The 143334-nt window shown below is 48.2% G+C and overlaps 4 protein-coding genes and 1 non-coding gene across 7 annotated transcripts; 1 reads left to right on the top strand and 4 right to left on the bottom strand.

Annotated features, from left to right (window-relative positions):
- Positions 1-5110: 5110 nt before the first annotated feature.
- Positions 5111-62746, bottom strand: LOC144145807 (alcohol dehydrogenase class-3-like). The gene is made up of 10 exons (XM_077677557.1): positions 61989-62746; positions 59425-59526; positions 54312-54453; positions 48248-48335; positions 43506-43638; positions 17475-17691; positions 11972-12102; positions 8980-9115; positions 6058-6196; positions 5111-5208 (listed from the first exon to the last, which is right to left on the bottom strand). The coding sequence occupies exons 1-10, from the start codon at positions 62022-62024 to the stop codon at positions 5184-5186; spliced, it is 1149 nt and encodes a 382-aa protein (XP_077533683.1). The 5' UTR covers positions 62025-62746; the 3' UTR covers positions 5111-5183.
- Positions 7835-7907, bottom strand: Trnat-cgu (transfer RNA threonine (anticodon CGU)). Its single transcript has one exon. It is a non-coding gene; the product is annotated as a tRNA-Thr (tRNA).
- Positions 32338-36058, bottom strand: LOC144145799 (deoxynucleoside triphosphate triphosphohydrolase SAMHD1-like). The gene has a single exon (XM_077677546.1). It carries the CDS (start codon positions 35539-35541, stop codon positions 34009-34011), a length of 1533 nt encoding a protein of 510 aa, XP_077533672.1. The 5' UTR covers positions 35542-36058; the 3' UTR covers positions 32338-34008.
- Positions 62747-73854: 11108 nt separating the features above from the next.
- On the top strand, positions 73855-77449 carry LOC144145783 (gem-associated protein 6-like). Of its 3 annotated transcripts, XM_077677533.1 has the most exons (3): positions 74106-74161; positions 75578-75662; positions 76910-77448. In XM_077677533.1, exon 3 carries the CDS (start codon positions 76923-76925, stop codon positions 77307-77309), a length of 387 nt encoding a protein of 128 aa, XP_077533659.1. In that variant the 5' UTR covers positions 74106-74161; positions 75578-75662; positions 76910-76922; the 3' UTR covers positions 77310-77448. The 3 variants fall into 3 exon arrangements, with proteins under 3 accessions (XP_077533641.1, XP_077533659.1, XP_077533650.1); XM_077677515.1 differs by lacking the exon at positions 75578-75662 and having other exon boundaries at positions 73855-74161; positions 76910-77446; XM_077677524.1 differs by lacking the exons at positions 74106-74161; positions 75578-75662 and adding an exon at positions 74243-74802 and having other exon boundaries at positions 76910-77449.
- Positions 77450-85581: 8132 nt separating this feature from the next.
- Positions 85582-130958, bottom strand: Cow (Proteoglycan Cow). Its single transcript, XM_077677504.1, has 11 exons — positions 130485-130958; positions 129724-129790; positions 129450-129552; positions 122111-122442; positions 112210-112354; positions 104722-104822; positions 101437-101562; positions 97416-97622; positions 95459-95506; positions 91363-91500; positions 85582-89985 (listed from the first exon to the last, which is right to left on the bottom strand). The coding sequence occupies exons 1-11, from the start codon at positions 130623-130625 to the stop codon at positions 89867-89869; spliced, it is 1527 nt and encodes a 508-aa protein (XP_077533630.1). The 5' UTR covers positions 130626-130958; the 3' UTR covers positions 85582-89866.
- Positions 130959-143334: the final 12376 nt, after the last annotated feature.

Genomic DNA, 143334 nt, shown 5'->3' with positions numbered 1-143334 from the left:
AACGCGCTCCCCCTCGAGAGTGCGATCACATCAAGATCGTGACTGCCTCGGGGCAACACATCCCAGAAGTTTCCAAAATCAGGGTCCTGGGCCTGCTGCTAAACAAGAGCGGCCGCCACGACGAGACCATCATAGCTTACCACCAAGGCAATGGACGCCATCCGGCTCATACACCGAGTCTCGACGCGACGGGCGGGCATGCGTGAAGACAGCCTCGTGCGCGTCGTCCAGTCCTTCGTTATCAGTCACATCGCATACGTTGCGGCCTACCTCAACTGGCACATCACCGACAGGACCAAGATCAACACGCTGATCAGACGGGCTTACAAGGCGGCGCTGGGCTTAACGGAGATCACGAGTACGGCTCGGCTCCTGCAGCTCGGCGTCCATAACACTCTAGAGGAAATAGCCGAGGCGCAGCTCACCGTGCAAATGGAGCGCCTCTCTGCCACAAAGACGGGCCGCAGTATCCTGGCGGCCCTAGGTTACAACCCGCGAGCTCCCAGCCGGCAACCGTGCGAGATCAGCGAGGAGGCGCGGGCCCACATCCGCGTAGACCCCATCCCGAAGAACGTGCACCCCGAGTACAACCAAGAACGGCGGCAGGCGCGGGTGCCAAGGCCCTCACCGAGCAACACGCCCAAAACCCGCACGCCCGGTACGTAGACGCATCGGAATACCAACGAGAAGTCTTTGCGGCAGTAGTCGTTGCGGCGGCTACCGGCACCAAGACAACGGCCGCGAGCGTGGGGTGCACAGATGCTACAGATACCGAGGAGGTGGCCATCGCTCTGGCGATCTCCGAGGCCGAGTGTCGCACCGTGCTCAGCGACTCGAGAAACGACGTGCGCAACTTTGTCAAGGGGCGAGTGTGCGCCCCGGCGGCCGCCATCATCGGCAAGCTCAAGCTTCAAGACCGCGGCAGCACCATCCGTATCAAGTGGTTCCCGCCTCACGCGGGCGAGCGTGCATCCTCACCGAACCACAACGAGACGGCCCATTCGGCGGAGCGAGCGCTTACCCTCCCCTCTCCCGAGAGTGACCGTTCCGTGTGATGGTTTGAAACCATGCAAGGACCGAATGACCAGTTATAGCGAAGTTACCAAGTGTTATCGCCTAGCTCGACGGCGACAATGCCGCCTCCCCACCCGGCACTAGTCGGGAAGAGGCCGTCATCTTAAGGCAGATACAGACCAGGTCACTCCCCGCCCCGGCAGTGCTACACGTGCTTCACCCAGAACTTTATCCGAGTGGTATGTGCAGTGTATGTGCAGTGGATCAATGGATCAATGGACGGTGGATCAATGGCACATCATGCGGGACTGCCCCAGGTTCCCTACCGAAGCTACCTCCAGGACGTACCCGCGCAAACTTCAAAGTGCAGTGCAGTCTAAAGACAAGGACACTCAACTATGAGCCGTCCAGCAGGCCCGGGGTGCGCTCGAAAAGCACAAGCCTCACGACCCGCCACAAACGGGCCGAACTGGGGTATTGCAGAGTAGGGCATAACCCCGGGTCGACGCTTGGCCAATGTCACGACGCGTTCAACCGTCGGTTGCCGGCATCAATAAAGTTATTCCTACAATGAATGAATGAATGAATGAATGAATGAATGAATGAATGAATGAATAAATAAATAAATAAATAAATAGCCTGCGAGAGCTAAAACAAGCGAGAGTAGAGTCGCTTTTAACGAGCCAGTAAAGTCGCTGTTTCCATGTATTTTACAGGCGGAATAAGCACTTTTTTTAAGGGGCGAAGCTCCTTAAGTCATGGGTCTGTCCATCCCTTGTGTATCGTGGTACGTGACCGCCGCATGCTTTCGGAGATGTCGCAAAGTGGGCCGCGTTGCACGCGCAAGAACCGGCTGCAACCGGCAGCGCAAACTCGGCACCGGGAGCGCGAGCTTGTCTGTGTTCGCCAACGGAGGCGCGAGCGCACGTGCACTGCGAGGGGGAGATCACGCAAGAGATCACGCCACGAACGCAGGCAGTCGTTCTCGGAGATCGAACGAGACGCAAGGACCTTTGCTCGTTTCCTCTCGTCTTGTTCGGGCACAAGTTCGCCCTAAATAAAAGTTCTTTCTTTACCGTTGTGTCCCATCCTACGTGACAAATTGTGGTGAGGTGCGGGGTAGTCCTCGATGGCGCGGGGTTTTTCACCAGGTCTGGGCCTGGGAGCATTGACTCCGAAAATAAAAGTTGATTTGTACAATGTACGCACACAGTCTTACGTCTTTCTTAATGATGTAATGGGCGAACTTTCACGGGAGAGTTACGGTTACCGATGATCTCCCCCTCTCGAGCTTCGCCCCACTTATCATCATTCATTCCGTGGATATGGCGTGATTTTTTCAGTCGTTCTTAAGAAAAAAAATTCCCCCGCATTTCCCCGAGGGGGAGAATGTGAAAGTGCGAATGCACGGTTGTCGGCCCGCTTGCGGCGCTTGCGCTCGGCCCCCGCAGCCCACCGCCTCGCCGCCTTCTCTTCCATCTCTTCCATCGGGTTTGTAGTATCACGTGTACACCACGCAGTTATCAAGCCGCTATAACGCCGCTGAGTCGCCAACGCACGCCGCTGACGACGTAGTTTGAATGCGTTAAAGATATAAGGCGCGTCACTAACGGTGATATCACGTCGCGTCCGTGGCTTGGTCGGTAGAGCGTCGCGCTGCGGCCGCAAAGTCCGCGGATCGAAACCTGGCGCCGGATGCTGTTTCTTTTTTAAATATAGAGGAGCACTGCGGACGCCGACGCCGCCGCCGCCGCCGACGCCGGCGGTGGATGGTTTGGGGTCGCTTATAAAGTGCATTCGCACTTAAAACACCCACTGCTTACTTTTGCGGAATAAAGTTTGTGCCCCTAGCGTATGGTTCTACTTACCACGTAGAGTTCGCATCGAACAAGGGAGAACCTATTTTCTCTGGAGACGAATGTCGTAATAAACGAGACTCTTGATACTTTCCCGGCCCCTTGAGGTAAATTCCTGTTAGTATTCACTAAAAGATGGACTTCGGTGAAATAAATAGCGGCCCCGGGCGCGTTCCGGTTCGCAGGCAGCATCGTATAGTGTCCCGAAACGGTTTCATTAGACGTTTAAGCAGTCGTCAAAGCAACAAAAATTGAAATAACACCGCTGCTGCACAGGAAAACACCGTAGCCCCAAACCACTGTTTTGAAAGAGACATACAATAATATAATAAACATGCGAGAATAAAGAAGTGGTTGCACAATAAATTGCAGGCACTAATAAGCGAATTTGTTTAATGAGCATATTGCACATAAAGGCGACGCTGGCGTCATTTTTTAAGTTTGGACAGAAAGGTAGCCTGCACCCCTTTCGGGATACTGGTGGTGTTTTTTCGAGCTGCCTACTTCGCCGTTTACTTTAGGGTCATAGGAATCCCCCCCACCCCACTCCGCCCTCTTCTCTCGACGAAGACGAAAACAGAAAAACACAAGCCCGAAATCCATGCGCACATGCTTGTTTGGAGGTCGTTCCGTTGCATCACGCACCTTAAAAGGTTGTTCCAACGTAACCTAGCATAACCTTACCTGACCTAAACCCAACCTAAAGCTAACCCAAACCTAACCTAACGCAGTCTGACCTATTGTAACTAGATTTTTTTTATTTTTATTTTCGTTTTCCTCAAAACAGCGCATGCAGTTGCGGCAGAACGACCTTCAAGGAGGCTCCCCCGTTTACGTCAGACGGGCGGCCACTGAGTGCGGGACTGGGCATTTTGGGCCATTGGTCCGGCATTCGGTGCTGCCTCTGTGCGGCTTGCGCGGATGCGCTTGCGCCCCTGATGCCAAGATCTGTGGCTACGCAGGCTGCGCACACAGCAGAGGCGGCACGAGTTGTACAACAGTAAGAGCGAAAGAAATAATTCTTTTTTTTTTTTCGCAGTCAGGCTGCGATAGGACGTTTTCCGATCATGAATCTTGCCCCGAGGCTTCTTAGTTCCGCAGCCACAGAATATTGAAAAGCGCTTATTAATTCCAAGGCATTAAATCGTCAATTGAGCGGGAAAGCCGGGATTCGTAACAACGAAGCGGCTCTTATAGAATGGAGGGCGGCGCAGAGGGAATATAAGCAAATAAAATGAGTCGAAGAGAATTGATTGATTGTGGGGTTTAACGCGCCGACGCAACGTAGGCGATGAGGCGCGCCGTAGTGGAGGGCTCCGGATTGATTTTGACCACCTGGGGATCTTTATCGTGCGCCGAAATCTCGTACACACGGGCGTTTTTGCTTTTCGCCTCCATCAGAAAAGCGGCCGCCGCGGCCGGGAATCGAACCCGCGACCTCGTGCTCAGCAGCGCAACGCCTTAGCCACTGAGCCTCCGCGGCGGGTGAGTCGAAGAGAAAATAAAATAGATTTGGACTTGGATGGGAATCTAACCCAGGACTCCGGAACGCTCGCTAGTCAAGGACGCATTCTACCAACCCAGTTCGACTCTTTTTATTGCCTTTTTCTTGCATAGCACTCAACACAACACAACCAAAAAATATTTACGAATGAAACAAGTTTGTACGCAGCCAACCCAATAATGGGCTGGCTTTGTCGTTAAAATTCCTTAACTGTGGTCAGGGGTTCAACCCTTGGGAGCCACTCAGGAACGGGTGTACCTTCGCTTTCTGCACTTCAACAAATTTGGATGCGCTTTCTGGAAGCGCTGTCGCGTCGGCCGCGCGTCACTACTGTGGAGGCTAATCAGCGTGGCCACAACGAAGGGTATATTCTCCACATCTTCTATACATGCAGCGACCTATGCCGTATGGGTGCTGGCAGCTCTTTACGGATCGTTCTCTGGAGGATGCCCCAAAGGAAGACCGCCGCCCAGCAGTGAAGAATTACGCGCTCGATTGACTAAGTGCACAAAAAAAAAAAGGGGGGGGGGGGGATTTAGACGGATATCCCAATTTTCGACAATATCTAGAATGACCGTGGTTCAAAAGGGCATAAGTATATTTGGGAACCCGTCAACCTCGGCATGCTAACAGAAGATTAGACAATGTCCTAAAGATAACCTGTCTGCAGCTACCAAACAGAGCAAGAACACTTGTAAGCCAACTAAAGCAAAAGACGGGTGCAAACTCTCTCGTAGCCAGAAGGACGATGTTTATTAGTGCACTGTTCAGTTGAAGGAGCCAGGGCTGAAGCTCGTTTCTCACGGGGCTCAGAAGTTTATGGCGGTGCGGATTCTGGAAGAGAAAAAAATTGGGAACAGACATTTTGTATAGCAGCTCTACAGAAGATAAAAGGCACGTTATGTGTACCCTTGCGCTCTTGTGGAGTAGCTTGATCGTTTCAACGAGCGTCATATATATAGAGCCAGGAAATAAAAAAACTTATTTAGCGCCCAACCGTTTAAATGGAGGCAAGTTATCATGTCAGGGAAGGCGTACTTGAACTTTTCGCGAGCGTGTAACGTGAGTGGAAACAGGTTATATTTGCTGAGCACCGCGCGCATGTGCGGAACCAGTGGCGCACTGGACAGTGTCCTTCAACCGGACTCCCACACCCAGTTCCACCTTTTTTTTGCTCGGCGCTGAGAACGAGGAAGTTAATAAGTTTCGTTCTATTAATATTTCAAGTCTTCATCCTATATGCTTATTGCTCACGTTGCCTCTTAGTCATGTGATGGTGCGGGTGAGGCATTTTTTCCCCCTTTCTACCCCACCCACAATGAAAGTCAAGCGTAAGAAGCAGCCTGCGTGTATTGCGTCTCCTTATGGGTGCCTGCTGTCCAGTTGAGTTCTTGGCTTCGGGCGCCCATGGCCTCAGGGGTTAGAGCCAGGTCCTACGCATTGCATTGGGAGTAAGGCAGCCTCCGGAGATCGAGTACGCTGCAGAGTGGCCTGGCTGCATAAAATACCTAGCTGCGCACAGCGGCAGCCGCTTCGCAGGGGCGGAGTGATCGAAAGCTATACGAGACACAGGCGCCCACAGTAACTGCTGCTGACCGCTGAGCACCGTCGGGCTGCAGCGCATTCTGTGGGAACAAGCACTTTGCGAAACAGGCTAGAATGGAATGGGGGCCCCGTTCTCACGAGCAGCCGCTCTGCATGAGGGCGAAGGCGTCGTTGATTCGCTCGAGGTGCAGCTTGTGGGTGATCAGCTCGTCCAGCTTCAGCTTCTTGCTTCGGTACAACTCCATCAGCTGAGGCACCTGGTCAACGGTCTTCCAACCTGCGCAGAGACGGCGACACACGGGCTGGACGAGGTGCGGCGTGACACACGTGCGTAATAATGCGACTAAGCGAAGACCTATACAGGGTGTCCCAACTATCGTGCACCAAAAATTTAAAAAAAAAATCAGTGGAGTTATTTGAAGAAAGTTGAAGAAAACACGTCACCATGAACGCTGGTACGTGCCTCGCCCAATTATGCGCTGCCTACTCTGCTTAACCGATTTGGTCTCCCCAATTCTTGTGATCGTTTGCCGTCCTACCAACAGGTAAAAACTTTCTTTTTATGAGGTGCTTTCAGTGTATGTATTACTTTGGTTGCCTATCATTTAGTAGTTCACATGTCTTCTTGTTAACCCTGCCTCTGCCATTCTCTTTGCCATGTCTTTGATACCACTTGGATATATTGGATATATTTCTGTTCAATTCTTATGTAAGAATATTTTTTAATGGTACACGAGCTATGTATAAGTATTCAACTGTATTTGATTACACAAAAAACTGCATTGCTGTTTTGTTTCTTGCCTGCTGTTCGCTACCCTTGTTGCCGATGTAGCTCAGGGGAAGGGAGCGTTGTCCAGCTGCGGCTTTTTTCCCCTCCTCCTCAGCCATGTAATATGCATGTCTCAAATAAACTTGAAACTTGAAACTTGCATAATATTTCCAGTACAGTGGAGTAGCGGCCAGTAATTTTTTCATTAATGATATAATTAGGCGGTTGTGAATAATTATCTCACTCAATAAGTACTGTCCCAGTCATTAAAGATTCAATTAGGCACTTATAGGTACCCACAAGGGACATCTAACTGCGGTATTTTCAGCGACTTACTAACTGCGTGCTCATTTTTTCTGAATGATAAAGGGGCCCCGCGAAATACGAAAAGTGCCACGTGTCGGTGCTCCCACCCGCATCATAAACAAGCGCCCTCGAACAGGCCCCTTCTGAATTACCCAGAACAAAATAAAGAAAAGGAACAAAGAAGAAATCGCGACCGAGTTTGTGCTTCATCTGCCACATCCACCTCGCGAAACTTGCTGTTGCTCCTCCTTCCATGTCATTAACAAGGTGTGACAGGTAAAGTAGCTGCTTTCAATCAGCTTATTTGAGGGCGCTGCTTTATGATGCGGGTCGTAGCACCGTCACGTGGTATTCTTCATATCTCTCGGGGTTTTTTATGTCAGAAAAATGAGTACGCAATTAATACATCGCCGAAAATACTGCGGTTAGATGTCCCTTGTGGGTGCCTACAAGTGCCTCAATGGCATTTTAATAATTGGGACAGTACTTCTCAGTTAAATAGATCATTACAATTACGTAATTAAATCTCATTAACGAAAACATTACTGTCAGCTACTTCACTGAACAGGAAACACTATGCACTGGGTTTTCTTTGAGTAACGCCATTGCTCTTTTTTAAAACATTGGTCCACTGATAGTTTGGAGTATGTATGTATGTATGTATGTATGTATGTATGTATGTATGTATGTATGTATGTATGTATGTATGTATGTATGTATGTATGTATGTATGTAGAATAAGGGGGCAGTCAAGAAAACCTCGGAAAGCAAAGGGGAGAAGGCGGTATGTCATAGAAACAGATGAATTTTTTGAGTGAGAAAGAAACTGGTGAAAAAATGCCCGCCGGGTGAGATCCGAACCCACGACCTCCAGAATACGCGTCTGGTGCGATGACCACTACGCTACCAGCGGGGCTGTTTCCCCACCACTTTCTCGGGTTTTTATGTTGAGGTATATTTTGTTTGCTGATATATATATATATATATATATATATATAAGAAAAGCACCACAGCGAAGGCGGCGGCCGTCCGCCGCGTTCACGCCCACTGCCGACTATTTTTTTCTTTAAGAGACGGCTTCACTGTGCAACATATGTGTTGTGGGAAAGCCAGCCTACAAAGACAGCTGACATCAATTTTTTTTTAAGTTGGCTTTTCTCGGCCTACACACGCAAAAAACAAAAAGAATTGACGCCATCCCGCCCTGTGACGGTGGATGTCCAGCGCAGCTGTTGTAAACCACTACACATGCTGGTGGGGGAGGGTGTGTAATATTCCTCGTTGTCTCGGCGGGCTTGTCGCTTGCACTCGGCTTCTCTGGCGGCAAATGCTGGGACCTGACGCTGCGCTCGGCGTCTTGGGCGAGAACTGCTGGGTCCTGCTAGCCTGATGTATGCGATACCGCTCGAATGACTTCAACTACCCTCCCGTTCCGAGAGCAGCTGCAAACCTAATCTTTACCAGATCCCATGGGGGAGAGGGGGAGTCCAATTGTTCACCGGCACCTTATCATTTATCATGCGGTTTCCATGCTTGGCTTGTTTTGTGGTTTCTTTCTTTACTCGAATACTGAGCTCTGTGCTGCACGCCCGATTATCATGACGCATGCGCTCGGCGTCTTGAGCGAGAACTGCTGGGTCCTGCCTGCCTTTTCTGTCTATGACACGAAATTTTCCGACGAACGAGAGGCTAGCATTTTCACTGAAAAAACGGGGGAGTTATCGTGTTTGCGATTTTTTTCTAATATTATATAAATTGTAATTATTAACCGGCTGCAGTTAGCGTAGCAGATAGCTCGCCATTGAGCACATCCGCCTCCATGGGGTGCCCGCTCAAAGATTGCGATTTAGTTTACCTGTCCACACTGCGCAATTAAGGAAGCCATCAGGTTTTTTGTTCATTGCTGACCGTATTCCCAAAATACCGAACGCGCAAAGAAAAGCAAGGCGTAATCGCGGCGGGATCTCCACCGAGTGTGCACAAACCTCCAAAGTCACACCCTCGCCAAGTCCTTCCGGCAGTGAGCTGCGCGGGCATCGCGGTCACCATCTTGTCCGTGGGAGCCGCACCCAGGATGATGGACTCGCCCCAGCCAGGGTGGCACGACTCCAGCGCCTGGCTCTGCGGAGCAAACAACGACGCCGAGCTCGATGCTGCCCACTGCACCGATGCAGAGTCTGCAGGCGTCCGTCGTCACTTCCGTCTCCCATGAGGCTTAACTCATAAGTCAGGGGCGGGGGCGGGACTATAACACACACAGAGGATACGCAGGACGATGATGCGCGGTGGCAAACTTTTGCTCTGAGCGGGCACACACATAAAAATTATTCTGTCGTTATATCCGCTCCGTTCGGAGTGGCACGGAATAATGTGAAACGTTCGCGCCACATTGCCGTTCCCTCAGCCTGCAGCATGCAGTGTAGTGGCGGATCCGTATGCGGTACACGTGACCCAGGTGCCTTCTGAACCATGTAGCAGTGCTAAGCCTGTACTGCGTGCAATTCCCGGGTTGCCCTGCCCATGCTGAGGAATTACTTCTCCTTTACCCAACACATTCTCTATCCGTGCAAGGACCCCTATACCATACTTACGCTCTTGGGCTTCGTTGTGAATTTCGGTTTCTGAATATACACAAGCGTTTGAAAAAAAAATACATCAAAAATTTGGAAAAAAAAGAGCAGTATTTTCAATTTTTCAAGAATAAAATAAAAAAAACAGAGAGCGTTCCCCACGGTAACCTGTGATGAAGCGACTCTCGCTAGATGTCAGGAAACTTCTGTGTAACGTCGCAGAATACAGAGCCTGCAAGGGAATTTGGCCAAAAGAAGGAGTACATGAGTCTTTGAAGCACTTGTATTGGTTAACGTGGTGGTGAGGACTTTTCTTCAACCAACCCTTGAGTACCCGCTTGTCGCGTACTGTATATTTCCCTTTTTTATGCGGTATGTGAAAGAAACGGGTCCCAGTTTCGAAATGTGCACACCAAGCTACGGCGTTCAAAAACTTATGTACAGTCATGGACAAATGAAATGCGAACACGAAAATATTGTTTCAGAGCAGTTCCTACGAGGGATGTTGTCTCGGGTTTATAACGGAAAGCGATTGACCAAGCGCACTGTGGATGAGTAGAAGAGGAGATTGAGGTGGTGACTGTGCCGGGCCGCTTCCCGATCTGTTTAAACTGGGACGCTGTGCTACCTTTCATCACATACGCCTACAATAGCGCTAAGAGAGAGAGAAAGAACAAACTTTATTGAGCATTCGAGAGCCGTTTAGGCGCTTGATGGGGTGGTGCCTTCTTCTCGGGCCCCCTATGTTTCCAGGTACTCGTGTCCTCTGGTGATCAGCGCGATCTGTTCTTCCAGGGCGGGGCTGGACAACAAGGTCTCCCATCGCTCAGGGTTGATGTGAGGGGAGGGGGGGAGGGGGGGCACGAGGTCACAAAATACGCACCTTTCTTTCTTCTTTACATGCGACTGCCAAGCAGCTTCCTCGACACTATACTGCCCTTTTCACACCATGAAGATGCTTCTATAGCGCAGACTATCTGTTGTGTAAGAGGCTCGCCCGACCATGGACCTTGAGGTCTTAGACGAAGACCAAGGCACGATATGACCGACGCCGCGCATCCGCTTCGTACTTTACCGGTGACTTTGTCTGGCTCGGGACGCCGCTACGCAAACGTGGTTTGTGACATAATTTTTTATCAACCTACACCGTCCCTTTTGTAGTTGTGCGACAGTTGAGTGACCTGAATTATGAAATCGCTATAGATTGATGTCGCAAGACCGTCGATCCCGCAAGAATGACTCAAGTTGTTCACGTCGCCCGCCTGAAGCCTTGCCAACCGAGACAACTTCAACTCGCTCGGTGCACATGAGCTTCGTCTCGCCCCGGGGAGGTGTTACAGAGCAGTTTCTGCGAGTGATGTTGTCCCGGGTTTACAACAGAAAGGGATTGACCAAGCGCCTTGTGGATGAGTAAAAGAGGAGATTGAGGTGGTTGGTGACTGTGCCGGCCACTTCCCGATCTGTTCGCTCGGCTGTTCCTGGATCTCATCACTGTAAATAAACCCATTTCCCCCATCAAGACCGTGTCAATATGAACCAGAACCCGGAAAAACAAAAAATACTGTTCGTGGAGGTCCAATAATGACACGCTATTGGTATATTTGGAAAGCCACATTTCCCAACTTTGTTGTTGTAATTAAGCCACTCATGAATTTGACTTGCATGGTATGAAATCGCGCGTTTGTGTTGTCTGGTTCATATTTTCATGATCGCGTTTCATTTGTAAATGACTGTACGTGCATCCAACCACAATGCCCGGAAGTCTTTGATCGCTGCACAGCTTAGCATTGACGCGCCAAGCGAAAATTTATCGCACGCGCATTGATATAAAGGTCAGTTTTGTCGCTTTGATGTGAAATAAATGCCTTGATATGAAATCGTGCCTATAGATTTTGAAAGCGGAAGCTTTTCTGGGGCTTTTGTAAAGAATTTTTGAAACAATTATATTCGTTTTAGTGTTACGAAAAGAAGACGTAGGGTTTCTCAGAGCTCCGTGCGCGATCGCCTTTTTTCAATTTTTTGTATTTTTCTGAAAGAAACAGAAAAAAAGCCTGTTTTTATTTTCAAGCCACTAAAAATTTTATAAAAGTTTACATCTCTATTTCAGAACAGGGTAACGACGCCCGGCATGCTTTGAGTGCCAATGAGCTGTGCCTCAAGTGAGACTCTCGCGCTGACCGAAATCTCCTTGGTTGCCTCAAACTAAACAAGGTCGGTCGATTTTATTATGTATACGTATGCTTTTACGTGCGCTCACTGTGTCTCCATGAGTCAGCAACAGCTCAGCACTGCTGATGTCTCTTTGGGCGTTTCGACGGTAGTCCCACCGGACTTATCCAGTTTGCAATCTCAAGTTGCTTTCAAGGTTACGAAAGGCCGCTTCGAGAGAGAGGTGACAAGCTCCCACCATGGTTTTGACGTTCCCGATGCACTCGAAAGTGAAATCGAAGCCACCGTTGTACTTCTCGGCCACGTGCTGGGCCACGGGCTTGGTCAGCGTGTTTGGGTTCAGGCACTCGGTGCAGCCGAACTCCCGAGCTGCGCGATGGAGAAAGTGTTATATAGCGTCTGCAGGAAACATGCCCGCGTTCCGAAAACAAACGTCGCCACCCTCGTTCAGAGAGAAATTCAAGCTTTCCTACTTTATGCAAGGATATGGGGTTAAAGCACTAACCTCGAGTGGCAGCATATGTTGGCAGGAGCAGATTGGCTTAAAACGCGTGGGCATTTTCTTTCTGCCACACTACAAACCAGAAACGGTTGCATATTTGACCCGCCATGTGGCTCTTGGCGGCGGCTGTTTTTCTGATAGAGGCGAAAACGCCCGTGTGCCGAGATTCCAGTGCAGGTTAAAGATCCCCGGATTAATTCGTATCCCGCCACCCCGGTGCGCCTCGTAGCCCAGGTGCATATATTGGAGCAACCCCCCCCCCTCCCCCTTTTTTGTTACTTTGAAGAGCCACCTTTAAAGGAGAGCCGCTCCACACATCGCCCAGCCCAGCCTCGCTCGGGTGCCGCGCTGTGAACTCGCATGCGAGCAGATTACTCGGTAGTACAGTTAAACCTGGATGTAACGAATTTCTGGATTTAACGAAGTTTTTCGATTCCCCGTTGCCATTCCCATTGAAACCCATGTGTTTCCGGCCTCGAGAAGTCGTTGCGACGGTTAACCTTGATGTAACGAATTCGCTACGCTGATGAGCCATTGTTTTTTTTTTTTGCACTTTTTCTAAAAAATCGGCTGGAGCAATGCACTAATTTAGCGAACTTCGCCCGCACCGCAATCTACCGTGCGTTTCCAGTGTGAGTTCGGTGTCGGTTTAGTGCTAGCCTACCTATCGGTATGTAGTCGCGCGTCTCCACTGCCATCGTCGGTGTCGGTTCGCCGGTGATGAGTTTTGCTGCCAGAAAACGGAAAAGTTTTGTCTTTTCAAGGCAAGCTCGCAATTTTAAATGTAATCAGAGCGTTTATTTCTCTCTTTCTCTCCTCCGGGGAGAAATAAGAACTTCGCTTCCCGGTACAGTACCCTCGCTAGCACTCTCTAAGGAGGAGGAGGAATAAATTTATTTTACACTATTCAGGGAAGGGTGTTGTTTGCTTGAGGAGTAGAGGCGACCCTATTCCAGGGCCCCTGTAGCTCTCTCTGGCTGCACTCGTGGCCCGTCGTACCAGCGGTCGCTGATCTTCCGGGTCCGAGCTGAGCAACGCAGCTTTCCACTGCTCAAGAGTTGGGTTGGGTATTCGGGGAATGTTTGGAATGTCAGGGCAGGCCCACGTAACGTGCACGGGAGGCGTAGTGAGTTGTGCAAGAAGGGCATTTGTTTGAAGGGAGAATTGTAGGGTACATGGCGTGGAGCCTTCATAGGTGCGGGTAGGTGTTTGTTTGTAATTGACGCCAAAATGTCGCTTCTTCTCTCGTTAGGGATTTGTGCGGAGGAGGAAAGGCTTGTCGGGTGAGTCACTGGTACTGTAGAATTGCGTTGTATTGCATCATTATGGGCTCCGGGTAATAATCTTCCAGTGGCACCCGAGAGCCATGGGCTCGGGCGACAGCGTTAGCTCGCTGATTGCCACAAAGAGAGTCGTGTCCGGTATTCCATACCATTGTAACACTTGGGAGGTATTCTGGCGCCTTGCTGGCGTGAATGCGGTGTGCTATAGAAGAGACCCTGCCCCTTGCAGAGCTCCGGCAGGCGGCCTGGGAGTCGGTGATGATGACGTTTTTGGCCCGACGCGCTGGATACTATGGCAATGGCTATAGCTGCCTCTTCTGCCTCTGTTGGGTTACTTGTGTTGACGGAGGTCGAAGCTATCTCTTGCAGGTTTGGGTCGATGACGGAAATTGCCATTGCTGGCCGATGCGGATACTTGGCTGCGTCCGTGAACCTCGTATCTGGGCGACTACCGAATCTGGACTGAATATATTTGGCCCCCGCCGATCTTCTCCCTGTATGGTGCTTGGGGTGCATCTTCCGAGGTATTGGTGCCACGTTGAGTTTCTGAGCTCGAGGCGTAAAGTATCCGTCTTCGCGGTGTGCCCTCCAGCGTTGGTGGAATGTCCCAGACGACGGAGTACGTGTCTGCCGGTAGGAGTGAGTGTGAGGCGTTCCCGCTGGCTTATATATAAGGTGTGCTTCGATATGCTCCTCCACCGTGTTGTAGACGCCTAAGGAGAGGAGCTTGCCAGTTGCTGTGGTGGCTGGTAGACCGAGAGCTTGTTTGTAAACCCTGCGGAGGGCGGTCTCAAGCTTTTCCCTTTCGTAATCCTTGAGCTAGAGATACGGAGCTGCGTATAGACGATCCGGCTGATAATTAGGGCTTGAATAAGCCTCGTCATGTCTGATTCCTTGAGCCAGTCATGTCTGTTGGTAATTCGGCTAATCATTCTCTTTATTTGGGCTGCTGATTGTGTGATTCGTTGACCTGCAGTGTATCCGCTCTCCCCATTTTGCTGTATATGCAAGCCAAGGATGCGTGCTCGATAGACAATGGGAATCTCTTGCCCGTTCAAACTCAGTCTGATCTGGGGTTGTTCATATGCGAACCCTCGTAGCCGGCATTTAACTAGGAGTAGCTCCGATTTCTCCGGCGCGCATTGGAGCCCACTCGCTTGTGCGTATTGCTAGCGGCACTGCGTGTCCGGCGCTTTGCAATTTTTCCTGTATCTCGCCATCCGATCCCGTGTTGGTCCAAATCGTTATATCGTCGGCATAAATAGCATGATGGATGTCTTCAATCTCGCGCAGTTTCGATGGGAGCTTCATCATGGCTACGTTAAACAATTTTGAGTTCGGCAAAGAGCATCAAGTTCACGAAATAGGCGCCCTTTCAGCTTAAGTTTGGTCCTTTAAACGGTTTACGGCACCAAAAAGTGTCAAAAACAAAAGTGATGCTTAAGTTACGCTAGTGAATGCGGGTGCAAGTGACTTTGCAATTGCTTCTTTGGAGTACCGTGTAGTGGCAATGTTCGTGGGAAAGCAGCAGACTCAAATAATGCAGCTTTTCACTGTGAAATAAATCCTTTAAGGGCGAGTTCACCACCACTGATGTCTAGCATTTTGGTTTCGTTTCTGCTTCATTCACTCAAGCCTTAACTCGAAACCTGCATGTAGCGAAAACCTGCATGTAACGAAAAATCGCCAACTTTTGTCAACTTCGTTTTATCCAGGTTTAACTGTATACGGCTGCATGCCAGTCTTTAATGGTTACTATATGACCACTGTCTATGTCGCCCGACATAACTTATTCCGTCGCTGAAAGCGAAGCTTTCAGCCTCTCACTGATGTCTTCTATAGTCCACCCAAATGCACCGCAGGAAAGCCACCTTACTCTGGCGATGATGGTGATAGTGGGCGAAGTGAAGAAAAATTAAAACAGTTTCCCGCGGTCGCAATTGAACCTGGGTGCCTCGCGTTATGAAGCCTATACCTCCCATAGACCGCTTCGTCTACCGAAACGCTCTGATAAGATTTCTGGACACACGGCGCGTGCGTGAAACAGGCGTCCTTTGTATGAAAACAGTTACTTGAAAATCGCGAAAAAGGAGCGGTTCTAGATAAGAAAATGCACGCATCCATCACTGAGAAGCTAGGAGTACAAAAAATATACCTTTATCTCATAAACCGCGTATCGGTATGCATTTGCATCGTTCGTAGATGCGTTTACTTATAATGTGCGAAAAATCGTCGCATGGGTTCGTTCTTCGTTTGCGATTTGGGTCTTTGAAAGTTTGACGATCGATTGGACGCACTATCAGCGAAGGTTGGACGCACTTGCGCTTCTCTTAACTTTCTTTAGGAATGAATGGTAAACTTTTTGGCCTACTGCATGTTATCTCTCTCTCTCTCTCTCTCTCTCTCTCTCTCTCTCTCTCTCTCTCTCTCTCTCTCTCTCTCTCTCTCTCTCTCTGTGTGTGTGTGTGTGTGTGTGTGTGTGTGTGTGTGTGTGTGCGTGTGTGCGTGTGCGCGTGTGTGTGCGTGTGTGTGTGTGTGTTTAGATACCTTTAAAAATGTTTAGGTACCTCTACAAGAAAAGCGGGGATTCTGAGCAGATAAAAAAGCTAAGGCTGATGTACGTAAGTTAATGTATGCAAAGAACAGTGGCGAAGCAAAGCCACCTAAGGTAACCGAAAAAGGAGGCAAGGCATAAACGTCTAACTGGAGGTAAAAAATGGAGTCGAAACGCCGTTAGAGGTATATACAGGAAAGAGAAATTTTGATACCAGAAAGGAAAATGTCAATGATAGCTCCAAGGGCAGTACTTCGCCTATTGAGGCTGCAGCAGGTTCGAAGAGCTTTGTGAGCACGTATACCCAAAATGTTCGGGCATGTGTGGTTTTCAGAAAGGAAACAGAAACGATTCGGCACATTGTCTTGGTATCCATATGAAATCCATATGTTGGAATCCATATTCATCTATGCGAAATATTCGGCCTCCTACGGTTTAAAGGCAATACACTGAAAGTTGACTACAAGGCTGTACGGTTGACTAAAAGAAGATAGGAATGCTGGCAGAGGAAGAGCTGGGAGGGGACGATATAGCGTATGCGGCAGCTGCCACCTGTAACGGACAAAATGTATTTTGATCCTGCCGCTAATAGGAGCACTAAAATTAAAACACTAGTACAACACAGTACAATTAGCAACCCATCGTTAGCACTTTCGTGAGATGACACGCGTCGAAGGGAATGTAGTTAGCAATAAATCTAGGGAACGTTGTGGTTGAACCTGTTGGCTGTTTGACGAATGGTTACGGAAAAGTTATCGAGTGTTGCAGCAAGGAATTTCTACACAGATAATGAGGAAGGTCATTTAAAAGCATCTGGTTCAAAAATTTGTTTCTTGTTTATAAAAAAATGCGTCCCTGTGCTAAACTTATTCAGGGTTGAAGTGTCACGTTCTCTTTACTCGTACCATTTCAAATCTCCATAATTATTAATAAGATTCCCACATACCATTTTATAAGCGCACATGTAACTGTGCTTACGTTTGTGTAAAACATAAACGAGCGGTTCGCTCGATGAAGTTTTAAAGACGCCGAAAATAATGTTGCAACACCTAGAACAAAAGCGGTCATGCAAGATTTCTTCGCAACTTAAAATCTTGGAAAATTAATACGGTAAGGGGCGCCGCATGCCGGTAACAGGCGATGCCGTAAACAGGAGGGCGGGTGGTGTTGGGTGTTGAGCCCTCCTCTTCTCTCCTCGTTCCGGCGCATACACCACACCTACGAACCCTATTTTCTTCGGCCTGGCGCGTTCTTATATCTGTAAGGACACCTTGCTAGCACGACTAGAGGCAGCCTTCAAGCATCACTGTTGAACAAGGCAGGCAAGCTTCTCTGCTGAATGAATATGGCAATCCGTATCAATTTGTGAGTCTTGGATGCTAAAACTGGACGAGGAACTCACCTTTCGGAAACCTGGATTCGTTGATGTCGATGCCGATGATGGCCTTAGCGCCACGCTCCTTCGCACCCATGGCGACGGACAGGCCGACAGCGCCCAGCCCCCAGATGCCCACCCTGCTGTCCTTGGTAATTTTGGCCGCGTTCAGTGCGGCGCCATAGCCGCGCGACACGGCGCAGCCCAGCAGCCACGCCTTGTCCAGCGGAGCGGCCATGTTGATCTGCATGCACGTGGACACCATTGGGGGTTGGGAATCGCGCCATCCCCTGTGCCACCTTTTCCACGCTTATTTGCACTTTGATATTACGCCGTCACCTGATCTGAAGTGAGGCTGTCTGTGGGATGGACGCGGGATTTTATGGCGTCCGCGCGGGAAAACGCAATCTGCGAAAGCTCGCTTGCAAAGACCAAGCTTACACCGATAATGTCCTAGGGCATTCATATTTTGATTAAGAGGGCTCATATTGCTCCTGGAAATATTTCTTGCCAGTAATGCATTTGTGTTAGAAATGAAGCCGACTTTAACCCCTTAAGGGCTCATTTAACAAAATAATTATGTTCCAAAATTGCTATTTTTTTTAAATGATGTGATATGCTTCAGTGACGTGTTCAAAACAGAAAAATACTTTCCAAAATATTTTACGGCAGGCAATAAAGTTTTATTGCTCGTTCTTCACTTCGTAAAATACGCTATACCTTGGGCGTTTCAGGTGTATTCGCAAGTAAATTTCTGCAACTCCAGAAAGTAGAGGTTGGGTTTTAATCGCCGTGTAGAAAACGCACTATTCCTCGACAGTTCACTTGAAGCTAGGTGAGGCTACCATCCGTGTCGTAGCGTTCAGAGCACGGCGCTACGCACAGAGCCTTCTCGGGGTCACCAATCACGAGAGCTGGCGATCGCATCATCGCTGCCGCCTTTCCCTTCAGAGTCGCTATCCGTAAAAACGCCATCGTTATCTTCTTCACTTGAAGAATCAAACACGACGACATCCTCATCACTCTCGCTTTCATCATCGGAAGGAGACAGATTTCCCGCACCAGACGCCGAACGGATGATGCCATGGATGTTTGTAAAACGCGCGGGAAACAAGCCACACATTATGCCGTCTATTGTGCAAACTCTCATTGAATACAAGCGCCAATGGCGGAACCATGCTGCCATCCATGCTTTAAACAGAAAAGCACCGTTTGACAAGCTGGGCTCGTCAAACCTCTTGTAGCAATGCGAAGGACCCATGACGAACACAGCTCGTCATAAGAAAAACACTGCCAACTGCTCATGACGAGCTCAGGTCTATCGGTATAAACTTGGACTTTGTAAGCTGGCTTTCCCACATTGTATGCTGTCCAGTGAAGCCTACTCGTAAAGAAAAAAAAAAGATGGTTGAAACACGAAGCTTTGTACCGCCGCAAACCGAGCCGAATCAAAGTCCAATCTTGAGAGGGATTTGTTTGTTGTCGTCTGCCCATGACGGCAGCCGGCAATGCACTGAGTGGTGGTGTGCACCTGTGTCTAACGACGAAACTCCTTGCGCCGAAGCCATTTTTCTGCGTGCTCTAATGGAGATGACATGATAATGGCCTTGAAGTGTTTGGAACGCACGTGCACTAGGGGGGTGTGGGTCAGGGATAAAGTGTTTACTGTGCACCCGCAGTTGATGTTCCTTTGTGGAAACCCATAGTGTAAGTGGTTTTTCTGCAGTGCGTTTTGGGCGTAACGATTTGGATTTTGAACTTTGACTTTGGGCTTGGAAGACATTGGCTTTAGACCAGAGAAAGCTTCGCGTTTCAACCACCTCTCACTTCACCCACGATCATCGTCAGAGAAAGTTGGCTTTCCTGCAGTGCGTTTTTGTGAGGACTGTCGCCATCAGTGAGACAAAGAAAGCTTCACTTTAAAATCCAAACTGCTTCGACCGCGTCGGAATGGCGCAATCGGGTAGACGTCGACTTCATAACGCGAGGAACCCAGGTTCGATTCCGACCACGCGAAGCGTTTTAAGTGCAGAGCACTTTAGGGGCCCGCCTTGTCGTTGCAGCTCGTTCGTTGTCATAGTGTGAAGCGCGCCTGCCGGAATCAGGCGGCGGAGAGAGTAACAGACCCAAGTACAGCCCCACGTTGTTACGGCGTAACGGACCCAAACAGGGGCTTCGAAAAACAAGCTATTTATGTAGTCATAACCGTTCGAAACTTCTGAACCGCTGGCGCTTGTAATACATCTCCCCGTTGTTTAGCGCAAAAAAAAAAAAAAAAAAAAAAACTGCAAGTACATTTGAGGCAAAATCTGTGTGTATAACCGGCAGCCCCCGCGTCCATTTAGTTAGGAACGCCCGTTCGGTTGGTTTTTACGATAGTAAGGGAAAAAGTGGTCGCCAAACAGGATGCGCTCCAAACTGCGCTGTAAGGCGCCGCCGGCACGTGCGAGATGAAAGCAAGCACAAAAAGAACAGAACTCCTGCTCGCGCTGTTCCAGGCAGGGGCGCGCGAGCACTGCGAAGACGGGAAATTTGAATAGCATTGGACAATCCTCCGTTCAATTCATCAAAACAGGAGTGAGACAGGGAGGCGGAGATCGTGATGGGTGGTAGCAGTGAGTGGATGACGGCGCCACAGCCCATTACGGCGAATCACTGCGCTGAACTTCCGACAGCTTTCCCGTTGAGTGGAACTGCTCTATTTATTTATTTATTTATTTATTTATTTTTATTGAGGCGCATGTGTGAAGTTGGCTGCCCTGTAGTGGGCTTTGCCGCACACCGGGCGCCATCAGCGAGGCATTGAAAGCTTCGCTTTAAAATGCGATGCGAACGGGGCCCGATAACGGCGACGCGCGTATAATCGTCGACGGCGTGCCGATACTAATGCGAGCGATAACCGATTATGCATATCGTCAGTCAGAGAATGCCGCAAAGCACCCTCGGCGCCAACTTGGGAAAGTTCGAGTGCGCGTACGTCAGGTTCCAAAGAGACTTTCCCGATCGTCATTTCGGCTCCAGCTGCAACGTGTGCGACTGCCTGTGTCTGCTGAACGACCGGACCGCAGACACGAAAGTCCGACACACACTCGCCGCGGAAGCAACGCGTTAACAGCCCCCCAACGCACGCAGCTTCGCTGGCAACCACCTCCACAGAGTGGAATGGCCGGTGAATGTTTTCGTTTACCCCCCAAGCTCTTCCGTTACATGTCCGTAACCGTCGTCATAGCCCATTGATGACAGCAGTGCGTAGCACCTCAGAAGAGAGACGGACGCGGTGTATCAACTTGATTCGTGAACTAGAAAAAATCATGACGGTTAGGTTGCCGCATGAACGAAAAGGCTAGAAATCCAGTGCTGTAATCCTAACCTCGCAATCCCCGCTGTGTATTTAATTTTAGAAGAATTGCGAATGGCATATACGTTTACGTCTTAAGATGAGAGATGCGACAGCGTTACCGCGTCGCTTTGTTGACGAGGCAGGAAGCGTTTTGGAACGGAGCTGCTGCATGCATCACGCTCTCCAAGCGCTGAAGGTCGCCTAGGCGAGACTAGCAGCCATAGGCGTGCGCAGAGTTCTCAATTTGGGGGGGCAAAGTCTTACCGCTGCGCCCCCCCCCCCAGAGCAACTCCCGACCTCTTCTCACTGAAGGCCTTGCGGTGCGAACGCAGTGCAAAGAGGGATGGTTATAAAATTTTTATTTCAATGTGATGGAATCGCAACACACACAAAATATTTCTGAGCAGAAATTTTACTTTCATGTGTTACATCGGCAAGGCATGGGGCAAATTTGGCGCCCCCTTCAGATGATTAGGGGGGGCGGCCGCCCCCCCTGCCCCCCCTGTGCGCACGCCTATGCTAGCAGCAACGCTTTCATTCGCCACGGCGCACAAAAACCATGGCTCATCGGAAACAGCAGAACCAGCCCACGAGAAGGCACGGCGCGTGATGACATCACGAATAATTTCTACCCCACTGGCATGCCTCCAGTGCCTTCTCCGTGGGCTCGTTCTGCGGGTTCCAATGAGCCATGGTTTTTGTGCGCCGTGGCGAATGAAAGCGTTGCTGCTAGTCTCGCCTCGCGGCCAGCGTCATTTCGACGGGCGCCTGAAAAGCGCGGCTGAAGCGGTATTCACCCGACGGACGAGGATATGCGACGCTCCAAACGTGAGTTCGGTTGCGGCTTCTTTATTTGGTACCCACGGAACTTTTTGGCATTATAGGGGGGAAATAACAAAAAGAAATAAATCAACGAGTTACACTGATAGCCGAAAAAACTTTCCAGAAGCCGCGAGGCCTTTGCAAGATACACTCGTTCACGCAAGGACGAGAAAAAAGGAAACGGGAAAAAACATGCGCCATGCTCTTCAAATTTACGACTCAAAGTTGTCAGTCACAGCACAAAGTGGTACAGGATATCAGAGAGTTTCAAATGCTATACAAAGAAAAGTCTGCGCCGCTTCCCTCGCTTTCCACTCAGTTGCTGTCGTGGCGAGCGGACGTGTGCTCGCGTGCGCGCCCACCCGCGGCCTCAATGCTTCGCGATCTTTGTCGTCCACACGTCGCGGCCCTGGGTGTTTGCTTCAGCGATGGGCGCTCTGCTGTGTGGGCCCGTCGAGCGTATCCACCCGCTCGCCAGTACCCGCCTATTTTCCTGAATCGGCACCCAGCGAATTCCCAAGGTTCTGGACTTCCGTGGACAGCTGATCACATCGCAGCTTCGAGCTCTTCGCTTCACCGCTCCTGCCGAGATTCTTCTTCCGGACGCAGCATGACGCCAAGACTGTGCCCTGTTATGTGTTTTCGTGCGCGGTGGATCTAACCAAAGTGGCGAACTCTTTGGTTACTCTCTGGCGGCCTACTTCCATCTATCCTTCCTTTACTTTTCCCTGCCCTATTATATTCTCCCCCACTGTATTCCCACCTGTGACCTCCGGACTGGGTTGAATGCAGGTAAACTCCCATGACGAGTTCAGTAATATCACCAGTCTTTGTTTTTCAATTACTTTAAAAATCAAACCCCCCGCGCGCGCTTCAAAACGTCACCGGATGGTCCAGCGCGGCGACGCATCGACACGCACGGAAAAACTAGCAGACGACAGCGCGGAGGAAGCGAGGCGTCTCTAGATTCCCCCGCTTCCCCGAAGGGCGAAACACATGAGCGGGAATCACGCCTTTTCCCGCTTCGGGAACTGGTTTGGGTGCAGGACGTTAAAGGGGCACTGACACAAAAATTTTGCATCTTGTTTTTTTTTGTTGCGATAAGTAGCTAGTGACCTACTTATCACCTGTAGAAACCTCATTTGCTTCAGCGTGCAACCGTTGTTTAATTAGAGGCATTTTCAATGCGGCCAGTCGCAGTTTCGGTTTCAGCGGGTGCCGCGAAACGATGGATTTTGTGTGAACAAAGCTGACCACGTGACCGTCGGAGGGATATCACAGAGCAAAGCTGCCGTAGCCCTGTCGAATCCGTGTCAGCGGCAGTTTCTGCCAATGCCCCCAAGTACTGATCTCGTGAGCCACTTAATTAAAAAGCGACCGTGGACGTGACGCAGGCGCTGCGAGTGCAAATGCTGCCGCGGCTAGAGAACGACGCGCGCTGGGAGCAGCCGGGCGGTCTGCCTACAGGTCCGCCTACAGATGTGTTCGGCTTAGCACTGCGGCGATTTCCGCTCTCGTAAGCCGCGTAGATGACAATTTTTAATGCAACCCGCCATCGCATCATTAACTCCTTTCTCATATAAACTGCCGCGGTTGGGACTTGGGTGCAATTTCGTGCAGCTGTGACAAGCTATCACTCGAGCTACCGGCGCCGGCCTGGGCCATATCGCGGCCGTGGCCGCGGCCTGCACAGCGACCGTGTGGCTCGCTCAGTGGGCTTTTCGTGTTTCCGGCGCGTTTTCGCGTCCAATGTCAATCAAAAGTAATAAAAACAGAGTGCCTGGAATCGCTGTAGAACTTTGGTCGCGGCAAGCTGCCCGATGAGCTGACGAATTCACGGCGCCTCCGCCGCCGACGATCGGGTCGTTCGTTCTCGAGAGCAGAAGCTCCGCCCTCCGACCCTCCGATTGGAGCGGCGAGCCGGGCGAGCCGGCGAAAAGCGCCGGCAGTGCGGAAGCGGCAAACACAAACTCGTGACGCGTGTGAATGTTGTTTATTTACAAAATACCCACGGGATGTCGATTGCGCGTGGTCCTCTGCTGGCTGCTCGGTTGCGTTTCTCACACTTTAAAATTGATTTTAAATATGCTCTAGGCTGTATTCGCCGCTGATATTTTGCAGATGATGTATATGTGTCCACACCAATCTATTCCCGAAGTTATCTCGCCTTCAAAATTTTGTGTCAGTACCCCTTTAACGGTCACCCTGCTCGCACACCGCACGCATCCAACCTGCTGAGAAGGACATGCATGTCCATCCGAGCAATCCGGTTTCCGACGCGGCGCGTCGAAATATCTAGCAGGTTGGATGCACGCGGGAGAGGGCGACGCGGAAGGTCATCCGGCCGCCAAACCGGTTCTTTGCGCGGAGACGCGTGAGGGATCGCGTGCTTTTCCGCCCATGTGTTGGAACCTTGAATGTCATTAACAGCGAATGACATTTGCTGTAAATGTCATTAGATCTGTAAATGTCATTAGATCTACGCTACGGTCGGCAGGTACCGGGACCCGACTAGGCAGGTGCGCATTCGTCCTCACCGAGCCCACGGCCGTGCCCGCGCGCGCCGGCGCAGTCGGGTCCCGCAACCCGCCGACCCCAGCGTAGCGTACGCTAGCTGCTTGCTAAACCTCTCTAACGCCACAGTAGCAGGGCCGTACCCAGAGACGGGTTTGGGGGTTCGAACCCCTCCCGAAATCTTTTCCAGACAGCAAGTAAGCAATACTTACTGTTGCTTTCAGCAAAACTACCCCCTTCCCAAAATCCATACCCCCCCCCCCCCCCCCCGGAAAAAAATTCTGGCTACGGCCCTGCAAAGTAGCACGCTGATGACGCGATCACTTCCTGAAACGAATTCAGGGCTGCCCGAGCAGAGGCTGAGCGAGTCAGTATATTTATCTGTATGGCTGAGCGCCCCCGACACGAGAATCCAGGGGTGCGCGGCACTGACGCAGCAACTATGCGCCACCGCGAAGACTGCAGTTCGCGCTGCGCTCAAATTCGCCTCAGGGAGTATATCGTAATCATCAGCCATTTTTTTATTGCCTGTTTCTTCCATAGCCCTCAACACAACACAACCAAAAATATTTACGAATAAAACATGTTTGTATGCAGCCAAGACAATAACGGGCCGGCTTTGACGTGGGCTTGCTGGTGGGCGCAGCCAATGGCAACGCGAGGACGTCATTGATGACGTCGGGGAGGGAAATGTTAGGGGGAGGTGTGACGCATCGATTCACGCAGCCTCATGCCCCGAAGACGCATGGCCGGCGCATGCGGTACCAAACGGCGACGGGGAGCGGTTTCCGGAACGGTTTCCGGAACGGTTACCGGCGCGGAAAACCGGATCCAAAGACGGACATATGTGTACCACTGGCCTGAGACAACAAGCCGCCGTGCGGAAATGTGCCCATCTTTGCTCCAAAATCTGTCCCCGAAGCGGGGGACACATGCGCATCCGAGCAATCCGGTTTCCGACGCGGCGCAAAACAAAAAAAAAAAAAAAAGAGAAAGAAAAAAGAAAAAATAGATTCGATGCGCGCGCGGCAGCAGACGACGTGGCGAGTCATCCGGCAGCCAAATCGGTTCTCGGGGCGGAGACGTGTGCGGGGACGTGGGCTTTTCCGCTCATGTGTTCAAATACGGACAGGTCCGGGCTCCAGACGCCTGCATTTCTCTGCCCGGACTATCCACGGGCGGCCTGCGCCGCCCAGAGAACCAGTTTGGCTGCCGGATGAACCGCCGCACCGGCTGCTAGCGCCCGCGCGCATTCAACCTGCTAGATAGTTGGACGTGCCACATCGGCAACCAACTCGCCACGGTGGCTCAGTGGCTTAAGCGTTGTGCTCCTGTGCACAAGGACACGGGTTCATCGATTCCCAGCTGCGGGCTGCGGCAGCCGCTTTTTTGATGGAGGCGAAAAGCAAAAACGCCCGTGTGTAGATTTCGGCACACGTTCAAGATCCCCAGGTGGTCAAAATGAATCCGGAGCCCTCCACTACGGCGCGCCTCATCGCCTGCATTGCATAGGCGCTTTTAACCCTCCAATCATCATCATCACATCGGCTCTCTACGCCAGGCGGACATGTGCCCCCCGCTTAAAGCGAGGGACACATATCCGTCCGAGCAATCTGGTTTGCGATTTGGCGCATCAAACTACCTAGCAGGTTGGATGCGCGCGGGAGCGGCCGGTGCGGCGGGTCATCCGGCAGCCAAACTGGAGACGCGTGCGGGGACGCGTGCTCTTCCCTCATGTATTAGACCCCAGAGAACCAGTCTGGCTGCCAGATGACCCGCCGCGTTGGCCGCTCCCGAATCTGCTCGACATTTTGCAGCGCCGCATCGAAAACCAGATTGCTCGGACGGACACGTGTCTCCCGCTTAAATGGGCCATGCAGACAAAATACATCATTCGAAAGATTGCCTCAGAGATTGCCTCATTAGAATCATACTGGCACCACTTGTAACGTGAACTTCGCTCAAATAAGCCATATAATTAGGGGAAAAGGGAATGGCCATGCAACCCACTAGCCCATTTCTCACAACAGAACCTATTCATATGCCCAGCGGTGCGCTTGGCTGAGGCCGGCAAAAGCAAACACAAATTTAGGTGCCGAACAAGCTGTTTGTGCTTAAACCTACGGCACATTCTTTTTATAGCAGTAAGAATTGTGGGGTTAAAAATTAACGCTACAAACAAACACGTAAACATTGAAGCAGTTAGTGAGGCACTTTCCCAGCTGACACTGCCTAACACAGCCGTCGAACGAGTTGACTTCAGTGACACAACACTGACCAACTGACATAAGCGGCACAGTCACTAACATGACCATGTTTGTCGAGTCAGCTTACGTTTTAGGAAATGATTAGTAAGAATCGTAATAAAAATACGGCAGGTATAGAAGCCCGGCCAGAAGCGAAGTGCGAACACTGGCACTTCAGTGGTATTGCAGTTCCATCTATGAAAGTGGGCGATAAACAAGATAACCAAACCACGGCCGTGGGACTGGAGAAACGGCGAACGCGCACTTTCATGCTTTCATAGTGCGCACCCGCCGCTACTCCAGCCCGGCCGTGCCAAACCATGGCCTCCAAGACCACCCGTGCGCGTTTTGAAAACTCGTGCGGGGTGACCTCGGAGGCCATGACCACACGTCCGTCTGTGAGATGGTAACAGATCTGGTCAGCAGGCTATCTTTAGTTTTAAGGCCCTGCTCTAGATACGTCATTGTCATTGTTACAAAAACACACGATTTAGCGGGAAAATTGAAATTTTGGCTTAAAATTAGGGGTGTGCGAATATCATTTTTTAAATTTCGAAGTGAATTCGAATAATAAAAACAAAGTTCGAATCGAATCGAATATTTTTCGAATATTTTTCGAATACGAATACTTGTTGTTTTTTGTAAAATAAAAGTTTTCACCATCTAGAGACACAAAAACTGCAACTTTTTTGCACAAGAAATCACACAAAGTAAAATTAGGAATTACACAATACCATTGCACTCAACAGGTTAAGGTCTGCACTCACTTAAATGTTAACATGAAGAAAGGTTAACTGCTCGACATGTTCGCGGGGAGCAGTGACAACCTCCTGCTTGTCACGACTTTACCAGATACCGAAAACAGCTGCTCACTTGACATTAGTAGCTGGCATGCCCGAGCCCGGGCACATTGCCGCGCGCTGATACAGTAAAATCTTGATGATACTAATCTCGCGGGACTGCGAAAAATATTCGTATCATCCGAAATTCGTATAAACCAACACAGACCAAAAAGTTTAGCGCTGAAAAAAAGTTTTCGTTTATTTCTTTTGTTACTTCCGCGTGAAGAAATTCGTTATTTTTTCTGCTTTTTTTAGCCCCCGTGTCGCAAAGCAGTCCTTTCTGGAGCTTCGCAAAGCTTCGCGCTCATCTCCTCACTCGCTGTGCCCAAGCTCGCTACACGCCGCAACAGCGAAGCGTGAACAGCAAGGCGCGTTTTTGCACGCGATTCGTTCGCCTCGGCTCTGCGAGCGCTGTATTTTCACGCCCGCATCGACGATTTCGCGCCCGCGGTAGCGCCTACCTCGGTCAGAAAATGACGAACAACGCGCGCGGCAGAATAGAGGAGCCTGACTACTTGCGATGAGATCGAGACAGCCGGCGGCTCCACCGGAGATGGTTAGGCTTAGCACCCCGGCAAATATTTCATGGGCGCTTTCACTAGCGGCGCGGATGATGTTTTATAGTACCGCTTTCGCATGCATTATCAGCTCCTTTACCGCACAAGCAACTTCGTGTCTCCCTTGAGCCGCATTTTAAAGAGCGGTTAGAAGCGGTCGCCCGAGCGCTCGCGCCACTTCCCGGCTGGAGCCGACGCCATGTTGACGCCGCCCGGCCGTCAACATGCAAAATACAGGAGGCGATGGCGAGAGCCGTCACTTGCTCGTTCGGCAGTCGGGTGCCTCGCCGGCTCGTTCGTATCTTCCGCCGGGCCGCGCAGGTCCGTTCGTAACAGCCGAAATTTTTCCCATTGCAAACAATGCAATTTCGCCGGAACTTTTCGGAAATTCGTATCATCCCGAAATTCGCACCCCCAGAATCGTATCATCGATAGTCCACTGTAACTACGAGTAAACACCGATACAGTCTGCGAAAGCACGTACCGTTCGCCGTGTATATGCTTCGCGACTCTGATGCTGAGACACGCTCTGAATTTATTTTTTTGAGTTTTGGGTGGTTCGAATATTTCGAACAATAAAATTGTCGTTCGAATCGAATCGAATACCAAAAAATTCGAATCGAATATTCGAAGTTTCGAATATTCGCACACCCCTACTTAAAATATTTGATTTCTCAGTGAATAAAGCATCATTTCCTGCCGGACAAGCGTTGAGGGCACTGTAAAACACTAAATCTTTCAAATAAAACGAACTTGTATTTTGTCTGCAATAGGCCCTTTAAAGACATTACGTTGCGTTACACTCTCAATAAACAAAACAAATAATGTGATTCAAGAATTGGCTATGCAGAGACGCCGAAAGTTTGAGTGATGCCTGATTGCTAGACGTGTGCGAATATCAAATTTAGACTGAAAATCGAGTATGAATAATAAGAACTGACTGCTAATTGAACCAAATATTTTCGAATACGAATATCCTTGCTTTAGTTTGTATAGAGCCCCTAGAACAAAGCTACAAAAAAAAGGGGGTAACTTAGGTAGCCGGGAGTTAACACGTCTGGGTGTTCCCGTACTAATGCTTGATAAAAAAGTGTGCAAAAAAACTAGAGATTGAGATGAGATGGCAACGCAGTGGAACAGAAATTCAGCATACATTGCCATAGAGAACCCCAGGTTCCTCGTCGCTCTGTGAGTGCAGGAAGGTCCCCACAGTCATTGAAAAGAGGCCAGGCGTACTAGTGGCTGTGCGACCTTGCTGCAAGCATTGCCAACTACTAATAACCCTCGATTCCTCAATGCGCTCACTCTTTTTCATATTGGCCCTCCAACAAAGGTAGATGCAGCCAGTTCAGCACCTCTCACACTCAGTAGCTGGCTCCAGTTTATATACATTACAACTACGCACAGCAACAAGTTCGTGCCCAAGCCTAGACACGGTGCCAGCTCGCTCCCTCTCCAAAATAAAAAGGTCAGCATCGGCCCAACTCAGACCCAAGAAAAGATGCGTCAGGCTCCCCTAGCTCAAACCACAGGTCGTACTGATCCCAAGCCAGCTGGTGCACATCGTTAGTATCAATCCTCGTACCTCTCACATGCTAGGTGAGCGCTTTTACCAGCTGAGCTCTACCCCCACAATAGGGAGCAGGCAAGAAAGATAGTAATCAGGCCATTTAAAAAAAGAGGCAGAAAAAGCTCGTTGAGGGTTGTTGATCATCGCCTGCCACCACCCTTCTCAAGAAAAACTGGCAGCTGAAATATTTGCGTATCAGTAAGGCCAAATGGTTCAGCCCACTGGTGATCAGCACTCGTAGTGCAGCTTTCTAGCTAGTGGCTAAATATGTAGCTGCATCTAGTTTTGTGAACACAAGCATTCCATCCACACCACAACAGGACCTGGCAGCTCTAGCGTTCTATTGTGCCGCAACGAGAACACTTAACGCTCGTCTTTGACCCTTGTTTTAGCTGCGAGTAAAAAACAACTAATGCCCCTTCATCTAATAACAACAATGAATGAAAGGCTCAGCTTTCTGACGAAATATTCGTTCGCTGCCATTGGTATTGTAGGGGTTCACAGAGATTTGGTGACTGGTCAGTCGCCATCAGCGAGACCAAGAAAGGTTCGCTTTAAATCCAAACCACTTCGACCGTGTCAGAATGGCGCAGTGAGGCATAGAAAGCTTTGCTTTAAAATTAAAGAACCAGAAAGAAGGAGAGCTCCCCACTGGAACACACACGGCTGCCTGGTACAGTAGAAATGACTACAGCAGTTACCAGTGAGGCTAAACTAGATAGGTGCAACCATACTATGGAGGCTTTCTGGGAAAAAAACAGCCCACCCTCGCCAGAACCGGTTTTGTCCTCCTGGTGTAGTATTACGCTAAAGCCTCCCATATTGGGAGAGGCCTTTGTTCTGACGTGGACATAAATATGCCCATAAATGAATTAACGAAGGCCACTTACGTGTGTTAAAGCTGTAGTATCTAATAACACTGCAGGTTTTCGTACACCTTTTCTTTTTTAATCTAGCCATGACTAGGGTGGCACGACAGTTGGAAGTTGATACGGCTGCCCGCTTTACCATTTATGAGGACGATGTCACAGTTTGGACTGAAGCAGCAGACTTCGACTCTCTTGAGGACCAAACAATAGAACTGCAAGCCGCGGCTCATAGCCTCGAGCTGACTCTTGCCGACCTGGGACTCCAGCTGGCTCCCGAAAAGACTGAGCTTTTGGCGGTATACGGCTGCAAACCACCCGTTCAATCTGATTTGATACAAGTTATAATAGAAAATCAAGTAATACAAGCCGCAACAGAACCCATCACCCTCCTCGGCCTGCCAGTCGGAACAAAGAACAGCGCTGGAAAATGGCTGCAGAGGTTGAAGCAAAAGTGGAAAGGTCTGCTCCACACCATCCGTAGACTTTCGAACAAGTACGCCACCCTGACAATGACAAGAGCTGTCACAGTGAGCACTGTCACGTACAGCGCTCTCGCCTATGAACTCAACAAAAGCCACACAAGAGCCCTCTAAGTGTTGCACAGGGCAACCCTCCGAACTATCAGTGGTTTGCCTAAGCACACACCTAACCAGAAACTCGAACAGGCAGTTCCCCTTCCTCCCATTGAGGACATCATCAATGAAGCCAAGGCGCAGGCTGAATTCAAACGCCCTTTAACACACCAAGGACATGCCTTTACTGCATGGGACGTGCGCAGCCCACCAACACCCTGCACTTTCCCCACCCCACTTGACCCATGGAGTCGCCCAGAAATCGTACCCACTACGCACAGCAAGCCGATTGGGCGCAACAATCCTGCACTCCGCCAACAACGCGTCCGACGCCTTCAGATGACAAAACTCGAAAACAAAGTTGACATCTACACGGACGCTAGCGTAAGCTTAAATGTCATCGGACTGGCCTGGACATGCCTGGAGGTTCCTGCCCTCTCGGGGTATCACACCATGTTCAACAACCATGCCACGAGCCTTGAAGCAGAACTGCATGCCATCAACCATGCCATGACATTCCTTGCGTATGATACTGATTATCCGCTTCCGCCATCTATTCGTATCCTCACAGACTCGTATGAAGCATTGGAAACAATAAGATCTCACAAGACCACAAATCCCCTGGCACATCAGATATTATACCAAGCGCAACTTTTGCAACGTAACAAAACACAAGTCCGCATTGACTGGGTGCCGGGCCATGAACCCTCTTCCTCGGGAAACCAGGCGGCCCATGAGGTCGCACAGGAGAGTGCACATTTACAACCTCCACTGGCGCCTGACGAAGAGCCGGCACGGTCGCCTGCACCTCCACCGGCGATTCTACTCCACCGGTATAAGAAGGACCAAAGAGAGCGGCTGAGAAACAGAACACCAGCAGGATATTTGAGCGCTTTACCACCGCTACCCCGCTCCAGTGAAATCTTTCTCAACAAATTTCTCACCGGCGCAGCCTACACACCTGAAATTCATCGTAAATGGTACACTCCCCATTTACCCCCAAGATGCCCATACTGTCACACAAGTACCTCAGCAGACCTCACTCATCTCGTGTGGTCATGTCCTACTTTTGCCAAACACCGAACATTCACGGCACCACAACTGCACCCTGATCCCCAACAACTTGACAAAAAATTAATCCACCAAATAGCCCTTTATTCTCTAAAGAGCGGTCTGGCACGAGTTGTCTGAGCGGAGACCTCACCGGTCTTACTCATAATGGACTATTTTGCCCGGCCCACCAGTTGGGATGGACTCATTTCAAGCGTGAACCTGAAAAGAACTGACCCCTCATAAGCGTGAACACGAAGCTACGCAGTGCAAGCCAAGAACTGTACTACTAGTCCCAGTGCTTTTACTACCCTCTCCCCTTTCCATTCCCCTGTTTAGACCAGCAGTCTCCCGTTTTCAATAAAAGCTTTACTACTACCTTTTCTTTTTTTTTGGACTCGGCCACATATTACAAGTGTAGGGGCTGTTTCCTGGTAACTTGCCTCCAGTGCTACCTGTGCCACAATTTCAGCATCTGGGGGCATACCGGTCTACCACATTTCAACCACTGAATTCAGACCACTTAAACACGAGTGGCCCCGTTTATTGAAGCAAGCACAGTAAATATACCACATTTGGGAAAAACATAGTTTGCTCTGTCAGACATTCTTATGTTGGCACATCTACTGGGCAGCCCTAAAGCAACTTTGCCGGTGCACAGCGCATCTAAGGACAGTAGTGGAATCTAATGTTCATATATCAAGACTAAAGCAGGAGGACCACTACAGGACTAGAGTGAGACAGATTTGGGAAGGCTTTTATGGCCCACGAACAGAACAAAAGATAAATAGATGAACGAATAAATGAATGAATGAACAGGGAACAAAAATGGAGACACAGAGTTACACTTCTCCTGTACAAACATTGTGAAAAATATCTAAACGATTCGCCTAGCATCGCGAGTCTCACTTATTTTGAATGACGCTTATGTGGCCAATAACCTTGGTAATTAATGCAATAATAACACAATAACAATAAATATGCAAAAAGAAACCACAGGTATGTTGCGAGCTTCAAGCACAAATGGGAAACAAGTTTTCAGGCAGGGTATGCTTTTTTTTTATTATTTCTCTTGCGAGAGCAATACCGCTGAATGGATCTCATAAGCTTATTCTGTACCTTAATGGTGGTGTTTCAGAATGAATACGATGTGGTTAAAATGCTTATGTAATATACTTGAGGTGTCAGTTCGTATGGTGTATACCAGTATATATTAATATTAGTCTAGCACTCGCTTCAAGCACTCTCAGACTTGCTTATCACATGCAAGGTTCCCGAAGCTAGCACCACACACTCTCCAGCTCCCTATGTTCCGCACTGCGACGAAAGTTCCTCGCACTTAAATTTGAGCTGATGACACAGCAGACAGGTCTCTCTCAGTTCTTATCACATCTTCCTGGGCCTAGACCCAGACAAATAAATATATTAGTTAATTCAGACAGTTTCTTCAGAGTCCACGTTAAGCTCTGTTCACAGGGGAAAAACACACGGTTAAGATCTTGCCCACGAAACACACCTTGGAATGCACAACATAAATGCAATATCAAATTTCCGTGACCTATATAACAAGAATAACATTATCACGTCTGTAATCTAATGATTAGGAAGGAGGCGTTCTTAACACGGTCAAGTTCCACTGATACCCCAAATACTTCAAGCCACCGCAGCAGTGGCTCTAGCTGTGCCTTTCAGTCAACACAACTTGCAATGAATGGTACACAGTACTTCAGGTGAAACATCGAACAAAATCCTTGGACACATTTGCACTGTACAACATTCCACACGTGACCATGCTCGAAAGGAAAAATCTTCACGAAGCTCAACCTATGGGCATGGGGAAATAGATTTCAGCTACCAAAGCCTTCGCATTTCCATTGTATGCATTAGGAACCCTACGCAGCTTGTATCAGTCAAGGTAGACGGAGTTGTGGCATGCTGCAGCAACAGCTTTGCCGCAGATGAAAAAGCAAGAGCGCTCACAAGACACGGTAAATGCAACCAAGATGGGACCAAGCTACCTTGATTGCATTAACCTGACTGCATGTGCAGCTTTTTCATTCCATACTAAGGTGTGCCCATAGTCATGTTTCAGTAAAACTGTGCTGTCTTGATAAAAGGGCCTATTCCCAAACAGACCGTGTCATGTAAGCATCTATTGATAAGCGACTTTGGTTGCCCTTTACTTCTTCTGAAGTGCTGTGAGGCAGCGCTCCAAATGATCATCAAAGCCCGGCTTGGCAGGTGACCGGAGCAGCAGGTGCCAGCGGGCATCTTGGAAACGTGACGGCAACATTGGTGCGCTGCCCAGTGGCCGCAGGTCGTCTGCGGAGACAGCTCTGTCAGGGTTGGTCTTGCGAAAGAAGAGCACCTTCCGCACCGGATCTTCTTTGCCGCAGCCCCAGTGGATGTTGATCAAGTTGAGCACTAGGTCTTCTGCTTTAGGCCTCACATCAGCCGGTAGCACTGACATAAATGCTTCACGCAACTCCTCCTCACTTCCGTTGATCCCACCATCCTCGCTCTTGGGGACGCTGCCCAGGAAGCGGTAAAGCGGGCATGGCCTCTGTGATCGCGTTTCCAGCGCATTCCACAGCTGCTGTGCACGCAGGACCTCGGGCGGTTGCTTGCCACTCGCACGGCGCACAGACAGCTCAACCCAATCGTCAGTGAGTGCAGCAAAGGCTTCGACCTGTTGTGGGCTTGGGTCTGCCTGCCCAGCTTCATGGGTTGTCCACCACAGCCGAAGCCGTCCGCCGCCACCAGCCGCCGCCACTTTCTCGTCTGCCAACTGCAGCGCGTCGCAGATCATCGCTTCAAAGATGCTCACCATATGGTGGTGATACACATTGCGGTGCAGAGCGCTTCGGGTGCAGAACATGTCGTATACGTTGTTGAGTTCCTTGTCACGGAACACGATGTGTGTCGAGCCGTCGTGCGTGATGACACGGGCGCTACCCACGAGCCGCTGGTACTGAAAGCTGCAGGCGAGACCCACGGCGTGGCAGTCGCGCAAGTAGTAGTCCCACTTGTCTACGTCCAAGCCCGACTCACGATTGTTCACCACTTGGAACAAGAACCACCGCGATGGATTGACGCCACTGGTATCGCCCAAGATGAGTCCCTGGACCAGCTTGACGTCTTCGGCGGCCAGACCGTGGCCGGGCCACTTGCTCTCCCACGCGGTGAACGTTTGCTGCAGGCCGTTGACGGCGATTAAGTGGGCCAGAAGCTTGCACGACATACCCTCGTGGGTCCAGCGAGGCTTGAGGCCCCTGTCGCGGGCGCCACGCAGGTAGAAGTGCTCCCAAAAATGCGAGAACGGGCCGTGTCCCAAGTCGTGGCACAGGCCGGCCAGTTCGAGGCAGAGCAGCTCCTTCTCCGTGATGCCGAGCTCGGGTTGGCAGTCGCGCAGGTGCAAACCCAACGCTCGGGCAAGGTGGGCCGTGCCGAGGCTGTGCTCGAAGCGGCTGTTAGAGGCGCCCGGGTAAAGGTAAGCGACATGTCCCAGTTGGCGAATGTGCCGCAGCCTCTGGAACTCGGGTGTGTCGATTATGGCCACGGACACAGGATGCAAGGAGATCTGACCGTGCACGGGGTCCCAGAAAATTTTGCGCGGGGGCAGCGTGCGACCGCGAGATTCCGCTGACGCCGGCGTTCCACCCGACGTCGTCTGCGAGCGCTCACCGATTTCGCTGCCGTCTGCGTTGCCCATCGTCGGATCGCTGGTTGCGTTCGTTCAAAGCCGGTCGCACTTCCCGTATGGACGCTGCTCGTGGCAACCTCAACTGAAACAAATTTCAAGGCTACTGGCAGCCGCAGTCGTTCCGAGGCTGCGAGTTGTATTTAACCTGAGGCGGCGACTGCGACACGACCACAGAACAGGGAGGATGGCACGACGGCAAGCTAGCGCCCTAGGTCACTGCACCGTCAGCTGTAGACGAAATGTAGCGCTAGCGCTGCTAGCGCTGCCAGCGCTATAAACGTTGGCCAGTGCTACTTTTTTTCGCTCGCCGCAGCCGCAGCTCGCCGCCTTCGCTTTGGCCGGCTCCATAGACTGATGAACTAGAGGCGAGATGATTGCTCACTCAAGCCTGCGGCAACGTTGGCTTGTACCGCATTTTGCGCATTCCATAGTGTTTCGAACAATAATTATTATTGCATGAGACTTGGCGCATTCCATAGAGTTAATGCGCATTATTGGAATCATCCAATGCCTCTGTACAAAAATCAAAGGCTAAGAAGATGATTGTCAGCCAGCGCCGCCTAGTGAGGTAATGCTGGGATAAGCCGGGCGAAACCAGTCGAAACCGATTGGAGTTGCAGCTTATTTTCCCTTGAAAAGCATAACTTCGCACTCAACGAAAAAAAAAAAAAAACACCCTTTCAAACATTTTTCTGGTCTTCAGTGCACCGTTCCGCGAGTGCTGGCGAAAAAGTAAACTTTCATCTAGTTTATTTTTAAATTAGCGCGCTATTTTCAAAGCTCTTAGAGCTTCTGATACCGAACATTCGGCGCAGCGCCTATCCTCTGACACGTTGGCACGTAGTCTACACGTAGTCTTGTGATACGTGACGTGTGTGCTAAGCTCATCGTGCAGTCATAGAACGACGATGACTTTCTTTCTTTCGACTTTTCGTTAAATGCCAATCAGAAATGCGCTTCATGTAATATTGGGACGTGAAGGGAAGTAGATGTTAGCGCCCCTCCACCGTCCCTTCCCACCAGTCTCTCATGCGTGTTACGTGAAATGGCTTTCAATTCGCATTAGACTACACGTATCTTTTTAAAATTAGACAATGTCTGCCACCATGCCACGCTGATGTCACACTTTTTTTCTGATAAACAATCCGCAGCGGAATTTTAGCTTGAAATGCATAATTGATACCTCGCCTTTTAACTCAGACATTTTAAAACCTGTTCCTCACTCGCCGATCTTGCAGATGGGCCCAACGTTGCTGCTAATACAAGTTATGTAGCCGGATCGCCTTTATTTAGCCTACTAAAAGCTATCGTACATGTCTATCTTGGCGACACAAGTCCACGCCAGTTGGGTCTGGAACCTGCTTCTCTTGCGGCTTGAGCTACCAGAATCGCGCGGACGTCACTTGTTGCAACCTCATTTTCCTCAAACGGTCTCACATTTACAATCCGTTTTTTTTAGCTCGAGTAGGCGCGAGCCAAGCGTTCGTCTATCAAGCTTTTCCAAAGCGGCCGTCCGCAGTGATCTGTACGCGCCATGGAGATGAAATCGGAAGCCCTGATTGGTTCCTTCGGTTTGCCGTTTCGCCGCCGCTCCGCCGCCATCACCGAAATTTTCTCATGAGCAGAAAACAAACACTTCAAGAAGCGGAAACCACAGCCATACTACTCGCTGTAAGATGGGAAGAATATAACAAAAACCTCATCATCATCACTGACTCTACAAGAGCCACTAGAAATCTAATATGCGGCCTTATTCTCACAGAAACAAGGAAGGTCCGGCCAGCCGAACCAAACAACCAACATAGAATATTATGGAGCCCAGCACATGAAGGGGCCTTGAAGGAAACGAGAGAGCCGACTCCCTGGCGAAGCAAATCAACAGCCTCAAGGAAACGGACCACTCTTACACCCTCCCTCCCTTCACGTCGCTTAATGAGAGGCTTTTCACACAAACAAGCGCGCACCGCATCACATGTTAGATGCCGAATGAGCAAATAACATACGAAAACTACAAACCAACGTTTTCCCACACAAATCCGGACTGTCCCTCGTGTTCCCAGAGGGATATGATGAATAATGCCACAAATGCAAATTAAGAGCAGACTTATTCCACACAGTCTGGAATTGCCCTCTAATTTGGCAACGGAACACCTACCAAACCTATAGAGAGTTCTGGGATTTAGCACTGTCCAGCTCGGACCTTTCAACACAGCGTGAGCTGCTAGGGAGAGCAAAGCTGGGAGCCTTTGCTTCTGGAGTTCTGGAAATAGGACTTCACCGATACTCTTTCCACATTGCCTTCCCCCTATTTTCATATAAAGTTTACTATATCTCTCTCTCTCGCTCTCTGACCCAGCTACAGTTCATACCATAAGCTAGGTGCAGCACTGTGGAGGCTACATTGTTGTCAACAGTCCGCCCCCTCAGGGCGCGTAACTCACCGCGAAGGAAGCGATAAAAGGCGCCGGGGCCTTGCGGTGCCACTTGCCGAGAGGGGAGAAGGGAATGTCCTTTCAGGACCCCCTTCAGGTAAGGTCCCTAAAATTCAGGGACCTTACCTTCAGGGCGAGTTAGGCGCCCTCAGTGGGCGCACTATTGATAACAACGTAGCTTCCACAGTGCTGCACCTAGCTTATGGTATGAACTATAGATCGGCGGCGGACGACGTTTTTTTCCGCTGCCGCGCGTCGGGCGCGCGCCACCGGGCGTTGTTCATAGTCTTTTCGTCGCATATTCGCTCCATGTATTTTGATTGGAGCAGCCAAACCGTTTGTCATTTTTCTTTCCTTTATTATTATTATTATGTTTGTATTTAATGGCGCAAGGGTATCTGCGACCAAAGAGCGCCAAGACTCTGTTAGGTGGTCCTTCTATGTCAGGTTTGTACTTAAAATGTGTATGAAATGAGCATGGGCATGGCACTGCCGAAAAAAACTATATATGGGTGTAGAGGGCCCGTAGACTAAAATATAAAAATGATGATGATGACGGATGAGAGGAACAATGGTTGATACATGAGGGCGCCTGAAGCCTAAGAGCATGCTGCGCAGCCAGGCTCCCTGTGCGCACAAAACAGTCTTCAGAACCTCCCTGAAATAGGAGAGAGTCTGAGGTCTGAAGTCACGCCCTGTATGAAATGAGTTTTAAGAAATTGGCATCTGCAAGATAAATTAAAAGACATTTGTAAGAGAACATCGGTTCGTCTCCTAAGAATAGTGAAGGGTGTACTGGAATATTGTGTGTGTAGAGTTTAGGGAAGTGTCGTTTTCTGGCGTCATTCATGGACGTACACTCAGTTAACACGTGTTCAGGGCAGCCTGAAGCTTCTGAAGCGAGAATAGGGGGTTGTAAGAGCCCTTGGATGGCTTGTTGTCCCGTATGGGTTTGTGATCAGCGGACTTTTTATACTGTATAAATGTGCTCGTGTAATGCGACGAACTTGATACGTGTTCAAAGTGTTTTGCAAGCGTGTTTGCCTGGTGCTCAAGCGTGTTGCCTGTGGCGCTGACTAGGGGTAAATTGTTTGACTTGTGTCCTTTGAGTTTCCTTATTCGATTCCAGACCTTGGCTGTGTCAGTGTAAGAATGAATAGATGATATAAAAGACCTCCAACTGTTGGTTTTGGCTTCTTTGCGGATGCGCTTTCCCATGGCTTTGGCGCGCTTAAAAGCTATGAGGTTCTGGGCAGTGGGGTATCTACGAAGAATACCCCAGGCCTTATTTTGTGTTTGTCGTGCAAGCCTGCATTCTTCATTCCACCAAGGCCTCCTCAGATTAGAAGTACCACAAGATGCCTGGTGGCACTTCGGGCAGACTCAAGGATATGACACGTAAGAAAACTACAAGATTCATCGATGCCTAAGTGACTGATGGTTGAGTAAGAGAGTTTTGATTTTTCCTTAAACTTTGCCCAGTCGGCACCGGATTCTCTGAACTTTTTATGTGACATGGAACTGCAGGGGCCTGTTTCTAGACATCTGAGGGTAACTGGGAAGTGGTCACTTCCGTATGGATTAGTGTCGACCTCCCATTCAACGGATAGAAAAAGAATGGAAGACCCAATAGCCAGATCGATGTTCGATGTGTGGTGTGTTTGACTGTAGTACGTTGGCTGTTTTTTTTTTTTTTGTTGAATAGGCAAGCACCGGATGATAAAAGAAACTTTTCCAGCAAGCGGCCCCGGGTATCTGTACGTTCAGACCCCCAGAGTTCACAATGAGCATTAAGATCGCCTACTAACAAAAAACGTAGCGGAAGCTCGTCAGACTAGAAATCTGAACTTGATAGGTAGTAATCAGGAGGAATGTATAAGCAGCAGACTGTTAATAGCCTATTAAAAATTCTTGCCCGGACAACCACTGCTTCGAGAGGAGTAAGTAACTGAAGGAATTGACAGGGGACAGATTTTTGCACGACAATCGCTACACCACCAGAGGAGTGAGTGCAGCCGTCTTTGTCTTTCCTGAATACTGTGTATGGTTTGTGTGTTTGTGTATGGTTTGTGTGGGTTTCAGGTGTGTTTCTTGTAGGCACATGATATTCGGCTGATGTTTGTGGAGGATTTCATAGATGTCATCAAGGTTTTTCATGAGGCCCCTACAGTTCCATTGCATTATACTTTGGGTTACCATAAAAGCCGAGGAGGATTACGGTGCTGTGTATGGGGTTTTCTGGGTGATGCTACCTACGTCACTGCGCCTGAATCAGGGCCCGTGACACGGGGAACTTGGGTTTTTTTCCCGCGACCAAAACTGCCGCGATGCTCTTTTGACGACTGGGATGCAGGCCGAGATGGCGTAGTATCCATGTCGTCATTGGAGTTTTGAGGCGTTGACGAGATGGAGGTCTTACGACGCCCACATCGCAACGTGTTTGATGGAATAACAGGAGATCCCGCCACCACCTTTCTTGTTATGTTGGACATGGCTGCGGAAGAGGGGCCTCCCGCTTCCACATACATTACCACCGGTGCTTCGGCGGCCGGAGTGTGTGGAGTGGCGATCGAAACGCCAGTTCCAATGTTTTTTTGTTCTTCTGCAACACCTACAACTGCAGCAGGAGTTGCAACAGTGTTTTGGGCTGCCAAAGGCAGCGCCTCAGGGGGCGGAGGCGGGACCAAGTCAGCTTCGCTGACCTGAGTACCCGCGGAAACCAGACAATAGCCCTACCCCCCGCGGGCTGCGTCGGCGTAGCTCCCTGAAGGGAGCAGTGCATGCCGTTTACGCGCTTCTGGAAATGACAGATTTTGGGTCACTTTGAGGTTGATGATCTCTTTTGCTTGTTTGAATTTCTGGCAAGAGCGAGAATATGCTGCGTGGGGTCAATCACAGTTGCTGCACTTGAATTGTGTGGTTTTACACTCGTCAGTCAGATGGTCGTGTCCGGCGCAATTAGCACACGTTTGTTTCCCTCGGCACCCATTGGTTCCATGCCCGTACCGTTGGCACTTAAAGCAACGGCGTGGGTTAGGTATATACACTCTGGTCTTGCAATGGATAAAGCCAGCGTTGACAGACTCTGGCAAAGTGCAACGATCAAAGGTTAATATGATGTGCCTTGTCTTTATTTCCTTTCCGTCACGTCTCATTGTGATGCGTCGAACAGCGGTTACCCCTTGCTCGCGCAAACCTTCAAGGAGGTCCGAGTCAGTTTCATTTATCAGTTCTGCTTCGGAAATGACACCTTGGCAGCTGTTGAGGGTGCGGTGGGGAGTTACAGTGATATCAAAGTCGGCTAACTTCGCTTGCTTCAGAAGGGTGCTCGATTGATCCTTGTTATTCACTTCGATAAGCAGGTCTCCAGAGGTTAGTTTTTTCGCTTGGTAGTTTTTGCCTACGAGACTTTTAATAAACTTTGCTACTAAGAACACAGACCTTCTGGTAATGGGTATTGCCTTATCAGCTACCTGCATTATCAGAAAGCGTGGAAAGTTGTTGTTAAGTTCGGGCTCCTCATTTAATTAATGAAAGCCGCCGGTCGCTCATGTATTGGCGTCACCTCCGCTGGTAGCTGCTATCCCGTGTCCCTTTCATGCAGCCGCACGGACGCCAAGTTCGGAGCCGCGGAGAGCGTGTTTTGTGCCCGCCCTTTTGTGTGTCAAAAGACGGGGGCGATTAGCCTGAGTACCTCTGTCGCGTCGGAGGTGGCTGGGTCATTCGGCATGACAAGCTGACGGGAAGCTGAATGATGGTGTGTCTCTTAGTGTCGTAAAGGCGCGCGGTGTAAGTTTTTGAGAATTTGCGAAGCCGGCGCCGGGCGCTCTTCGTTGACGGGTCGTTCGCCTCGACGACGGTCGCCTGAGCTGGCAGCGTCTCTTCCCGTGGGCTGTTCAGGTGGGCGGCGGCGCCCCTTTAGTCTGGCAGGGGATTAGCAACGACTCCCTCTTTGTCCCGGCGCGCGCGCAGATAAGGCGCCAAGGCGAGGACGCGGGAAGAGGTTAGCCGCGCGAAGACCGCTCCAAGCCGTCGGCTTGGCTTTTGAGCAGATGCCGCCCGCTGAACGTAATGGTGTGTCCACTTTAGGACACAGACGTCCTGTATTTGCTTGTCGGGTGTAATAGCGTGCGTGGGAAACGCACTATGAGTGTATAAGAGAGAGGGTTGGGTCACGTGACCGCAGGTGGGGACACATGTGTGATTGGCTGGTTCATGTGGCCAATCAATGGTTTCTATTAATTGTTTGAAAGGTTTTTTTCTCTCTTTCTTGTACGCCCCCTTCTTGGAGGCGGGGTTTTCGGTATCAAAACCGGAGTGTTAGGTTTGGTCCAGTGTCGGTCGAGAGGGGATCTAGTTCAGTATAGACCTCGGCCGAACAGGCTGCTGCTGTCAGTGACAATGTAACCGTCACTCTGACCTGATGTAAACTTGGAGTAATGTAAATAGTGTAAATAAACCTAATATCCAGCAAGGAAGGCAGTCCTCATCCCTCACCCGCTCCAAGCATCGATCGTCGGTCATGGGAGCGAGTCGAGATCGTCCTCTCGGCTCGCGCATCAAAAGAACATAACTATTTCGTCTCCATCAGTTCGCCAAGAAGATGGAGAGGCGAAATTTAACTGTTGTCGGGATTGGTGAAAAGCAGGTTTGAAATAGGTTTGAAGATTGCTTCGGTGCGGGCCCTTTTTGGGGCCCAATCATTTGAAGACAGGGGTTTTGATAATACCATGCGCCATAGTATAAAGCAGGGAACGGGGGCTCTTTCTTCATTGACCTTACCCTGGTAGTCAATGAGGTCCCAGAGCTCCCTGCCTGGTAGACAGACAGGGAGCCCATCGGCCGGAGCTTGACCAGGGCTCCGACGGCCACCGTTTACGGCTTCTACCCTTCACCTTTCAACAACTCGCCACGGTTTGACACAGCTTATGTGTGGGAGCTCGGGGTCCGCGGTGTCGCTGCTCAACGTCACCATGCATACTCAAGGTGCCCCGTGCGGGGCATTTTTATTTCCTGAGTGCGTGCTTGCCGGGTTCATTTCCAAGGGATCACCCCAGTACGCGAATAGAAATCGGGAAGGAGGGGGGGGGGGACTTTTCTTGCACATATATTGGGTGGTAGAAGCGTAGCCTTGTTGAGTGGTGTCCTCAGTCCATGGCAATAGTGACTCCTATCCGGCGTGCCCACTTGACCAGCCGTTGATGGTTTTCGGGGCAGCTTCCAAAATGGTAAGGATGTAAGTGGGTACATTCAATCAATCAATCAATCAATCAATCAATCAATCAATCAATCAATCAATCAATCAATCAATCAATCAATCAATCAATCAATCAATCAATCAATCAATCAATCAATCAATCAATCAATCAATCAATCAATCAATCAATCAATCAATCAATCAATGCCAAAGGATCAAGCGGCATCGGAGAGAGGTGGGCGTACAATACGTACGAATGAAATAGCTCGAAGCAGACAATGCTGGCAATAAGCAAACAAATAAAACTGGCGCAAGTCGCGCCACCATGTGGGTGTGCGTCTGACCTTGCAGAGCGAGTACTCCGAGACGACCGTGTACTCGCTGAAGGTGCTGGTGCCCATGAAGTGGTAGATGCGGTGGCCCTGGCACGTGAAGCGCGTCGTGCCGTCCGGCATCAGGCCACGGGCCTGGGTCATCCTGCGCCCGCAGACAGGGGAAATAACATGCCGTGAAATTACATGCCCTGGCACGTTACGTTCCGCCGGAGCCTTCAGCCTTCCCCTGCTGCTCACCCGAGTGAGAAGGAGTGAGACGCCCTGTTTTTTTAATGCATACCTTGGAGAACTTTGGAGGTTTTCGAGTGAAGCATTTTTAAGGCTGAGTCCAGCTCAGCGGTTTAATGCGCGTTCCTAAAATGGATCTAACCCATGTTCTGACATAAATACACTGTAACAAATTTCACCCCGTTTCGTCGAAACCAGAAATCTAGCGCCGTGGGATATTTCCGTTTAGCTGGTCATATAAATGCCTACAAATGCCTACAAATCGTGATTCGGGTTATTTCGGAAACATGAACGTGCCCCTCTAAATTGATGCAATGCGTTCAACGGTAAGCTTGGAACCGCGGTGTAACCGGATGGCATCTACTTCAAAACTATAGACTTATGCCGTTAAAGCTTGTTAATTCGAACCGCAAGGGGGCGCCATCTCATTTCGAAAAAATGAATGCTTGAACTAATGAAAGGGAAGAATAACAACAGTGCATTGCAATCGGAAAGCCGTAAAACATGTCAGCACGTTGATACTTGAAAAATCCCGCGATTGCGACTGGCCTTTTGTCCCTAAAGGCGACAGTGAGCACTTTTTGCTTTAACTAACGAATGCAGCGGAACACCTCACATTCACCTTCTTGAAAAACGAAATAGAGACGGGCGTATTTCACCCGGCCATGACTTCTGAGCGGACGGCGGCAGCATATATGATTCGTTCTTGCCCTCCTCGACACTGGCACCGATAGGTTCTGCGCCTCTGACCTGAGATAGATGAGCTCATATGTCAGCGCTCCACACACACCACTGTACTCGCTTCCCCATCGAGATAGTTTGAAAAAGAATGTGGCTTCCAAAACGTCCGTCATGTGGGATTCAGATTGGTTTTACCCTATTTTGCCTTCTGCGTTTGATAGGTGCGGTTCTCTGGCCGTGTGCCGTGTGCCGTGTGCCAGGCGCCAACGCGCCGGTGCGGTGGTTCGAATTTCCCTGCATGTGCGGAACCCACTCGGGTTCGAATTAACGGGCATAGACTTCTATGAAGACTTGACCGGACCAAATAGTACAGTTCAATTTAACCCTACGTTCGAATAATTTAAGTTCGAATTAATGAGCTTTTACTGTAATACATCACGCTGCTAAATGTGGTCATTCGAAATATCGTCAAGCTGTGTGCGTTAGAATGATCTTTGATCGCGGTATTTCGAGAACAACGTTCATTTCGTGTTTGACATGATGGCGGACGCCAACTTTTCCTCTGAACATACAGGGAAGGTCTCCAGACAAACTCGCAGTAACCGTGCCATTCGTTCTCAGCGACGCTTTAATCGTATGCCGAGTCGATGGACAGCAATGCAGAGACCGGCAGAGCCCATTATTAATTGAGCTGTGAAGTTTTATGATACAAACAACAAAATCGAATTCCTTGGAACACACCCGATAATTAAAAATATCTTTATAACAAAAACCAGTGACATAAGGCAATTAAAACCCCAATGTAAAAACTGGAAGTAGTAGAGTGCGCGGCATGCTTGTGGCAAGCGAGCGCAGGGCTCCGCAGCGTGCTGGCATCTGCTGGTGGCTGTTGGGTTGGATATCTATATAGCTTGCCGTTGTGCGTGCGCGGACCTCGAACAAGGTCGGGCCTCCAGTCGCTTCGCATGGGCCACCCTAATTTGCAGACGCCACCACCCACGAGGGGTGCTTATCTTTCTAGGTGCCAGCGGAGAGCGGAGGCAGGCCAGATAGACGCGTCGTTTGACGCGGTGCAATATCACCGCAGGCAGTTACCTAATCGCACTAAATGACCTGCGCTGATCTTCTGAATTTCACGCGTATTAAAAAAAAAAAAAAAGCACGCAACTAGAATGCCCTGCAGCGCTTTCGCTCGACCCTTTTGTGCGACAGCACGCCAGCATACTCCGAAGCCGCGCGCTCGCTTGCCCTACAAGCCTAACGCGCAAAGTACCACCAGTACCACAAAGGCGAACGCGAGTGGAACTTACCGCTCGAGCGGCGGGAGCGACGCTTTATTATTGAATTGAATCGATTTATTTCCATAAACTATACATAATTGTATGGTGGATTTGTCGCGGAAAAAGCCGCTCTAGGCAGCTTGTCAAGCCCTAAATTCCATGGACAGAGGCAGCAGCAGGGGTGGAGCGAGAACGAAAAGAAAAAGAAAGAAAGAAACCTTTTGGATGAAAAAAAAAATGACAGACAGAAAGAGAAGAGGGACTCCTCCCATCAAAAAAGAAACAACGCCAGAGATGTACCCTTCAAGCCATAGGTTAATTCAATTCAATGTCACAAGTATAACGGCTCGAGCTGGACTGTGTTCAAGGAGTGACAAGCAGAAAGTTACATCCTGGAGCAATACAGAATCAAGGCGATAAACACTACTAGAAGAACAAGAAAAGTACAGTTTACAGGCATCAACACGAGGCGTACCACTAGGGAATCTAAATACAAATTCGGTTTTGGCACGGTGGGAGAACAAGATGTAAAACTCGGTGTTATGTCGTTATTTTTATTTTTATTGCTGTATTTTCTCTTTTGCATCGTTTACGCTGTTGTCAGCTCGACGAGCGCGACGCTGAGCATCGGAATTGGGCGAAGGATTTGGCCGAAAGACAAGCTATTCTGTCCTGAATAAAGAAAAGTGCACTGCCGTAAGTTCTTCAGCAAATTCGCATTGGCGTTCTAGTTCAGGTTACGCACTTTCCCCCAACACGTGCAATATGAGGCCTGTGTAATTAAGGGCCAATTTCGGGGACGCGTATGTTAAATCTCAACTAGATTCGGCATTCGCCCATGGATGTTTTTTATTGCCCGCCGCACCTGAGCGGCTTTTTTTTTTTTTTTTTTCATGGCACTGTTACGATTCAGCACGCCGCTACCATGTGCGCACGTGCTGCAAGTTTGGTGCAGTGCGGGGAAGCTTCGTGTGCTTGGCGGCAAAGCCCACCTTCCCCAAACATGTTTCGACAAGCCGGAGTGCGTCCACCGCGTGGGCCCACGCTGGCGGTGAATCACGCCCGCGGCAATTGCAAAACAAACTGTTCTACCGGGGATCGTGTGAGAGTTGAATCTGCGAACGGACGCCGCCTGTAGAAATTTCTCATTTCCCCCTCCCTCCGACTCGACGTGCGCCGGCTATCACGAGATCAGGAAAGAGTGTTCTTGTACGTCTGTACTTTCTTCGGGCCATGTGAAAAGCACTAGGGAGGTATATATCTGTGTTGTGGTCTCTACCTCACAATATGCGTAACCCATGCATTAAACGAGGTGTGCGCTAATACACTCTGCGAGGAACCACCGTGGGTTCGAGCTATTTGAGCACGCCCACGGGACTGAAACGCCGCCGCGTCAACTCAACGCCGCCACTATTGAGCAGGTGGAGTAGGGGCGACAAAATGAATGTGCCCAGTGTACGGAGAAAAGGCGTTTATTTTGCGCCAACCCCTTTGGTTACAGCTCGTACATCCCCCGTAGGTGAAAAGGGGAGAAGGGCGATCTGGCGCCATCCGCAAACGAGCGCGTCCGCGCTCCTGTGGGCTCAGCGGTCAGGGCAAAATCCGGGGCGCGGCGCACCGTTGTGCGCGCGAATCACCGCTGGCCGATGGGCTCACAAAGAGAAAGGGAAACTGCCTGTCCGTTCCCAGGCGCGTACCGCACGGCGTGGTCGTCAAGTCTTATGTGCGGCCTAACCTAAGGCATGAGCCTGCAGCCGGAAGGGCTTGCGGGCTTATAACCGGTGCAAAAGAGCTGCGACCGGAAAATGAAGGAATCGTGATGTACCTTAGGCGTCTTGAAGAGCGTCTCCCCCACCGTGGTCTCCCCGTCTCTTGCGCAGGGCGCGCGTTCCGCGTCCCGGCGAGTCCAGTTCGCGGCCGTTGCGCTGAGTGTTATGTCGCGCGACGGCCGCTGGCGCCTACACCTCGTCACGAATTTGAAAGCTTTCGCTCGGCCCTAAGCAGTGCATCGGGGCAAGCTGGCCCTTCGGAAAAAGAGGGGGATCGCCGCGCAGAGCAACGTTTAACGTTGGCGCTAACGGCGCCAAAACGAGCGCTCTGCGCAATGGCCGTGGGCGCTAGGATTCCCACAGTGTATAACTTCAGCGCTTTTAGTGACCGATGTGAGATCCCTTCCTGACTCCGTAAGGGCGAGTCACTCTGCCCGAGTCCTGCTGTTGAGCTCGCCCGCAAGGATGTTCTTCCTGTATTGTCGCTGTTCATCTCTAGCCATACAGTACAGTTAAGTTTGCTTTCGGCTCTTTGTCGTCAAGACCAAGGCAGCTCTTATGCTCGCCGCTCGTCCACCACGCTACCACTACTTGACGGAGGCGACGGAGCTCGGTACGGGTACGCCTTCGCCAATGTAACAGCACCCATAGACACGCTAAGGTGCGGTGGGTATCAATGGATTTATGGATGCACGGATGGACAATTTCGGGGTCGAGAGAGAGAGAGAGAGAGAGAGAGAGAGAGAGAGAGAGAGAGAGAGAGAGAGAGAGAGAGAGAGAAGCTGAAGAGTACCTGATTTTGGAGCACAGGTTGGTGCGCGGGTTCTTGCAGTACCGGCACTCCTTGCACTGCGGCGAGGACAAGGGGATAACGTGATCTCCTGCATCGATGCGCGGGAGATATGATCAGTGAAACCCACTTACCTATAGCTTGGTCCGTCCAGCAGCTGGACGAACATATGTATTACATTTGAAACTTCCAAACCTTCTTCCAGCTACATCATTGCTCAGTTCGAATAAAAGCTCCTTCATCGCTGAAAAAAAATCGCCTACATCAAACTACAATGGAAGTTGCAGTGCGATCGGAATCTCTCAAGCGTGTGTGCTGGTGTCCATGCCAAGATCGTCAAGCATGGTGCCAATCAATTATAGCAGTCCGTGCTGGCAATTTGAAGGGATGTTTACATGAACATTTACCTCTGGCGAAAACATTGTGACTCTATCGTAGAATGCTTCCTAAAAACGTCACTCATAACTTATTAAAGGAGATAATTAATCACCTCAGCAACGTGAAAACTTGGGCGAGTTGGCAAAATAACCACCTTGCCTACCATTACCTTTGGTATGAATTTATGCATTAGCTGTGTTTTCAACAGCACATTTGTAGTGTTTTTGTTGTAATTTATGTGCCTCGAACGTAGGCAGCGCGAAGTTTTCTTGCTTTTTTGTCGGCTAATAGTTGAGTATTTCGTTTTCAGTTGTCTATAAATTCGTTGTAATTTACAAATTTAATGGCCTCCGCAAAGAACGCGTGTTCTGTCTTTCACGGTGCCCATAGAGGGTCCGCCACTCAATTATTGGTGTGGAGGATAGTGAAGTAATCGAGGCAATTCGGCATGTGCGTGGCGACGGGTACCCGTATACCTTATCCATTCGGACCATGCTTTACGAACATATAGTGCATTTCACTCATTGGCCAAATGGTGTTGTGAACAGCATGTAGCAGGCACAATCTTCCTTCCTGTCTACACGGTTCTGCGCGGAGGTTTCGAAGAAACGAAAAGAAGCAGAAGCTTGAATCTTCGGAAAAATTTAACGAATAAGCGGCAGTAAATTAGAGCATGCATCCCACGCAGAACTGTGGTTTTGAAAACGGCGCCATTCTTATCCGCACGTGACACCTGGCACCAAATGTAGGAGGCTGGTTCAGCGACGTTAAATTTCGAGACGGTTTCCACCTTGTTTCCCACCTCGTTCCTTGTGTGGGCAAATTATACGCGCACGCACGTATAATATATACTCTCACCCAGGCCGCGGGTGGCTATAGTGGCCACAGGTATTATTTCCCGTACGAACTCTGCGTTAACGTTCCCTGTAAAAATACTGCGGTTCGGCTGGTAATTTGATTGACTAACGTCATATAATTGAAAGCCTTTGAGTTAACTTCGCGTGTTCTTTCCCCGGGGCTTCTCCTCCAAAGCGCATCAGCGCCGAGGATCTGACCCCGGGGATCTTAGACGGACCTTCCAGTGTTCTTCCAGGGACCTTCCAGGGACCTTCCAGTATCGTTGCTCCACGATAGAGAGTGACCAATGGGGTGGAGGGTAGCGCCGGTGAGAGAGGCGGTAGTGGCAAGTGATTTCGCGGAAAGTCAGAAGGCTGTCGCGGGTTGATTGGGCACCATGGGAAGGGGTATCTGTGGTAGACGCACCCGACTTTTGCGAGTTCACGTGAAAGCTTTAATCCGCGAGCTAAAGGTGCGCATGCTAATTCATAAGGATCTCTGACCACCTTTTTGATGTATTGGACTCAAGAAATCCGTTTGGTAAATCATACAAGGCGCCTCTACGATAGGCGAATGTGGCTTCAATGAGGACTTTTTTTAAAGGTTGAATTTTACATAACAGGACTCCAGGATGCACAAGAAATACCAGTGATTGAGGGCCTCTAGAAAACGGGATTTGTGGGGCTCCTTATCTGTACGCACGGTGCCATAGCACCTTTTGATAGGCTTGTGGCAGCAGGGAAGCGGCAGTATTTGCAACGCACGAGATGTCACAAGACCAGCTGGAGACATTTTTGGTTGCGTAAAAGGAAACTGCGGCTATAACGACAAACCGAATGCCTGCCAAACGAGGTGCACAAGGCAGTTGTTTACGCAATTACATATAAGCTGTACGCGATTACAAATACGCGAATACGCATTCAGCCGTTCGCAGATGTGTAATGCACATTCGCTTGAAACATTCAAGAGAGGCACACGGGTTAAGCAATAAATGGGTACATGATTTTTATTCACCCTAGGGTTTATACAATTTCAAAAGAAAAAAAAAATGCGCGTACGATAAAAAAGCAACAAATCACAAGAACTGTCTGATCCATCACAACGCAGGCTTTCAGGCAACTACGAAATGCACTTACCGCAAAAAAATACAAAGGCGTACTAGCTAGCCAGCTTGCTTCAATGCTGCTTCTTATCTGTCGTTAACAGATTTTAAGAAATAATAGTCCTTATTAGCTGTGCTCGTACACCGCCGTGCGTGCGAGTTTTTTTGGTTGATTTCTGCCAGAATGTGCTAAAGTCTGATTTTTGTATACAGGTTGGCAATATTCTTCGACAAAACGTAAACGTGATTGTCGAGTGGATCGCAGACCAGCAGATGAGGCTCCAGCTCAGCAAATAATGTTTGTTCAAACACTACTGTCAACACCTCTAGCTCACTATTTGCATTTAACGATTTTAAGTCCTTACTTATAAACCTGTAGAACACGAATCCCTTTTTCCACAACGTGACACATCTTTCAAGAGGTCTTTCGATGGTGCCACGAGACCAGCGTTTGTTTTCCCAGCCGTGAGTGCAGGCAGCTCACTGGACAACAGTGCAGTGCAACATTCATCGCAGGATGTGCCACGATACACTTTCCGAGCCCCGAATACTGTCATGCATGGCGCTACTCCGCCAAGAACAGGCGAAAGGCTTTCGGGGAAGTCCACCCGCTGGGTGGGATCGTGATCATAGTAAAGTGGCTGCAACAGTGATGATCTTTCTAACGATCCGGAAGGTGTTGGCGAGTCAACGAGGCTTGCGTCACCTGAGGGGCAGAGAGCAGTCACAATAATGCGAGAGCAGTTTGCAGCCTCTGATGATGCAACATCTTTTCTAATAAAAAGACGCTTGCGGGCAGCTGTACATTGACAGGCAGCAGTTGTTGTTGTAGCCACCCTTTCCTTTTACGCGACCAAATTGAGACATCTTGTGCGTTAGCAAATACTGCAGCTTCCCTGTTGCCACCGACCTATCGCAAGGTGCTATGACACCGGGCGTACAGATAAGGAGTCCCACAAATCCCGTTTTCTTGCGGCCCTCAATCACTGGTTTTCCTTGTGCGTCCTGGAGTAATGTTATGAACAATTCAACCTTTGAAAAAAGTCACCATACAAGCCACATTCGCCTTTCGCAGAGGTGCCTTGTATGATCTGCCAAACGCATTGCTTGAGTTCAAGACATCAAAAAGTCGGTCAGAGATCCTTATGAATTCAGCCGTAGCATGTGCACCTTTAAATCGCGGATTAAAGCTTTCACGTGAACTCGCAAAAAGTCGAGTGCGTCTGCCACAGATGAACTGAGCGTCAGAACTGCAAGGCGAACCTTCATCTTTGGTGATCTAATGTATCGTATGCACCACAAACAGCACAAATGCCAGAGGAGGTGGGACCAGCCCGGTGCATATAGAAGTTTAGCTGAGGAAATCTACATCGGAAGCTCGTTAACGGGACCTCGCACTGACGGGATTCACAAAACCTGTCGTACTGCCGCGCGGCCATAAGGGCACATATAAAGGCACTGCTTTTACAAACGTGTTGGGTAGTTTGTGGGCGATATAAGACCACGGAGTAGGTATAACAACTATGCTGAAAACGCTCATTCGCTTAGAAGCTTCCGTACATGGAAGTTAAACGCAATGTAGATAGCTCGCGCAGGTATAGACCGAACGTCGATTCTTAGCTAACCAATGAGCAGCGCATGCGGGCCAGTGCATACAGACGACCTAATGCACATCCACTTAAGCAGTGCACCAATGTGAAGCGGGAACGTCGACTGGAGGATGATAGATCAAGCCGCCGCGGTACGCCGCCGCCGCTGTAGCAGACGACGTTCCGAGAGTAGCGCAAGACTCCACTACAGCGCCACTATAGTTCTCGCGACGGCCGTTTGGCCCATTCTCCTCCGCCAACATTTTCAGAAATGCTAACCTAATCTAAAAACGTTGTCCTCCTCTGGCGGATATGGGGAGCTCCGAAACTGAGTTTATTTTAGTAACCTTGCCCCGAAGCCCAATTTTTCAAAACGTCGAGATTGATTTGATTGATTGTAGGGTTTAACGCGCCGACGCAACGCAGGCGATGAGGCGCGCCGTAGTGGAGGGCTCCGGATTAATTTTGACCACCTGGGGATCTTTAACGTGCGCCGAAATCTCGTACACACGGGCGTTTTTGCTTAAACGTCGAGATTTTATGGTGAAGGGTCGCGATAAACCTGCTCTTTTCGGACCATAATTTAAAAACTAGGGATTACCAACAGCCATGAGTGCCAAATAAAAACGCGGAAGTTGGATTTTAATTATGCTGCATTTGAATTAAAGGTTGGAAGTGTTGGGCACAGAATCAAATTAAAGGTGTGCTGGCTGTGTGCCTTGAACCAGGGGTTTATCCAGAATTTCGATGGGGGGGGGGGGGGGGGGGGGGGCGTCGAAATTCTTTTGGAGGGGTGTTGGGGGCTAGGGGGGGGGGGGGTGTATACATCCCTGGGCAGGGTGCTCGTGGTTGTGGAATGATTTTTTTTAGGGGGGGGGGGGGCGGTATAAATTCCTGCCCCGAACTCCTTCGGTGGGCCCGAGCAGCTGTCACTATCTAGAAGTGTTTGTATTGGTATGTGTAATATTCAGAATATAATCGCAAGCATCATTCCCCGGCAATGGCTGAATTTGCGATGTCTTCCATCTCCCCCTCGCCCCCCCCCCCCCCCCCCCCCCTTTATTTTTGCGGCGTGATTGTTACTGGAACGTACACAATAACAAGGCGGTGTGGACTGGCAGAAACACTCTCCTTGGTAAACCTGTAATGTTGATACCGATGCCCCCATTAGGCATTCATCTGGCCATATACAGGGTGATCAAAGTTAAGTCGACAGGTTTTTTTAAAAATAGGCGTTTAGATTTTTGCGAAGACTACCTCTACAGTGAGGTTATGCGCCCAGGGGGACACATAATTAGGAGGTAATTATTGATGTAGGTAACTAAAATTGATGAATTAACTTTTTAGTGGCTACAGTAACCAGGCATGTTTTTATTGGAAAGTCAGATGCAATCGTGTTTCTGCGCAGTTTCATTTGGCAGAATTCTAGCGCATCCGTACTCCGAGATATCAAACTGCTAAGTTTAATTGCCGCTCGCATGATTATGCATGCTAGAAGTCAAGACCGGCGCGTAGCTCCTCCCTTTTGTTCTGTGTTTCGATAGCGGTTCCGAGCACTGCAGATTGCGATAACGCTAGCCAGGAATGAATAGGTGTCACTTTTGCCTATGCCTCCACCTCCACCCCTTTGTCGAACTAAACACCGTACACAGCAGGCAGGTCACAGAAGGGAGGAGCTTTGCGCCGGTGCAGACTGTCTTGAATGCGTAATCATGCGAACGGCAATTAAACTTCGCCGTTTTATATCTCGGACTACGGATGCGCTAGAAGAATTCTGCCAACCGAAACTGCGTAGAAACAAGATTGCGTCTAACTTTCCAATACAAACATGCCTGGTCACTGTAGCCACTAAAAAGTTAATTAAGCAATTGTAGTTAATTAAGCCTCCGAAATCAATAATTATCTCCTATTTATGTGTCCCCCTGGGCGCACAACCTCACTGTAGAGGTCGTATTCGCGTAAATCAAAGCGCCTATTTAAAAAAAAAAAAAACTCGTCTTAACTTTGATCACCCTGTATATTGGAAACCAGGGATCCGATGAACGTGCCTTGTATACCTTTACGACTGCCGACTTTATTTTGTCATTCGCTTGTCGGGTTTGAGTATCTTGTCTCAACGCATACCGGGTCGGAACTTGGTATGCGCGCAAGAGCAGCGTACCGGGCTTGAAGTGGGTAACTTTGGGTCCGACGCTCTCGACGATTCCCGCTCCTTCGTGGCCCAGGATGCAGGGGAAGACGCGATCCGGGTCCAGCCCCTCCAGCGTGTTCGAGTCGGCGTGGCAGGTGCCCGCGTGCAAGATCTGGGCACGACATGAGGGGGCCGGTCACGACTGGCTGCAGTCTCTATAGCAATTCAAAACCAGCTCTAGTTTCGGTCATAGGCATTGTGCAGCCCCAGTAGTTGTTGAAAAGGGAGTCTAAATGGACTGCATCCTTGTCTCAATATCAGTGGTATTGTACGCCCTCTCAGAACAATCTAAGTAAGTAGTCCGGGAAGACGGAAGAGGTGTCAGGCCACAAAGCTATCGATTGACAGGAGACGGACGGAAAGACTTGGAAACTATGTGATCCTGGCAAAGTGTTCGTTGTTATCTCTTATGAAGGTATCGAATTTAACACGCATCACTCGGCCGCAGGAATGCACACATTCTTTAGGGGCGTCGGTAATACTAGCTGAAATGCACGTGACGTAAGTGAGAAGAGCACAAGTGAATTGGCGGCAAAAACGAGACCGCGGCCAAACAAGCTACAACTCGAGCGCTAGTGTTGTAAACCTTCGCGTACTTTTAGTTTTTTTTTTTTTTATGTTCGCTAGTGCGATGAATTCCCTAGGTAGCAACCAACTCGCCCAACTTTCCGCTTTGATTATTTTTTCTTTTCCTATCAAACGTGCCGATGCCATGTGGCATTCTGCAGTGAGGGTTCTAGATTGAGTTAGACCACCTGCCATTATTTAGTTGGCAAACTGACGGCGGCTTCATTGACGTTTTTTTTTAAATCATAAAAACAGCAGCCGAGCCCTGGTTTTGTGTCAAACTGTGAAGGGATGTACCTTATGTGGCGTTTTTAAAGACAGAAGGAAAGAGAAAGACAGGAATGATTTAGGAAGGGAAGCGGCGGAATTTTTTTTCTGACGTTTGGAAAGCAGGGTAAATTTGAAAGAAAAAAAAGAACTAGACGACTGAAGTAGCAAATTCTGACTGCCATGAGCTGTCGCGCGGTGGATGGCTTGTCGTACCGGTCGCGCCGACGAAATGCAGAGGTCGTCGTAATCTCGTACGAAGCTGTGTAGGGGCCGTCAAAAGTACAGTAGAATCTCGATAAACAGAAATCGCTTAAACGGAATTGCCGCTTAAACGGAACAGTAGCCGGTAAGTTGGTTGGTTTTGTATTCAGATAACGTAAAAAAACTTCCGGTAATCGGAACTAAAATTTCTGCATCACCGTGTAAACGGAACTAGAATCGGAACTTCTTGTGATACCCCTCAGCATGAGAATAAGCTTTTTACGGTTGCGGCTGTTTCGTTTTTGTTTTTTCTTCCTGTGTATTTTTTTTAGCCTCGTTGGCCTCGTAAGCCTCGTCTCGTAAGTGGTTAGCCGTGTTAGCACAACGAATGCAACATCGCAGTTTTTGTTCCAGTCGTTCGGTCTCGATTCAAGACGCCGAGGTTACAGGGCTCAGCTCCTGCCGCCTCGTTCGTGCCATCGTGGTGCTATTCGCGCTTCATTACGACGTTGCCGTCTTCTAAATTCGGTGGCTCGTAAGCACTCGCGAAGTTCCGGCCTCTAGCTTCCGTGAAGATGCAGTTGCAAGGACTCAAACAAAAATAATTGATCCATTTTGTAGTGCAAAGCGACTAATTGTTGCCAAATCAACTTTGTGAATGCTCCGCCTAAGCCTCTTGTAGTTTTTTTTTTGCTTTCTGAAAAACTACCCGCTACATTCACCTTCTAGTGCTTAGAGTTCCGTGAAATGCCCTTACGAGTGTGCACGCACATAAATTTGCACCTTTGCACATCTATCTCAGTAAACGGAACTCCTGTTAAACGGAACTAATTTTTTCGGTCCTTGAAGTTCCGTTTATTGAGAGTCTACTGTAATTGAAACACGGTCTCATAAATTTACAGAAATTTCGTCTTCCGGAAACTGCATGGCTGCATTGGTGTGCGTTTAAAGGAGCCCTCCCCAATAGAAAAAGCTTCCTGTTTACCGGTAATGGCTGTCATAAAGCCAATAAGACAAATATTTTGTGATATTCACAAACCCTTGTTCCAATTACTTTTAACAGCACCTGTAATGGGTAATTTACCGTTTACTGCGCATGCTAGTGAACCTTCTGGTCCCCGTTTCCACAGGCTTCCCGCGATGTACGAAGGGACAAGACACCGGTACTTGCTTGCCGCAAGACTTAGAGACGGTATGCCAGAACGAAAATACAGATTTTACCCTGACATTGGACTTTCCAGGCCACACACACGTCTTCAAAGTGAAAGCAAATTACGCGTAGAAAATGGGAACCCCTACCTCAGCACAAGTTATAATGATAACTAATGTTTATTGGCCACCATCCCGCACCGCGAAAGTGGATGTCCGGCGAAGCTTTTGTAAACCACTACACCAGCTGCAGTGCGCGGGTATAAAATGTTTATCGTCGTCTCGGCGGGCTTGTCACTTGCGCTTGTCTGTGGGGGCAGAGCCTCACGCAAGCGCTCGACCTCATACGAAGTAAACCCCAATTTTCGCGAGCAGCTCCAAAACTAGTCTTTACCAGGAACACATACGAGGGTCCCTATTGGTCACCGCGTTTTATAATCTTTTGCGCGGTTTTTGTGTTTACTGAAATCTAAAAAGCTGCATGCCTGAGTGCAAAGAAAGCTTGCGCTCGGCTTCTCTAGTCGTAAATTCTGGGTCCTGCCTAGCCTGACACATTCGCTCGCCGTCTTCAGTGAGAACTGCTTGATCCTGCCCGAGTTTTTCGTTTACGACACGAAAATTTCCGACCAACGAGAGGCTAACAGCTTCGCTGTTACAGAGAGACCGCCCTGGGTGGCGTGCTAGACGTGGCAGATAGGTGCAAACCCGTAAGCGGAGCGCCCTGCCAGCCATCCACTCAGGAAGGAGGAGGAGGACGACGGATGAGTGGCTAGCTTAAGCATCTTGCTACGGCTCTTCATAGCGCCCTAGACGCCTCACGGTCCGTGGGGAAAGATGAGCGCACACTTGCAGGGGCAGAGAGAAAGTCCCGCACTGCTGCCCTGCTGCTCTGCAGGATCGCTAGCGGGACAGCTGGCGTGAACGAAAACACCTCTAGCAAATGCATGATTGTCAGGAAAACAAAAAACAAACATAAAAATAAAAACAAGCTATTTTCTCGTACAAGGAAGGATGGCTCGGTAGCATGCACGATGCGCGACGACACCACTGTCGCGCCACTCGCTAGAGATTTGCTTGCGACGTTACGAATTACTCAAGGGTTATTCGAGGCTGTGACGGCGGAGAAGAGCATAGGTTAGCGTCACTAAATAAGCATAGGTTATGGAACTGAATAACAGAGGAAACGCTTATTTTCAGAAATGCTTGAACAAAGGGATACTCAGCGAAATGACAAAATCCAGAGACACACCTAAGACTGCGTATATGTTGTAATGCGAAATCATTATATTTTTAAGTAATTCGATGGTGAAAATACTGTCACTTAGTACAGCGACGATGTGTCGTCCAGGGTCCATCGCAGTATACGCAGCACTGATTAAAGTACTACCACTTTATACAATCATGACGTGGCATCGAGAGTGCATTGCAGTGGACACAGAACCGATGAAAGGGGTGTGCTCTCTCAGTACGGTAGTCTTTATCCTTTTCCCTTTGCGCCGTTTTTTTTGTTCCCTCTGCTGTTATCACGGCTGAGAGGCTTGGCCAATCGCCCTAGTTCGCCCTAAACATATACGCTATTAGTGCGAACTTGCTTTCTTTCTTGTGTAATTAGCGTGCACATATTATTTCTAGCCTCACTAAATGTCTCTAATGCATGTTTCTAAATCGAAGGCCACAGAGCATTAACCGGGTCATCCTATTGTCAACTGCGATCAAGGCACGGCTGTGGTGCAGGTGATTTTTTTTTTTTGAGTGTTAAAGCCCCGGGTTCGAATCTGCGTCTGCGGAAGTGCCTGTTTTATCTACTCTTATGCCCATGTACTTTGGAAATCATGTACCGACCTTTCCAACCGCTTGCCAGTGAAATTATTGGCCTCACAGTACTCGTAACTCTTGCTTCTCCGCACTATCGGTCACAATGTGGGAATGCCATCTCTACAGGCAAACATCGCATCCAGTGTACGGTAGGTCCGCCTCGAAATTTCAGATTATATGTTATGGCTTATAGCCACCCAATTATATGTTATATCATTTAGGACCAAACATGTACAGTGGGCACGGGATGTATAGCACACAGGACATTAGCGGTACAGGTATCAGCACTGTAACGGCTTCACCTGCTCGACACTGGTGCCAAGTTTGCAGACCCTGTTTTACCCTTGCACGGCCTCGTGTATTGGAAGGACGTGTCTCTCCGAGCCTTGAATTTCTCATATTTTTGCGTCTCATGTTTTATTACAAAGTATACAGGGATCTGAAGTTCTTCCAATGTGCTTTAAACGCAATTAGCTTTTCAGGCAATTGGTTCGTTTGTTTCTGGACGCAGCCAAATTGCAGACACGAAAGAGGCCTAAACTACATGGCTTTTAAGTATGATTGCCATTGAGTGTTTCGCCGCTTTGTGCAGCTCGCACGCCCCTTACTATGATCAACTGACAGCGTGTACCTTGTAAACGCTGCCTAACAGGAGTTTCGCTAGTGCGGCAGCCACACAACCGTGACTGCCAGATCGTCTCCATTTTGTGGCATGTCCAGTCACTACGCCTCCTATTCTTCACTTCTTCTGTCGGCGCATTTATGAACATTTTCTGCGCTTTTGAGTCTATCGCTTTCCATATGATCCCCCAGTTCCGCAAACGATGCTTCACTCCAGTGCGAAGCTCTAACATCATTGGCCATTACGTCACCGGAAGTGACGCCAGAGCAGATGCGTCACTGATGACGTTCCGGTATGACGTCACTTCCTGTCACCACGCTACGCATAGGCTCAAGTGCACCGAAGTTGACGCTGTTGCGTTTCACTGGGGTACGAAGTGGCTGCCCAAAATGCGCCGCGTGCTAATCTGAGCTGCGTGCAGCGTACGCGGCATGATGTACAGTCGAGGAGAGGGCTCACCTTGATGCGCACTTCTTCCTGCCTGGGCACTCCCACTTCGACGGTCTCGATGCTGAGTGGCTCCGAGGGCTCCCAGGCGACGGCCGCCCGGCAATAGATGGGCTGCGTGCCGAGGAAAAAGCATTAACGCCAGGGGCGCCCCCTGAGAAGCAGAGAGGTTGATTAAAAGGTCGGACCGAAACGTGCATCTTTGGCCTGGTACTACGCACTGCGACAGGAGTACGGTAACAGCGAGAAAGGGTGCAAATTTTTTTCACATTCCTTAACGAATATGAAAGATGGCAATGAAAACAGGGGGGGGGGGGGGGGGGGCACTAAATATGCACACTGCATGAGCAACCAAAAGGACACAAAAATTTGCACTAGTATAATCCGCAGAACGAGTGGGAAAAAAAAGGAACGAATAACAAACCCCCTAGGAATTAAATAAAACTCCGCTATACCAACAAATAAAAAAATCTGGGTTAAACTGGTCAACGCCGACCGCTGCACTGTATTTCAAAGATGAACAAATACGCAAATGAGACTTCCCCGTAACTTCCACGCAGAGACTTCCCCGTAAATATTTTTATGGGCGGGCGTCCCCCCCTTACTTCTTGCCCCATTGACATCTCTTGCGCAACTTACGATCTCCACGTTCCTATAGATTTGGCTGCTTCCACGACATCGCTAATTTTACATTGATAACACCTGCAAAACACGAAAGCAGCCACGGATTGCGGAACTGACAGGCTGGTGCTTGGCGGCAACCTGCGCTGTGGTTGAGGAACGCGGGAGCCGTAGGTCAATCTCCTCTGCCCTGAAGTCTCATAATATCTTTGTGCGGTGTTACTATAGGTACTGTAGCAACTCAGCGTCGCGACGCGGTAGATAATTGCCGAGACCAAGCAGAAGAAGCGCGCGGCTCGAAGTCAGCAAAGGAGATTGACTCGTCATCCTATGGCGGTTGGCGCAAGGTCTTGTTGTCAGTCAATGGAGGGGGCAGACGAGATACACCTGCTATTGATCGATGAAGAGTGGTATACCATAGAAGCTGAAAAGGGACCGGCGAACTTTGCCGTTATTAGCAGCATTTCGTGTGTGATCTTGTACCGAAAGGGACGACGGAGCGGACAATGTTACCCCAGAAGCGGCGGCGGAAGACAGACGAACATTCCTGCGATGGATGACGAACTAGATATCGAAAGTGCACGAGGAATGCGGTGCGTCAACGTAAAAACCGCATGAATGGCTTTAGGTAAGCGCACCCATCGGCATGTGTGGTTTGGCGGCAAAACGTGTCTAGGCAGGGGCCTTGAACCTGACTGAATGTAGCGGGCAGCAAAGGATGCCGCGCCGCCGTGCGACAGCACTTATAAATTAGAGTTGTTGCAGCGTGTCACCCCTTTCTCCCCTCTCTTCCACGTCTTTGTCGAATCCGTAAGAGCAACTGTGTGTATGTTTTAAGTGTGCAGTCCTGACGTTCGCGCAAGGATTTTTAGCTCTCCGAAGTGGACGAGGAACGGGGTGGGTCAACGTAAAACGCATATGGAGAGAGTTTACGTCAACGAATCTAGTGGCACGTGTAATGTGTCGGCAAGAAGGGTTCGTACGTGGGTCAGGGCCTTGAGCAATAAAGAATGGGGCGGACAGCAAAGTATCTCACGGCTGCGTTCAACACCACCAGTATACGGTATAGTTAATTGTTGCACTGCGCGCCCCCCTTCTTCACATTTCCCACGCTGTGTCGAACCAGCAAGAGCGCTGTGTGTGTGTGTGTTGTGGGCATGTAGTCTTGCGGTGCGCCAAAGGCGTGTCCCCCTCCTGAGGGTGAGGCTGCAGTGAGGGGAACTTCCGGTTAGACAGCATTGCTTGTGAACAATTCCCGAAGTAGGGAACCACGGAACGACGGGTAGATAAGAAGGCCATGCTGCGGCTGGCCGAGTGTGTTCTCAACTTCATTATCACCTTGACTTGTAAACACGCTATAAATAAGTTCAGCTTGTCTTTTCGCTCATAAGGCATGACGGGGACTGGCCCTGCTACCGGGCCGGCAGACAGCGCTCGCTACGGGTCTGCAGTTCCTTCCGTAGGCGTGTTTGGTCTTACTCTTTTGGAAATAAAAAATTCGTCACTCATGCACGTTAAACTGCAAACATACTGGGTCCATTGGCGCAGTTTGTGAGCTAATTAGTCAGAAAGGAGAAGCAGTGCGTACCAAAAACATTTTTTTCACGTGATTAAAAGAACAAAAAAGGTCGAGCTTTTTCTCTCGAGCGACACTCGGGTTTTATTAGCTGAAAAATTTTGAAGCACATAATTATTTCAACAAAAATTATGTATATAATCGCTTCAGCACCCCCCTCCCCCCACCTCCCACCCCCCCGGTAACAAATAGTCCTGGCTTCAGTGGACTGAGGGACGTGTTTCGATCTCTGCGAAGAGCAATGAGCGCATTCTTACCTGGTGACGATTTTTGCCCTCTTATCTGGCTTCGAACGCCTTCCCGCTATACGCAAATCTCAACGCGCCCGCTCGTTGCCGGACCATGCGCGCTTTGATGCATCATTGCCAGCTGAGCTCACCATGCCTTGAGTGGCGTCAATCGGGTCCATAGACATGGCTGGGCCGGAGTAGGAGCTGTGGCTGGTTCCACGCAAGAGGAGAAAGGCACAGAAGGAAGTGTGCTGTCAAGTCATCGTCTTCTCCCTGCTTTCGTCGCTGTTCCTTCACTGGTGCCACGTACCCACGTGTGGGATTGGCCAAGAAATGGAGTAGCCTTTTACGGCTTATGCGCTCACTTCATAACAATATAAAGTTGAATCTGTAGAGATCCTCCTAGGCTCGAGACAAGAATAAGGATGGACACGAATGCGTAGAGTATTTATGGCATGGTCAAGTGTAACCATCACCAAAATAAAACGTCGGCTATAGCGACGAGGTTGTCGTACAGTGATCGTATTTCTTTTATTCTTTCTGTCAAACGCGGCTGAAGAGGAGGGAGAAGGTCGGACATTGGCAAGCCTAGCGAATCGCGGGAGGAGCAAGGCCCTTCGGCCTGGCCAGTCTCCCATTTAGGGTAAGCGCCATAATCCTGGATGATACTGTTAGACGCATGCAGGAATAGCCATCTGATAAATTCAGGACATCAGCCCACGGGAATAGCTATACTCGTTTATGCCAGGCCTCTCTACATTTTTCAGCGGCGCGGGTATTTTTTTAGTTTCGGCACTGTTCTGCGGCCTGGAATAATGGGTCTCGCGGTGCGCGTGCCTGTGCGCCGGTGTGCGTGCATGTGTGTGAATATGTGGGTGTTATTGTCATGTCGCTGAAGTTCTACCGCCATCCCCATCTTTCTCGCTCAAAATTCTGCCCACTCAGGGACCTAGTAAAACCACTGCAGGAAGGGATATTTTGCATAGAGCACGGAGTCTACTTCGATATGAACACTGTAAAAATACTTTGCAGAACTCTAAATTGTCTTTGTATTGTTCTTTGCCAAAAGTTACTGCCGATCCACTTCAATGGAATTGTTTCCATGGCTCTGGAATGTAGTAGACCACACCATGCAAACTTTCGTCCTCAGTATTAGCTGTGCGAAAATTCTTCGCATTACACTGAATTATCACTTCTGAATTATCACACTGAATTATCACTTCGCATTACCAGAGTTATCACTTCTGAAACAATTTAGATGAGCCCGAAAGCTGCACCTGTAGGCATTCTTTTGTGAAGTGAACTAACGCGTATACGCGTAAGTGAACTAACGGAGGGCTTGTGCACGCTTGGGAAAGGAAAAGTTCGACGACACCTATAGCGCTTCTTGTGGATTGCGAATGCGAAAGCGTGACATGAATGTCCTGTTGAACGGCTGAGACGCCTCGCTTCCGCCTCGCGTTGTCGAAGAGCTCTGTATATCTACAGCCGCTTGGGGCACTTTGCTTTGCGATCTGCCTTCATGCTTTCCAATGGCTTCGATCTGTCTCCTGCAGTGTAAAAAAAAGAATTTGGTCAAACTGACGGAAAAACTCTGGCAGCTCTATTTCCAAGCTGTCAAAATGGCGGGGGGTCGATCGTCAGTACCAAATGACGGCGTTTGGTCATTGTGACGTCTTACTTGTCATCCTGAAATACAAACAAACTAGTTGTCAAAATGACAGGCTGACGTCTTCTCATTATGCAGTCGAGCGTCGTTTTGACACGTCTTTGTCAATATCAAATACTAATGACCCATCAATATGACGGCCTGACTGCTTAACAGAAAACCGTCATTTAGGCGTCAAATGTAAATAAAATATAGTCACTGGCTGAACTGCCCAATCTTCACATGCAGTGGGCAGTAACTGATAAAAGATGCAAATAGCTTCTGTGCTCAGGTATTTATTGCTGCAGAATGCAGGAATACACAGCGCACTTGTGGCTTTCCTGATGATTTTCTGAAAAACCATGGACCACAGTGCCACAAAAATATAACAACTTGTACTGTGATAAGGTGGAAGCTTGATATTAATGGTATTTGGACAAAATTGCACATAATAGACAACAAAAAGGGCTCAACCTACACATAAACAGGTGGTGGACAATAGAAACAAATATGACAATGTGTCAATCTAATCGAAACAGCATCTTTTCTATCAGCTTTAGGAAGATAGTGACTTTTCAAGAATACTATATAAAATAGAAAAGGTTTGGTATACGTAGTATGTGCATAAAACTATGGCGTAAAAGATAAAAAAATAAGAAAAGCCACGTCGCGCTAAGTAACCACAGAACAAAATAATCTGCCAGGTCACAGTCGTTTTCTTTAGTACGTGGCCACATCGATGAAATAGTTAATAAAATTTTAACCATTCACGAGATGAAGTTATTCCACCCTCATTTACCTTTGCAAACTCCATCGTGAGAGTGAGGGTGGCCGGGTCGGTAACAAATGTTCCGGGTCGGTAACAAACTAGTATATACACATATACGCGCACGTACGTGTTTCTTCGGCCTTCGACAGTTCAGGGGCGGGTATTGAGGCCCGCTTCCTCGAGGTACGAGATGAGCAGCCTGAAGGCCTCTCGGTGCAGCATGATGGGGCCACGAGGGTTGAGGATGTCCTCTACGGAGCTCGTTGGTAGCCCCAGCCGCTGGTACCCAGACACTATAGTTCATACCACAAGCTACGTGCAGTGCTGTGGAGGCTACATTGTTGTAACCGTCCGCCCACTGAGCACGCCTAACTCACCCTGAAGGGGGCCTTGAAAGGACATTTCCTTCTCCCCTCTCGGCAGGGGGAACCGCGAGGCCCTGGCGCCTTTTGTCGCTTCCTTCGCGGTGAGGAGCCCTCAGTGGGCGGACTGTTCACAACAATGTAGCCTCCACAGTGCTGCACGTAGCTTCTGGTATGAACTATAGTTTGTTCCGGGCACCAGCATACGCAGGGCAAGGGCAGGGGTAGAGGACGTGCTCCAATGTCTCAGGGTTGGGGCAATGGGAACAGGGGGGTGTGGCCTTGCGACCCTGCTTGTGGAGGCGTGCTGCTGTGCTGAAGCAGCCGGTGCGGAGCCGGAGGAGGAGGGACCGCTCTGTTTGGGCTATCCCTCTGGTGGGAAGGAGCCGCGGGGCCTCACCCCTGGCCACTCGTTTGCAGGGGTGGCGTGTGGCCACCTCTCACCTGATGACATCACTGGCCACATCATAGCGCACCAGGGACGCGGAAACTGGGGCCATGGAGGAGTCATGGGATGCTTTGGCTAAATCGTCTGCAGCCTCGTTCCCCGCTATGCCAACGTGGGCGGGAAGCCACTGCAGGTGGAGGTTGCAGCCTCTTTCCAGCAGGTGGCGCAGCTTGGCAGCAAGAGACAGCTCGAGATGGCCGCCTCGCTCCCGTGGCACCGATGCCTCCCTCAGGCGGAGGAGCGCCGGTCGGGAGTCACAAAAGATGGTGGCCACCGGCACGGCAGGGACTTATACACATCCCCCCAGGAGGACTTCAACGCCCCCCCACCCCCCCCCCACCAAAAAAAAAAAAACGATTCCGCAACCATGAACACCCTGCCTAGGGATGTATACACACTATGATGATGATGATCGCTATTGGTTTCCCCTTTGTAGCGGGGTGATGACATGTCATCTTACCAAAAAGGACAAATATACCCATGTTTTACACTCTTGGTTTAATACTAGTTCTGCTTAGGGCAGGCACAAAAAGCTTATTAGGCACAAAATACTTTTTTCCCCTGTTACAGGTGGCAACTGTCCTAGGCAATATTCCCCTCTCTGCTTTTCGTCCACCAGCATTCTAATCTTCTTTTCGTCCCCTCGACAGCCTTGAAGTTAACTTCCTCTGTGATACCCTTAAATCCTAGGGCTTCTGTAAGCCGAATATTCCCTTCATGTAGATTTGGATGGATACCCTCACATTCTAACACTATGTGCCGCATAGTTTCTGTTTCTTTTCCGCAGACCACGCATACCCCATCATTTTGTGAATACTTCCCCACAAAGCTCTTAGTTCGCAGGCAACCTGCTCTAGCCTCAAAAAGCAAAGCACTGCCCTGGGAATTATCGTAGAAATTTTCCTTTCTGATGCAATTGCTCAGTCCTGTGCATCTCTAACGACGTTTTAGCTTCCATTTTTTTCCTCCATTTATTCGTTTCAATCTGCCTTGCCTCTTTTTTGGTTACCTTGGCTGTTTTGGATTCTCCACTGTTCTTTCCGTATTTCATCGTTAGCCTTCTAGTATTTTCTTGACCTTTGCGTGTCCACGCTTTTCAAGTATAGGTACCTAAAAACCTAAGCTGCCCACCTTCGTTGATCCATTGCTCTTAACCTCATCTCAAAGCATATTTTACTTGTGCTTCTCTAACTTCAAACGACCCCCAGCCCATATCTCCCTGAACTGCTTCGTTAGTTGTTTTTCCATGCGCACCTAAGGCCAAACGTCCTACCGTTCTCTGGTTTACTTCAAGGCGTGATGCTTCAAGGTCTGATTGGAGTCGCTTGTACCTATTTTACCGGTAGGTGCCCGGCGCCACCAAGGCACACGAGTGCACATGGTGCCTTCCACAGCCACGGTGGACGCTCAACTCGCAACCGCCTGTGGCAGGACATGCCGCCAGACTCTTTCACCCCCGGCAATGGCGCAACGCGGCATGGTGGCCGGGGGCCCCGCCAGGTGGACAAGGGTCGGGGGCCCCTCGCAAGGGTAAAGGCAGCCCCAACCCCCCCCCCCCCCCCCCCCCGCCCGAAATCAAAATTCTGTAGAAACCCCTGGCCACCGGTGGTGGGTCATCTGGGAGCATGTCCGCGCCAGGTGTAGGCTTGTCAGCTCGGCCGCTGCGGAGCTGGTGGGGAACGGCAGACGGCATTACCGGTGAGCTCCTCTGGCCGGGATAGTGCAGGCGGCAGCACCTCGTCCTTCTGTAGGAAGGAACGAGCCATCTGTGTAGACCAGGAGTTGCCCCGGTGGTTCCAGGTCTGGAAGGGCAGCAACTTCTTGGCGGATCCCGACCTCTGAAAGTCTCGCACGGGACTGAACGGGACGGGCAGCATGGTAGAGACATCCAGGGGTACGGCATCAGGTGGTGGCGGGGGAAGCAGGCACGCCCTCTGAGGGACTTCGATGTAGTCCTCAAAAAGGCCAGCCATGCTGCCCATGCGGGAGTGTCCTCTCGACCGCAGCCTGGCAAGGAATGAGGCGCCCCCGGGTGCTCAGGGAGGAAGAAAAAATTACGAGCCATTCTACTTTGTAGAGGCGTTCAACATGCTGCAGCCACGGAGGAAAGAAAAGTTTGGCTGCAGCGCTGTCTGTGTGGCGAGGAGCTGGATGGGCCAGCTGCCGGTTTCAGCCAAGGTGTTGGCTAGGGGGGTCTTTCGGGAGGCTGACGCAGCGCCGCAGCTACACACGCAAAAACGCGGTTCGAGTTTCTGACACGACGGTCCTCATATTATTCGAGCTAATATACTCTGCACACTTGAGCTTGCTTCGCAGTTTTTTTGCGATGAAAAATCTCTTGATGCGGTAAATCGTTCACTCACCGCTATCGAATGCACTTGCTCTGTTGCTGCAGCTCCGTGCGCATGGCTGCTGAAGGAGACGAGAAGAGAGATGTGTGCTCGGTCGCAGTCTCAAAGAAGTATGTCGAGTGTGCCCTCGACAGGGAAAAGGAGGGCAACCCGTCGCTTTTCGAAAACAGGAAAATGCCTTTTCCCCCTCCTCCCACCGATCGTGCGGACGGCGGCGGCGGCGACGGGAGACAAAGGAAGCGTTCCAGGAAAGACTCCCATTCCACCCAAGCGCCCAGCAAGCAGGCGGCGGCGCCTCCGGGAAGGGTCCCCTACAAAGGAAGCATTCTTCGACAAGCCGGCGTCAAACAAGAGAAAAAGGAAAAGGTCCCACCGGCGAGAGCCGTCTGTGGCGGCCAATCAGAGGGCTGTATTACCGAAATCTGTTTGTTTCCTTTCGCTCCTTGTATCCATCCCCTCTCTCATCAAGTTGACGGCGAAAGAAGTCGTCGCCATTTACGTCGACTGCTTGACAAAGTTCACGGTCACTTGTTTTTACAGTGTTCGCATTGCGTCGCTGCTCATTCCCTCCTCCGTGTAATGGGAGAGTTGACGACGATGGTGAACAGCTTGTCTATTCGCCCGCTCGGCTGCGTTCTTCCGCTCTCTTCATCTCCGGTGTACCAGCCGGTGCAATGGAATAATGTCATTTGGTGTCTGCGAAGGAACGCCCGCGCATAGCAGCCTCCAGGCTGGAAATTTCCGTGCCAGATGATGAAGACAAGTGTGAGTCTTTGGGCCTGCGGAGAGATTGAAACACTTTCAACAAAGTGATTGTCCCAATAAGTCACGCCAAGCTTTGCGCCCACAAGATTACCTTGCACGTGGACATATAAGCGGTTCTACAAGCTTCTACAAAATTTATCGATTTAGACTTTCAGCACGATCCATACAAAGCGGGAAACATCCTACCAGCTTGAAGGGCTTGCCGCGGACCGACGAGATTTCTTCCTAACCGCATAGGGCGACGCGTCGAGGAATGCTGCCGATGCCAGAATCCCGGAGCGTGGCCTCCGAGATCGGCTGCCGGCGGCGCGCCGCCGGTAGCCGATCGCGGAGGCCACGCCCGGAGACGAGCAATTAGTCATTTGCCCAAGCGGATCCGAGCGACGTGGCGAGCGAGAGCGACCGATTGCTGCATGCGAGTGGTTATTGTTGTAGTGACGTATAAATGGGGCTTACGAAACCTATGGCAGACTGCCAGAACCGAGGCCCTCGCTATGCATGTAGAGAATCAGAATTGGCAATGAGGGGCTCGTTGATCGAACACAGAAAGCAAAGCCAGCAGTCAAGAAAGCCAAAATGGGCATCGTAGCCGACGGGTACGTTTTCGAGCAAAACTGCAAGGGGTCGTTGGCTCGCCGTCAATATTCATGGCTGAACACTGTCCTGCAGTATGCGGCATTGAGATGTCGGATGAAAAGTGCTCTGCAATCGACTTCACTTGCCGTGACGACTCTCTTGGTGGGGTTATTACAGTGGGGGGTGTCACTGTCTATGGATAACCTTCCATACGCGCCTGAATGGTCGCCGCATGTGCGGCGGTTAGAAAAACAGCTCGAGTCGTTCGGCAAATCGTCCGCATATCGTCAGCCGCGTGCCAAAAGATGTTCCGTTGCGTACGCTGTATGATGTACTGTGCGAGGAATGGCTTCGATATACATCCTGCCTGTTCTTTAGACTCTTTCCAAATCCAACACGAGGCTTTTTGAAAGTATGCAGACCAGACTGTCTGCCTCACTGGGCAGACTAGCTGCTACTATGCGCACACTTTTGGCTTGAAACTATACTTGAGCATCTTTCAGCCGTGTTGAATTCTTGATTGCGGAACAGGCGAAATGCGAGAACGCCCGTGTGTCGCGCGAGATTTCGGTGCACGTTAAAATCCCCAGGTGGTCAAAATTAATCTGGAGCAATCTACTACGGCGCGCCTCATAGGCTAGGTGTACCTTCAACGCATTAACCCCCCCCCCCCCAAAAAAAAAAAAAAAAAAGTTTTGAATAAAAAATGGAAGACTTGCGGAACAACTCGCGTTGTGTTTTGTTTGTGATGTGCGCTAGTTTTGCTTGTTTTCATCTTATTTTCAGAGTGACCTTATTTGATAAAGTATTCCAGTTGAAAATTTTAACAAACCCTGAACTAAAAAAAATACTGGTCTTCAACGTGCTTGCATAGCTGCAAACTAAGGTCAAAGGGATACGTAGTACTAGGTGGGTAGAGAAACAGACGTAAAGCGTATTTTTAAGGACTGCAGTGACAGGCGGATCGCCATAGGCAAGGACCTGCCCTTGACCACTGGCACCAAATTTGCGGGATTAATTTTTGCCCATACGCGTACATGTAAAAAAAATTACGAGCCGTTCTACTTTGTAGAGGTGGATGACAGCGAAGCTGTATAAAATACACATCGCACACATATGGTTGGAGAATGTACACGTATTTATTTTTCTCCCAATTCGGTAGTGGTAGTGACTATTACTTAATGAAAATTGTAATGACTGGAGTCCTTTGTCATATCATACGAACATGGGACTGCCCGTCTCCCGTAGAAGTCCATGTATGGACAGCAGGTGGGAATTCCACAACCTTTGCAACTTCACTGTAAAGTCTGAACTACCTAATAATAAAAAGTAAATGAAACTCGCCGTAATGATATAGTAGTCGTATTAGTGGCTACTTGTCGCATACTTTGTTGCGGGATAGTTGCGAAAAGAATGGTTGCAAGAGAATCGCACCAGACCGGTATTCCGGAGGTCGTGGGTTCGGATCCCACCTGGCGGGCATTTTTTCTCCACTTTCTTTCTTTCTTTCCAAATTCTTTATCTGTTTCAATGACCTACCACATCCTCCCCTTTGCTTTCCGAGGTTTTCTTGACTGCCAACTCTTATTTCTGTGTTATATATATATATATATATATATACATACAAGAGAAGAAAAGGTAAAACCACGATTGTGGCCTACGTTTCAGCAAAGAGAACTTGCTTTCCTTCTCTTTGCTGAAACGTAGGCCACAATCGTGGTTTTACCTTGTTTTTCTGTGGCATGGCTGGCTCCCCACTGGGCCAGCCATGCCACCTTGTCCCGAACGACCCACACCAGGAGGGAGCGCGGGTCGCCCTCCCGGATACGAAGTAGGGCTGCTCGAGAATCGCACAGCAGGGCGCAGCGCTCGGGGGGCGCCTCCAGCTCCAGTAGAAGGTCCAGGCCAAGGCTTCGCCCACCATTTCGACCGTGGTGGATGATGCGGCGTAGTGCAGCCGGGCCTGCCTGGTGGCCGCCCCCAGCACTGCCGCCGCCGTTGCGGAACCCTGCCGCTGCCGCACGGAGCCATCCGTGTATACCAGGGTGTGGCCCTCCAGGTCGCCCCACACGACGCTCCGGGCCAGCTGCAGCTGCCCGCAGTGCGACGTCCGCAGCTTGCTGCGCAGGCACGGGATGCCAATGTGCACTTCGGCCTCCAGTGCAGGGGGGCGGCTGGAGGGAGGGCCTGCTTCCACGGGGGCCACCACCTCCTCGTACACGGCCAACATGCGCCCCATGCGCGAGTGGCGGTGTGTGCGCAGCCGCTGCAGCAGGGGGCTGCCTCCCTCTGCCCGCCGCAGCCGATCAATTAGGCCCAGGGCGCGCTGGTCCGCCGTCATTTGGAGCGTCCATGCCCCCGCCTCAGCCAGGGTCTTCGCACACTGGGAGTCTCGAGGCAGGCCAATGCAGGTGCGGACGCCCCTGCGGTGGTCGCCCTCCAGCTGCTGCCAGCTGGGCTTGCGCAGGGTGACCAATGGTAGCCCGTACATGAGCAGACCCACAGCCGCAGCATTGTAGAGTCGCAGGGCCGTTCGCTGCGAGCAGCCGCGGTCCCGGGCAGCCATCTTTCGCACGGCCGTGGTGGCCATCTGTGCCCTGGCTCGGAGCTCCCTGGTGGCCTGCCGGAAGTTGACGCAGTGGTCCAGTGTGAGCCCCAGGTAGCGCACACTGGACTTCCAGCTGAGCTCCTCGCCATCGATGTGCAGGCACCTGGCCCTGCGACGGGACTGGGCATCCGGGTGGACCAGCATCGCCTCTGTCTTGCTTGCTGACAGCTGCAGGCCACCATTGACCAGCTTGTACCGCACCGCATCCAGGGCCGCCTGCAGCTGCAGCACGATGCTTCGGCAGCTCCCCTTGGGGCCCAGCACCCACAGGGCCACGTCGTCGGCATACACAGACATGTACACCCTGTGTGCCCCTCCTCTCGGCAGGCAGTCTGGTAGTGCCGCCATGACAAGGTTGAATAGGAAGGGGGCTGACGACTGAGCCCTGCGGGGTGCCCACGTTCACTGGCCGGGGCGCCGACAGGGCGCTGCCCACCTGCACCCGCGCCGTGCGGCCCGTTAAGAACGCCTCGACGAAACCCCGCAGCTTGCCCGCGATACCTGCCTCCTCCATGGCCAGGGAGATGGCAGGGCGCTGCAGGTTGTGGAAGGCACCCTTGACGTCTAGCAGCACCAGGGCTGCCACCTGCCTGGTGGCCCGGGCATGCTCCAGTGCTGCCACCACGTCGGCAATGGAGTCCGTCACAGCCCTATGCCTCCGGAAGCCTGTGAGCTGCTCCGGGATGAACTCCTCCTCCGACGTGATGGCCTCCATCCTGCGCAGGGTTACCCGCTCCAGCAGCTGGCAGCCACAGGAGGTGAGGGCAACGGGGCGGTAGGCGGTAACCGCCCCAAAACCACGGCCTGGCTTGGGGAGGGGCCGCAAGATGGCCAGCAGCCAATCGGGAGGCAGCCGCCCTGTCGCCCAGATGCGGTTGTAGGCAGCTAGAGGCCTCGCGAACCCCACCTCGTCCAGGTTGCGCAGCATCTGGTAGGTGAGGCCGTCGGCCCCTGGTGCTGACTTCCGCTTGCAGGAGCGCAGCGGCCCGCGGAGTTCGGCCTCCGTGATGGGGGCGTCATTGAGGGGATGTCGTCCCTCTGACTCCTCCGGCGCTGCAACCACCTGCCCAGCCGCTACCTGGTGTGGCGGCAGGAAGTGCTCCGCAAAAAGCTCGGCCAGCTCCTCGTAGCTGGCGTTCCTCCTGATGGCCAGGGCTGCCAGGGGGTTGCGGTTACCACGGGGCTTGAGGACCGACTGGAAAATGCCCCAGAGGCGGCGGCAGCGTGGGTCGGCCTCCGAGCTAACGCATAGCTCGGCCCAACGCTGCCTGCTGAGGCGGTTGGAATGCAGTCGACAGGCCGCGTCCACACGGCGGTATGCCGTCCAGTCAGTCCTGCTCCGGTGCGCTGAACCTTCCTCTCAGCCCGGTTCCGCTCCGCTCGCAGCTGAGTGAATCCATGCTGACACTCTGCTCGAGTCCTGTACTGTTACCTCGCCCGTCGAGGCATTGTTTTTTTTTTGGCTTCGGCTCACCTCTCGCTATGAAGTAAACAGTTACGTTAGCCTACGGCTTCTGGACTTCTTCACGGCTGCAACAGCGGCAGGCCGCTCGCTCTACACCACGCTACCACACGTATGCCGGAGGCGACAGAGCTCGGCTCGGGTCGGCCCACCCGGTTGCAACAGGAGAGTGTACTTCAAGCAATTGCGCAAGCGAAATGTATCACTCAAGACTTCAGATACTCAGATCCTCGAAACTTCCCTTGATCTCCAGGCACACCTAATTGCGATACCGAGCGATCGCGCACTCTGCAGGTGTTAGCTGTGCTGACACCGCCCTGTTAACTTCGTTGGAGACTGCGGTGTCAATCGAAACCGCACAAGAAATAGCTCAGTCAGTTGTTTGGTGTGCCAAGTGAGCCATCGTTCGCTCAACAACGGTGGTGTGTAGGTTCAGCTTTGGCCAAGAATCGGTCTAGGGTTGTCACTGAACCAATGAGCATATACCGCATCCTTGGCAATGGAGCAGCTCCGCGTGGCTCGCTTGGCGCAGCGAACCAGGCCCGCGAACAGCTCCTCTCCCTCCCCCAGGTCCTCCTTAGCAAGGCAGCGCCGGAAGTGGTCCCAGTGGGTGACGTGGTGCCGTGTGGGTCGCCTGTTCGGCTTGCCGGTTGGTGCGATGTGCAGCGGGTAGTGGTCTGAGCCCCAGGTGCTGGGCTCCCGCCTCCAGGTGGCCTCGACCCCGGCTGACACCAGGCTGAGGTCAATGACCGTGGCAGTGGTATTGCCTCGCCTAAAGGTGCACTCACCGGTGTTCAGCACAGTCAGGTTGAGGCGCAGCATGGTGTCCCACAGGTGTTCTCCGCGTGTGTCAGTCCGGCCATCTCCCCACTTTTTGTTCGTATTTTTCGCTCAATCAAATTGATTAAATTAGGAACGCTATTTACACTGCTCGCGCTTTACGTGTTCATTGTGTCCTGCACAACTTGTTAATAAATTAATTATTTTTACTTAGAGACAGACACTGACAAGCGCACATGCCTGTTCACGACGCTTGTGGCGTCGTGGTCGCATGTGATTGTTTTGGGTGTGTGGCGGTAAACCCGTGCACGTGTTTTGAAAGTTCATTAACTTTATGATTTCGCATCATGGAAGTTGGTGCGAATGCTGATTCTGATCAGGCGGAAGGTCCATCGTCCTCTGGGGAAGGCAGTTCTAAACAGGCGGACGCGTGTGAGCTCGATGGCGATCCGTTGTTACTGCTTTCATATGTGCATAAGCTAGTCCGTGTTGAAACAGTTGACGGAATGGTGCTGGCTGGTTATGTGAAGACTGTAGACCCTATTTCAGATAGGTAAGCATGAGAACTGCGGAACGTTTTTTTTTTTTTTTGTCGTGCTGTTTACACTACAGCGTTTTTTGCAGCAAGCCTGTGGTCTCACCTACAAAACCGCATGGATGCAAGTTCACCAATCATACGCAGTTATCCAATTATAAGCTCACCCAGGCAAGAAAAACTCGAATTTCAGGTCACCGTGGAAAGTTTTGTTCCATAGTCGCCGGAAATGATTCGTGCCATTTAGTGCCAGCGAAACTAGGCTGACTTGAGTGATTTTCCTGGTGCAGTTGCGTGCGTGCGTGTGTACAAAAACGGGCACTCCAGCATGTGGAGAGATTCCTGCTTACCTGGCCCCAACGGCTGTTGCAGCTAAACGTAAAGTGCACTTAGTTTCGGTAGGCGTTGCGAAGGAGTCTTTTGAGGGAAGGAAGGAGTCTCTTGAGAACACACCAATAATGAAAAGAATAACTTGGACCTTCAGTATGCTGACTGTTTTCATCTCCCTATATTTTCTATTCGTTTGGTGTCTTTAAATACCCCCTTTTAGTGAAAAAAGGTGTGCGTTAAAATCGTGCAGATATGGTCGACTCTGTTTAGAGGAGCTGAATGGGCATGCTGCTTCAGTGGCTTCCCCAAACAGTGATCGTGTCAAACGTGTAAGTGGAAATATGGAGTTTCACTAAAATGGTGGTCTTACTTAGACAAGGTGGGGTGTGGTATGTCAATTGATATGCTTATAATGCCATTGTTTGTCTGCTACCTTTATTTATATTCACACAACAGATGTTGATGGAAACGTGGATAGTACACACACATGCAAAAAAAATGTCGCCAAGTATACTTTAGGGGTCAAAACAACTTTGTCCGCATTCCCCGTTTAAAGCCTCAAGCATTCTTTCATTATCAAGTTGACACTGTCTGTTCCGAGGCTGCCATGACTGATTTGGCAAGAACGGGCATTAGATACTGACCAAGTGAAGCGTATGCCTTCCTTCGGCTTTCATTGTGTCGAAATTGAAAAACAATGCCCGTTCTTTCCTTGCTGAAGTTGGGTGGTGTGAGGATGAGCTTCGCCAGTGTAGTGATACAAGAGAGCATTAACATGTGCTTGATTGCTTTCATTTCGTTCTTCCACAGCCTCCATGCCATCAATGGTGCCTTTAACCGTATTTCTGCTAGCTCAATACCCGACTGCCAGCCAAAATACGGGTTCTAATGGACTCGTTCAAAGCCATTCCAGAACTTCGCGAGCCGCCCTCCCTGAACCCGCTTGGCAACTCTATACTTTTACACAAAGAACCCCTTTAAAAGCTGCAGCGTGCACATGAGAATTGACTGGATGCCAGTCCATGATGAGTTTGGCCCAGGAAACTAGTCCACCCACGATGCGGTACAAAAGTGTTTGAACTCCTCCACTGGTTTCTCTTTCAGCCTCCTCACCCACTCCTCCAGCCATATTACTTCTCCGACTAAAGAAGAGTAAAAGGCAACGTTACCAACAGGTTACACCTCCCAGGTATCTTGCCAACATTGTCTCTCGCAGCAGATCCAAAGAAGTATTCATCAACAAACTATGCGCAGATGCAGCCTACGCTCCTCACATTACCCAGAAATAGACAAAACGTCCCAACACACACCCACGATGCCCCTACTGCAACACTGACGCCAAATCAGATCTCCACCACCTAGTGTGGACGTGCCCGCACTTTGCCGAACATCGCCCAGAAAGCCTAACAAATATTGATCCCAACACCCTACAACATGAAGCACATACTGGATTAGACGAATCTTTATTACGAACAATTGCCACTTTTGCAGTTCAGAGTGGTCTGGCGCGAATAGCCTAACTAAGGCCGACCCCGGTGAAGGCTTTCAGGCCCCGATAAAAAGAATCCCCTCTTTGAATACGGCCCTTGATTCGTAATCCCCTTCCTTCCATCCCCTCTCCTCACTGTATGGCATTGCATCTTGAAAGGTTACTTTAGCTTGAGCCCATCCATAGTTTCCCATAGCACATTCTCAAGCACAAAAGTTGAAGATGTGTGCAAATACTCGACCGGTTCAAATGGGATTGGGCATATTTAAAGCACAAAAGTGAAATGTAGGGTATAGTAGGGTAATTTCAAGTGAAGCTTTCAATTTTTAATTCAGGATTGACATTCACAGGGCTTTGAAAGTCCCCAATATGTAACTTTGCAATGCCGTTGATTGTGTACTACTACTGCTGTCACTGCCTTGGAATGTTTGTTTTTGTTTCTTGTTTGCTTTTTTGGATCATTTAAAGCCCACATAACTATTCGCTTAAATGCTTTTTGTCATGTGTTGCATTGGCATTCTGTTGACCCTTCTGCAAAAAAAAGCTGTGTCGGTGCAACAACAAACGGGCGGTGGTAATCTAAGCTAAAGTGCCCCGATTTATTTTCAAGGATTCGTAATATTCTACCTATTCTAAGCTAAAAAATATTGCTATTTTATAGACAATTTAGAAAAGTATTCAGTGCAAGAATTCTGCTGTCAATCTTCACTTGGCTTCACGTTTTTTGTTTGACTGACGCAGACCAGCGATTATAGAGAACTTTAGGGCTGCACTGTGTTTGCTACGGGACTGTGCAGTTGGGCTCAGCCTTAAGCTTTTTGCGAGATGGCAAGTGTTTCCTGAAGGGGGGGGGGCAGAACCCCACCCGAATGTGACGTTGCAGCATCTCTCTACTAACTCTCATTCATGCCCCTTGCAAAGTGCCCACATCCTCTCTTTCGCTGCAGTGTCGTGCTGGTGATGCTTGATGATGGAAGACCGAGCACGGTGCATGTTGTCCTGGGTCATGCTGTCAAGTCTGTGACCGTCGTCTCGGATGCCAGCCCTGAAGAGAAGGAGCTGCTGGAACAGCTCTTTGTGCCGAAATGTGATGAGTTGAGCAGCGAACAGCTGCAGGAGAGGAAGGAGAAGCTGCGGTCGTGGCTGAGCTCCAAACGCATTCCCGTCAGCGAATCCGAAGGGGAGCCCGGCGTGCTTGTCATCGCGGGCTCGGTCCGGTTCATGCCCCCCTACGGGCCGGAAAACTTCCACTGTGCAAACTCCCTGGTGCTCGACAGAATGCGCGGCATCGTTTCGCAGATGCCTGGGAACGAATTCTGGCCGAAACTGGATGAACCTACAAAATAGCCGTGCTCGGTTGGGGCCTGCCAAATATGTTAATCTCTTATCCGAGTACCTGCTACTCCATTTCTTGTTCTTGTTTTGTCGTGTTGATTTTAATAAATTATTAAAGCTGGAAGAAAAGATGTGATGGCTAAGGTGTGCTGCTGCTACAAGTTTTCTGATTTGAAAGTGGCTATCATTTTGTGTGTGTGTGTGTGTGTGTGCGCGCACGCGCAGACAGAAAGCAAACTGCTCGCATATGTGTCACAGGGGTTCATTAAAAGGCTTCGGCTGGTCCTGATTAAACCATAGTCCTCCACTACGACACAACTCGTGGCGAAGGTGTGGCTTTAGCACATACGGTACCACTTAAAAAAGTTTAAAACAACCAACAGGTGGTGCAGCACTGCCGTCATAGTAGTGATTGCAGTGGAGGTTGCAGACAGAGAAAATGACCTGTTAAATTTGCAAAGGACATTCGCTGAACACTGGCTTTTACAAATTTCTCACACAGAAACATCATTGAACTTGGCACAAATGGGTTTCAGCTGATCGAAGGGTATTCAGGGCAGAAATTTGGGCTAGTTGGTGATGGGACTTCGACATGGTAAAAAAGCGCACTAAAACGAGGACACAAGAAAAAGGCGGTGACAAGGGACGAGCGCTAGACATCAACTATGGCTTTATTCACAGGAAAGGCTATATATACACACATACAAATGCGCAGAAACGCAAAAAGATACACAGGGCGCAGCTTTCACAGAACATGAAATTGACGCTGTAGATAGGCTTTCTCTTTAGAGTGCAAGGCCAGCGACGGAGTGCTCACGCAGTCATCTTTTTCCTTGAAAATACAAAACGCCTCAAAGATTTCCCTTTCTAGTTGCGTCCTAAAGCTGCGCAGGACGCGGGTATTATGAAAGTCAGGCGTGCAGGTGCACCGCCGGCAGTGATCTGCCAAATGTCCTCCCCCCACCAATGAGTTTACGGCTGCGCGGTGCTCTCTCAGTCTATCATTAATGCAGCGTCCCGTCTGGCCGACGTAGCACATTCCACAATCTAGTGGGATCCTGTATACCACACCTACTTTACATTCCGTAAAGCGTGTGGCGTGCTTAGTTGTGCAGGCAGCCTTCCCAGCTTCATTATTCACGGCTTTGCACATGCGTGCAAGCTTGCCTGGGGCCGAAAAGACAACCTGGGTGCCACACCTTCCCGCCACTTTTTTGAGCCGGTGGGACAGGTTGTGCACGTACGGCACGATCACGGGCCGCACCTTCAAGCGTTCGTGTTGATTGACTCTGGGCTGGTTCTCTGAATTTGCTTCTTTTATCAAGCTTCCAGCTATGGAAGCCAGCAATTCAGCTGGAAAACCGGCATTGCTCAAGCGTCGAGCTTGGTGCTGAAGGCTGCCACCTGGTGACAACACGACTTTTTGAGAGCAGCGCGCATGCAATTTTTGGCAATACCCCTTTTCACAATTTTGGAATGGGCCGAATCGTAGTAAAGGACTGGTTTTTTGGACCTGGGTTGGTATCTCCAGCACACCTGACCGTCATGGAAAAGGATGCTTAAATCGAGGAACTGAAGGCATCCCTCTTCAGGTAACTCAAAAGTGAATTTGAGCCCTTTGCCACATGAATTAAAAACGCCTAGAACTTGGCTGGTGCATGGAGCCTGGTGCATGGAGCACTTCGGGTACATGGCATAGATAATGCCACACCTTGTCTTGCACTTGCGTATCAATAATCGGTACTGGCCTCGAAACTGTGGTGGGATGACTGAAAGGCATTGGGGGTCATCGCCCATGGTCATCGCTAGGTTTTGCCTTCCGTGGTAAAGGCTACGATAAATGGGGGGGAGTTAGGGCGATGGTTGTATGTCTTACAGGCGTTACGTGGTAAGGAAAGTAAGACTTGCTTGAGATGCAGGAGCTGACCTTTGATGCAAGACTTCCTGATTGAGTGCTTTTGCACATATTTCAAAGCCATGTAGTGGCACTGGAAAGACACCTTGGTGACAATTTCAAGCAAGGTGTGTGGTACAGTACCAAGTTGCGAGGTCTAATTATTACTTTCACCTGCCCACTTTAAAAAAGCATTTATAAGGATCTTTTCATTGGTAATGCTTGGTTGTTTTTTGTGGCTTTTAAACTTCTTTCCCACACGTTCAAGGTTAACTCAAAAGAAGGTACAAATGCTAAAAATAGTTTTGTTAGCTCGGTCAGAACCAGAAACAGCCGAAAAAGGGAAGAAAGTTGAGCAATGGCTACCCTGGCTGATCCTCCTTCATGGGTATATACCGGAATATTCTAGTACACTGTAGTAGGTAGTATGTGCTTGTGTGGTGTTTCTGTTGAACCATGGACAGCCTCATGGTAAATAAAAAGGCCACATATAGCAGCTGGCATTGCAACGTTCTTTTTATGGTTCAGTTACTTTTCATTGTCCTGATTGGGCAAATGACCGTGCTCAGATTGATTTATTGCATACAGCTGACTGATGGCAGCCTTTTAAGTCGCTGAACTTCTTGCAGCCCTAGGGCATAGAGGATTGCCAACGAAGTAGTCCAGGATGCTGGCTTAGAATTTGACTTTTTTGTTGGTTTAGTATGTTTCAGGCTTTTTTTTTTATTGTGGGGTATTTTATCCAGGACAACTGGCCCATGCAGAAAACAGTTGTCTTAGGTCAAGGTCACAATGATTTTTCCAAACCGAGCCTATGAATATTCATGATGTAGTCATGACCAGGCAATGATTTTACTGTCAACCCTTCCTTCACGTCATCTCTAGGCAACTCTTTTTCTCAGAGCAACCCAAAAGTCTTGTCAATACTGGTAGTGGTAATGGTAGTTGATACTTGTTCCTGTATAGTGGTTTGGGGACTGCTGGGGTTTCATGAAGGCATTCTCAAGCTTCTGTGAAGCTTGAGAATGTAGCCCCTCTTCCAGCAAGCTGCATATCCAGCACCCTCACAGTTTGTTTTGTCTACTTTTTTTATTATAGACCACATATCCCCAACAAGGAAGAATTGAACAAAAATGCACGTGCCGAGTACCTAAGTACGTACTGTGACTGACATTTCGCACACCAAAGGTGCAGGGCCTGCATGTGAAGGTTGCTGATGTGGTGGCCCTTTTCTATGTTCCCAATTTATTGAGCCTTATCTGCAGACAGGCCTAGGGCAACTCCATTGTCGCCCTAAGAATTTCAGTTCAAATAGGATGACGGGGGTGTGGACGCTGAAACAAAAAAGGGAACAGGAGAACATAAAAAAAGGGACATGGTTTAAAAAACGCGAGTTACAAAACCTTGGTAAAAAATGGGCATACTGGGCATACTGTATGTAATCTTGCAGCTGTTATGTACATTTTTCTTTGTCTTCAGGGGTATTGCAAAATGACAGTTCGTCATGCTGAGAGCAGACATACAAGCTGCAGACATATGCGTGGTGCATAGCTTGTGACAGAAGAATAATTATTAGTGGTTATTTGCTTGTACATAGAAGGAGTCAGTGGCCTAGTACAAACCAGTGCTGCATGCCAGTTTGTAGAGGTAGTATGCTGGTAATGATCTGGTAAGTGCCAAGGGCATGTTTCTCATTATATAGTTGCAACAGTAGAGCATCATAGGGCATTTGCAGTGCAAAGCATTCTTTGCCTTCTAATCCCAGTTTAAGTGACCTGGCTGGCTGGCTTTCTGGCGTCCTATCACCGCGACTTGCCTGTAAAGGCATGCACCAGACCACAAAGGGTATTAGAGTGGTGAAGCAAGCATTCGTTCTAATGAGAAGCATACTCATGCTCTCGGTACTCGCACTACAGGATTTCCTTCCTGCAAGAATCCAGGAGTCCTTATCTGAGGACACTTGTGAGGTAGTTGCTCCCCCAATCCAAAGAATGCTTCTCGTTCAAAAGAAATCGTTCGAGATGAATTTCGCCCGTAATCTATTTTGTGCCCATTTTTAAGCTGTGGTCTTGCCCATTTGTGAGCCTTCCTTGATGCCAGTGCTGTACCTCTGGATGACGTCTCCCTTCATACCATCTCCCTCGAGGAGCTATCACCTGCGGCCCTTGCGGGAGGTGAACACCCCAGGTTAAGGGGAGACGTGGGTCTTGAAATGAACTTTTTTATTAATTGGTCTGTGATAATGAAAATCACTGTGCATGTGTGTTTTGTCTTCCTCATTTCAAATATGTAATTAGTTTTCAAGTGGTATAATTATTTTTTGAGTTATAAAGAAAACACTAGAGCCTAATTAAGTAATTTCTTACGGGCCTTTAAGGAACTTTTTATTAAATTTTTCTTAAAATAAATGGTATGGATGTGTAGCTTAAGACCTGCCATGCATGCTGAAGCTATTTATATTCCTGTAAAGATAGTTGATTGGATAGAATTAATAAAATTATGCCAAGTACAGTTTTATGAAAACTTAATGACCTCTAATTATAACTCATAACATTTATTTGAGGCAAAATGAGCCAATTAAAATAGCTTCAGCATGCAGTTCATTTTATCCCGAATTCAACGGTATAACACTTGTAGAAATCCTTTGAAAAAAACTACCTCAAAACCCCTGTAAGGCTAGGCACATATGCAAAAAAAGGGAAGCTGAGAAAATCGCAGTTGAAGTTTTACTACAAGTGACAGTTTTATCTATTGAGCATATGAAAAAAAGAAAGGTTCTAGAATGTAGCTCGCTTTTCGCTCAACAAGAGCATACCAAGTTTGCTGAAATCCGTTGGTGGGAAAATTATGAAATCCTCTGTCTACAGATGGCACCTGGCAGAAAAACTGAACAAAAGCAAAGCCAGAACGTTGCTTCAATTTTTATGCTGTTGGCAGCGCGCCGTCACTCTTTGGCGACTAGGGCTGAGGTGCCGATCGTGCACCACAGTTGTAAACGTTTATTTTGTTATGTTACTGCTTCATTTGTAGCAATCAAATCGGATTTGCATCGCGTGAAATGAGTTGCAGCGAAGGGGCTGCTAACGGAATGCCCGCCACTGTTCTGTAACGTGCATGTGCTTGGCTAGGTGGGATAACCACGTTTTCGGTCTAATCTACTCGTATATCACGTCACTAACGCACATTGTGCTCAGTGCGAGCATTTATAATTCCCAAATCGCTCATCTATATGGTAACCTGCCGACAAGGAAGCGCGCGCCGGAGTGCGGGCCGACCCGCCGCGGCATCGTTGATAACAGAATGAACACACTTCCCTTGCGACGTCGGCGTGCGGCATCCTCCACTTTATCATTTCTTTTCTTTCTATTTGCTGCTGATCGAAAGATAGACGCAACTTAGTGCCCCCGCAGGCGTAATCATATCGCTACGCTATCGTCTCGGCAGCCCGCGGGGGCGCTAAGCCTACCTCCGTCTCGGCGCCGTTCTCGCGAAAAGTCGTCGTCAGACACGCAAAAAATCGTACTCCAGGCGCTTTTAATACTGCTAGTTCTTCCTTTCAGTTATCGCTAGACATATTTACTTTATTTTTACGCCATGCGGGGCTTTTGCCGGTCCTCGCATAGATGAATACATGAGCCGTTGCACTGTGATGAGAGTGCCGAGCAGACGACCCACGGCGCCCAGCCAATGAGGTTGCGCCCTGCGGTCACGTGCAGTCAGTAGCCAATTGGGCGGCGCGTTCCGTCTCTTTTCTACCCCGGTTTTACTCGCAACCAATGGACGAAACGGAGTGGTTCTGGCGGGGAATTGAAAACGAAAAGACGCGCTTTCGAATGAGACCAAGATGGACGCCGTGGGGCATGTAGAACCCGAGGGGCGAGTCGTCGAAAAAATGCTATTTTCGCGTCGAATCTTGGCCGATTTTAGCGGGCGTCGGTGCTATAAATTGATATTATGGCTCAAATACGTACTCCTGGGTCTGGATATTTTGCTAACCGGTAGAAAAATAGCTCTACTTTCCGAAAATGGCGATTTCTAAAAATCGATTTTTTGGCCAAATTTCGGGATTCCAAGACCCGCGTCTCCCCTTAACTTGGAAAGGTGGTGAAAGAGACAGGAGGGTCACACAAATTTGTTGCATAGCTGGAATTGCACTACTGCCGCAGAGCCCCAAGCATCAAACGGAATGATTGCCCCAGGGTCACCGTGCATTGAGATTCCGCCATCTGCTGAGTGCGCATAACTTGTGTGAAAAAGAGAGAGAGAAAGCTCTTTATTAGAGGAAAGCAGAGAGGTCTGCCGGCATGTTAACGCCTACATGCCGGCATGTTAACGCCTACTCTGCAGGGTGGGGAGGAGGGAATACAGTTAGAATAAAAAGTAAGGCGGAAGGGAGAGAAGGAATTCGTGAAAAAAAAAAATACAACAGGAGGTAGCGTGTGTGTTAAGGACCGTCAGTGCGACACGTGAAAAGTGACACTGTGCGACACGGCTGCACAGTGCAAGGATGTTTTGGTCATATATCATCTCGGTGACACCGATGTCATGGAGGTATTCAAATAATGCGGTTACCACTTTACGCTGAGATGAGGGAGATTGACATGGTCCCAGAAGTGCTTTTAAAGTTAGGAAACTGTGGTTGAGGCACTCGATCTTCTGTGCGAGGTCGTCTCCTGCTTGACTGTATGTAGGGCACTCCAGTAAGATATGCTCGACTGTTTCCGGTGAACCGCAGTTGTCGCAGTACGGGTTTGAGGTTAGGCCAAGGCGGTACCGGTAGGTATTTGTGAGCACTAAGTTGAGACATAATCGATGGAACAAAGTCTCTAGGCAATGTGGAAGTCGCTCCGGTAACCTCAGTGCCAAAGTAAGATTGACATGATGCAGGAATGGATGCTGGTTTTCCTGAAAACAAGCTCCTTCGCTAGTCTCAAGGCATTGTGCTTCGTGAAGAAAATGTTGAAGCAGTCGCCCTTAGCTTCCCTACTTGACCACTCGAGGTAGAGTGGTGCCCATTGCATACACATGCACCAGGATCAACGCTACCACATTTGCATAGATAATCATCCCCCAGGGGATGTGTTAAGCCTTAATTCGTCACTTTCGCTATCCTCGGTGTGAAAAAAGGAGGAGGGAGGAAAGAAAAAAGTTCCGGAGTAGGCAGTGTGGGTCGACTATTTCCTGCATCATTGCACTGAAGCAACAACCTGCAGCTTCCAACTGCGATTTTACTGGTCAGCAGCAGTGCATCAGTGTGCTATGCGGCTTGGAGCACGTAACTGGCGACTTGTTGCAAACGGCTTGCCAACTTACGGAAAGAATTTCTCTTGAAGCTAAATTTACTTTCATAAAGCTTGCCCAATTCAATGCCAATAATGCAGGCTATCATTCAAGCAGTGATACCATGCATTTTGCCTTGATCAACTTACCATTGAAGCAGAGGTTTAATGTTTTTTTTGTTAACTCACTGTGAAATTTTTTCAAGCATCCCTTTTAAAGTAGTACAGCTCGGCAAGCATGTAATAAAGGATCGTAAATTACTTTAATAATAGAACAAATATGTATGCACTGAATACACGAGAATGCCCTGCATGTATTCTATGATGTATTAGTATTATCAAGACTAAATAAACTATTACAGAATGGTCAGGATCTAAGATACTGTGTTCTTTTACTGGCATCCTTCACACCTGCCACACATCAAAAATTTTTTTGACAGCAGAAGTACCTCGAGAACTGGCAGTTCAGGTTGATTCTTTATCAGGTGTGGTGTGGTGTGGTGTGGTGTGGTGTGGTGTGGTGTGGTGTGGTGTGGTGTGGTGTGGTGTGGTGTGGTGTGGTGTGGTGTGGTGTGGTGTGGTGTGGTGTGGTGTGGTGTGGTGTGGTGTGGTGTGGTGTGGTGTGGTGTGGTGTGGTGTGGTGTGGTGTGGTGTGGTGTGGTGTGGTGTGGTGTGGTGTGGTGTGGTGTGGTGTGGTGTGGTGTGGTGTGGTGTGGTGTGGTGTGGTGTGGTGTGGTGTGGTGTGGTGTGGTGTGGTGTGGTGTGGTGTGGTGTGGTGTGGTGTGGTGTGGTGTGGTGTGGTGTGGTGTGGTGTGGTGTGGTGTGGTGTGGTGTGGTGTGGTGTGGTGTGGTGTGGTGTGGTGTGGTGTGGTGTGGTGTGGTGTGAAGGGGGGGGGGTGAAGAGAGCAGCAACTGAACGCGATCTGAGTATCAAAACAGTGAAAACCCTATACAGAACTCGAGTTATGCTGTCTGCCTTGTACCTGTAAAGGTGCCACCTCTCTGTGCAGCCTACAACAAGCCAATGCTTGTCTATGAATAGAGCCAGTTGCAGAGTGGTGTACCAGTATCTACAATTAAGCATGCTTGCTAGGTCATAGACAACACAACATACGTCTCGTAGTGGTACTTTATTCATCACAGCCTACAAAAAACATTGTTACGTAGCGGTTACCATGACCATATGTGAGTAGTAAATAGTACATGTGGCATAAATGCAGACAGAATAAACACCTGATGGCACTCATAACAATAAAAAGAAAAACATTTGTACTGCTACACTTTGTCGAACAAAGATGCTAGTGGACTAATATCCACAAGTCTCATTAAAAGCCCAGAGTGGAACATTGGGGTGCATTATTAATAATAATAGCAATAAAAGAAATCATTATCTATTTTTTCGTTTAGGGACAGAGGAGCAGTATTTGCAATAAAAAAATCACTGTATGCTTTTTTTTAAGTAGACCAGAGCAGTAATGCATGTTATTTGCGCTTATTGTGCACAGAAAATAGTTCACAGTGACGTCAAAACAAACGCGAAGGGAGTCTGTTGAAACTGTCGGTCTAAAACAATAATTGCAAATTTGTGCCGCTGTTTCACAAAGAAAATTATATTTTGTGAAAGCTTATTGCAATTTGCACAGTTCACCCTCAAATGAGCATCGAGCACTGCTGAAAAACTACTTTCTGGCAATAACTTGGCAAGCACAAGGGTCCCGCTTTTCAGTTAAACATCAACTTTGCCACATGCACAAGTCAACGGTTTTTGCGGCGACGCAAAGATTCCAGCTTTGCGTTGCTGTGGTGGTTCCGGCGCACGTAAGAGAACCGTACCTGTGAATACTGGGCTTGAACAGAGGGCTTAATTTGTTTTCCCTGTCGAAAGCTGTGCAACAAGACCCTGTCTCTACGAGTTCTCAAATCAATCGGAAGTACAGTAACACTTGTGCCGGGCTATGCCCAACACCAACACAAGACTGCCAAGAACACAAACGAACACCCTCAGAGAACGGACCTGTCCTGGAGGAAAAAGGAGACAGGAAAAAGGTGACAGAAAGCAACTCTGGTTCCTCTTCGCCTAGAAGTCTACGCACGTACGGGAGATATGTGATAAGTGCTAAAAACACGCGTACGGAACACGAAGATTCGCACACAAACGCTCATGGCGGTACTTGTTGGCGGGTCACAGAACAGACAGCATGCACAAAACAGTTTCGTGATCATGGCGGTCCTTATTTTTCAGTACATCTCGGGCAAAAACACTCCAGACGTGATGTGCGAGGCTGCAGCCATGCCAGGAAACAAACAAAGACCCTGGCAAATGAAAAAAAAACTAACATCCTTTCGCCAACAGCAGTGGTTTCTTCCCCGTCTCTGCTTTTACTGGAATGTCTCCTTCGCTCGCGTGTAAACAAGGGCAATCAAAAGATACGCATTTCACATGCAACGGGCTGCAGAGACACAGTTCACAGGTGCTGAAAATATGTGACCTTTCGCCAGCAGCTCATGAAGACTGTTGCCGTTACGTATGTGCATAAATGCATTTGCTAAGACCATACGTACATCCATTGAAATGCTCCAACACGATCCAGTGGTGACGAGTTGCAACTTGTAAATAAGGCAACTCAATTAGGTGCTCACCACTCAAGAGAAATGGCACATGCTAAAATGTTTATTTTAGCATGCTAGACAGATGCACGGCTGCGATGCGTAAAATTTGTGCAATTTTGGATGAACAGCTTGCTTTCAGTGCTGCCATTGTACATCTGGACGGCAATGAACCAGACACGATTGGCATCAAGCCTATAACTAGAAGAAAAAGATGCCATTCAAAGACAGCTAAATAAACAAAGTTTCAGTGTTTGCTATTACTATTTTTGTGCACTAACCCACTAGTGAACGGCATGAACACCATCAACTAGTGTGGCACAAACTGCCATTGCATACAGATAAGTGGCACAGGTTTTGAGTAAATAATTGTGTTAAGAATATTTAGATGCAGTTGTGCAAATTATGAGATTCTCACACGAACAATACTCAACATTTCAGGTAACCCCTCATTTGTCAGACCAAAACAACAACTGTCGGGAGATTTTCCATTTCCTCCACAAAAATGCTCACCCACACACCCGCTCAATGGGAAGAGTGCCAAGCTCATTCAATTCTAAGCAACCCTTTTGCTTCAATCTTGTGTGATGCCCAAAACGGGGACAAGCACGTAACTTTGTTTTACACATCCTTGTCAGAAAAAAGGGGACATTCCGAGTTATGAGGCAGTCCATATCGTATGAAAACAATAATGCTTTGTTTTGTAAGCTTCTACATAAGTGTGCTGCCCTAGCTTTCTCCATGCCAGCACAAAACACTCAGGCATGCAAACAGCTTCTAAATTTTTCATCACTTTGCCGACAATTATGCATGCACACATAGCCAGAACAGTTGGCTGGAGAGCAGAGACGCATAAAAATAACTTGCACTCTAGCCTAAAGCCACGGGAACGAAGGGCAGATCTAGTTAATCATCACGGCATCAGTTGGTACCTGGTTATCACAGAAGCGTCGGAACTGGTCACAAATGAAAAATGACAAGGGGCTCCCAAGCGAGCCCTGTGCCATCTCCCAAGCCTGTTGCTGTAAAACAACCGAGTGTCAACAATTCTCCAAGCTGCACTTAGGAAAACAAAACAAAACACCACAGAGGAAAGCCCAGAAAGCGCAACTGTCCGCATGAGATTCAGGGAGGTAAAAAACACAAACTAAAATAAAATAAATACCCTTCAAACTAAGGCGCAAGATTAAAGAGAGCTCACAGGAGGCACTCAACTCAAATGGAAGACTTGGATTCTGTTGGCTTCGTACAAAGTCTACAAAACACAGGCTGCTAAGAGACTCGCCTCTCTGAATGCATGCGCAAAGGTGCATGCTGCTTTAGGAACGTAAAGCAAATAGGCAGAAGAAACAAACGGGGTAACAATGATGACAGTAAATAAACGCATGGCACACAGGAGTAACAATGAAGCCCTACCCTGCACAGTTGTAAGGCTCTCTATAAAACGAGTCCAGCCCGATGACAACCAAACAATTGTGACACCATAAATTCATCAATAAGATGACTGCTTGTACATACCTCACTTGGCAATAATTTAATAATCTGGTAACAATTCAATTCAAGCCAGACTCGCTGCATAATAAACATATCTAAGGAGGTTGGCACTAAACCGCTGAGAACTTTGCTTGACACTCACAAAGCAAACTTTATACAATTTTAGAAATGCATTCCATGCCTTCAGAGGCATATTTATGGTGTGGTTCATAGTTTCAAAGACTTCAAAGTTTCACGTTCCCAACCTCACACACGATGCATGCTGCGAACAAGGCTCACAAAACAACCATAATCACCCGTGCTTTGCATGGATGTGATAGTTATGCTGCTGAAGGTTTTATGCAGCCATTAAAATGTAGCTCTTCCATGGGAAAAGAAAACGAGAGAGAGACAGCACATACAAGTAAAAAAATTCCACACATAGCTAACGGCTAAGCATGTGCTGTAAGAGAATAAAATATGAAACAATTACCCCACATCTAATAATGCATGAAATGTGGGAGGTGTGAATGTTAGTAGTTGCATTTTTTTTGAAGTTTGGTGGTTATATAAATTAAAAATGTTAAGTAGAAAAGAAGACCAGAAATGAAAGAATGTGACCTTGCACTACACTTTTCAATCTTGACTAAAATACCGTCTGTTAGGTTACTCTGCGGTGCCCAGAGACAGGCAAAATAACAGTACACAAACAAAATTAGAGAAACAAGTGTGGCACATATTGAACTGTGATAGCAACAATGCACGCCAGTATAGTTTTTCCTTGCCAAGCTTACTCACAGGATATCCGACTTGGACAGACAGCAGTAATACACAAATCAAGACTCGGCAAGTTGCCACAGCTGAATACCATTGTTATAAACACCTTATTAAGGTGTCAAGGTCTATGTGGTTGCTGTGAAAGTGCAGTTCTAAAAGTTGAAAATTAAAATATCCAGTCCAAAAACAAAGGGCTCCACAACATCAACAACATGGGACTCAACAGGACATAACAAAAAGTGAACCCACTGCCTTCGTATCAGAATGCCGCCACTGCTGTCAGCTGATGCTAAAGTAGGAGAGAGATAAGTAGGATGCACTACTCAACCGAAATGCAGTTCTTCCTGGAGACCTCTGCTTTACCTTTGCTCCTCCCTTGCTCTGAACCAGAGCTGACGAGGCTCAGTCTTCTATTGCACTTATCATCACTGACTGAACAAACGGGCGTGCCAAGAAGAAACTGGTGAGTGGCAAGGGGGTGAGGGGAGAGGGGCGGGAGGGAGAGGCTTGCCGGCCACTTCTTTAGGCAGGGAAGAAGCTCAGAAGTCCTGGATGCGGTCTCCCGATCCTTCATCCTTGCTGTCCTCAATTTCATCACTGTCTTCTTCTGTGTCATCCTCAAGGGACTTGTCACGATTGGTCTTGTTCATCAGCGACTCTGCAATGCAAAAAAATCTGGGATTTACTACACCTGCACACATGTAACTACGGGTATGTATTCAATGAGCAGGCTGCTCGGGGGTTCTTCAAAAAAATCTTGTACACACAATTCTTGGTTTTTCATGTTAGAAAAAAATGGCCTGGCTGGAATTGAACACGTGGCATTCAGTGGCACAACCATTGCTCCAGTGGTGCCAAACCTTAGACACTGAAACTCTGCACAGAGTGTGCAATAATTATGCGAGGAAAAAAATATTCTAATTTTTGAAGGCCAGAGTGAGGGGTGTGAGCATTACGAGAGTGCTTGCATTTATGTCGCAGGCACTTGCACACCCCCAACTGGCTACACTATACAATTTGACATTGACATAGGCAAACGTAAAAAATGCAGTGTGAATGTCTTGGCCTTTGATGTGACTGGACTCTGCAGGAACTGTCTTGACCAAGCATACTGGCTTTACACAGATAGCTTTAACAACTCAACGTCCCTTTTGTTTTGCCCTTCCTGGAATGCAAGGCTTTTGATTGATTGATTGTAGGGCTCAACGCAGGCGATGAGGCGCGCCGTAGTGGAGGGCTCCGGATTAATTTTGACCACCTGGGGATCTTTAACGTGCGCCGAAATCTCGTACACACGGGCGTTTTTGCTTTTCGCCTCCATCAGAAAAGCGGCTGCCGCGGCCAGGAATCGAACCCACGACCTCGTGCTCAGCAGCGCAACGCCTTAGCCACTGAGCCACCGCGGCAAAGTCTTAAATGGTGCTTTCCTTGCAAGGCTTTTGCCTGTGGAACAATAGGCCTCTGAGAAGATCAAAGGACTGTAGTTGTTTGTGGGAGAAATATATGCTTCTCACTGTAGTAGAATACCCTGCAATATAACTACGTATATAGGTTTTCATAAAATACTAAAAAAAAAAGGGAATTCCATTTTTCTCAGGATGCTTCTGATGTATCAACATACAAACCCATCTGCTAAAACATCCAGTTTTGACTATCATATGAATGTGCTAATTTACTACTATCACACCTCTTTTGGACATCCTATGGACATCCATGTATCCAGCATGAATGTTCGTTGGACATATGATAGGCATGCATTGGTCGCTTGGATGACACACTGCTGTCATTGGTAAGGAGAAAGATGATGATCCCCCTCCCCTCTCCCCATCCTAATCATGTGACAAGCGAGATGACCCACTGTCTCCTCTTATGAGAAGCAGAACTATGATTCCACTTGTCATTATGTTCCTCCACAATGGGAGGTCATGCCTTGATGACGGCGACAACGTTGTAGGAGCACGATATACCGAGAGGCACAATGAGAAGCATACTACAACGAGAAGGTACTGTATGGCAAAAGGGGTACTGGGCTCACCGCAGTCAGGCCGGTCTCTCCGGCGCGTGTTCGCAAACTCCGCACCGTGGCGATCAACGCACCAGCACATGCCTGCACTGCTGTGGCACTGGGCTGGCAGAAAGTATCCCTCTTCGTCGCACTGCGGGATGTACGCCCCTGTGGCGGAAGGAAGCATCGAGCAGGAAGACTTCAGAAATGGTCGCACTCAAAGGGACCCTTTCACCCAAAAGCTATATCCTGCACTCCGCTATTACTCCACCAGTGCTGCATTGCGACACTTGACTGATCACTTGCTTGGCACAGGCAGGAATGCAAGCAGGACCTGTGACTTCAAGATGCAATGTTGGAGCTTACGAGGAAAATGAAGGCTGCATTACTGAAAGAAGACCCCACTCTCCAAAGCTGTTTCGGCTTCTGTTCAATGGCAAACGATGCTTTGATTGCTGAGAAATAAATAATTTAAGCAGGCATTGTTTTCTATTGCTTCCGTTAAACTTTTCAGCAATGCAAAACAGCATGTACGTCACACATCATGGAAAGGGGCCGGCTAGACAGTCATTCAAGCAGGGGAGCTGTTGTCGTTTAGGAGAAGGAGCAGAAAATGCAAGCACGATTTCCCAGTGTAGTGACTGATGACCAGACAGGTCACACAGTTGATTGCAACAGTAATCTCAATGTTTTGCCGCTGGCTGTTGCACATAAATATACACTGACAGAAACAAGGGGCAATCGCTAACAAAATACCCTCTATGGATATTTGTAATCCACTTATGTGACGCTACTAATTATTTCACTACATAATCAAAAGTGAAAAAAAAAATCTTACCGTTACTTGTAGTGCAAGAACCTGCTTAATAATGTTTAAGAGCAGCACTATTTATTTCACACCTTTAAGAGAACAAGCACATGAAAGAAGCTTCTGTTTACATTTATTTTACATTTACGTGCACTTGCCTTATTGCTTGCTTCAGAAAAACACTTAGACAAGCTTTGTCAGCCCCATTTCACCCTTTTTCACTAATTTTATTTTTTTTTATTTTTGTTTGTTTATTTATTTGGATAGTCACACAGGTCTGACGTCACAAATTGTAGCGTGGGAAAGTGTAGAGTGGCAATACTCGTTTTCCTGCTTTTATGCCCTCCACTATAATTGGCAACTGCTGAAGCCGCAAGGGGTACATTGGTATTCACGGCACTGTAATCTACCGATAGAGGCCAACTCGTCGCTACAAGTTAGTGTCCCTTCAATGGACTAACAGGGGGGGGGGGCTACCATTACATGCACGAGTTTCACAGCCTGCAAGATTATTACAATTTAGTGTTACAGTGTTTTCTATTCAGCGACTTCCAGACTAAATAAAATTGTCCATTCATTATAGAAAAATGAGGGAGCATAGGATGAGGCAAAAGTAAATTTTAAGAATTAATGCTAGTGCACAAAGGAATTCATTTTCAAAGCTTTTTTCAAAGCTACATTATCAAAGCTTCGGCCACAGTTTATTTTAAGGGGACGTGCTCCTCCAAACAACTTTTTTTTTAATAATGAAGTTAGGAGGCTGAAATTTTCACAGCTTGTAGAGATTGAGCTCCTCTGGTCATATATGTAATCAGATTTTGAATAGCTGCTCCGGATAAAATGTTACACAGCATGACTTTCAGAAAAATGGCTTTTTTGTGCACACTTTTTTTTATAGTAAAATTTTTTTCTGAAACTTTTAAAATAGCATAGGTGGTTCCTTATGAACTGCAGAGTGCACAAATCTATTTGAAAAAGCCTCATCATCATTTTCCTCACCACGAAAAAAAAATGACTGGTAGTGTGCCTTTTTTTGTTCTGTATATTTTTGTTTTATGACCGTCAGAAATATCTAAGGACACAAATTGCATAATGAACAAGATTTGTGCACTCTACGTGTTATAATGAACATCTGTGCAAAATTTCATCCTGATACAACTTTAAGTGGGAAAATAAGTGTGCACAAACTCAGAAAACGGACAAAAACAACAAGCTGAGAAAAACGCAATTGAAAGTTTATTTCTTCGGCAGATTTAGAAATTCTTGCTCGAACAACATGAAATTTGGTGGGGATACAGTCTGAAATGTCCACATTGAGGTACTAAAACTAGAATGCTCCTGCTGCATAAGTTGCACCCTCACGGTTTTTGCTGGGGTAGTCCTTGGTATGGGACCGTTTCACCAGGCTGCGGCAATGGGGCTAGCCTTAGCAGTCAGCTTGGCACACATCTGCCTGATCCTCCGCTGGTCACTTGCATTGCTTAGTCTGACCAGTTCTTCTGAAGGGAAGATTCCCAGTTCTTGGACAATTTGCTCAAAGCTAGTGTGGCCCCTGTTGAACCACAACCCTGCGAGGGCAGTGGCAGTCTCCACTACAGTGAACTGCAGTTTGTACGATAGCGTCCTGTGCCAGATGCGCAGTGCTGCTTCCGTCTCCATGGCATGGGATGAGCAGTCGACATTTTTTTCACACACAAGAGGCATGAAAGGCTTGCCACACTTCCTCCTCTTGCTCATCAAGCTTTTGGTGGCGGCTACAAGTACAAGTAGTTTGACAGCACCTCAAAATCCAGGCAGAGACCAGTGTCAAGAGAAATGGCAGTGCCAACACTGTTGTGGCTCATGTCTTTGCTTCTGCCAAGTACCATCAAAAATCACACTGAGGTCAGTCTGACCAGCTTGCAACGCAGTTACTTGCCTTGCTTCAGCAAGTTTGTCAGAGACGCCTTTTGTGGCCGCAACATGAACTTTCTTGGCAGTGTTGTAGAACGTCTTTTGATGCTGTGGTTTTGGTAGACCAAGAATGGCACAAAACCTGCACAGCTGATCGTGTCCGATGCCAACCGCGCGTGCACCGAGCACCGCTTTCACATTGACGGCGAAACTATCACAGGGACTTCCCCTGCAGAGTTCCGGTTTGCGGCCTCCGCGACCGACGGCGGTAGCGCGCTGCGACGAGTAAACAGAAGAAATCACTCCCGCAGGGCACTTCTCGTTTTTGCACTTCAGTTCCAGTACCGATGTGAGGCCCTTCCGCTTGTTCGCAACCTCAACTACGACGAGTTCGCACTTCCCGCACGTTGCGCACACGGCGCCACTCAAGGTCAGTCAGAGCGCCGCCTTCACAGATAACTGCACCGCTCCCGTGGCTGGCTGTCTCCTCACCTTCGAAGGCCGCCGACTTCTTCTCCGATGCGCTTATAAAGCCGATATCTTCGCTGATAAAATCAGCCCCGCCTGGTAGAGCCGCGCTTGCAACGCTTGAAGGCCCGGCGCCGTTAGGCCTCACGGTGCTGGTCGTGCCGGCATTGGCCGTGGTCGTCACAATGCTGCGCCGCTTGCGCTTTCCTTTGTACCGGCATGAAGTACGCTGCTTCCGGCGACAAAAGTCACGCTTCTCCTTACCGTTCACAATTAAAAACACACGATAAGGAAATAGAAAAGATAGCGCGAAGTAGCGAACGGAACGATGCGGGCGATGGCGGCTCACAAGCGGCAAGAGCCAATGGCGGTCCCGCTTTCGCGTCACGTGATTTAAATGCCCAGTGGGAGCTCGCAAAACAAGCGGGAAGAAACATTTTTTTTTATTTTTTTACGCGGAGATACGAAACTGGCGAGCGGCTCAATCGAGAGAAGAAGGCTTGATCTACCTCTCTCAAGTGACCGAAATGGCGGCGAGCCACGCTGCCGTGCGGAATAAATTCTCAAACCTGGCCGAAATTTGGCTTGATTGCGCGATTTCTTGGGTCACCGCGAGTCATTCAGACACATTTTTCACTAAGTTCTCGTTCGTATTTCGATTTCATTTTTTTACCCATGAAAGAAGGATAGTCAAAGATGCTAATGCAAGGGAAAACAAAAAATCGGTATATTTCGAAAAAATCGCGTTTTTTCGACCCGCGTGTCCCCTTAAAGTCAATTTTACATTGCACGCACATACTGTACAAAACTTGCCACCCACATTTCAGCTTGTTTAGTTGTCTTGGTGGTGACACATCTAAGCAAAGAAACTCCCGAGGCCACAAGCTTGAGTTACAAAAACTTAACGCTGTTAGAAAAAAGGAGGCAAAAAACCCAGCTCCCGAAAGAGTTCCTTACCAATCAGGCCAGGTGTGACACGCCTGAGCGCTGCTGCACACGGTCTTTCTGTAGAAGAAAGGGAGGGAGAAAGTCATACATATAATGCAACCAGGAGGACAATTTTCTTTTCAATGCACCTACGTGTTTTCTGCGTGCACCTATGTATGCGTTAAACCTCGATATAACAAAGTCGAACTTGGAGGCGCAAATTTCGTAAAATCGAGGTTTTGATTTTACAGTTCATTTAATTTAACCAGTTACTGCGCTTTCAAAACCCTGCCCATCGCCCAGAAACAACTGCTATGTAGTTACCTCTCCACTTTAAGCGAAATTTTTACTAAAACTGGTCGTGAAAATTGTGCGAGTTAAAGAGTTTTAACACTTAATTAAGCAATGAATTTCAGATAGCCGACGATAGTTCATGCGTCGTCATAAAACCGGTACTTTTTTTTCAACGTCTCATTAAATATGATAGCAAACCTCACTAGGTTTCCACTTCCACTTTCTGACCCTGTTCTAAAAGAGTTTCATATGCTGAAAAAAGCAAGTTGAGGGTCCTTTAGAATTCTCTCTTTTTCTCACACGCACATGCACACACACAAACCTTTCATCATGAAGACTTTCTGAATATCTGGCATGGTAATATGATTGGCATATTTTGTAGAAAGGTTTGGTTTTAATTATGTTTTGAACAATGCAATACATATGATGGCGTTGAAAAGAAGTCATGCACTGAAGCGTAAAAACCGGAAAGATACCACTGGAAGCTGGAAAATACATTATGCATGCAGACTTGCTCAGAACTCTAAATATTTAGAGAACTGCAAAGACAAAAAGACGGCATGACCAGAAGTCTTGTTTACTCCCTTGACACGTTGGTTGCCACTGTTTGACAAGCAGCCAACCTAAAACTCGGGACAAGATGCCCACTGGCGACAGTGTTACAGCACAAAAAACAGGTGCCAAAGTGAGGTGTCCAAGTAAGCGCGCAGAACAATTAAAAAGGCAACTTCACGATAGTGCAGCAGTAATGTTGAGCAACTATATCCAAGACTAGCATCACCCTTCATTGGCACTCAGGGGTAAAAAGTGCATGAGACTGCCCTCTTGCACTTGTTCCTTGTTGCGCTTTTTGGATGGCCGGTTGCAAATTTCGACAAATAAAGATAAGGTTGTTTAGCCTTGACCCTCTTATTCTGTGTTTGTTACCAAAAGCTTGCTTCACCCGCCTTGTTTACTTTTGATGTTTGTACTGACGTAAGCTAAAGCCACACATCCTCCACTGATTTATAGTCAATTCTATGAAACCTTCACCAGTTGTTCGTCAGTGCTAGCGTGCATCATAGAGTTTCATACTAGTATACACTAGAGGGAAATCTGGCACCACTGTCTAGGGGAGCCGCGCTTCAGCGAGCGTTCCATCATGTACCGGGCAGGCACGTTCCACTTATCCTTGGCATGGCTCACGAACAGGCTGAAAAGTTGCCTCTGGCTGCAAAAATGCAACAATATCACTGCAGAAGCTTAATCAAATTTGTTTTATTGTTATAAAATTCAAGCTCCAGAAAGATGTATTTGTCAGGGATTATTTTGAAGCTTCATGCAAGATGAACAAAAAAAAACAATGTTACCCGTTTTTATTGATTTTGGCTTCGAGACGAAAAAAAAGCCATGTGGCGAGCCAAGGAGGCGAGGAGGCGAGGAACCAAGCCAAGGAGGCGAGGAATGTCGCAAGCTGCAATGGCGCCGCCCGCGGCGGCCCGCGAATGCATCGCCAGATTTCCCTCTAGTATATATTAGTATGAAACTCTATGGTGTGCGTCTTTTCTTTAGTCCCTGTTTTCGATGCAACAACATTTAGCCAACTAGCCCAGCGCCAAACTCTGGCTTGTGTAAGCGTCGCTTACGACCACTCCAGCGCAGCGCAGTGCAGCCAGCAGGAGAGGAGAAAGAAAGAGAGAAAGGGGCCACCCACGGGACTTGTTGAAGCAGGCGCACCACTCGACGGTGCTGAGGAAGGAGTCCCGGTTGAGGTCGCAGACGGCCAGGTACGGCTGGAGGCAGCGCTCCCGGTCGTCGTGCTCCAGGTCGTAGAGCTCGCGCAGCGTCAGCAGCAGGTTGCCGTCCGAGTCCAGGTGGTGGAACATCCAGCCCACCTCGGGCTTGCACTCGGGCAGGTGGTCTGCGGCGGCCGCCAGGGGCACACACACGGAGCATGTGTTTCACGCGGCTCACCGAAGGAAACGGACTTTCGAAATGCATCTACAGCCATTCGTGACAGTGGAAAAATCAACTAGCATCGGATCTAAGCAACAGGAAAAGGGAGGCAGGTGTCATGTTCTACACTTCAAGATAGATTTTTTTGAGGCTGGACTAAAATCTGCTAAGGAGCTGGATAATTATAATAAAAAGCTTTTCTTGTTAAATGGTGGAGTGCTGCCATACCACTATTCCAGTAGCTTTTCTTAAAATAATGCAGAAAATGGTGAAAATAAGGAGACAGCTGCTGCCGCCACTGGCTATACCGTAGAACTTGCACCATAAGTGCTTTTAAATCACCTGGCGTGTGCAAAGTCTTTCTTTGTTGCCGCCGGATGGCACTACTCGTCCATACTTGGCACGGCGGTACCGCTTTTCGAGGAAGTGTGCGAGCTACGCACAAGCGGTTGGTTCGATGCGGACATTCGCAGGGCCTCAGAAGGACAATATGTTTTTCTTCAACAAAGCGTCATTACTGATCACGGGTTCCATGAAGGAACATTTTGCTTGGTGGTCCGGAGCTGCCAAGGACGTGGGAGCTCGGGAAAGTGCTACTGATTTCACCGGAACTGACCAACCCGCTCGGCATGTGGTAGCATTGTACAGTTGAACCCCTTTATAAGAGACACGTACCGGGGAGCAGTTTCTGTCTCTTATACGAGATGTCTCTTATAAGCAGGGTACCATGTTTTCACTTACTAATCAGACCCTAGTTCAATGTGGGCACCCTATGACTAAAACAAGCTCAAAAGAATGCTACAGCATGTTTCAAAAGAATCATTCTAATTTATGTTTGGCCCCCAGAATTTATGAAACAGTTCTGAATCTTTGTTTGCTTCATGACTGTATTTACACTGGATATTTTACAACCGATTCTGCAAGCTTTTTTTTCATTCCTCGTTTGTGGAAGATGAATCGTACATGTTGAGTTCACAAGCCTGATGAATAGGCGGAGCACACAGCTTCTTCCGCTGTGTGCTCAGGCTATTCATTATGCTTGCAGGACTCAACATCTGCGATGCTTTTTGATTGGGAGCTATGCCAGTAAGAGAACCCGCATGTGCGATCGCGCTCCATCCAATGGATGGCAGTAAGCTTCAACCACTTCTGTAAGTTGCATTTCCTTTGGCAGGGCTTCTCATTGTCATTTCATAGCTGACTGAACCACTGTGTGTTTGCTGAAGTTATAATAAATAGCGACTGCAGGCGTCTGTCGCCCATTTGTGCTTTCAGGATGGCAGCAGCTGCAATTAGTGACTGGTGGCACTGCGTCTGAAGTTAAAATGTCTATTACAAGCGAGATTATTGATTATATTCAAGGATGACTTGTCTCTTATAACCAATCTTCTATATCCGATGTCTGTTATAAAAGAGGTCGACTTAATGGGAAAGATAGGGCAGCCAACCATGTGGGTCAATAGTGTCTCTTATACCCATTTGTCTCTTACATCAGTGTCTCTTATAACGAGGTTCAGCTGTATTCGGTTGCTTCTATACTGCTATACATCACCGCTGTTTGCGTCACATTTGATTATCGTTTGATTTCTCAGCAATTAAGGCCTCTTTCTGCACTAAATCAACGCTAAAATGGCTATGGGAAGGTCCGAGTTTCGTTTGAAACCAGCTTGCTCGTTACCTTCAGTGTCCCATCTAGTAAAACAATAAACTTGTCAAAGTTCCTACTTTCGTGGCACCACAAGAAGTCTTTCTCCTTGATACAGAGGTACTTATGCTGCCGCGAAGGTTGCAACCATTTGGGACACAGCGGTACCAAATGCATTGTCTTCATGCTCTTACTGGGACCCATATTCAAGTTTAGGCATGAAAATGCCTCGATAAAGCCCATCCTGAAATTTTCCGGTTTGAAAAATGTTAAACGTGGAAAGTTAAGAACCAAATATTAGTAGGGTTGCCACCTTTCCTAGAAAAAAAAAAAAACCGGCCCTTCAGAGGGGGGGGGGGGGGGGGGCGTGGTATAAAAATTTTTAATTTGTGTTGAAAAAAAGACTCCATGTTTTTGACATACAGTGACATTTATTGTAGCGCTTTCTTAAAGAGGAATCAACATAACCTTTCTACTGAAAGTGATTGAGAGCTTGGTTATTGCTGTGTATGTGCTTTACAGAAAAGTAACCGCAATTGCTGACCGCGGCGGCAGCATTTCGTTGTTTTGTTCCTCCCTTACGTCCCCCTCCATCTCAGGCAGCGTGCTCGCCCGCGTATTTTCTTTGCTCGCGTGTCTTTGCGTAGCTTGTCGACACATATTTATCGTCTTAGTTGTTGAATTGACGCTTATAAAACGCCAAAACGAACATAATCACGGCACGACGGCCAAAAAAAACCGGCCAATGACGGCCGGTTTTTAGTATGGACCGGCAACCGGCCCACTGTTTAAAAAACCGGGTGGGCCGGTCCAAAACCGGGCAGGTGGCAACCCTAAATATTAGACATAAATTCGTGCCCTTAGGGAATCCCATTCTCAAGCATACATGCACGTGTGGACATTTGCGGCAAAGATGTTAAAATATAAAACTGTTTCACTGTCAGTACTGCAACTGCAGTCCATGAGCAAGTTGTTAGAAATGGAAGTAATTGAACCATTACACCAGTAAATATGGTTTCAGGGAGTGCCTGTGAGGTTTTAAGGGAGGACGTGGCAAATAAAACACCCTATCATAAGGGTTTGACTGCATACAAGATAGGGACAAACTGATTTCTGTTTTGATGTTTTCATAGCCAACTGTACTTGTGCACCAAGTTTGGTTAGAATCAGTGCATAAATTAGATAGGGTGTTTTATTTGCCATGTCGTCCCTTAAAGCCCCAGGCCATTTTCCTTCTGAGAAATAAATTGAACGTTCACGATACTGACGTTTGTGACTTTGTTATTGTTTTTTGTACCAGTTACTCATTTCAATTTTCATACTAGCAATGTATTCGCTTCGATTCGAAACTATTTGAACAAAATAGTTATTCTCTTCATATCTGCTTTGCAAGCAAAAAAATCATCATTTTCACGGACCTAGCAGATAGGCTTCCTCCTGCTTGTGCGGGACCACATATCAGTAGGCATTGTTGGCCCACGGCTAAAAAATAAAGCCCGCTCCAAAAGCTTTTATTGTGTGAGCAATTAAACGTTTTGGAGGGGCATGTGGTGGCAGTGTGGTGGCGCCATTTAGGTTGACTAACAGTAAGCAAGTCTCCACTCCACACCAAGTTTAGCTGAAAGACCAGTTCTTATGATGTCATTGCAAACGTCATTCAAACACACATTTTGGCGCGAGAATCAAAATTTTAGCTTAAATTGATTAATTTTTCAGTGAATAAAGCATCGCTTGCTTTCCGGACAACGCTGGGGGCACTACAGAACACGAAATTTTTCGAATAAAACAAACTTGTATTTTGTCTTCATGGCCCCTTTAAGCACTGCGTCCCGTCATTTGTGCGCCTTCACCTATCTCCATTGTTGTTGTGCTCTAGCAGAATGGGTACTAAAAAGTCGCACTAACATTGTAGTGCCGGCCCCGGGAGGTACATTCACCTGAAAGCATTGTGAGATGCAAGCGCCATTCCCTCAAAACAGTGCCCAAGCTAGTGCACGCCTTCCCTTCCCTTTCCCTAAGTCAGGCATGAACTGAAGTGCCCGCGGTGCCAGAGAACCACTCCTCCTCCCCCCCCCCCCCCCCCCCCCAAGGAAATGGCAGGCACGCGCATGCAGCTCCAGAGGGGCCAACTCACAGTCCGAAACTCGGTGGGTTCTCCGCCGTGTGGATACCTGGGTGCTCAGCTGGTGGTCACTCATAACCACCGAAAACCAGTCCAGCAGCCGGTCACCCATCGCCTGCAGGTCGTCATTCGTGCAACCTGGAACATGCAAGAAAGAGAGGGGGGGTTAAGCACTGTGTGGTGCAGCTGCTGCAGCAGCTGTACACACAAGTGCCCTACTTAGCTCATTCAACTGCCACCTTCCATGGAGCGTTTAATAATCAATTTCTAAAAAAAAAAAAAAAAAAAAAAAAAAAGAGAAAGAAGAGGAGCAATGTCCCGATCTAATCAAGGAGTGCAACCACGTGTAACCTCATTACAACAGATCTGCTTACAACAGATATTCAGACACAACGTACTGATTTGCGATGTTTGGTTCATATTCCCATCTGTTCCATTCAAACTTCGTTTACTGGGGAAAGGTTAGCAAGTCCATTTTTGCACCTCAACAGTGGACTTTTCACATGCAGACAACTTTTCATTTCTTACGTTTGCAGTGTCTGCGTTTGTAATTTACAATTGTGATCAAATGATAACAATCTGAAACAACTAAAAAATTATGAATTTGTAGAAGTGAAACTTTTTGCTTGCCAAAAACTAGCACTGTTAATTAAGTACGTGCAGTCGTGCACTTGCAGCATGTATAAGCATGATGTACGGGAAGTCAAGTTATAGTATCTAAAGTTGAACAATGTTAGTGCAGCAGATGTTTATAAATGAAAGTTAGCATAGTGGAAACAAAAAACAAAAAAAAAGTAAGCCCTCATACAATTTAAATAGCTAAATCTCCAAGCTTTGGAACAAGACCTTTACTTGCATTTCGCATATATTCATGCGGAGACAATGGAAATGTAATTGTAGGCTGAAGAAGTAAAAGTGTAGCATAGTGGAATCCTGATAACATGACTTTCAAGGGTCCGCAAGAAAGCATGGTATGATCGGGGTACGGGTAAATGCCAGCCTAGCAGATGGTCTCACGCGACAGGTGGGCTAAGAACTGATGCCCACTGATCTTCGCGGATGCCAAAAGCCTCCTGACGAGCAGAATAACTCATGTGAAAACAACAATTGCAGCAACAACCAACAGGTGCCTCAAATGTATTTCAGTAGCTTTATCACAAAGAGAGGTAATGTGTACTATCAATGTGAGTGGACCCCGGCCTATGGTTGAATGTTAACATTTGTCATGTGCCATCTTAACTCTTTCACTACCGCGCCTATCAAAATCGATCAATTTGATCGATACTTTTGGGAGCACCTTATTATAGCGTTCCACGCGTTTCTCGAACAAGTAAAGCTGTTCGGAGTTAGATCAGAAAATGGCCTTTCAAAATCAGTTTTGTTTTCATTTTTGCTACGGAAACAGAATTTCTGACACGCTTTTGAACCACCTGGGTGTGGAAAAGGGGCGTGGTCATCGCGCGTCACTGCTACCAACGAAGAATGCGTGCAACTCGTAATTACTCTGCACCAGCGCTTGTTTTTTGCTATCAGGGCGTGAATGGGGAACTAGCAAACGATTTTCAATCGTCCGGTTCACGCTCTGACAGTAATAATTCCAGAAGTCGTCTGAAAATGTCAAGCAGTGCCTGGTTGCAAAGCTACTTTATGATTTTAGGCAGTTTTATTGCCTTTGCGCACGTTGTTCTAAGTACTGTGGTAGTTCTACTTACCCCAGGACCATTCGCAAACAGTTTACAACAGTTTCGGTTTCGTTTCTGCATCGCGAAATTCATATTTAGCGCTACTACGCAGTTACCCAACTTCAAGGCTACCTGCCATTGCACCTTGAGCGTCCGCGACTGATCCTCGAGCAAAGCATGCTGCTCCTGATTTCACCGAACCCTAACCCGATTTCTGCGATAAGAACTTCAGATGCAAGTCAAAAGATCACACCCAGTCGCCAGATATCTGTTCCGCCGAGGACAGCGCTTCAAACTGGCCTTACACTGCCAGCTGTTCGACTTCCAGTTTCGTTTCCATGCGAGGGTATATCCGGGTGTCTAATGTTGCTACTTAGTTGAACTGTCTATTCGGACGGAGTCTCCGAGAAGTTTTTGTACTGTTTCATTTGAAAAATGTTAGGTGGCGCTGCAATAGAGGAGGCTCGTTGTGCTGATCTTTTTCATCGCGCAACTGCTACTCGGCCAAAGATCGGAGGGCACGATTCTAGCTCAACGTACCTCATTTTTGCGAGCAAGGCTACAATTGCGAGTAAGAAGATGATAATAAAGCTCAGCTTTATGTTTTGAGAGATAACTGACCGTGAACGACAACAAGCATCAGCGACGGCGTGCCGTTTTCAACTTCATGCATGTTTTTTTTCCGCATCGCGTGCTAGTCCCAAATATTGTGCTCGCTGTAAATGAAAAGTCAGCCATTGACATGATGTTTTTACGTTATGTGGGGGCAAATTGGTGCCTCTGATAATGACAAACCACCAGGTTTATTCCAGGAAACCACCCGAAATTGCACATTTTGAATTGGAGGTTGGGCTTCACCGCATGACACTACCACCGTGCATGCTAACATATTTTTTTTTATATCTGACAAACTGTTCCGCGAAAGTCGACATTTTTTCTAGGGCGTGCTTTTGAAATGTTTCCCTACAAAATATATATTCTAATTTTTTTCTACTACCGGTGGTTTGATAAACACAACTCCTTTTTTGTCATTTTTTTCGACAACTTGACAGAAATTTTGATTTTGATATTTTTTTTACAACTATGATATATAAAAACCTTTGAAAAACTGCTGTTATTGGAAAGGCCGTTAAATAATCTGCATTTTGTGTTCCTGCAATTACTGCCTTACCAATTTTTTAGCAGGAAAAAAAAATGTTTTCTTGAACCCCTAAAATTAGTCAATTTTCCGGCGGTAGCGAAAGAGTTAATTGGCATTTGCAGTGAAGACTTTTTTTACAATACAAACAGGTGTCAACTGCATAAAATAAATTTCGAATGACCAGTTTGTTTCACCTGTAACGCCTGTTAAGCTGAAACCACCCAGCATAAATGGCAACCTATTTTGCAGCGGTCAGTTAGGCTGGTGAATAAGACAGTAGCCACTTCTCAGATGGAACTGGAGTGCGCATGAAATGGTGCAGCGAAGACTTTAGACTGATGGAGAATGTTCTTGTAGAAAGTCCCTTACGCATAAAAGCACACAAGCTTCCTTGATCTCTTGCAGTTCTATAAACCGATGCAGGGCAAATTCTAAGAGGCACACCCCCACACTGCAAGTGCTGCTTGTACGTACCTTTGCCCTTCGTTACAGGGGAGAAGACCTTGTTTGTGGTGACTGAATTATGCCCATCCTTGCTGGGCCACAAGTCCTTGGAGCCAAACTTGGACTTCAGCCTGGGAAGAATTGCACAAGGATCCCATCAGCTTTTTCGCACTCACTGGAGAGGGGAAAAAAGCGAACTCGTGTAATCATTAACCAGTTCAAGCTATATAATGCATGTGCTATGAACTAGTCGAAAAAACAAGGGGGGAAGAATATTGCCAACCGCAAAATTTTTTTTTTGCTAATTTCAGTCATGTTCATTATTAGGACAATAATAGTAATAAAAAAATTGAGTGCTTGTGAGCGCCCTCCTTGACTCGAGATTTCCATTCCAGAGAGGGGATAGCTATAAGAATGGGGATTCTTCAAGCGCCATAACATCACAACTAATTATTTGTTCAAAAAAATCAAACTCTTCTCCAGCACCAGTCTGCGCCTGAACTACTGTCGTACCCAGTGCGCCCACACCGCCGGTTCACCATCCTCTTCAGGCAATGCAAGCGAATGGCCATCTCTCAGCCTAATACCTCGGTACAGCTGCTACTGCTGCTGTCTACTGGTGCTACATCTTTTTTCTTGTATCTTGACTTGTTTCAACGGTGCGTTTGTATGCACTTACATTAGAAAAAAAAAAAAATCTCTCAGAAAGAATGGGGTGGAAATGTGATTAAGGCTTACCACTTTGAAAGCAAAAGGCTGCAAATTAAACACTAAAAAAGAAAAAGAGTTATTGAAAAGAAATTTTTCTAACGGCAGATTGTCCCTGGAAGGTGTACATGCTTCTGAGGCCTTCATGTGAAAGGCAGCCTCGGTTCTGGGTAGGTGGGGAAGAAGGTTAAGCCACGAAGTTGTACTACGCATAGGTTTCTCGATAGCAATATCTTACCAGGAGTGTGCCTTGCCCAAGGGTTTTAGTTACATGCATCAACCACTACACGGACTGGTTGAGCAATGACACCGGCGGATGGCAGTTGCACGTTTCATTTGGCACAGTCTCTCCTAAGGTATGCTTTGTGTTGTCATTTCGTTATTTATTTTGTTCGTGTGTGCACTGCTTTGTGATCAAATAAAGAAAACTAAACTCCAAAGCTGGCACCATGCATGCGTGGCATCACGTTACACAACAATGAACACCTCATTTTCTTGAAAAAAAAAAGAAATGTATAAAGCGCACGCACGCACGCACGCACGTGCGCGCGCGCACACACACACACACACACACACACACACACACACACACACACACACACACACACACACACACACACACACACACAGAGACAGAAAATAAATAATTCCTCTGGACACTCAACACTAAGTCTGCTTCCGTGCCTTGAAGGCAAAAGCCTGGCAATACTTACGGTATCAACAACTTGTTTATTTTGCACCCTTATTTGCACCAACGTATTTGCACCCTTTCCTTCGCTTTAATTTCTTTGTCCTTCGATGCAAATTACTTAGCCTTCTTTTCTGCTACATATGTGAATGCGCCTCTTTCTTTACTTTCGTTTCTCGGCCATGCGACGTGAATTACACCAGCAAGCAAACTACTGACACACGCCACTGCTTCGCTAGAATCAGGGTTTTGCGTGGCTGGTGTGCACCTGTCCTACTCACGTGGCGTCATATTCAGGCGTCACGCGGCACACGCTATTCTGCAATTTTTATGTTTCCAATTCACAGTTTTGTGAATTTTGTGAACTTTGCCCCCAAGGCTCCCGCTTCCTGGCCAATCCCCCCCATGTGTCTGTGCCACAAAGGAAGGAACACAATAATTGATGACAACTTTCATTCCATGCTGGCAATGTGTGGAGATAGCACAGTTGGTAGAGCCCAGGGTTGCCACTGTGCAGTCCCGGGTTAAAATCCCATTGGACACACATGTTTTTAATTTACTCTTTACGATACACCAAGATCTTGTATCCCTCAGCACACAGGTGGCTGGCATTTAGCACCAACTACAGACAAACACATCTCTTGATTATTAGCGTGTAGCACCTCTCGTTATTTGGCTCAACAACAAGCACAAGCGGCATGTGGTGCAGGCCTTTGCGCCTACATCCACTTATGATGATGAGGTTCTGGACATATTTAACGAAGACATTGAATTGGCAATGAATAAAGTAAGAACTCTGTACTCTATCATTATAGGTGATTTCAATGCAAAAATAGGGGAACAGCAGCTAAGGGGGGCATGCGGTAGGGAAGTTTAGCCTAGGCTTTAGAAACAGCTGCGGGGAAATGCTGGTTGCCTTTGCCGAAAGGAATAATCTTCGAATAATGAATACACTCTTCTACAAAAGAAAGAATAGAAAATTGGCTTGAAAAGGCCCTAATGGTGAAAGAAAAAATGGAATAGACTTCATTTTAACTGGCACTCCACGCATGGTACACGATGTGCAGGTAAAATTGGCAGGGGCAAAACGGCAAAACAAGTGATCACAGGATGGTCAGAAGTCGCATCCGCCTGGATTTAAGAAGGGAAAGAATAAAGATGCTAAGCGGACGACGCCTAACGTGTCCTCTATGGAAAGAAAAATGGAAGAATTCAGGTTGTTACTTGAGAGCAAATTCTCCGTGTTGTTCAATGAAAACAATGATCTGGAGACTGTCAATTATCACTTCACAAATGCGGTCGTTCAGTCCGCACTAGCTATAGGTGAAAAGCAGCCCGAATGTGAATCCAAGTTCCCACAGAAAAACTAAGGACCTTCATGACAAGCGCTGAAAAATGTTAGTCTGCAATGCGCGGGACTGAATAGAAATAGCAGAGTTGTTCAAATTTATCAGCAAAAGTGAGACGACCAAAATTCATGCATTGAATGTTGCAAAAGTTGAAGCAACAGTGAAACACCGAGGAAGTTTGAAAGAGACTAAAAGGAAGCTCACTATTGCCAAAAATAGAGTAATGCACTCCGGGTAGCCAATAGAAACATAACAAACAACATTGATGATATACTAAAAATAGCCCAGGAATTTTACACAAAACTGTATGCTCCTGACTCTGACTCAGAGACAAGTTTTTCTATAACTGGTGTCGGTCAGGTTCCAGTGGTTACGACAGATGAGGTAGTGACACCGCTACCTCAGCTGCAGGAGATAATGGCATTACGGCTGATATATTGTGCCTCGGAAGCACAAAGCTTGCAGACTTATTCCAACAGTGCTTGAGGTCTTCAATGGTGCCAAAGGCGTGGAAAAATGCGAATTTAGTTGTTCTACATAAGAAAGGTGACGCCAAAGACCTATCAGCCTGCTCTCACTTACCTACAAATTATTTACAAGGGTAATTCTCAATCGTATAAATGCCACTCCCCATTTTCAACAGCCACGAGAACACGCTGATTTCAGGAAAAGTTCCTCAACTTTAGACCATATTCATGCTATCAACCAGGTAATCAAGAAGTGTTCAGAATGCAATACACCATTGTATAGCCATTTATTAATTGTAAAAAAGAATTTGACTCAGTGCCCACTTTAGCAGTAATAAAGGCGTCACGTGACCACGAGTTCGACGAGTGCGCGGATTAGTAGGGAACAGACATAGTAGAAGACATAGTTCAAATTAAGCGAAGGAAATGGACAGGAATGCCGAACAGGTTATTTATCGAGCAGCTTATGCGCTATCAACATCTGTCTTGCAAAGCGGGTTCATATGTACATTCTCATTTTATGTTTCATTACCAGCTGATGCATGCAACTAATTGATGACTTGCTAAGTTGGGAACGCTTGCTGGGAGTTGAATACGCCAAGATGCATGACCGAAGGCATGAACAATCCATTTAATGGTGGTATGTAACCGCTACCTCTCAATGAAGATGATATTAGGAGGCAGCTGCCAAGAGCCACCGTACCTTCCTTTCTAATGTTTTCAACCTCCTCCAGGTAGCACAATAAACATAGGAACGTACTAGACATAAAGAAGCAAGCTATAGTATTCAATGGCAGTGGTGCCACAGGGTACATGGGTTTGGGAGCAGTCTTGGGAGCAAGAAAAATTGCCTTTTGTAGCAGGCTTGGAGCAGCCAGAAAAGCCTTTTGAAGCAGCTTTGGAGCAGCCAGAAAGGCCGTTTGGCATGGGGCTGGCACAGCAGCCTGTGGCAGCCCCCTGCCAATTAGGTTCAATCTATTTATATAATATATTAGGCATTCTAACTTGCACTAGAATGTACTCCGAACAAGGAATGCAGTTTCACTATATCTGGGAATTTGCAATAGGCAAAGTTATCTACCTTCAGACCCAGCGAGTTCGCTGCGTTACATCACTGTTCAAAGGGTAAACCTCACGTACACAGTCGAAGGATCGAGATCAGATAACAGGCCATCACTTCGAGTCTAGTAGACGGCAGTGTTGCCATCTACTAAAACAAGCCGGTTGCCTGCATTTTTTCTATCGAACAGCGGTTTCAGTGCTTGCTAAGCAGAACATAGTTTTGTCTTCGCCAATCAGGGGGTTGCGAGTCGACGAATGTGTGCCATAGACTACGCAACGAGAGCATGTTAGAAGGCATAATTAATCCTGGACCTTCCTCCACATAAGCAAAGCTTACCCCAAAGTTTGCAGGTGAAAATGAGTAATTACCTCACCTCAAAGGAGAACTGAATTAATAAGTGAGGGAAAAGCATCCAAGCCGCTGTTTGTTCAATACATGCAGCTACGCTCATCAAAAAAGCTTGACGAAATTAAAGTCCACCTCTAATAAACTACAAGCTTTGATTGCAATATATGTTTTCTATCTGTTTGTGATATGACACAAAAACATTTCTTTCACTTTTGGTTATTTTCCATTTGGCGCAGTGACCGGCACCGGCAAACAGAACCGTGCAAATGCAACACAAATAAGTCCAAAGTGAAGGCAGAGAAGGCGTGTAGTGCCTGCAGCCTTAGAGCTAAGCAAAAGCCATCTTCCATACTTGCTGATAGCCTTGATGAAACCAAAACATAACCACATTGAAACCGAAAACACGATGTTTCAGCCACGTTTTCATTTTGTCAGGATCTCAGGCTGCAGAATTTTGTTTTTTAGATGCACAAAAGACTGTAGGAACACTTCCGCGAGTTTATGTGCGTGTGAGGCCGCTACGCACATAATCCCAGCAAGCATGCTTTCACACACCAAGGAGCACAGTGTTGCGCTTGCAGGAACACCGAGTACAACTGACAAGTTTGCTTAAAATGGAAGTTCAACTCTCTCGCAGCCCTCTCAGCACTCATTCAGTGGTAAATGAGTGCTGAATGAGGGATTTCCCTCAACGGCAGGGACATCCCAAATGAAATGATGGATTTCCTTCCCTCATTTCCCTCACAGTGACTCGGTTTGAGTCTCAGTAAACTGAAAGCTGGAGAGGCAGGGGTGTGTGCAATATCTGATTGCAGCAATGCAGCAATCAAATATGTGACTACCATGTATACCAATCAGTTCTGTCAGTTTGGGTCAAACCAGTCAGGTCGCCTGAAGGTCCTGAAGCGTTCCCAAAGTGTTCACTTGTTGCATGTTAGCGCTTACAAACTTTCGAGGGGAGAGTGCTTGCATGAATCTCACGATCCTCTTGGTCACTTACTTCATCATGGTTATCCTTTCTACCAGTACTCCTGATATTAGAGATGTCCACACGATGAACATTACTGAGGCATGTTTTCTAAAGCCTTGTACAGAACTGATACTGCTCTGCTGAAATTTAGCTGACTTCAGCCAAGAGTAACGTTCCCAAAATGTTTCCACTGTAGCAGGAGCCAGCAGTAGGGTCATAACAAAAGTGGTCCCACAAACAGATGAGCAATCACTGGCACAGTGTTTGCTATTCAATTCAGCTCACAGCACACCTTTACTATTATTGTATTCGAAGCTTCCGAATATTTGAAATTTACGAGTAATAGAGCAATAAAAGTTGCACATGATTGATGATTGGCTCGTTGATTGATTGGTAGCTGCCCTACGCTATACTCCCTTCTCTGCTTTCCATCCACCAACATGCCAATCTTCCTTTAGTCGCCTCTACAGCCTTGTAGTTTGCTTTCTCGATCTAACCTTCAAACCGTATAGTAGAAGGCGAATGTAGAATGTAGAAGAATTTATGTAGAAGGCGAATATTTTCTTTATATGCAATCAGATGTATACAGTCACACACCAAAAAAATGTGCTGAATCATTTGCTTCCTTTCACAGACCACACATTGCAATTGAGCTTGCCTGACACGTGAACTTTGAGGCTTCACCGCACGGCACTTCTCTTTGGGTTGGCTTTTTCGCACGACACCAAAGCTATGCAAAAAGAAGCCCAGCACATGCAATCCTTGTGCGAAACAAGTGTATGCTAACTCTGTTGTAAGTTAGCGAAACTGGAATGTTATTTATGTAAAATCTATACGCTGAAAAGAAGTTTCCCGTCAATATAAAGGCATCATTGAGGCATCAAGCGCTAGTAGCAGTTGGCTATGCTTGCAGCAAGGTCGCATAGCCACTAGCAGGCCTAGCCTCTTTTCAATGACTATGGGGACCTTCCTGCACTCACAGAACGACGAGGAACCTGGGGTTCGTTATGGCAACGTATGCCGAATTTCTGTTCGACTGCATTGCCATCTCATCTCAATCTTTAATTTTTTTTTTGAAGACTTTCTTATCAAGCATTAGTGCAGACTTTCTTATCAAGCATTAGTACATGAACACTCAGACGTGTACATGAACACTCAAACTATCAAAGTTAAACTCCCCCCCCCTTTTTGTAGCTTTGTTTTAGATGCTCTACACAAACTAAAGCAAGGATATTCGTATTTGAAAATATTTGATTCGACTAGTAGTCAGTTTTTACTATTCATATTCAATTTTCAGTCTAAATTTGATATTCACACACGTCTAGCAATCAGGCATCACACAAATCTTCGGTGTCTTTGCATAGCCAATTCTTGAATTCACCTAGACCGAGCTGTCCCAATAAGCACTAACCCTTTAGCTGACTAAACATGCTGAAAACATTGCATTTTATGATGAAAGACGACACAGAATCTGTTGTGCTACCTCTAAAGGCCGAAACTGGTTTTTACTCAATCATCTCCGAAACATCCGCGTAAGTGCCGCCTCTCACCCCGGTGTTAAACGAAATATGCTATAGAAGCAACATTCAAACACTCAGGTGAGGTTTCCATACCAACGCTAAAGCACCTTGCCCAACAGGTACAAAACTGGCACATCTTGCTATATATTGCTCTGCCCCCAGCATGCAATGTTATCACTAGGGCCTCATGTTTTGGCCTCTAATGGTAACACAGCATGATGCGATAATATCGCGACGTCTCTCACACAACGACAGCTGAGGCACTGTCCTGACAGCGCCTGCGTACAGCGACTTAGGGGCAGGGGCAGGGGTGCTACCCGTAAAGAGATGACTGGACGAGGTATCACTGTACCGACGACTGGCCCCGCGAGGTCACATGTACAGGCACACACACACCACACCCACCTGTTGTTGAAGGTGGCTGGTTTGCTGGTGGCCTCCTTGTTGACCTTCTTCTCCTTGTCGATGGTGTTCTGCAGCTTGGCCATATAGCGGTCCCAGCGGGCTTTCTGGCGGCTCTCACGCTGCTGCTCTTCCAGGCTCTTCATGGCTATGAGACAGGGCGGAAAGGTCATTTGAACGAGTGCACATCCGACACCGCAAGCACAGCATTTTCGTGTTTCCAATCCCCCCCCCGCTCCTAATACTAAGCACCCCTACTATAGGCACCGGTCACTGCTCAGAGGGCGCGACGAATAAAGTACACCCAGCGCCGCCCCGCGGAAGCTTGAGTTAACTCCGAGTCGGTGAGAGCCAGACGGCCGGCGCGCGTTCATAGATTCGGCACCTCTGGGTTGTTTGTTTGTGCAATTCTGCGATTGTTTTTGAAAGGTGTCTCGTGCTTGAAAACTATTCTGGCAAATAGTTTCCCCATGTCTCAAGTGCTTCTGTGCGATTTCCGGACAATTACGGGGCTGAGCTACTACTGTCGGCCTCGCGTGCGCGAGAAGTTAGAGATTGTACGTTCCCGCGCGCGTGTGCGCCGTGAAAGAAATTGATAGAACAGACATCGTTGCGAAGTCCCATTCTCAGCAAGTGTCAGCCGTCTCCGAAGCATCGGATAATTATCGCGCCGAGAATGCTTGCGCCGAGAGGCGAAAACGAAAGCAGACACCGGCGGCCTGCCGAGGGGACCGGGCTCGGATCACGAAGCACTCGAAACCACCACCGCCGCAGCGACCGCGGCCGGATGTTTACACCACGGAGCGTGTATGGTGCGAGCTTTGGACTCTCGCGTGGTGCGTGTGTGTGCTGTTCGCCCAAGGGAGTCGCCCCACGCCCGAGCAGCGCGCCAGACGTCTTCTTTGAGTGCTCCTCCGTCTATATATGTAATCCCAGTTTTTCAGTTAATTAAACATCTTTTTAAATTCTCAAACCCCAGTGTTTTCCCACTCAATATGAGCCACGATCAAGCTGACACAAGGGAAGGTTTTTTACAGCGCCAATTCAGGTCAGTAGCCAGCGTATACCACGGCGCTCCACGACAGAAGCGTGTCTGTGTTATTGTTTCCTCTGTTCGCCCAACCACACTACAGTTACTTTTTCGGTTGCCCTTCTTCAGCTCGGTTGGTGTTGTCACTGATTAAAAACGGATTCCAAACGTTATTAGCTTATGACAAAGTAAGCGCAGTTCACACAGTTGGAAATCTGCTGTGGAGCTGCGGTTGTCTTTACGAAGATTTCGTTTAGTTTCGGCTTGTATCTTGTGTGTAATGTTAGAGTCGTATGGGCGGCTAATTGTGATACAGTTTGTTCAGGCCGTTCAGAATTCTCAAAAAAAAGTATTTCCTCCTCCTCCCCATCCTCTGCTTAAACAATAGCAACCTCAACTTTCAGAGTACGCAAAACGCATTAAAGAAGTCAGCGCGAGTGAATGCAACCTTGCCTTTGATAGCTTTCCACGCTCTCGCTTGGAATGCGTGGGCGAACTCTGCACACTTCGGGAAACAAAGTAGGGCAGTAAGTGGGATGCGTACTGACCGTCTTGACATTGCTTTTGGCATCACCCGGAGTACTGTGAACATATTCTTGTGCCGCCTTTTGGCATCCATTCGGTGCTGTGAATGTCGCTAAAAAAAGGTTACTGCTGATAAAACAATAGTGGGGGAAGCCGTAATGCCTTGTGTTATGCAAATACTACGACGGCATGCGATTCATCGCAGCGCGCGATGTGTATGGAACACTGAAAGCAAACATTTTAGTTTTACGGCCCTTCGTGTCTGCGCTGCGCATAAACAGTCATCGTACTCATAATACTCCTTCCACTGACAAAAAATGTCATGGCTTTCTTACTGCTAAAATCCATTTCTTGCGACGCTGCCCGAGAAACCTGCACAGAACGATGGCAGGCTGCCTTCTGCGATTGTGGCAGTACTTCACGCAGCAGTAGCGGCGTGGCCACTAATTCTTTCCTGCAGCATTTTGATCCTTTCGGACACTGCAACTTGCAATTATAACTATGTTTCTTAAAAAAACTTCCGCCACACAACGTCGAACCGCACGCAGCGCGCGTGTTTTTACGTGCGCTGAACGGCCGGTCGCGACATCCACCGACCCGGAGTTGCTAAGCGGCGGCGAGAGGCGGCGCTGGAGTCGCGCGCAAACTGCAGTGTCCGGTGCCTATAGCAAAGAGAATGTTTAAAAGTTGAAATTTAATGTAGATGTGTTTCAAATCCAAGTGCCCCACCCCAATTCAAGCATCTAAGGTTTGAAAAAAAAAAAAAAAAAAAAGGGGGGGGGGGGGGGAAGGGGGTTAAAATCGCGGTTAAAGAAAAAAATGCTGTGGTTTAGGGCTATGAATTCATATAGTCCACCTGAGGATAACGCCAGAGAGTTATACCCAAGGCTATTTTTGCATTCTGCCTCCACCAGAAATACAGCCTTCGCCGAGAAATAATTATTTTCCTCCCAAAGGTCAAATTGCTTGTCCTCAACCTTATGATTTAACTGGTCAACATCTTGGTGTACATTAGGTATAAAGTTTCCCCATGTATCACTGAAGTGTAATGACGACATTCTGCAGGAGTAGCTTCCCTTTCAGTGAACTACAAGCAAAGGTTATACGAACTCGCCAGAACATGCTTATCACAGCACAGCTAAGCCTTTGAAACCAAACAAAGAAAAAAAAAAAAGAGAAGAATCTGAACAGAGCCTTGTTTTTGTTGCAGTGGATTGTCTGGGTCTCTTTTAATAAATAAAATTCATTCATCTGGCTCGTGTCTTATTCTTGCTCCTGTTGTTTTGCAGACAGTACTGTGTGTTATCATTTGGCAAAACCGTGAAAAATTTGTCCGAGACAAAACATTTGGTCACGACAGATGGTCACCACAAACTTGTGCTTGTGATCTTAAGGAATTGAACTCTGATATACAATAAAACTTGACTGTAACAAAGGTGATGGTGCAGCCAAAATTATTCTATTAGGTATAATCATTCTTAACATCTTCCACCAGTATCAAGAATAATTATTACTATCCCTTCCAGATATCTGTTTCTTAATTAGAGCTGACTACACTACAACAGGGTTGTAATTTTATGTGCATTCCTCCCCTCAAAAGTCTCCAATGCAACCCCAACAGCATCCATTTTAAGGGGAAAGAAAATTGGTGTTTCAGCAGTTTCGGGAAACAAATTGTGTCGGTAGTACAGGCCACAGCAACAATAATTTTATTTGCTCACAGCAAATTCTAAAACCAGCAGCAAAAATTATTACATAAACTAGATCATCCACACACACAGCAAAACTTGTGAAGACAGCCCAGCATGCTGCACAATGTATATGCAATGAACTTGCTCTGATTTCACTGAAGGCTGGCATTTGCAACCAATTCAAGCTCCTCAAGCGGCAAAACTGCAAAGACTCTTCTCAACCATTAAAAAGAAGGGGAAGAAAAGAAACGCACCCAAGAATTAAACATATGGTCTTGTGCCCAGCTGCCGAGGTTATGTAAATCTTATTGCTTCATTATACCAAGGCCACATTGAAGCTTTACCAGTCCAAGGTTTCTTTTTGCTAGTTCTTGTTCGATTTATCCGTTCCCAGTCGCAGCGGCGCGGGGCAAGCAAAACGCTCCTCTTCCCCTCACTGCTTCTCCTCTGCCTCTTCCCGGTGCGACTAGAGGCGTGCATGCGCGACAGCGGGACAACGGTCGTCGTTGCTGCTGGAGCAACAGGGGTACACCAGAGAAGGCCGCAGTGCTCGCGCGTGCGTCGTAGCACAGTAGAAATCTTGTGTCAGCGTTCTGAAGACCACAACAGAGAGGACGCCCCATCCGCAGAGATGAATTGCAGCAAGAAGTCTTTTTGCTTTGTGTTAGGCAAAAGGCGAGACACTCGTTCGTAAAGCGTGAAGTGAAGCTGAACAACAGTGCTGGTGTCGTGCAAAGAGCTGTACAACTACGTGTAACGTGTTTGATGTCAAATTTTTCTATGTTGTGTCGTACATCAGTGCTTTTCACCGCTTGTCGCATTCGTGCTCGGTCGCATCTTCGTAATATCTATAAAGTGTTGAAGTGCGATTTCAGCTGCCGTCTTACTATTCAAGCGGCGTACGTCTGAATGGCTACGCGCTGGTCTCGGTGAGGCTTAGTGGGCGCCGCGAATGGCATGGGGCCAGGACCGAAGCGACGGGGAAAAGCTAGGGGATGAAGGCATCACCCCCCCCCCCTTTCGGTCGTCACCTTTTCGCAGCATTGCCATGACAATTGCAACGCCTTTAAGCTCAAGATGCCGGCAACGCTGCTATGGCAATTACAACTCCCTTTTGCCCGCTAGAGCCACCAGGGGAGGATTTGGCGCTAGTCCAAGAATTCGCCGGGATGCTAGGTTAACTCTTTCGTTACCGTGGGAAATTGACCAATTTCGAGGGGTCTAACAAAACATTTTTTTTTGTGCTATACATATTGGTTAGGCACACATTGCAGTGGCATAAAATGCAGATTATTCCACGCACTTTCTAACAACACCAGTTTTAATAATGTGTTTTTAAATAATGATTGCAAAAAAAATTTACGAATTCGAAATTTTTGTCCACGCGTCGAAGAAAATAAGAAAAAAGTAAGTTGTGTATCATAAACTACCAGTAGTAGAAAAAATTTAGAATATGCATTTTGTAGGTAGACATTTCAAAAACCCGTACTAGAAAAAAAATTGAGTTGCGCAGTACAATTTGTCAGATATAACAGAAAATGTTAGCCCGCGTGGTGCCCGAGCCATGTGGTGAAGCCCAACCACTATTTCAAAGTTTGCTATTTTGGATGGTTGTCTAGAAGAATCTGGTGGTTTGACATTATTTAAGGCCCAAATTAGCCTCCACGTGATGTTAATACACCTCGTCAATGATTATGACGGGCACAATATTGAAGGCAAGCAAGCGATGTGAAAAAATCCGCTTGGAGTTGAGAACAAAACTCTTTGGTGGATGCTTGTTGACGTTCTGATGATCACGTATCAGTCAGAACTTTCATTTGCGGTTTATTATCATGTTCTGACTCACTATGGTAGCCTTGCTTGCAGGAATAAGGCACGATAAGCTAGAATCATGCCCAGCAAGCTTTCACCAAGCCGCCGTCGGGCTGTGAAGCGAGTTCAGCACTACGAGCCTACTACATTGCAGCGCCACCTAACAGTTTTGAAAAGAAACAAATACAAGGCTGTTGGAGACTTCGTCAGAATAGACAGTACTACTAAGAAGCAACACTAGACCTCCGGAAATACCCCCGTATGAAACCGAAACTGACCGGTGAACAGCTGGCGGTGTTCAACGCCAATTGGAGGCGTTCTCTTCGTCTGAATTGATACCCGACGACTTGGTGTTATAGTTTGACTTTCAGAGGAAGCTCTTATCGCGGAAGCAAGGCATAGATAAAGTGGAAGCGCGAGCGGCATGCTTGTTTTGAGGAGCAGTAGCGGGCAACGGAGGCGCCATGGCAAATGAGCTTGTAGTTGGGTAACTGCGTAGTAGCGCCAAATATGAATTTCGCAATGCAAAAACGAAACCGAAACTGCTGTAAACTGGTTGAAAATGGCAGGCACACTCGCTAGACTTGCGGGGGACCATCAGAAATAAGCTTTGGGAGAATAAAGCTGCCCATTGTCCGAACCAAAGATCATTAGTGAATAGCTGGGGCCATTTTTAAGTAATTATCACCCCTTAACGCTGTCAGATTACAAAGCTGACAGCATTGTTTGGTATTTGACTTGCCAGGAGCCTTTTGACAAAAAAATATTATGGTAATGCAGCCTAACCACGATCTGCATCCTTTTTTCTCAAGTGCAGCAGCCACGCCCCCTTCCTCAAAAACACATGCACCTCAGCTCGCAAAAAACGCCGTCAAAAATGTCAATGTCGCCGGAGCGGAAAAATTTAAACTGATTCTAAAAGGGCAGTGCCTAGACTAACCACTGGCCGCATTAGGTGTATGAGAAACGACTACAACATGTTGAAATAGTAAATATAAATCATCGATCACCGGTGATCGATTTGAATAGGCGTGGTAACGAAAGAGTCAAAGGCTAAGAGGCCGCGGTTGGTTTTACCATACTCAGTCCACCACAGTTTCATTTCTGTTCAGAAGCTGTTTCCTTTCTTTTACCACTTACCCTTAGCCAATCAGCAATTTCCTCAAGTCTAGCTGAAAGATTGGTAGAGCACTGGCATTTATTGTAGAATTAAGGGGGGACGTGGCAAGTAAAACTATTTTTGTTATTTTAGACCAAATTTAATCAAATTCGGAGTATTTATGTAGTTAACAATCCTAATAACAAAACTGAAATCAAATTTAAAATATCTCTTATACATTTTGAGTTACAAGACTAATCACTTTCCCAAACTCACCCCAAGATTGATTAACTAATTAGGCAAGAGCGCAACAAGATTTTTATGTCAGCGTGACCAGGAAAGTCTATTTTGTGCCAAGAAGCTTTTAGATTATTGCTTTATTTACATTAGCAGGGGTGAGACAGCTGAATCCGATTTGGGAGCAGTTTTTGGAGCAGCGAAATCTCGATTTTGGAGCAGAAGAACCTTGATTTGGAGCAGTTAACGACATTTATTATGTCACCTTATGTGCCTAAAAAATCAAATTTTTGGCAAATCTGGGAAGGGGGGGAAGGAGGGGGGGGGGGCGAAGAGTGCACTTTTTAATCAGTTTTGAATGTAAATAACTCAAATAGTCTTCAAATAAAATTTGTTTTACCAGAGTACAAGGTACAAGGTACAAGTACAAGGTACAAACTGCACTTCCTTTTTACAAACAATTTTTAAACTCCTAGTCTCTACACATAGAAAGCGTGGAGTTCCGTTGAAAATATCGAATTGAATATCTCAGCAATCGTAAGGCATTTTTATTATCATGCGAATGCCTAATTATTATTTTGGTAATCAATGACTCGGCTTTAGGCACAAGTTTAGAGCCACGGCAAAAGTCGCGCAAAGCGAGGTGACAGTCGTCGCACCCCATCAGCTTTCTCACTTCAATCCCTAAAATGCACGTTCACTACGATCGTAATTTGAGTAGCGTTAGTATGTTTAGCCACCTCCCTTTGGGCCTTAAATTTCACTTCAGACAGATGAACCATTATTACTAGTGTCCAATAACAGCCCGTCTCGCTACCGGACACTGGTTGAGCATTTTGCGGCAATGTAGCCTCGCCGCCCCTTCTGCAGTGTCGATCGTCCCATTCCCGTCGCTCGCAAGCTCGCTGTCAAAGGCAGCAATAACTCAGCGTTATAAAACACCGCAATAAGTCCGAAATTTCACTTCAGGCATGCACCGCGCCCCACACTCCAGGCCGAAACACGGCGAATTCGCGGGCACCGCATTGTTTTTGATGAACTCCGTCTTTCGAGTGGCGCAACTTCCCGTAACAGATCAAACAACTAAACCCACCCCCATAACCAAAACCACGGTAGAAATCTTCAAATAGCGCTCTGCCTGACCTAGAGTGAACTAGCCTGAACCACGAGCAACTGCTTCGCCTGCCGACCACGTTTTCCAATCTCCACCATGCCAATCTTCACCGCGGCGCCCAGTGATGTCGTTCCGGAGATACGGCGCTCCGAAAATTGCTGTTTTTTTATCAACTTGAACAAGTTTTGTCGCATCAGTAAACATTAGCTTTTTTATACAGGACTTTGCAACGGTTTTCGATGGGAAAGCTTTAAAAATGTACAGAATATAACATGTGCAACCCGACATTGTATCTTTCGAAAAAACTGTTTAGGGGACAATTTTACGCGTTTTTTTTTTATTGATTGATCAATAAATTAAACTTGTACAAACACCATCACCTTGAGGGTGCCGAAAAATTATGCCGTCAGAAAGCATTTTTCCCCACTGAAACTGACGGGAGCATTCAAATCCTTGGCTCTCATGCTGTTTTGGAGCATTTTGGCGCAATTTTTCCAATTTTCAAGCTGTTGGAGCAGCCTGGCGCAAGAAAACAACTTTGTATCAAAACTGCGCAATATGCGCAGCTGTCTCACCCCTGCATTAGGTATCCATAAAAAAAAGACAAGCTTCACTTTCGTTGTGACATGATACTATTTCTGGTTTTGAAAGGAAGGTGAAACTTTTCTTTTTATTTTTTTCATACCTAAAAAATATAACGCAAAATCTAATGGCTTTTCGGCACAGAGCAGACCTTCCTGATCACACTGACTTAAAAATCTCGTTGAGTTTTTGCCTAATTAGTTCATTCTACTTAATGCAACTTTCAGGTAATTAGTCTTGTCACTCAGAAAGTATAGAAGGTATCCTGAAACTGATTTTAGTTTTGTTGTTAGGATGGTTAGTTACATAAATACTCCTAATTTGATTAGATTTGGCCCGTAAATAAAAAAAGTCATTGTACTTGTTTTCACAATAAAATTACCATATTTTGGCAGTTTACAAGTCACACCACGGTACAAATTCTGTAGGAAAATCCCACATTCAGTAAAGTGGGCACAATAAAACAGCACAGAAGGTTCCGTCTGTGTGTACTGTCATTGTCAAATATGCATGAGCAGAAGACAGCTCGATGTGTGGGCCATGGCTGCATTACATGGCACAAGTTTCAATAACAAGCCAGCAAACTGCACACATTAGAGTGACAGCAAGTCCGGTTAAATTCCTTCAGACCGTCAACAAGGTTTGTTCTTATAACTGTTCTCCTTGGCCAACGGAGGCAAATTAGTTTAATTTATCATTTTTGAGATCCCCCGTATGACTTCAATTCGCAGCTCCAACAATCTCACGTGATTAGCTGATTTCCAAGCATAAGAAGTGCCATCAGATTGTGAACAGAAATGATCATTCAATTTTGTACCTTAGGACTTCAGCTGAGTGCAACAGTCCACTTTACATCCTGCTTTACAGCTGCCTTCTGCCTAAATGCGACCAGGTAGGGTGTGAATGGGGCCCAATTTTTTAGCAAGATGTAAAAAATTCCACACAAGTCGCACCGCTCCAGATTCTGAAAAAAGTTGACTTACACAACAGAAAACGCAACCCAGCAAAAAAAAAAAAAAAAGAAGTCTAATTGGTACCTGCCAAAAACATTATTGCACCAACTGGAACCAATTGTTCTAATTGGTCCAATGGTATTTTCAGCAGAGCCAATGGGACCTCGAATGGTTTTTTTTCGGCTGGGAGTAGTGAAAAATGAAGCTCCTAATTCAAGAAATAAATGGGGCAATAGCAAAAACTTTGTCATGCGATTATGTTGAATTAAGGGCTTTGAATTGAGCAGAGAGATCTTGATAGACGGGTGGTTCTGGTCAGACCCTCCCTCCCTCCTCCTTTTCAAGGACTGGTGACAAATACAACAAATAGCTGCTGCAGCAGACATGTTTACTCAATTTGGCACACCAACGATGCTTATATATTTGCCAGCTAGGCAGCATTGCAAATACATAAAGCATGGCCCTGGTCAGTCTAGAAGTGATCCATTTTCATGTGCAATACAAAGCATATCTTACCATTTTGAAATTACTGATGAACTAATTTGTTAGAAATCCTGTCAGTGACAAATGTGCAGACACTAGACAATTTGCCTTCCTTGAAAAAAAGCAAGCCCCCATATTTTACACTTTTCAAGATGGCCCCTGCAACCCTTCCCCACTGTATAGGTACCTATAACTAAAAACAATTCTTTGGTTCCCCAAAGCAAACTGAAATTGTATTTCGTTACTGTGCTGTTGCCTAGCAAAAAATGCGACTGCACTGGCTCATAGTTGGACTGAGCCCCTGGAGACCAGTGGCCTACGCAGTGCCAGTGCCAGTTGCACGGTCATGGAGCGCTCGCTCTAAATGTGGTGCCTCACCCTTGCACGGACAGAAGCCCTTGCAGGACACCTGGACCGAGGTGCGCTGGCGGCAGTTGTGGTACTGGAGCCGGCATTCGGAGGAGTAGGTCTGGTTGTCCGTGCCGCACACGTAGTCGGCCTTGAACACGGGGCACGGTGGGCAGCGCAGCTCTTCTTCCTGGCTGCTGTCCTCTTCCAAGTACTGGTCCTCATCCTCGTCGTCCGCCTCCGCGCTGCTCCACACCTTGGCTGTGGAGCCCGCAGTGCTGGATGCGCCCGCGGTCGTTGTGGTGGGTGGTGCCGCCGTGCTCTGCTTTTTGTCGTAGCTGCCCCAGCCGCCCGAGGCCTTCCTGTCAGACGAGAACAATGCACCCGCGATTGTCAGCCAGACTGTGAGATGACCCCTGTGGCTGGTTGCTCGTTGGTTTCTTACCAGACGATTAATTATGGGGTTTAACGCGCCGAAGCTACACCTAGGCTACAAGGCGCGCCATGCTAGAGAACTGCAGATTCATTTTAACCACCTGAGGATCTTTAACATGCGCCAAAATCTCAACACATGGGCATTTTTGCTTTTCACCTCTACCTGAAAATCAGCCACTGCAGCCAGGATCGAACCCGGGATTGAACCCACATCCCTGGGTTCAGCATCAGAACGCCCTAGCCACTGAGCCACCACAGCGGGTTTCTTACTGGTGGTAGCAGAAGGTCAAAATTTAGAACAACCAAAGAGATAGTCCGTAAAACTATGCTAGAGTCAGTCAAATAACACTAAACATTACACACCCTTCACCTGTGTCAGGCCCAGACAAAATAGAATGCACCCTACTATAGCCAGTGCGCGTCATTTATATCTAGGATATTGCACTGTTCTCCACGCTCGGCTATTTACACTGTAAAAGCATCTCATAAGTCTGGCTTTGGCAAAAGCACATTTTATCAACTTCAAAGAAAAGTAAACGAGGACCTCACTGCCTGTTTGCTCTTCGAAACTGGCACCATAATTTGGACCCCTTTGTACAAATGATTGGCAATTTCGTCCTTCTCTGGCCAAGTGCAATGAAAATTTTCACTTCTTGAAAACGCTACTTCTGTATAGACTGCCTAAAAAGACAGTTGAAGTACGTGCAGGCATGGCGCAAGCACCCAGCAAACATCGGCAATTTTGAAATCTAAACTGCGAAGAGCACAAGCGCGGCCATGACCGCCAGGCCCTAGGAGGAGTGCACTCAGCGGAGCTCGACCGGTTCTCCTGGCCAGCCGGAGAACAAAACAAACAGCCGCCTGGCTGGAATGTCACCTCCGCTTCACAGCTGCTCGCGCAATCTGCCGGCAGGTGCAGCGCTGCCTTCTACGGAGCTATTCTAAATGTTTCTAACTGATTAACTAGGAATTTCCTGGTTACCCTGGTGGCCCAGCCCGCGCCAACTTCTTCCTCTTAATTTGAGCCACGATGTGTTCCACCTGTGTTTGTGCTAGCTATCATCATTTCTATTGCTCGTTGGGCTGACCTAAGTTTTCCTTCGACGATTTCAGTCTTTTCCTTTTCAGGGACACAGGTAGCTTATTGTTGACTATTTTAGTGTACTTGCCGAAAACCCCCCAGCCCATAATAATTCTATGCTGGATTACTTTCTCGTGGTTGGGATTAGCATGCACTAATAACTTGTTCAAGAAGGTATTATGTTCATCCACATCATTCCATTCATATATTCAATTGAGACGTGCGAATATTCGAAACTTCGAATATTTCGCAAATAGTGTTTGCTATTTGATTAGATTCGCAGTGCACTTTTTCCCTTTGAAGTATTCGAAGAGTTCAAATATTCGAAATTTACTAATACTAGAGCAATAAGAGTTGGCCCTGCCACACGATTTGCCAACTTTCAAGCTTCTCCGCATAGCAATGCCTTTTTTTGGTGGGCTTTTTCACACAACACCTAAGCTATACAAGAAGGCCAAACATGTGTAAACCTTCAGTAATGGACTGAAGGACTGTACACACAAGACTGTTTTTTCATGTGTGTGTTGTATGTGAGTGTGGGTGTGTTCCCTGTGGTTGTGCAGTGTATTACAAAAGTTACTTGGCTTTGTGTTATTAGGTTGTATCTTGTGTACATGTTATAGCTACCTTTCTCTAACACACACCTTTTTGTTAAAACCTTGGCTTTGATGGGTTGATTATGTTTCTTTGCTACTTGTACATAGCTAGTTGACATGCTCCTCCACATTTGTCTGTGTTGTGTTTTTGTTTTGTTTTCTTTCAATTGGATGGTGTTACAAATATGCCTTCTTTCTCATCTGTCTCTCCTCTCTACCAAACTGCCCCCCCCCCCACCAGCAGGCGTTTCGGTGTCCACCCCTAGGTGTGACAAGTTACGCCTGCTGGTGGACTTTCCTTTCAATTCTCCTGACCAAAAATTCATTAATTCAAACCTGGTGTCTGTTAGCTGAAGTCCAACACTACTTGTGCAAACTTTATACACAGAAAGGACGTTTCTTGTTAATATAGGTGCATGAGTGAGGAACCAGGAGTCATTACTGGTTGGTAATGCTTGCAGTAACGTGCTAGTCATACCAACTACTAGCATTCCTGGCAAAAGTGAACGACTGTAGGGACTGCACCCAATATAATATACTTCTTCCAGTCACAGTATGTTGAGGAACCTGAATTTCTTAAAGGCAATTTATGCCAAGTTTTTTTCCACTGCTCTGCCATCTTTATTAATCTTGGACAGTCGGTGCTCGACAATTCGAAGTTGCCTAATTCGAATCTTCGGGAAATTGGACGTGATGTGTGGTAGCGACAAATTTACATTATTTATTTGTAAATACATGCAATCCAATTTGAAGCTAAAACCCGTTACATCAGTTAATTGGAAGTTATTTTGAATAAAAAGCACCGAGGTGACCGCCATTTCTTGATAAAATACAAAATTTTCAAGTGCGAAAACAGCAACGTGTTTCCTACTGATGTCGGCGTCACCGCAACTGAGGCATTGCACAGTTGATAATCGGCAGGCCAGTTGTGACTCGCGCCAGTGCACTCATCGTTCTGCTTTGAGGCCGTGAACCTTGCTTGTTGCGCACAGCGCCAAGTGAGTAGAGTGTGTGGTGGACGCTGCAGGCTTCGATTTTGGCGATATGCCTCAACTATCATGGAAACCCGTGTCGCACACCCGACTCGGGTATGAAAGTCAATATTCTGAACAAAATCAAGGGAGGTGTGTTGTGGACTATAAACAATGCTTTTTGTGCTTTTTCTTAAATTGGAAGTTAGGTTAGTTCGAAGCGTTTTGCAGTACCTGTAGACTTCATATTAACGGGAGCCGACAGTATTTCTATTTCTTAGTAGCATTTTCTTATTAAGCACTAGTACAGCAACTCTCAGATTTGTTATCGAGTCGTGAATGCTCAAGCCATTTTTTTTTGCAGCTATGTTTTAGAAGCTGTATACACACTAAAGCAAAGGTATTCATATTAAGTCATATTCAATTTGGTTAACGTCATTTTTTACTATTCACATTCAAAAATATTGTATTTGTCGTCAGTTTTTTCTATTCAGGTTCGATTTGTGGTCCCAAATTTGACATTCACACACCTCTAATATTCATCATTCCCTTCATTACCAGGGCTAAAGGGGAGGATTTTGTGCATACCTTTCAAACGTCTTTATATTCGTGCCTAAACCTACTATGAAGCTTTCAAAGTGCAACTCCCGAAGCATTTTTCGCAGTTCTCCTGATTCACTGAACAAGATAACGTTGTGCAGAAATCTCAAGTGGCTCAAGCATTCTCCATTCACTTGTACCCCTGGCTTCTCCCTCCCATTCAAGCTTCCCAAATAACCCCACGAGACGAGCTGTAAACAATTTCGGAGAGATGGTGTCTCCTAAGTTTCCCTCCCTAACAGATTGGGAACTTTTCACTCTTCTTGTGAAAGATTATCCTGCTTGTGCCTACCTTATATATGCCCTACAAGTCTTGCGCAAGTATCCTCTATTCCCTAGTCCTTCAACGCTTTCAGTACAGTGCTGCAGCGGTGTCTACAGATAAACGGTTTTTTGTAATCTGTAAGTTCCATGTAAAGATGTTTTTATACACCATGGATGCCTCTGCTGCTGCGCAAGTGTCTCTGCTGAGCTTGTCTGCTTCAAGTGAGAGAAAATGAGAGATAATTTTAGTTACAAGACAAAGCACTCAAGATTAGCTTGATTTGCCAACCATGTAATCTGTCGTTGTGGGCATGAGCAAACTGTTGTTAGTAAATACTACAGCTGACCGTTCCGGCAAGCAGCTAAAACACTTACAGTGAGAGGGGCTACATTGAACTATGCAGCTGATCACAGCATGTTTTTAGCTATACCTGAATTACAGTAAACTGTAAAAAACGTCTGACAAAAGCTTCCCAAGTCTACAAGCTGCTTTCCTTGCCTGATCGATGCCACGTGGCAGGTAATTAATGAGCCAGAGCCATGAAGAGTGCACCAATAAGGACTGAACAGTGATTAATTTGTAGGGATCTTACACAGCAACTTCAATCAGCATGCAGGCTCCATAAAAATAGCACGAAATATAAATTAAAGGATTTGTTAGGCTATAGGTTAAATGGAATGAATGTTGCTGAATTGCATCAAGATGAAACTAGACTTGGTAAGCGCTTTATGCTCTGAATCACGTTCACCAGCTTTTTTATGCAGGCATGTCTGACCGTTACAAAAAGTTGACCACAAGGGCAACCACAATTTCCCATCGCTACCTACTATTTCCTTATGGCATCTGAATAATGCAAAGAAAATGAATGTCATTATTATTTTAAATGACATCTATACAGCTAGTCTCAATGGTACAAACTGTTCAGCCTGGCTGCATCTGTCCAAATACCAGCACAGCTTCCAGAAAGGCTGTTTACCGAGTCTACCTTCCTAGTAAAAAAAAAAAAAAAAAAGAAATGATATTAAAAAAAACACATGGAGGCTGGTACACTGATTCTGGAAATATCTGTTGACTGCAGCAAATCTTCGGTTCACTTAACCATAATATTCTACTTCAGCAGTTATATTAGTACGGTATTGGTGGAGTACCGCATTCACTGTTAAAATTTTAGAATGACAGACATTCATGATGTGAGGAGATGAATGGATGTCGTTCATCATGTGGACAAATGCTATGAACCCGCCGTGGTGGCTCAGTACCTAAGGTGTGCTGCTGAGCACAAGGACACAGGTTAAACCCCGCCACAGCAGCCATTTTCCGATGGAGGCAAAAAACGAAAATGAACGAGTATCAAGATTTCGGCCCATGAAGACCCCCAGGTGGTTGAAATTAATACTACACAGCCCTCCATTGCAGCATGCATCATAGCCCTGGTATAGCTTCATCATGTAAAGCCCTAAAATTTGATATTAAATGAGCTTGCTTGTTGGCGAAGGCAATGTTATTCGCTTGTTTTTACTTTACTGGTTTTACTTTACAGAGTTTTTGCTTTACTGACAGCAGTATGACCAGCCTAACAGTAATTTCTTACAGCAGCCATCTCACACACCGATTCATTACTCTTTTGGTCCCACACCACATCCCAACTGCTTAACAAAAGCCTTTACTGCAGGGTTTGGGCCTCTTTCAATGTTTTGTTCTCTTTCCTTTTTCGATTGCCCTGAGGAAATGCTTTCTCGGTAAAATGCCTTTTTATATTATCAGCAGTTTCTACCCACACGCAACTGCAACAGTTCATTATGCTCAGACCCCATAGTGATAAAACGATACACATTTCCTTACAATATGAAACACCCTTTTCTAACTATCACAAATTGCCTAAAGGCAAAGTAGAAAAAAAGAAGTTCTACTGTATCCACAAAACACCCTGAATACTCTTCTTACATGTTATACAATTCCTTGATATCACTGATATACTGCAGCGTTCTTTTTCCTTTTGCAAATTTTCCTAGGACAGCTTAAAAAAAAAACAGCATAAAAAACCAGTCAGGTAAAATAAAATACACAGAACAAGAGCAGGCATCTAAAGTTGGCTTTCAACCGTGTTTCTTTCCAGCTATGGTGTAAACTTTCCTCCACACGGCATGCCCATTTTAACCTTTTTCCAGTTTCATCGGACTCTGCCTGGTAGCACCTTTCTCCATCTGTGCTCGCTACAATCAATAATACTTTTTTATTCGTACTCAGGGCTCAGAGCGGGTACAGCCAGGCACACAAGGCCGCAAAAGGCAGGACTGCCCATACCAGTGAGGCTTGCATGCTGTACAAGTTTTGCTATATGCGAGTGAAGAGACAAAACACTCGCTGTTAAGAGACTGCACAGTTCTGATACACTGCAAGTATCTTTAATGCTCTAATGCCACTCAAACAAGAAACCAAGATGAAGTTGACCATTCCTTCTTCGCTGCATAACACATTCTGCTATCAGAAGTCAGGTGCGTCCAGACCTCACCTAAGGAAAACTGATGGTCGGTTGCATGTTCAGGCACTATGTATGCGAGTAGAGACTAACATACCCCGACTTTAGCTCGTGCTTGTGCCACACGACAGGAGATGTGCGCATATCGCTTGTCTGCTGCTGTATAAAGTCAGGTCTATTTTATCTGTCCCCACCATTTAAATAAAAAGAAAAGCAAAACAAAAAATTTAAACATAAAGGGCAGATACGAAAACAACCTGTTTTGCAGTATTCCTGCTTAGCATCAACATCTTTCTATGTAAGGACACTAGCTAAATAAATTGTCTTCTATTGCCATCAAAGAAATTGTAGAACCGGGAAGGTTATTCAAGTGCCTCATTACACACCCTTAACTGCAAAGAACATTATCATAGCTCACGCTTGGCTTCTTGTAAAGAACCTGCACTATTTGCAGTCAATGTTTGTAAACACGCAACCCGCGGTTTATTTGGGCACCTCACTTATGCACTCCAGGAACATTTTTTTTAGCAACTTGACATAAAAGACTTTACAGCATACTCTATAACAGACAATGACTCAATTGTAAGAATAAAAAAACATGGAAGGGGGGAAATAATAATAGTGAATGAAGAATCGCTAGAACAAATTCAACTACAGAAAAAGTATCTTGACAACAGTTAAAAATGCACCTGGACATCTATGGCCTTTTGCAAATGACAGCAGCTATTGTTATCAAGCAGCTTCAACATCTTCACACACTTGCATTTACAAGAGTAGCAGGTGTTTGTATCTGTTGCGGTGCCTGTGAACTTTCCGCATTGTTCAGTTTACAACCAGGTCATATTTTCTTCTACGCCTTTGACAGGGACAATATTTTATGCCCTGGTCGCATCACACTTTATTACTACATGACTTTAGAGGAGAAAAGGGTCTGCTGCTTACTTCATTTTCTTAACTTTCTTGGCACTGACACAGATTGCTGTATCCTCATCTTGGATCAGGCATTCCTGGGTTGGCTTGCACTGTACGGTGCGGCAAAGATCGGCTGAAAGCAATAGAGAACGTCATCTGTGGGATGCTCAGAAAATGTACATATCCACACATGATTTGTATACTTGGTAAAAGTCAGCATCAAGAAAGTTAGCATCTTTAACAGGTTTAATACATGTATTAGCTGACCTTTATACGTTCAAGTGATAAATTATTACGAACTCACCATCAGCGAAGGACCAAGCGTTATACGTCGCCTTGAGATCTTTCCTAGAATCTTTTTGCGTCGAAGTCTGCGGAGAACATGACAGCGAAAGAGCAAGTTAATGAAAAATGCAATACCCATTGCCATTGAGCCCGCCTGTAACGCGACACGTTCGACCGTGACCGCTTCCGCAGCCGACACACCCCTTATAAACGCGCGCAGCGAATAGGCAGCCAGTAATAGTAATATAAAACCTGTATCCAGGGGCCTCGGTTGCGCCGCGCGAACAAGACCGACGTACGGATTTTCGCGGTAGCTGCGCTAGCTACGAATGACCCGAGCATACGTATGCTCTGAGGCAGACTTATGCTCAGGACGGCACACAATTTCCCCACCCAGAAAGCTCAACATCTTTATATTTTTTTTCTTTAGGTTTCGGCCTCACGACTGCGATCATTGTTCAGTAAGAACGGAATTTCAGGCACACCAGTTGCAGTTTCGAGGTATTTGACTCAGAATGTTGATCTGTTACGAATCAGAACCCTACCGATAATGAAATACTGAAAATCATATCTACTACCATCACTTTTACATTTTGCTTTGAGCGAGGAAAAAAAGGTGACGGGCCTGGGACCTGCACAATTATGATGTTTACATATCCACCAGAAACCTTAACAAAGTGACACGACCACAGAACGGCAAGGCACGACAAAATAAATAATCGGGCTGTGATCGCAGAAAATGACGCGCAGGAGCAGGCTGGTTCCTTCCGTGCGACTTACCTCGTCTCGAGAATGCTCCTCGAACTCGAAGTCCCATTCCTCTGAGTCTTTGGACTTGTCCTTGATCGTAGCCGAATACGCGGTGCAAAGAAGGGATGCCAATACAACGCGCCAGAGCCACGCCTTCACGTCAGGATGCATCGCTCTTACCAGTGCCGATCAAATGCAAGTTTAGGCCTAGGGCTTTCGCAACCTCACCAACACCAGCGGATCAAAGCGGGGGATATGCGTCAAGCGCACCGAGTCGCTGCTTTTCGCATCAGTTTCTCCGCCGCGTTCTGCAAGCCCTCCTCCCGACAGTGCTCAGATCGACAGCTTTTGGAATGCTCTACCGGTACACGCAGGTTAGAGCACGGAGGAGCCAGGAAAACACAAATAACGGCTTCGGATGCGGCGGAGGACAGACCCCTTTCCGCGCACACCAGCGGCTCTCCGTCGCGGCTGGCCGGCGCCGTCCGATAGTTGCTGCGTCGGCTCCGCTGGCTCCGTTGTAGTTATTGGACCCTGTGCCAGAGGGCTCTGGAGTGGCGCGCGCCGGCTCCATCGATTTGGACCACGTCTGCCGTGCCTGTTATCGCTAACAAGCGCTCCACGCGGACTCCAATGTCGTGCGGCCGAAACAACAGAAAAATTACCAGGGTTTCGCTTCATACTCCTATGCCAGCAAGGCGAAGGATTGTGCAGGCTAGCAGCTCGTTTAGGACTGGAGATAACGCGCTTCGCATACGGTGCCTGGGCGGCAGAGTTTATTTCCGTCCCGTAACCGTGACTGCACGCACGCACGCATACGATCGCTTATATCAACCAGAAAATTTAGAAAGGTGCACGTATGTGGATCACGTTAACGTACACGCTGGACTAGTTGGCTCAAGCGATGTATACAGTGCGTTCTTCAGCGTCATCGCTGGGGCTCAACGGACAGTCCGAAATTCGTGTGCGGTGGGCATTCGGCAGAACACGTCTACATGCGCGGATTTGATGAAAGACCATACACATGGAGATCAGCTCACATAGAAGATCACATAATCTACGGGGATTCCAGAAATCAAGAATATCCTTCGTCGCAAGAACGTCGGCGCCACCATGCAACCAGCGCGTGGGTGCCCGGTCATGGTGGAATACCCGGAAAATAGGCAGCTCATCTGGCGGCACATGCATCGCCCCAACAGCGCCCTAAAGCAGCGCCCTAAAAGCCCTAAAGACTTTCTGGCTTCCCTGGCTTTCCTTGGCATTCCCGATCCCCGGCTACTATCCCTTCCTATAGACGTACAAACATTTTCCCTCCCTGCAAAACGACAGAAGTTTTTTCGCACTTCTACTAATCAGGGGACATGCAGCACCTGCGAAATTCCGGGAACAACTGAACATATTATATTGGCATGCCCTCTATTTACAAACGAAAGATTTGAAACCCTTCCCGCTAACTATTACGATGACCAAATTCTTTAAACAATTTCCTCTTTCCCCCTTACCCACTCAAATGGGCAAAATCAGCCTGGGACACTCTCCTGCATTTTATATCAACCAATATATGTTGCTTTCTATTTCTTACCCATACCCGGTGTCACATACTTATATGCATTAGAAAGAGACACCGGGTTTTCATTATTCAAGTGAGTTAAAAAATGTAAGACAAGACACGTTTCTGTGTCACGGTTTTTAACTATTTGACGGGGCTATTAACCAGGCTGTACAGGAGCACTGAAAATTTCTCGTTTATTAAAGCGAAGCCTTATGTGGCTAATCGAAATAAAAATCTAGCGGTCCCTATCCAGCGCGGCCCATATGTGTATGCGCGAAAAAAAGAGTCAGGTTGAGAAGTGTTAGAAGTACAGGGGACAGATATTTTCTGGGTTTATCGCAGCAGAGCAGCGAGCTGCTTCTTGAAGCACAGCTCAAGCGACAACCTGCCTCCGCGTGTTACATCACCTCGCACGGCCTGTGTACAGCCCATACGGCAAAGCAAAGCTACAGCTGTGACATTATTTACGCCAAGTTAAAGCTTCGTAAATGTGCGCACGTTCCGATGTTCTAGTGCTGTACTCATGCACCACAATTGCTAGCAATAAAAATTGACGGATTCGTCGTGAAGCAAACGTGAAGCAAAGCTTATGCAGTTCCCAATTCGTCCCTCGCAAGGTGCTTTTCGAAGTATTTCTATGCTCCAACAAACGAGACGCGCTGCTCTCGCAAGGCGACGGGACGTTTTCTTTGATTGTCACTTGTGCTGGCGGTGCTCACCATGCATGCTGCTCGTCTTCCATCACGTTGCATACGTGTCTAGCGCGCAGTTTAGACGCCAGGTCCAAGTACTGTCAATTAGCTTGGGCTAGCGACCAAAGCGACTGCAGAGACCGCTTTTTTCGGAGCCGCGAATTGGTTCGGCTGGAGGCCGACGCGGGGTCGGTGGCGATACCGTTGGCACAGCGAATTGCCGGCGGCCGAAGCGTAGTCGGTGACGCTTTTGTGGGCGCCGCAAAACCTCATGAGGCTTGCTTGATCTTGGCTAAGCTTGAAGGTCAAAGGGATGCTACCAGGCGCTTTCTGGGTTTGTACAGCAGTATTAAGCTCCGCTTAACATGCACCTCTGCTCACACCGGCCAGCTGGGGATTGAAGCAGACCATGCTGTAGCCAGCGAGATGTGCAGCGGGGTATCCCCAGCATCCGAATCACGAACCATCGAAGACATCACCACCAGCCCCCTGGCTATCACTGAAACTATCCACTAACCCGCCGCGGTGGCTCAGTGACTAAGGCGTTGTGCTGCTGAGCACGAGGACGCGGGTTTGATACCCGGCCGCGGCGGCCGATCTTCTGATGGAAACGAAAAGCGAAAACGTCCTTGTGTACGAGATTTCGGCGCACGTTAAAGATCCCCAGGTGGTCAACATTAATCCGGAGCCCTCCACTACGGCGCGCCTCATCACCTGCGTTGCGTCGGCGCGTTAAACCCTACAATCAGTCCTCACCCACTTCAAGCAGTTACGGTACTAATGTCCTCCACCACACCCTTTTCTCCCGCACGAGCATCCATATGGCGACGCCTACAGAGAGATACCTACTAAAGCTCCACACGACTTCACCACATTGCACCTACACTCTACCCCTTCACCTGTCAACCATGTAATACCCCACGAGGAACTTTCCACCTTGTAACTTAATGCCCGCGCTCCTCACCCATGCCACCCCAACAAACCCCAACCCCTTCCTGTGAGTAGCGGGAGAGGGGTCTGACCAGCTCCGGCCGACACTCCGCGGCAGGTGCTTGTCGACCGGGTGGAGACGCAGGCGTCCTGACACAGCCTCCTGGAAATTTGAGGCTCACCACGCCCCCTTACCTTCCCCCTTTGCTCTTAAATAAACGTTTATTATTAACGTTTTATTATAATTAGTATTATTAACATTATTATTGATTTATTAACGAGGGGTGGCCTCTGCCCAACAGAAAATTATGCCAGTCGCGATGTATAACTTTCTCAGGGAAATTACCAGGCTCCAGAAAACATTGACTGGTGCCTACGTAGCAAAACAACAACAACAACAACAACAACAACAAAGGCGAAGCTTGCACTAAGTCGTGCAAGGCTTGAACCATAGCGGAACTGGAGGAAGCACTGAAGCACGCACCACCACGCATTGGATCAGGTTTGAAATTGTTTATTTACATGCTCCGCGTCGTCGCTTTTCATGCACTGTGGTAGTAGTAGTCATCGCCATATCCATCTATATCGTCGTCTTCCTCATGCATGACTGGCGGGCCCGGATCGTTTTTCCCTCAGGCTTACTCATTTCTCCCCAAGCGGAACGCGTCAGTACGCGCTAGAACCGGCGGCAACCGGCTTTGCAAACTGGGCGTTTGCAGCGCGATCTGTCTTGCGCTACCGCCTTGAGGCGTGGACGCACGTGAACTGTTTTCGTGGTATTTGCTGCGAGCGCCACGCGCAAGCGTGGACAACGCTGGGCGCCCCTCGTAAAGCACGAGGTCACGTGCGCGGTAAACGGCGGCAGTAACTGACGCCGCACACATTACTGCCAACATCAACAGCTCCGCTGTTAACAATAGGAAGGGAGTTAATGATTTCGTTCCAATCGTCTACAGTTGAAGTGAATATCGTGCCAGTACGAAGGCAGAAATTCACTGTCGTTGAGAGCCACGCGCGCAGCAGCCGCAGCTGCCCATTGCCCTCACCCGTCAGCGCCGACGAACTTTGTTAAAGCCTATTACCGGCATTCAGGCTTATTTACGAGCTCTAAGTTCGCTGTAGCTGAGGCCTGCATGGTTCATTGTAGAAGTATGTTTAGAAAAGCGCGAAAGGTTTATTACGTCAAAACTGCGTCAAAAGGGCGTCAAAACCATCGGTGAAAGTGCGTCCAATCGATCGCCAATCATTCGAAGAACCAAATCGCAAACGAACAACGAACCCATGCGACGATTTCTCGCGCGTTAAGTAAACGCATCCACGAACGATCAAAATGTATACGTATACCGATACGTGGTTTATGAGACAAAGTTTATTATACTTCTTCTTCATGATCGATGTGTGTACAGTTAAACCTGGATGTAACGAATTCCTGGATTTAACGAAGTTTTTCAATTCCCCATTGGCAGCCCTATTGAAACCCATGTCTTTGCGACCTCAATGTAACGAAGGTGTTGCGACGGTTAACCTTTATGTAAAGAATTCACTAAGCTGACGAGCCAGTGTCTTTTGCACTTTTTCTGAAAAATCGGCTGGACAAATGCACTAATTTAGCGAACTTCGCCCGCACCGCTAACTATCGTGCTTTTCAAGTGTGATTGCGGTGTCTGTTCGAGACTTTCGAGGTGCTAGGCCTGCCTGTCGGCATGTAGTGGCGCGTATCCTGGGCCATCTGTGGTGTCGGTTCATCGGTGATGACTTCTGCTGCCAGAAAACGAGATGTTCTGACTTTTCAAGACAAACTCGCAATTGTAAATGCCGTCTCCGCCGGCAAGAAAGAAGAACGTCGCCGCCAGGTACAGTAGCTAGCACCCTATCAACAATTTTGAGTGCGGCAAAGAGCATGAAGGTCGCTAAAGGCACCCTTCCAGCCTGCGTTGGGCGGTTGAAATGGGTAAAGCACCGAAAGGTGTCAAAACGCAAAAGTGACACTTAAGCTACGTTTGTGAATACGGCGGTAAGTGACCCTGCGTCCTTGGAGTGCCGTGTAGTGACTATTATAAGTTCGTTGAAAAGCAGCAGGCGCAGTTCACGCAGTTTTTCACTGTGAAACAAATCCTTCAAGAGTGAGTTTACCATCACTGATGTCTGGAATTTTTGCTTTGTTTCTGCTTCATTCACGGGAGCCTAAACTCGAAAACTGCATGTAACGAAAACCTGCATGTAACGAAAAATTTCAATTTTTTGTCGACTTCGTTATATCCAGGTTTAACTGTATTGTCTTGTCTAGAACCGGTCCTTTTCCGAGATTTTGGAAGCCCGGTTTCTCCCGCCGCGGTGGCTCAGTGGCTAAAGCGCGAGACACATGCACGACTAGAGCATGCGATTAGCATGCAAATGATCGTTATGACTGGTCGTTAGGACCGGTTTTGGCGTCGTCCGCTCGACGGAGGAGGCTCACGACGTGCGACTGGCGAGCCGGATGCAATCGTACGGTTGTTGCGACCATCGTGCGGCCGCAACCAATGAGAGCCCGGAGGTGTCGTCATAATGACGTCACTGTGAAAGTTTCATTCAAAGCTTCCAGGAGGCGCTAGTGGCAGCTTCTAACCACCACCATTACCACCGCCATCATCATCATCATCATCATCATCACCACACCACCACCACCACAATCATCGTCATCATCATCATCATAAGCAGCAGCAGCAGCAGCGTCGTCATCAATATTTTGAAGGGAGAAGCGCCGGACGCGCTCGCGCGCTCTCCGCCGACAAGGAGGAGGAGGAAAAACTTTATTGTGAGCCTGGTGATGTGGGAGCAGCTCCTCAGTCCAGAAGGCCATGGGACGACCTTGCTGTCTCAGCCCTGGACACCAGGAGTTGCTGTGCATCCAAGCCGGCGCTGGTCGTCAGGTTCTCCCACAGCTCAAGGAGGGGAAGGGAAGTGGGTTAAGGTGGGAGGGCTGGGTTGTGTGCGCACCCCAAGATCATGTGTATGAGGGTACATGGGTTAGGGCAGAATGTACATGTGGCAGGGTGGCAGGGTATTGGGTGGGGTACATCCGATGTAGCCAACTTGGGTGAGGAAAGGTGTTTGTTTGAAGCCTCCGGAGTATTACTTCTTCTGTTTTAGTAAGCTGCGGGTGAGGAGGGGGAAAATGTCTTGGTGTGCGGTAATGTTGGGTGATGTCTCGAAATGTGAGCAGGGGAACGAGACTTGGTGTTTCCTCACACCTGGGAGGAGAGTTCGCAGCTTGTCTATGGGCAAAATTATTGCCCATTAGTGAGGAGTGTCCCGGGATCCACACAATGTCGATCTTCCTGTTGGGGGCGTGTTGAGCCAGGAGGTTCCACGTAGTTGAGGCCACGTAACCTGATAAAAAGCTGCGACAGACGGCTTGACAGTCCGTAATTAGAATCGTTGCGGGTGTCAGAGGTGGCCGGTTTTAGTAAGGACTTGTCTTGGAAAGAGATTAAACTGTTCAATGACTGGAAAACTGATTACATTGCGTTATGGGATCGGGTAATTGGCACGGAGAACGTCCGTCGCGATGCGCGGCGGTGGGGCGACTCTCTGCGCACGAAGTTCAGTTTACCCTCGCAAGCGAGGGTCCGAAATCCGAACCACTCGTACACAGCGCGTATAAACGCGGGCGCCGCTCGGGGCCGCGTGATGGTGCGTATAAACACTGGCGGCGTCTCGGAGAGGCGTTGGCGGCGTAAGCTGTGGCGGTGTCGTATAGCTGCAGGGCCGTCTTCTCCGCTTTCCGTTCGTTCTTCTATTTTCTTTCGTTCGTCGGCCCCCAGCGAATTCTTCGTAGCCCCTGACACGACCTCCCTTTAGAAGGATCTGTCCCCAGGTCCTTCACCGAGTTGGCGTCCGATGGAGCTTTCCGCGAGCTCTGTGGGTGTCCGCGTTGTTTGACGTCCGGTCGTATCCAGAGACTCAACTGTGCACGAACGTTTGCGCAGTTGCTCGATGCTGGCGTTTTTTTTTTTTTTTTTTCGTTGCTCCGGATAAACTTCGGTTAGTGGGCGTTCATTTCGAAGAGGTCGGCGAATTTCAAACTGACTTGATTTTTGCGTACCGTGGGATTCGTTTCGTCGGACGTGAACTTGGGAGCATTTACGGCGTTGCGTTGGTCACGTCGCTTCCGTCGGCGATTGAGTCTGTGTAGCTTCTTGCGGGTTTGATGCGCGTGGGAACGTTGGCGTGCGTTTCGTCTGGTGCGAGATGCGTTCCGTGAAAGTCGCGGAGTTCGGTGCGTTGAGGGCGTTGTTTTGCTCGAGGTGTGTGTTTCGTTCGGTTCGGGAGCCGTTTGTCCTTTCGTTCAGCCTGCGGTGGCGTGGCGTTGTCGTGAAGTGGCGCGGCTGATCGGACAAATTCGTTGCGACTCCTTGCTCGCCTTCGCCGTGGTTGCCCTCGGAAGCGAAGCTGTTGTGGGAAAATGGGCGTAGTTCGCCTCGTCCATTCGGTCCCACAATCTTTGGCGTCGTAGGCGTGGCTTCCTCGGTAGGGCATTCGATGCCTTTGTCTGGGTCGGTCTCGTTCGTTGTCGTTCTCGCCGTGTCCGTGTCGTCGCTAAAGCTCTGGTCACTTGCCGGTTGTTTCGAAAGTGGTGCGGTAGGCATTCCTCTCGTGCAAGTAGGCTCAATGGCGTCTCGTTTGCCTGGTGCCCGTACGCTCACGGCTGCATCCTCCTGTACCATGATGGTGTTTGTCGGATGAGTCTCGATCGGAGCAGCGGGCGCCGGGTAACTTGTACGTTCCGGCTCGAACGTGCCGCGTGCGCTGGGTGCGTAGTTGCTCGTAGACGGGTTCACCTGCGCGAGTGCGGTGTCGTTCGTTGGGTGAACTCGGGCTGGAGCAGCGGGTGCCGGAGAGCTCGTACGTTCCGGCTGGGTTGAACCACGTGCGCTTGGCGTTTCGTTTCTCATGGCAAGGTTCGTTCCTGCGGTTGTTACGTTCGCTGGCCAAGTCCGGAAGGCATCAGCGGGACCGGAGGGTGTCATGAATAGCGTTTCCTCCGTGCGTGCTGGCTTGGTCGTGTTCCGTGCGCCGTGCGTTTCGTTGGTCGTGGCCAGCGTCTCTTGTCTGGGTACGATGTCGTTCTTGGGCGGTACCTGGACTGGAACAGCGCGTGCGAGGGTTGTCGTGCGTACCAGCTCGGGTGCGTTCCGTGCGCTGTTCGTTTCGGCTGTAGTGGTCAGCTCCACGAGTCCGGGTTCGATGTCATTCGTCGCCACTGGTGCGTTTTGTGCACTTTGCATCTCGATTGTCAGGGCCATGTCCACCAATCCAGGTGCGTTGTCGTTGGTTGCGTGGACTGGGGCCGGGACAGCATGTGCGGAAAATTTCGTATGCACTGGCTCGGTTGCGTTCGGTGCTCTGGGCGTTTGTTTCGTTAGCTCCACCGATTCGGTTACGGTACCGTTCGTAGGCGAGGTCTGGACCGGAGGAGCGGGTGCCAGGTGCGTGCTGCGTTCTGGCTCGTGCGCGCTGCGTACATGGCGCGTCTCGTTGCTCGTTCCCGGAAGGACCTGCGCGTTGGTGGTGTAGTTCGTTGGTTGGCTCGGTGTCAGAGCTGCGGGTGTTCGTGATCTCGCCAGGAATTCACTGACCTTCGCTTGCGTTTCCGTAATCGTGGCGATCACCTGGGAGAGGTCCAGTGAGCGGGCGGTGCACCGTTTTGCATGCGTCGTTTCGTTCGTGTGCGTGCCGTTGTACGTGCCGCGCGTCTCCGGACCAAGGTGTGCGTCGTATCGTTTAAGGCTTGCCGCTGGCTCCGGCACCGTGGGAAACGTGTGGCCGACTCTCGCCAGTTGTCTCCGAAGACGTTCTCGTTCTTCGCGCAGCCTCCTGTTCTCGAATAGCGCCGCTTGCAGGTTCGTCTGCCATTTGTCGTCGTAGGCAGCCTGAAGTATCGTTGGCACATTCGATCGTTTGGAGAGCTGGCGACGTTTTTCGTTGTCCTCTAGGAGACGCGAGACGATGTCGTCCTTACGGCCAGAGCAAGGGAGCCCTCGTGATCGTAGTTCGTTCACCAACTGCTGCTTCTTCGTTGAACACAGGACGTCGCGTTCCGTTGAAATCAGGAGCCGGTCGATCACCGTTGACGTGGAGTCCGTCGTTGCCCCTCGTCCGCGTGCACTCTCGTAGTCGTGGTGCAGTTCGTCCGCGTCGTTCGTCTCCTCGTCCGTTCGTTCCGTGGACTCAAATCCTGATCCTTTCGGCTGCGCCATGTCAGAGTGGCCGTTTCGTAAGGACTTGTCTTGGAAAGAGATTAAACTGTTTAATGACTGGAAAACTGATTACATTGCGTTATGGGATCGGGGAATTGGCACGGAGAACGTCCGTCGCGATGCGCGGTGGTGGGGCGACTCTCTGCGCACGAAGTTCAGTTTACCCTCGCAAGCGAGGGTCCGAAATCCGAACCACTCGTACACAGCGCGTATAAACGCGGGCGCCGCTCGGGGCCGCGTGATGGTGCGTATAAACACTGGCGGCGTCTCGGAGAGGCGTTGGCGGCGTAAGCTGTGGCGGTGTCGTATAGCTGCAGGGCCGTCTTCGCTTTCCGTTCGTTCTTCTATTTTCTTTCGTTCGTCGGCCCCCAGCGATTTCTTCGTAGCCCCTGACACGGGTGTTTGAGTGATGGCGAGGGCCACAGTAAATTCTTCCGCGGCCCAGAAAAATGTGGTCGAGGCGCAGGTGATGATCTTGTCTTTAGTGGTTGCTATGGCTAAGTGATGGGACGGATTGGAGTAAGGGCTGGCATCTGTGTACAAAACATTAGGATTGCTTCCGTAGATTTGTTCTTGGGCTTGGCTACGGGCGTGTCGACGACCGGAGTGCAAAGTGGGATGCATATTTTTGGGAAGATGGCGGACACGAATGGATTGACGCCAATTATGGGGAAGAGGTTTTCTGTCCGTGGTCCGAGGAGTTGATATGTGGAGGTCCTGCAAAAGTGCCAGTCCTATTGGTGTTTGAGTTAGGCGGAGACGTTGACTGGAAAGATGCCCTTCGATGAGTTTCGTGACCGAGTGAATTGTGAATTCCTAATTGGAGCAGTTTAGTTGTCGCGGTGGACATAGGAAGATTAAGAGCTTTCTTTATAGCTTTGCGGATGAGGCAATCAATGGCTTTCGTGTAACTTTTGCTGAGAGTTAGGTAGGGGGCGATGTAGATGACCCGTGATATGAGGAAGGCGCGGATAAGGCGGAGAAAGTCTTCCTCCTTCATGCCGCGATGTCGATTGGAGATTCGGTGAAGCATGTGGGTAACTTGAGTAAATACTGTGGTGAGCTTGAATAATGTCTGATCGGTCCGTGTATGGGCCTGGATTGTAACACCAAGTATCTTGAGTGAAGGTGTGGGATCTGTAAGCTGACCATCGAGGGTAATTTGAACTGATTCTTTATTGAATGCAGGAGGGCTTTTCCGTACAATGATGAGGTCATATTTTTGAGGGGAACACCGAAGGCCAATTGATGAGGCATATTGTTTTACAGTGTCAGTGGCTTTTTGAAGGGTATCTTGAATTTCACCTAAAGAACCCGTGTCAGTCCAAATGGTAATATCATCCGCATACAATGCGTGATGAACACGGGGAATGGCTTTAAGCTGACGAGGGAGGTCTAGGAGAGCGATATTAAAAAGCAAAGGTGAAAGAACAGAACCTTGAGGAGTGCCTCGATCTCCTAGGGTGATTGGGTCAGATTTCACATCGCCTGCTTTTAGGATCGCCTGTCTGTGCGTGAGAAAATCGGCAATGTAGGAGTAAGTACGCAAGCCGCAGCCTGTTTCGTTGAGATGGAAGAGGATGGCAGAATGAGAGACGTTATCGAAGGCTCCCTTTAAGTCCAATGCGAGAATTGCACGAGGTGAATTTCGGGAGGCTGGTATGAGAATTTCTTCCTTTATGCGAAGAAGGATGTCTTGCGTGCACAGATGTTTTCTGAAGCCGTACATTGTACTTGGGATGAGACCCTTAGCTTCTAGGTAGGGTTGTAGACGTCGGAGTAACATGCGCTCCACCAATTTACCCACACAAGGTGTTAAAGAAATAGGACGAAGGTTGTCCAGGTGGGGGGACTCGTTAGACTTCGGGATAAAGCGGATCTCTGCTGTTTTCCATTGGGGGGGGAGATGTTTTCCGGATTTACAATGGGCGTTAATATGCTGCAGAAGTTGTTCCAGTGAGTCATAATCCAAGTTGGCTAAGAGACGATAGGTCACATGATCCGGGCCCAGGGTGCTGTTTTTGTTGCATTCGGAAAGAGATGTGCGGAGTTCGTAAAGTTGAAAATCTCGATCAAGGTCCGGATTTGGCTGGTCTGTGTAGGGAGGGGGGGAGAAATTTCTGGCTGTGTGGAGGTATTTATTTTCTAAGGCACGCATGAGAGCTTCAGAAGAGTCATTGAAAGAATAAAGAGTTTGGGTCCATGCTCGATGAGAAGCGCTCCTATTGGTTTAGGGGTCGATGAGGTGCCGGAGCAGGAGCCAAGTTCTTTTGGTTGTCAGGGTACCCTGGAAGCTGTCACACAGCTGTAGCCAATTTTCTTTTGAAAGGCGGTTGGCGCACTCTGTTGCTTGTCGATTTAGAAGTTCGATTCGGAGACGCAGTTTGCGGTTGTGCCGCTGTCACTTCTAGCGCTTGGTGAGGCTCCGTCGTGCCTCCCAAAGCCTTTAGAGTTTCGGGTCGACATCAGGGGTGTGGTAGGTGATAGCCACGGTTTTGGTTGTTGAGTGAACAGTTTGAAGTAAATCATCAATCCATGCTGATAGGGGCTGACTGGGGTCAATAGGTTTGGAAAAATTTGCTTTTCTGAAGGCATCCCAGTTGGTAAGGCGTGCCACCCCCAGCTGAGCATTATACATGTGGTTCTTAATTGTAATTAGTATAAGCTCGTGATCAGATCCAAGGTTTTCCTGCGGGAGAAACCAGGAGACCTCTAGGGAGCCCAAAAGAAATTAAAGATCCGGGGTAGTATCCCTGGTGACGCTTGTACCAGTGCGGGTTGGTGAATCAGGTTGGTTGAGCAGCAGTAGATTAAGGTAGTCGATAACATTGGCCAGAATGGAGCCCCGCTGGTTTTTGTAGTGGTAGCCCCAGTTAGGATGAGCGGCATTGAAATCTCCTAAAATAAAAAGAGGTATATTTTTTGGCGATTTTGATGGCATCATTGATCGTGGCTTTAATGTCGGGTGATTTTTGGGTAGGAAGACAATATATGTTGTGTATGAATACGCTGGACTTTGTTTTGGTGGACGGGGACAGAAGCTCCAGGAGGGTGTGGTTACATCCGTGCTGCGGTATGATGTGATGAACAGCTGATGCGGCCTTATTGAAAAAGGTTAAAGTTGGGTAGGTGTCGATTGATCCATACGATATGTACCCAGGTAATGTTATGCACGTCTTGGCCTCTTGAACGGCTATAATAACTGGTTTTTGGTAGAGGGTGCAGATGAATTGATGGAGAGCTGCTCTTTTCTGTTTGATCCCTCTACAATTCCATTGAAGTATGGTGGTTAAGCTAGCTTGACGCCGCGTCCCTGGCATCCGGGAGGAGGAGGAGAGGACTGCATCGGAGTTACGGGCGTAAGGGAGAGCTCTTCCATGGGCGCGAGTCACGTTTTTACTGGGGCGTTCGGTGCGAGGAGTGCTGAGGTCATAGGTGTGGTCTGGGGAAGATGTGGTCGAGTT

The sequence above is a fragment of the Haemaphysalis longicornis genome, unplaced genomic scaffold, assembly GCF_048455015.1.
Source record: "Haemaphysalis longicornis isolate Haplotype H1 unplaced genomic scaffold, Haemaphysalis longicornis Haplotype H1 scaffold_1, whole genome shotgun sequence".
Lineage (NCBI taxonomy): Eukaryota > Metazoa > Arthropoda > Arachnida > Ixodida > Ixodidae > Haemaphysalis > Haemaphysalis longicornis.
This window is presented reverse-complemented; position numbering and strand designations above follow the sequence as displayed.

Excerpts from the sequence above, each read along its gene's own strand:
- LOC144145799 (XM_077677546.1), bottom strand. The coding sequence starts at position 35,541 with ATGGGCAACGCAGACGGCAGCGAAATCGGTGAGCGCTCGCAGACGACG.
- LOC144145807 (XM_077677557.1), bottom strand. The coding sequence starts at position 62,024 with ATGTCTATGGACCCGATTGACGCCACTCAAGGCATG. Across the intron at positions 48,336-54,311 it reads AGTTACCCACTTCAAGCCCG|GAGATCACGTTATCCCCTTG; the intron begins GTACGCTGCTCT and ends GCATCGATGCAG. Across the intron at positions 12,103-17,474 it reads CGAATCCAGGTTTCCGAAAG|CTCGGGAGTTCGGCTGCACC; the intron begins GTGAGTTCCTCG and ends TCCATCGCGCAG.
- LOC144145783 (XM_077677515.1), top strand. The coding sequence starts at position 73,956 with ATGGAAGTTGGTGCGAATGCTGATTCTGATCAGGCGGAAGGTCCATCG. Across the intron at positions 74,162-76,909 it reads GTAGACCCTATTTCAGATAG|TGTCGTGCTGGTGATGCTTG; the intron begins GTAAGCATGAGA and ends CTTTCGCTGCAG.
- Cow (XM_077677504.1), bottom strand. The coding sequence starts at position 130,625 with ATGCATCCTGACGTGAAGGCGTGGCTCTGGCGCGTTGTATTGGCATCC. Across the intron at positions 122,443-129,449 it reads AAGAAAGTTAAGAAAATGAA|GAAGGCCTCGGGCGGCTGGG; the intron begins GTAAGCAGCAGA and ends CTCGTCTGACAG. Across the intron at positions 97,623-101,436 it reads AACCCACCGAGTTTCGGACT|ACCACCTGCCCGAGTGCAAG; the intron begins GTGAGTTGGCCC and ends CGGCCGCCGCAG.